The sequence below is a fragment of the Lontra canadensis genome, unplaced genomic scaffold, assembly GCF_010015895.1.
Source record: "Lontra canadensis isolate GAN:19392208 unplaced genomic scaffold, GSC_riverotter_1.0 scaffold46, whole genome shotgun sequence".
Lineage (NCBI taxonomy): Eukaryota > Metazoa > Chordata > Mammalia > Carnivora > Mustelidae > Lontra > Lontra canadensis.
Window position 1 is genome coordinate 13,125,211 of NW_022631040.1, and position 144,179 is coordinate 13,269,389.

The 144,179-nt window shown below is 43.1% G+C and overlaps 1 protein-coding gene and 1 long non-coding RNA gene across 2 annotated transcripts; both read right to left on the reverse strand.

The window, feature by feature from the left end:
* Window positions 1–48,062: 48,062 nt before the first annotated feature.
* Window positions 48,063–86,437, reverse strand: DUSP10 (dual specificity phosphatase 10). The gene is made up of 4 exons (XM_032872964.1): window positions 86,321–86,437; window positions 83,230–84,083; window positions 52,145–52,516; window positions 48,063–48,815 (listed from the first exon to the last, which is right to left on the reverse strand). The coding sequence occupies exons 2-4, from the start codon at window positions 84,038–84,040 to the stop codon at window positions 48,550–48,552; spliced, it is 1,449 nt and encodes a 482-aa protein (XP_032728855.1). The 5' UTR covers window positions 84,041–84,083; window positions 86,321–86,437; the 3' UTR covers window positions 48,063–48,549.
* LOC116876664 lies at window positions 79,893–81,717 on the reverse strand. Its single transcript, XR_004384438.1, has 3 exons — window positions 81,118–81,717; window positions 80,636–80,670; window positions 79,893–80,050 (listed from the first exon to the last, which is right to left on the reverse strand). It is a non-coding gene; the product is annotated as an uncharacterized LOC116876664 (long non-coding RNA).
* Window positions 86,438–144,179: the final 57,742 nt, after the last annotated feature.

A 144,179-nucleotide genomic window follows, 5' to 3' on the forward strand; every position in this document is an offset into this window, starting at 1 on the left:
ACTCTTCTTACCAACTGTTATCTATATGGTATGCCATTGAGGTTAAGAACACCAGTTTTTCAACAAGATAGACCTAAGTTCAAGGACAACCTCTATTATGCATCAGTTGTATGACCTTGAACAATTGACATAAGCTCCCTAAACCTCATTATCTCCTGTGTGCGATGAAGGTACTAATCCTATCTTAGGTAATGGGCTACAAGAAGTAAAGACAATAAAGCATATAAAGCCCCTCACAGGGTTTTGCTAGAAATGAGAGATCTGTGAATGCAGCTGTCACTTCTAGGTCTGTGATTTCTGACAAAATTTGTGCTCTATGTCGATGGAACCTTTAAATCCTACTTCTATAAAAGCCTCTAACAACCATAAATAATTATGCCAAGTTACAATGTCCCGATGGAAACCTGCACACTCTCTTCTCTACCTCTTGGACCACCACTGTGCAACCAACCCATTATCTAAGAGTGTTTCCTTCATTTCTAGATGATCAGTGAACTTTTCTCCCTCTTTTCCCCCTTCATTTATTTGACTTTTAACCATTTTACTCCTTGTATGCACTTTGATCAAATTTGAGTATCTGAAAAGAAAAAAAAAATCAGATCTGCTTTTTAAAAACAAAACAAAACAAAAACCCATAAACTTGTTTTGGTTTTGAGATAAGATTCAACAGTTAATTAAAAAAAAAAAAGCTACTGGTGTGATTGGTAGGGAGCTAAACATAGACTTATTTTATTCATCCTCCTTTTTATGCCCAAAACTCAGAAAATAGACAATTTTCTGTTATTTACTGTCCTTCTCTGGTAATGACCTTGTTTGAGATGTCATTTCCAATGTGAACAGACACCGTTTCTGACATCTTCCCCAATCTATCTACAAACAGAGAAAGCATAGGGGAACTCACATCAGGAAAATGTTAGCTCATTCATGAAAAACATGTCTTTTCTTTCTGATAAATGTTGTTTTCAAGCTCAAATTCTCACAGTAAAATGCCATTTCCAGTGGGGAGAAACTCTCACAGAATCTTGGCAATTAAAGGTGTTAAAAAACAAAATTCAACTGAGTAAATCTGAAGTTCTAATTGACTTTAGTCAATAATTTGTGAATCAAGCAACATCCCATCTAGCAAGAAGAGAGGAGCTCCTAGAAGCTATAAAAATAATAGGATTTTATAAGTAGAAACAGGGTTGGACAAAGATGGTATTAGCAAAAAAAAAAAAAAAAAAAAAAAAAAAGGAAGAAAGGAGAGATTGTTTCAGGCAAGGTCACCTTCCCCAAGTGGGGAAGAGGGTCTTACCTGACAGATGACCTTATTAGTGCTGATCACAAATTCCAGCTTAATTAGTTTAAAATTCCACTCGTGGGAGAGGCTGAAACTGCCGTTAGTTTAGACTTTAAGTCTTAGTAAAACTTAGCACAAGTGACTCTATTTTTGACCTGTTGCTTCTTTTTAACAAAGAGATATTAGGTTTCATGAATCCCTTCATTTTTTTAAAAGAAGAAAGTGAGTCTGGCGGGTTTGGAATGTTACTGAGCCAGTTTATACACCTGATCCATTAGGGGACAAATATACTCACTTCATGCTTTCTGCAAGGTGGTTGACTCTGACATTAGAAGGAAGGGACTTCTTAAAAATGCATACGTTGCATTTTTTTCAATCCTTTACTGTCTTGGCCCTGGGGGTATGGAATGGAATGGAATGGGATGGGTAGCTCGCTGGCAAGCTGGTGAAGAAGAGGCCCATCTAAGTCAACTCCATTCTTGGCAGTAGGCCCATTTGTACGCCCAGTGACAGCCCCCAAACCAGCTCCAATGAGGCCAGGCTTGACTCTACTTGGTGAGCACCTTCACCCAGTTCTGGGGACCAACATGAGAAGGCTGCTTGGCCAAAAGCTCTAAAGCCATGACTCTTGTCCTGACTCTTGCTCATTAAAGGGACATTTTGGCCTCCACCTCCCACTCTTTTCTCTCCGTTTCTTCATGACCAGAGCAGGAAAGAAAGACACCATTTAATGGGTACCGTAAGACATCAACTTTTTTTTTTTTAAGATTTTATTTATTTATTTGACAGAGAGATCACAAGTAGACAGAGAGGCAGGCAGAGAGAGAGAGAGAGAGAGAGGGAAGCAGGCTCCCTGCTGAGCAGAGAGCCCGATGCAGGCCTCAATCCCAGGACCCTGGGATCATGACCTGAGCTGAAGGCAGAGGCTTTAACCTACTGAGCCACCCAGGCGCCCCAAGACATCAACTTTTGAGTACACTTAAAATTATTTTAGCCCACTAATGATAATAGTAATAAATTTCTGGGAACGTAGCTCCTGAGGAAAGAGTGTGTGATTGTGTTGTTATGACCTAAACCAAGGCACCCCTGCTGCTTATCTTATTTGTATTAAGAACATAAAGCCTGAGGGCAGGATTCTGAATTTGTGACAGATGATCTGACCCACCAAGGGTCCAGTTATCACAGCTACAAATTGTTAAGGATCTTGGGCATAGGTTTGCCAGTTATGGGGATGCTCATGGGGAGAGGACAAGCATGGATAGATGGTAGAGGGGAGGACATGGTAAAGAAAAATTGTTTGTGACACTTGTTAAAGTTGGTAAGGAAAAGTTTATTCAAGAGGTACTACTGCAATGGGGTTTTGCAGTAGGGGAGAGAGATCAGGATCAACTCCAAACTGGGTCTGGGCAACCCAAGATTTACAGCCAAGATTCAAGGTGGAGGTCAGTTCATAGAAAATTACTAAGAGGAAACATAGAAGCTAGGGAGATTGTTGCTAGACCAGATATAACAGGACTCTTGTTGAAAGCACGCTAGTGATAAGATATCAATGGTGGGAAAAGGAACTTAATCAGATATGAGGAGAGGTCAGATAACAAGGGTGGGGGACTTAGGCTAAACTGACCCAGCAAAATTCTCGCTAAAACTGGACTGGGCAGACCAAAGACAGAGCCCAAGTTCAGGGCCCCTGGGAGAAGAGGGCTGGGAGGAGGCTGACTCAGGTTTGATCAAAGGACAGAGTCTTTTATTAGGACCCAGTTGAAATTTATTCAGTAAGATTTCTTGGAGTGACCTTTCTTTCTTTTTTCAGTTTCTCCTGTTTTGTTTTGTTTTTCAAGTTTTTATTTAAATTCCAGTTAGTTAACATAGAGTGTAATATTAGTTTCAGATACAGAATTTAATAGAGTGTAATATTAGTTTCAGATACAGAATTTAATGATTCATCACTTCCATCAACACCTGGTGCTCATCACAATTGTCCTCCTTAATACCCATCAACTCTTTTTTTTTTAATTTTAATTTTTTAAAAGATTTTATTTATGTATTTGACAGATAGAGATCACAAGTAGGCAGAGTGGCAGGCAGAGAGAGAGGAGGAAGAGGACCTTGGGATCATGACCCAAGCCAAAGGCAGAGGCTTTAACCCACTGAGCCACCCAGGTGCCCCAATACCCATCAACTCTTTAACCCATCCTCTCACCCACCTCTCCTCCAGCAAACAAACCCTCAGTTTGTTCTCTGGAGTTAAGAGGTCTGTTTCTTGGTTGCTGCTCTTGCTCTCTCTCTCTCTCTCTTTTTCCCCAAGTGTTGATCTGTATTGTTTCTTAAATTCTACATATGAGTGAAATCATTTATATTTCTCTGACTGACTTTATTTCACTTAGCGTAATACTCTCTAGCTCCCTCCTTGTTATTGCAAGTGGCAAGATTCCATTCTTTTTTGATGGCTGAATAATTATATATATATATATATATATATATATATATATATATATATATATAAAACTTCTTTATCCATTCAGATGTCAATGGACATCTGGGCTCTTTCCATAATTTGGCTATTGCTGATGATGTTACTATAAACGTCAGAATGTATGCTCCCCTTCAAATCTGTATTTTTGTATCTTTTGAGTAAATACCCAGTAGTGCAATTGCTGGATCATAAGGTAGCTCTATTTTTAACTTTTTGAGGAACCTCATACTGTTTTTCCAGAATGGCTGTACCAGTTTGCATTCTCACCAACAATGTAAGAGAGAGGGTTCCCCTTTCTCCACATCCTCACCAACACCTGCTATTTCCTGTGTTGATTTTAGCCATTCTTACAGGTATGAGGTGATATCTCATTGTGGTTTTTAATCTGTATTTTCCTGATGATGAGTGATGTTGAACATCTTTTCATATGTTCATTAGCCATCTGTATGTCTTCTTTGGAAAAATGTCTATTCATGTCTTCTGCCCATTTTTTAACTGGATTATTTGGTTTTGGGCTGATCAGTTTTATAAATTCTTTATACATTTTGGATACTAACCCTTTATCAGATATGTCATTTGCGAATATCTTCTCCCATTCTGAAGGTTGCCTTCTAGTTTTGTTGATTGTTTCCTTTGCTGTGCAGAAGCTTTTTATCTTGATGACATCCTAGTAGTTTATTTTTGCTTTTATTTCCTTTGCCTCAGGAGACATATCTAGTAAGAAGTTTCTATGCCAAATGTCAAAGAGGTTACTGCCTGTGTTCTCCTCTAGGATTTTAATGGTTTCCTGTCTCATATTTAGGTCTTTCACCCATTTTGAATTTATTTTTGTGTATGGTGTAAGAAAGTGATCCAGTTCCATTCTTTTGCATGTTGTTGTCCTGTTTTCACACAACTGTTTGCTAAAGAGACTCTTTTTTTTTTTTTCATTGGATATTCTTTCCTGCCTTGTTGGCCATATAATTATGGATTCATTTCTGGGTTCTCTATTCCATTCTACTGATCTATGTGTCTGTTTTTGTGCCAGTACCATACCGTCTTGGAGCAATCTCTTTTTAACTGGAACCCTGACTTTCACTGGAATTAAGATTTATTCACTCAATAGTATTTTTCATTCATCTAACAATTTTTGTTACTGAACACCTACTATGCGCCAGACACTGTGTTAGGCATCAGGGAAACAATAGAGATTGTGATAAACATGACCCCAACCCTCATGGGACTGACAGTGAAATGGGGAAACAGGTAAATAAAAGAGCTACAACCCTTGGTAGTTAAAAAGAAAATAAACAGAGGGTTGTTCTAGAAAATAATAGGAGAAGCTATGATCAAAGAGAAGGGAAAATTTACATTGAGAATGATGAAAAAGATAGTGTTAGCCATCCAATAAATCACAGGAAGCACATCCCAGCCACAAGGAGCACAAGTGCAAGGGCCCTGAGGCAGGATGGAATTGAATGACACTGAGAACATCAGAAGGCCAGTATGGGTAGAACAGTGTGGAGATGACTCAGACAAGTCACAAGCTGTAGAAGGAGCTTGACCACGATGTGATCAGATGTGTTTTTTCTTAAACATTGTTCTGGTCACCATGGAGAAAATAGGATGGTCAAAGACAAGAAAAAAAGCAGGGAGCTACTTAGGAGGAGTCCATTAGAGTAATATTTGTGAGATGTGATCAGGGCTTGAGGAGATTAGAGAGAGATGGAGAAGCAGCAGCAGCCTGGGGGAGGGTGGGCAGGGGGGTGCACAGTAGAAAGAATTGTTTGGTGGTGGGCCTTTCTCTCTAGAGAGTCAGATTGATGCAGACGATCTTCTGCTAAGTGCAGGGCAGACACGATACATTGGCCTTCAAATAGTTCTCAGGGTGACAAGAATATGGAGGACTTAAACTCTGTGAGTGATGTCAGCAATTAGTGAAGCATTTTGGTCCGTGTCCTTCACCCCTCTCTGTCAAAGCATGTGTCTTCAGCATTCACTACATGACAGGAGCTGCCAGGAGAGAACAGCAAATGAGACAGGCAAGAGCCCTGCCTTCTTAGAGTGACATCATCAAGGGGATATGGAAAATCAATTGGCAAACAAATACATTTGTCAAGTCAGGTGGTAAGAATTCTTAGGGGAGCACCTGGGTGGCTCAGTTGGTTAAGCGTCTGCCTTTGGCTCAGGTCACGATCCCAGGGTCCTGGGATGGAGCCCCCCATCTGTTGGGCTCCCTGCTCAGTGGAGAACTTGTTTCTTTCTCCCCCTATGCCCCTCCCCTCTGCTTGCAAATGAGACTACCTGGGTGAGGAGGCATTTGAGCAGAGACCTGAATGAAGGAGGGGAGCAAATCATTCAAGGAACAGGGAGAAGGGTCCAGTCCCTGTGCAGCGAGTGCAAAGCCCGTAAGTGGGTGGGGGTGCGGCAGGTTTGGCACACTTCTCACCCCACTATCCCACCACCTCCCACAAATTCAGTGTCTTTCTTCTCATATCAAACTGCTTATCTTCTAGTCTCAACAATCCTAGGTCCTGGAAAACAGGAATCATCCCACAGGAGGTTGGATGACTTTCATTTTTCATCATTCCAAGTGTCTTTCACTAAACTAAGAATCAAAAGTCTATGACTGTACATTTAAGCACTTAAGCTTTGTACCCAGCTGAAAATTATTACTAAACTCTTCCAGTTTAGACAGAAAAATGTGTTATTTGGGCATTAGAAAGAGTGTCTGTGTGTGTGTGTGAGAGAGAGAGAGAGAGATTGGAAGAGAAGGAAAAGTGAAGGAGGGAGATTATATAACTTTAGACCACAGTGGCTTTGTGTGTTACAGATGAAGTAATTTGTTTGTAATTGCTCAGAAGACATGTTTACCCAAGGAACTGATAGCAGCATTGAGCCGCCTGTCTGACTTTCAGGTTTATATGTCTGTTTAGACAAGTGCCAGTGACCAGGCAGAGTTGGAATGGAGAACAAGTTCACATGATTCTATGTGTTCTGACCCACTGCCTTGGGCACCAACCTGACCCAGATGTCCCATCGCTAACCATGGTACGCATTCCCAGATTTCTTAAAGGGCAACACAGCAAAACCTTGGCCAGAGGCAATCCAATCATGGAGAAAGACAATGACACAGAGTCTGGGATCTTGGAGACTGAACTGACAACCAGGATTTTTAACCAAGAATTACTGTCCTCTGGAAAGCTGGACACTGTATCTTCTTTGTGAAACTTCCCTTCTTCTATGACCTAGAACTGAAATGACTTTATATCCATTTCCTGCTATTTCTCCAGGGAGCTTGTCCATATAAAAAATCCACTCTAATATAACAATGAACATGCTCTGTCTCAGAAAATGACATGTCAGAGCTGTCTTGATGGACCTTCTCTGAAAAAGTAGGTGTGTGAGCCCGGAGATAGTGCCGGGTCAGATAAATCTTGACCATCACATTAACCCGCTAGGCTTGGTCGGTCTTCATATATGTGGACAGTGGAAAGACATTGGGTCAGGCCACATATGGCCCATACCTCCAACATCCCACCACATCCCTTGGGAACAACAGCTCCAATCACCATCTCTTCAGGCTATGTCAAATGTGTCTCTCCAGTCACCACCCAGCTTGGTGCTCATCAGGTTGGTTCCATCTCTCACCTCCATGACATTTTAGATTATTCCAAAATTAGGAATGCCTCCTCTCTCTGAACAGATCTTACACTGATTGTCCTCCTTTGCATGAAATGGAAATTTCAAGTACCAACAAATCAACATCTGCCCAAAGGTTCTTATGGCCCTTTATTTCCAGGGCCAGGAACTACCCTGGCATTAGTTGGCCTGCTCTTATAATTGCCTGAAGAGGGGGACCAAATTATCCGAAGAGTTTAGGACCCAGAGCTGGAACAGTGTACTTTATCTTTGAGGATAAATAACACAGAGAGGTGACTGTCACCTGCGGCAAAGTCCCTGCCACCATGACAAGAGTTTCCAGGACTTTTTATCAGTTTACTTAGAATAGATACTAAGTAATGGGATATTCAGCCACAACTTCCCTTTTTCATTTGAAACTCTGAAGGGTAAGGACTTCTAAAAAAATTTTTTTAAGGTTTTATTTATTTATTTGACAGAAAGAGACACCACGAGAGAGGGAACACAAGCGGGGAGAGTGGGAGAGGGAGAAGCAGACTTCCCACTGAGCAGAGAGCCCGATGAAGGCTTAGACTGAGCCACCCAGGCACCCAATGAAGTCTAAAAATTCTTTAACAAAAACATTACAAACAGTAAACATTCTAAATAAAAGAAATACTTCAAAGGGACTTTGCAGTTATTACATATTTTTTATCCTTTTTTGCGAATACATAATTTATATCCTGGGAAGGAACATAGATAATTGCCTGAGACAATAAACAAGTGACCATAATCTATAATCTTTTTCCATTTCTCATGAAAAGAAAGAAATGTTCTTATATGATATTGTCATAATGTTCCCCCAAAAGAGATGTCCCCTAAGAGTTATCTGTAACAACAGAGATTGATATGTATGACAGGGCAAAGTATCTTGTTTCTCTTATTCTGCAAATTTCCACATCCTAGGTTGGATCCCTTCCTGCCATTGCCAGCCATACTGCCAACACCTAGGAGGAAGGCCAGAGGACATGTCGATGGGAAGTTTAGCAGGGTGGGAAATGTAACAACTTTGGATAATAAATTAAAAATGTGTTCCTCTTCACCGATTTGGATAGTCATTTTTTTAAAAAATTATACTAAAATCTCATATTTATTTAGATCTATTTCTAGACTGTTCTGTTGCTCTGTTTAGTCTTCTGCCAGTCCCTTACTATCTTCCACATCGTAGCTTATAGTATATTTTCAACTAGGTGAGACTACTGCTCTGCTGTGGGAGTGCTGGTGTTAACGTTCAAGAATGTAAAAACTCAGAACCCAGGACAACAGTCACCCTAGGCACAATCAAGTCAAATGTGCTCAGATATAGTTAAAGTTGAATACTTACCTTATGAAATTATAATATAATATAATATAATATAATATAATATAATATAGTATAATATATCTAAGCATATTTTGCTAAATTGATAAACAAACACAAATGCAGGTAAACCCATGAATTCAAGGACGTCACAACATCAGAAAGTTGATATGAGCTCTATGATTAGATCAAAGAGAAGAACCATGTGATCATTTCAGCAAATGATGAGAGCAAAGGGCATCTGACTCAGTTCCCCATCTAGTCCAAGTATGATCTTGGTAAATCTTAGTAGAAAGTAAAAAATCTTAGTAAAATAACAGGATGGAAAGACACACATCTCAAACCCACAGCTAGAAGCATGTGAGCCAATGTCATTGAACAACAGAGAACTAAATAAATCAAAAGATACTGAAAGGAGAGAGAAAATACTTTTTCGTAGATGTTCTTTTTTTTTTTAAGATTCGATCTATTTATTTGAAGACAGAGATCACAAGTAGGCCGAGAGGCAGGCAGAGAGAGAGGAGGAAGCAGGCTCCCCGCTGAGCAGAGAGCCCAATGTCGGGCTCAATCCCAGGACCCTGAGATCATGACCTGAGCCAAAGGCAGAGGCTTTAACCCACTCAGCCACCCAGGTGCTCCTTCATCGATGTTCTTATTCTGTGCCTAGGAAATACAACAAAAATGAGAAGAGAAAAGAGGAAACTGTTAAAAAGATTCTACGGCTTTAGATTTTTAACTTGTTCATTTCTCCACACAGCTTGCTCAGTGTCTTCTTTCAGCTTTCCTTAAGTTTATTTTTGCCTTTTTCAGATCTCTTAAGTGGATCACTTTGCTTTCTTATTTATTTGTTTGTTTGTTTGTTTGTTTGTTTTTATTAACATACAATGTATTATTTGCCCCAGAGGTGCAGGCCTGTGAATCATCAGGATTACACATTTCATAGTTCTCACCATTACTTTCTTCTCTATTATTTCATGATGTCAGTGTCTGAACTATGAATTTTTTTTAAAAGAAAAGCTCTAGATGTACTCCACGTCTCCACCACATTTCATCAATTTTAACACACACAGTCTTTTTTTTTCTTTCCATATTTTCACATCTATGAGTTAGAAATTTATGTCATAATATCAATGCCACGTGACCATCACAGTGGCCTGGGAGCAGCTGCGGTGTGGCTGTCACTGTCCCTCCTTACCATATGCATTTGTATTTTTACTACTTCACTTAGATATGAGCATTATTGGTGATTGCCACGTGAAATGTCTCCAGAAAGTTTTCCCTGTCATTTGCCAATGAAATAAAGTTACTATGGATACAGAAATGCATGGGAATATATCAATAGGGCATACATGTATATTAGTGACACATATGTTGATATTAGACAAAAAACTACAGCTACATATTTTCTTGCAAAGCAGCTACTAACTACTTTACTGGATTTAAGAATCGGATATATTACCAAGTAGATGAACCTGTTACATTCTGTTCCTAAGATGCGTAAAAAAGGATTTCCCATCATGCTACGCAAAGCAGCTGAAGAAAGTAGAAACCGCCAAATCCCTTGGAACAAATAGAAGAAATTTCAAAGCAATGAGAGCCGGTATGTCTCATACATGTATAATGCAGAACTACTATCAAAGCATCAAATATCAATTTGACTGAGACTTCCTGCTGATTTTGAACAGAAGCTGCTTAAACTCTAGTTACATATGACTCAACTGAGAAAAAAAATACAACTATGAGTTTGACCAAATAAGAAATACTCATAAAACACCAATAACTTTTGCCATGCCTTTAAATTGCACTACAATCTTTATGCTAAAGGTGATAAGAGATTAAGATGATGAGCACAGGATATAAAAGCAGCAAACACTTCTTTGCAATGCTCTTCCTAACTGTTATTTGTTGAAAGTTGCCATAATATTTAGTCAATAAACCACAAAACGACACCTGAGAATGAGATGTTCCTCAAAGATGTTACTAGGCATGCACAGAAAAATGGCTGAACAATGGTTGAACTGATGGAGATTTAGTTGAATGTCATCAGAAAAGATGTCCAGGTGAATCTTAAAGGATAAGTAAAAGTTTTCCAGGAGAATGAAGAAGGAAAAGTCATTATACAAACACAGAACACAACAGAAGTACAGGGGAATATAAACCCATTTGGGAAAAAAGAAGATTCTGTTTGGAAAGTGAGTTTCTACATGGCAAGAGACACATTTGTTTGGTGGTACCATTGAACTAGAACTGGCAGAGTCATTGCAGATCACATAGAGGTCCTGGTAGTGGAGCCCTCCAGGGATGGCCCAGGCTGAATCACACTGTTGGTGGTGCTATCTACTTCCCATTTTATTCCTCTTTTCCCCCTCCTCTGCCCATCACAGAGCTTCCCCCTATGCCCAACGCCCATTATTGGACATTGAAGAAATATTCTTCCATTGAAAATATGCATGCATGATTTCTGTAGGTTCAACATTATCCTCAGAATACCAAGCATGTGGAAGGCCTCACTATGTATATTAAGTGATTGCATTGTTTGCAATCATCATGAGCTTAGTTGGCAAGATTATCTGCCAACATCATATGTGCTATATTTCTTTCTTCTTCACATTACTTGCTTTTCCCACCATGCAGATGTACTCCCTCAGCTCCCTCCATGATGCCCTGCCTTCTCCATATTCCATGCTGCCTTGGCCTCTGCTTGTCCCTGTTCTTTGCTATTTCATCCAAATCTATGCAACACTGAGTAGGTAAAATACTACTGCCAAACATAAAGAAGCTCCATGACCAGATCTGGGAGGGATGGTGTGGAGACATAAAGACAGACAGGTGGACATACAGGCAGATATTGGCTGCTTCATAAAACATTTTCACTTTAGCTTCAAATAGAATCCTGTTTATTTAACCACAAATGTAAGGGGGAAAAAACCCTTTTCCATCTTTTCTAGATTTCATTATTATTGAGACTACTGATAGTGTCTTTGTTTTAAAGACACAGAGCTAGGATTGATTACCAGCCAATGCTGGCCAAGGAGAGATACTGAATATTGTAACCCCAATTTACCATGTCACTAATTTGGCAACAGGGGTTATTCTTAATGGAGTGAAAGAAAGATACCATTTTTCTTCTGTGTCTTTAAAGCCAACTTTTTTTTTTTTTTTTGCTTCTTGAAAAAGAAGCCATGTCACAAATTTCATTACTATAATTTAAACTGTAAGACCTGCCAGAGATATTAAAGGGTACCTCGTCCAATCTTCTCATTTTACAGATGAGAAAAAATAAATAAATTGACTTGTTCCAGACTTTACAACAAGCTGATGACAAAGCCAGGATTGAACCCAAGTTCTGACTTTACACAACCAATCTGCCCAAGACATATTATGGAGCAAAGGGTACCTATCTGAGGCATGTGAATTGGCCACGCGTCCAGACTGGGGTGCAGGAAAGTTCAGGAATGCTTAGAGTCTTCCTCTCTCTCTCTTTCTGCAGGTTCACGGAATTATGAACTATAAGTAAAAAGTCTCAAGGTTAAGTGTTGTTTGGAAGAATTCGTCGTTAAATCTGAAAGATGAAAAGTCTCACCACTGTCCAAGGCTGCCTAGTCAAGGAGTTCTGAGAAAGACTTGACAAATGCCTGTGTCCATCTCCCCACTTCCCAGATGAGTAAATGAAGGCACGAGGGGGGAAAAAAAAAACACAGCTGAAGAAGAAATCACTCCAGAGCCAAGATTTCTCTTTCCTGGGCTGCATTCTGCAACCCAAAGCTTGTGTAATTCTATAAAGCGCCCATGAATCAGCGAGGATGGCAGCCCAATCAATAAATAATATGGCGAGCTGAGAGATTGAGGTCTCTAGGCAGCTTTACCAAGATCTATTAAAAGTAATTTCAGTTCCCTTTTGAATTGCAGTCCTTTCTCTCTTAGCTCTGCCAGGGGTTTTATTTTATTTGTTCTTGCATTTTGGATGGCCTCCTTTGTTGGCTGTGCAATGGATTTGATGATCTCATTTCACTTGGTCTTTTCCAGCCTGTTTCTGTGATTGGAGTGGGTTGGAAATGGATTCTGAACTTCTGCCTGAATGGGAGGGAGGGGGACTGTGTCAGCAACCTGGGTCCCTGTCCTCCTCAGTGGACCAGAGGCCCGCATTTCCTTCTGCGACAGTGCCCCCAAAACCAGGCCCCCTAAGTTCTGTTCTCATGCCAGCCATACTCCCTCTATTATTTGGGGCAGGCCGTGAGATTGTCCCAAACTCAGCAAGCAGGTATTTTCCAGACTTACTTTTTTATTTTTTTAATTATTATTATGTTCCATTAGCCAACATACAGTACATTATTAGTTTTGACTTACTTTTGCGGAGAGGAGTGCCTGCTGTTGATAGGATTCGAGTCAGCTCTAAAGCCACAAAATCAATCAACAATTCAAACAATTCTTTATTGAGCAGCTCCTGTGTATCTGGTGTATTGAGAAGCCAAATAAGGAGCCCAGTGGAAACCATAATTCAGAGGTTCTCATAATTTTTCTTACTGACTTCTAAGTCCCTCCCTGTTCATGCAGCGATGGGCAGGATTCCTTCTCAAAAACGCAGGGAAGTTGACCAAGGTCACACAATCATTTTGTTATAAAGGTTGAAATCAAAGCACGGTATGCCTCCTACACAATGGTCTTTATTTTATCCCCCCTCATAATCTTCCAAAACATTGCAATGTTAATTCCCAAAATGATATGCTAGAAATCACCCAGCCCCCTATGAAATAGCACCAAATTCTGGTTAGAAGATGGCCTGCTGTGATGGCCTGCACTCTGCAGAAGTTTGCCTTGATGCCAGGGATAGGAAGGGAGGAGAACAGGGTGCTTCAGAGGGCCTGCGGGATGACAGCCCTCTGCTAAACATGCATCAGGCACACTGAAACACTCGGAGGGAAAGATGGGTAATATACCTGCTCCTGGCAGTGGTCCAACGGGGCTTCCATTTCTTCGCTCCCTACAGCATGATGGAAATTGTGCTGCTCTACTTTTCTCAGAGGGCATATCCTTTTACAATGAGAGCTCTGGAAATATTCTGGATACTGCGAATGGAGGCTTATAAACCGAGAGGCTGCTGGATATTTGAACTGTGCTTCTGATCGAGGTAGAATTCTCTCCACTGGAGCCAGATTTCAGCAAAAGGTGAGGCCAGAGGACATGCATGATCTGGCTTGAAACCCAGTGTCAACTTGAGATGTCCATGAGGCTCCAGGAAAAACTAAAAGTGTACCCTGGGTGTTTTGGCTGCAACCCTCCACCATATTTTAGCTGACAAAGGAGGTAGGGTTCCTCAGACTTTCAAAGTCCTTCTCAGGTTAGGTCCTGATTTATTGCTGAATAGGCTGGGATTCAAGTCAAGTCAACTTGTGTTATTGGACTAGTGTTTATTAACACCTTTCTTCAAGCTCAGTGTGGTTCTGAAGCCTGCTTACCCTCAGGACCTATAAGTCCTACTGTAGAGGAAAAAATTTATGACACAAAGGACAGTAATAGAAGGTAGCATATGACTAAATGCCAAACTGAATGATTCCTATAGTACACATTTGAGTAGTTTGGAAAAGGGACACGCAATGTGGATTACTTGGGGTGGATTATTTTTGAGCAAAGCTTTATTGAGAAAAAGAAACTTGAACCCAGTGTGAGCCAAGTACACAGGTGGAGATACCAGGCCTCAAGAATGAGCATGTGAAGAGGGCACGGGCTGCACTAGGGCAGAGGCTGTGCAGGACCCCTTCCCTGGCTCTGGAATTCTCTCTCCAAAGGGCAGAGGGCAAAGGAATGCCAGACCTGCCCAGGGAACAGCTAGCACCTTCTGGAGTTAACTTCCTGCAATAGACACTCAAGGCGATTGGATTTTCATTCCATCAGTAATAAGAGCTTTTTGGAGAAGCTGAAAAGCCAGTTTAGAGAAACTGAAAGAATTTCATTACATGACAAATGATAGGGAGCACCATTTCCACATAAAGATGTATTATATCCACTGCCGCCCTTGTGCACTAATCTTGTAAATTCTATCAAAAACAACAATAATTAACTTTGTCCAGCATTATTCTTGAATAAAACAATATTTTTTATAGCTCATGAGTTGGTTGTTTTCTAGTTATTTATGGATTTTTTTCATCTTTAAAGGTGAATTATTGTACCATAAAGGAGAGATTAGCATAGGAAATTCAAAGGGAGACACACACAGATATGAGCCCAACTCTGCTAATTAGCAGTTATGAGAACTTGAGCAAGAAACTGACATTCTCTGAGGCTTGATTTCTTGGACAATTATAAGGAATCCAATTCTTGCTTCCTGCAAGATGATGGGATACTTAGGAAGACGGCATAAAAAAACATATCTGACACATGGTTGTCACTCAATAAATGTAAACTACTGTTACTCTTATGTTACTCTGTAAGAATGTCTTTGTGGGAGTCTGGGGCAGGACCTTATATCACAGTTCTTAATTATTTTTGTCTCTTTATTTTCTTTTGCCTTCCGATTTTTTATGGTGGTGACTCTAAACAATCACTGAAATTAGGCTGTGAAGAGAACAAACCTAGGTCAAATAAGCATGGGATAAGCAGTGTTCATATATCCAAGGCCTACGGACTCAGTTACTTAATTTGGGTGGAAATCTTATGCAACTGGTTGCCCCAGCAGATTAACTGGCTGGATTGACTGAGTTTTGGTGCAACTAGAGAAAGAAGACTGCAAGAACTCCTGTTTGTGGGTATGGCTGGAGAGTCAGAATTGCATTACCAGTAAGAACAGAAGAAGTTTCAATACCAAGAAGTCTACAACGGAAACCACTCACCAATACATTTTGGTAGAAAAATCAGACCCATTGATTATGAAAAGGTATTTTAAAGGCATAAGCCATGTCATTATAACATTTTGAAAGATAGGAACAAAAACATTATATTATATATTAGTATATTGTATTTGTGTATCATATGCATAAAAAATATATTATTCAAAATAACAAAATTGCAAGGTGTTTTCAATTAAATAAGAGGAAAAGGACATGACAGGTTGTTATCATCATTAATTTTTACATTCTTAGGTTTTAACACACACAGTAAGGGACCAACATGAAATAATTGGTATAAACACATAAAAAGAAGAAAGTTGTATCTCTTTTTGCAGTCAAAACCCAGTTACTCTGATAAAAATTACTGAAATAATTTTGGAAAAGTAACCTGATGCAAGAGAAAAAAACATCAAGAACTTTTCTTTCTTCTGACAGTAGTACTTTCATATGGAAATAGGGCATTTAGTTCACTTGAAATGGCAGCAAAATCTATAAAACGCTTAGGAATAAATTTAACAAGAAAGGCACAACACTCATTTGGAAAGAACTATAAGATGTTATTAAAAATGTAAAAATAAGATATGAATTAAAAGGAAAGGCCTACCGTGTTCTTGGAGGAGAAGACAATAACAATTCTCTTAAAACAAGCATACTAACTTAATTCAGTCCAGATTAGAATTCTTCCTTTTTAAAATTAGACAAAATCATCCTAAAGTCAATATAGGTGAATAAATGCCCAAGAGCCAATGCAGCTGAAAAGAGCAAGGGAAGTCTTCCTCACTAGGTATCAGCACACCCCCCAAAAGTACATGTGAACAGATCAATATGGCGTTGGTAGAAGAACAGATTTGTAAATAGAATAAATAATTCAGAAGGGGAACATACAGTATATATGAGGTTGAAATTTTCTTTTAATTTTTGTAGAAAAAGGATGCTATATTTAAGAATCTGTCAGCATATTTGGTTGTTCATAAGAAAAACATGAAGCCTGTATATCAAGAATCAATTACAGATAAAGACTTAAATGTGAAAAATCAAACAGAAAAACTTTTGTCAGGAATATTTTATAAACTGCAGGTATAGTGGAACCTAACCAACTCTTTTCATCTGAAAGCTGTAAGAGGAAGAGGGAAATAATTAGCTATGTAAAAATTAAAAACAATAGTATAAGTAATAAAATCAAGAGATGCTGTATAGGGAGTCAAGAGACACACCACAGATTTGGGTAAAAAGAATTAGAAATACAGAGAAGCACAAATATGCCTACTAAACAAATATGATTAAAAATGTAAAGAGTAGGGGCGCCTACGTGGCTCAGAAGGTTAAGCGCCTGCCTCCAGTTCAGGTCGTGATTCCAGGGTCCTGGACTGGACACTGGGTCGGGCTCCCTGCTCAGTGGGGAGTCTGCTTCTCCCTCTCCCTCTGCCCCTCCTCCTCCTGCTCTCTCTTTCTCAAATAAATAAATAAATAAACTCTTCTTAAAAAATGTAAAAAGTAGACAAAAATATATAAAGATATATAAAAAGACAATTCATAGACATGCAAGCAGAAGTGTCAGGTTTAAAAGTGAAAAGGTCCAGTGCCCTACCATTCAGGAACACACAAAACTGGAAGGAATCAGTACTTTCTGTCTATCAAAACAACAAAAATAGTTTAAAACTGTGAATGCTGTAGCAGATTCTCTCACTAGAGGGGAGCTCCATTGGGAGAGGGATATTTTTGTCAGTTTCATTCACTGCTATATCTTGGAATCTAAAACAGATTCTGAAAAAAATGCTAGGTGCTTCTTCGACACTTGTGAAATCCACAATGACATAGTTAACAATTCTGCCGCACCTACCGTGTGCCAGATGCTCACTGCTCTGCAGGTGGCAATCCCTCCAATCTTCACGACACCCCTAGTGGGGTAAGTGTGCTTATTCCCATTTCACAGATGTGGAAATTGAGGTACAGTGGGGCACAGCGAACAAGTAGCAGGGCTAGGAAAGGAACCCAGGCAGTCCGGCACCAGATTTTCTGCACCTGACAACAAAGCTCTATTACCTCTCCTCATACCCACATTGCTGCCTGGGGTGTGGGCAAAGAGCACAGCCTTTTTATAGAAAGCAGTCTGGCAGGAATTCCACTCCTAAAAGTAAAAATCCCCCAAAGTAAGGATATGTGCAAGGACATCAATCAGCACACTTCAGAGTGGATGGAAGGGAAACAAAGGGAACGGGAGAATCATTTATGGTAAGTGCACACCACAGAAGAGTATGCAGCCAGGGAAATAGAAAAATGAGAGTTATGATGGTTGACTTGGATCAGAGTCAATAATGAGGACTTGTAAAGAAACAAGATGCAGGGATATAAAAATAATACGACCCCATTTTGGTAAAAAAACAAAAACAAAAACAAAACAAAAGTATCTGTGTCTGTGTGTGCATGTGCAGGTGTTTGTGCACATGGCTGTGGCCTGTGTTTATATGATGACATTAGCAGAGAAGCACTTCTGGGTTGCTACCATGGGTGCCCAGGGGATTAGGGCTGGGTATTGTTATGAGTGAAATAAGGAGCAGAAAATAGAAACTAAGCAAAAATGAAAAAAATAAAAACTGTACTTAAAAAAAAAATCACATTTATGCACTTGTACAAGATTATTTATAATGACAATAAATTTAAAGTGTTTACTCATATTTGTTGTTCCTTTCTTTTAAAGTGGATTGGTTTTCTCAATTGTGAATTGTAAGAGAGCTGTTTATATATTCTGGATAAGTCCTTTAGTAAATGTGTTTATTAAAAATCTTGTCTCCCAGTTTGTGGCTTGCCTTTTGATTTTATTAATGCTGTGATCTGAAGAACAGAAGATCTAAATTTTGATAAAATTCAAGCGATCAATTTTTCTCTTTCATGTTCAAGTGCTTTCGATGAGTTGTCTAAGAAATATTTACCTACCTCCACGGTCACAAAGATTTTCTCCTATGTTTCTTGTAAAACGTCTCATAGTTCTCCCTTTTATGTCTACAGCTAGAATTCGTTTCTAGTTAACTTTCATGTGTGGTTTGAGGTAGGGGCTAACATCATCAGATATTTAAAATCTTTAGTCATCAGGGAAATGGAAGTTTCACACACAGTTCACACCACAATGTGATTATCACCGCAAACCAACAGAATGCCTCAATTAAAGAGACTAACAATCCGAATGTTGGCACCAATGCTTAGCAACTGGAACCCTCATACGTTATTGGGGGGGAATATAAAATGTGGCAACCATTTTGGAAAACAATTTGATGATTTGGTATAAATTTACCATGTGACCCATTTACCCTGTGTCATAACAATCCTACTTCCAATTATTTACACAGAAGGAATGGCACCATGGAGTCACACAAAGACTTGTAAATAAATCTTTAAATAGGTTTATCCATAATAGCTGGAATTAACCCAAATGTGGATCACCAACTAAATGGATTAAAAAAAAAAAAAAACTGGTCTCTGCATTAACACTACTCAATAATACATATGCATGTGTGTGTGGTTGGGTGTGTGTGTGGGGGTGTGTATAAAGATTTGTTTATTTGAGACAGAGAGAGAGAGTGCAGGGGAGAAGGGTAGAGGGACAGAGAGTCTTAAGCAGACTCCACACTGAACTCAGAGACAGGACCCTGACACCACCGTCTGAGCTGAAACCAAGAGTCAGCCACTTAACCAACTGGGCCACCCAGGTGCTCCTATGACTGTATATTTTCAATAAGCTACTAATTCATGCAATAACATGGATGAGTCTCAACAATGTTAAGCTGGGTAAAGAAGCCAAATATAAAAGTGTATATATATGAAAGTGACAAAGGTACAAACTTCCTGGTGTAAGAGAAATAAATACTGAAGATGTAATGTATAACATAATGACTGTGGTGCAAAAACAAGGAATACTGTTATGCTGAAAATAAATAAATAAATAAATAAATAAATAAATAAATAAATAAAATTGTTAATCATATGGAAAAAAATAATGTAATGACTACAGTTAACTTGGCTGTGTGGTATTTTTGAAAGTTTAGAGGGAAAATATTCTAAATTCCCATCACAAGGGAAAAAAACATTGTTTCCATCTCCCTGTTTTCTCTATGAGATGATGGATGTTAACTAGACTTGTGGGGCAGTCATGTCATGATGCACTCCAGTCACATCATTCTGCTGCATGCATTAAACTTACACAGTGCCGTATGTCAAGTATATCACAATAAAACTGGAAAAAATAAAATAAAAAATAAAAGTGTACATATTTTATGTTTCATTTGTATAAAGTCAGACCAGTGGGGTTACCTATGACAGGGCTGGGGAGGAACTGACCACAAAGTTCACAAAGGTACTTTCTGGGGTGATAGAAATGTCCTGTATCTTGACTGGGGTGATGGTTACACACTTGTATATATTTGTCACACTGATCAAACTGTACTCTTAAAATGGGTCTATTTTATAACAGGTAGATCATATTTCAATAAAGTAAAAAGAATAAGGAAAATAAATGAATTTTTTAAATAGACAAATAAATTAAAGCGCCAAATGAAGTCTCTGCCATCAAAACAATTTGTGATTTTTGGTCTTCTCCAATTCTTACCAAACTGCTCATACTATTAAGGCTAAGATCCTTTCCAAATGGATTCCAAGCAACTGATCCAATTTTTTTTTTTTTAAGGGGAATCCTCTACTACTCCAAAATTTTAGATCCATTTATCTCTTAGGCATTTCTCATAAACCATCAATGTCCATCTTGAAAAATTGCAAGTGTGAGTTTCTTGAGTTAATATCCTTTCTGAGGAATGGGTTTCATTTTGGCTCATAGAGACAAGTTTTACCCGCTGCTACATGATTCCAGACAAGTTTTCGTGAAATCTGTCAGGCACAGGTCGTACTTTCTATAAAACGTTTATGAAACTGACCAACCTTGGAATCTTTGGACAGCCTCTTATTAGCAGGTGATCCAGGGACACTCAGTGTCGACCCTGCTAGGTGCTCAAAAGTGAGAAGAATTATCTCAGAGGGCAGTAGCTGCACATTCAAATTACCTGGAGAGTTTTCCAAAAATACTACTTCTGCCCTCCCTACCTCAGACCTACTACATCAAAAAGTGTAAAGCTGAGGCTTGAGCGCTGAGGGTCTACACAGCTCTTCAGACCATTCAAAGGTGCAGTCAGGATTATAAATCACCATTTCAAAAGGTAAGAAAAGAGATACCTCATTTTGCACCCTTTAAGAGGCGTATACCTACCAGCACCAAACCATTTCTAAAAGAGCAGGAAACATGTGCCCTGCACTGAGAAGAAAAAGATAAGCCTCTTTAAAATAAATGAAAGAAGGGCACCTGGGTGGCTCAGTCAGTTAAGTGTCTGCCTTTGGCTCAGATCATGATCCTGGAGTCCCAGAATTGAGCCCCGGATCAGGCTTCTTGCTCAGCAGGCAATCTGCTTCTCCATTTCTGTCTGCCTGCCTCTCCCCTGCACTTGCACTCTCTCTCTCTCTCTGCAAAATAAATAAATAAAATATTTAAAATAAAATAAAGTGAAAGAAAGAAATGTCTTTATTTCCTCTCCTAATTGGACTACACAGCCAGACCAATACCTACTGAGGGCTCCCAGGCCAGCAACACTCCAGCCAATACAGCCTTGGAATTCCTGGCTGAGTATGACACATCCAGATGTCAAAAGAGTTCCTCTATTTCTTTTTCCCCACCACATGTCTCTCCCTCCCTGGGAGAGCCAAGCCAGTCTGCTCATCATTCATTTGTACTGGCTTCCCGTGGTTCCTCCTTTCAACCACATGATCCCAGCTCTTGGAATATCACTGTCTTCCCTGGCAAATCATCTGTCTAAACTCCTCTTCCCCCAGGGAGACTTCCCTGATAAATAGAATTACTTGTTGCCTTACTACTCCAAGTGTGATTTGGGGTCAGTCAGGTGGGCTTCATCTATAGGTGTAATTACGGTTAGGATTAGACATGCAGAATCCAGGCCCTTCCCCAGACCTACTCAGCCCGATTATGCATTTTAACAAGATCGAGGTACAGTTAAGAGCTGTCACTAGGTGTACTCACTGAGTGATCTGGGAAGGGCAAGACCAGTGGCTTGTCCTATAGATCACAGGACTTGTGTTGGGTCTGGGCTACCTTTCCTAAGATGTCTGCTGCAGAGGTGGTCTGGGAGTTCTCCCGCTTTCTTGCCAGGTTCAGTGGGCAGTGAGCTACAGTGTAGCTTCTGTGTCTTTCTTTCCTTACTCTCCTGCTCCTGCTGGGGACACTGAAAAGGAAGGGAGAAACCTTGCTTTCCCTCCTGCTCCATGTGAGAAAGTCAGCCTTTTCCACCCAACAGGTCAAGAGAAGGATGGATATTCATTTTGCAAAAACTGAGACTTAATTCACACACCGTAAAATTCATCTTTTGAAGTTGTACCATTCAGTGGTCTTTAGTGGAGTCACAAAATCATGCAACCCTCACCACTCTCTGGTTTCAGAACATTTTCTTCACCACCAAAAGGAAGCCCGTTATCAGTCAGTATAGGCATTCCCCTGCCCACCAGGCCCTGGCAACCACTATGCTGCTTTCGGTCTCTACAAATTCACCTATTCTGAGGATTTCATGTAAAATGAAGCCTATACTCTGTGGCCTTTTGTGTCTAGCTGCCTTCACCTGCATACTGTCTTCAAGGCTTGGCCATGGGTGGCCGGCAACAGTACTGACAGTCTCTCCTTTACCTAACTCTATTCAGCCTCCCCTGAACTTTTCAGTTGGGCCTTGACTTTCAGACTTCGTGTCTGTCTCCGCATCATCTGATTTTAACAAGAACCCTGCTAAGAACCCCATCCTCTGTATCTAATCGACCTCCTTGTTCTCAGCCATTCTCTGGGTGGTGTCTGATCACTCCAGCCTGCCTTCAGCAGGAATCCTGGTGGGTCCATTTAACCAGAATTTCCCCTTAACTCTGATGTTTCTTCCTAGGAATTTTCTCTCCACTGATCCCCACCCAGCTCTTTGCTTATAAACTCCCAAGTGCCCATGCGGTCTTGGAAGTCACATCTAATTGCTCTTGCCCAGGGCAAGACCATCCCTATACTCAGCATGATGTTCCTCCTGGGATCAGCTCTTCCTTCTCTCACTTTAACCAGTATCATGAAGGTTAAAATGCTCTTTTTCTAACAACTAGAATGTCATTTTGTCCTTAATAGTACTTCATTCCATTTTTGTGCCTAAGGAATATCCTAGATGTGGCCATACCAAAATTCTTTTTTTTTTTTTTTTAAGATTTTATTTGACAAACAGAGATCACAAGTAGGCAGAGAGGCAGGAAGAGAGAGGAGGAAGCAGGCTCCATGCTGAGCAGAGAACCCGACATGGGGCTCGATTCCAGGACCGTGGGATCACATACCAAAGTTCTTTATCCATTATCGTTTCATGAATGTTTAGGTTGTTTCCACTTTCGGGCCATGAAGAATAATGGTGCTGTGAACATTTCTGAACAAGTTGTTTTTGTGGACATAAATTTTCAATTCTTTTGAGTATATGCCGAGCCATGTGGTGGCTGGGCCATGTGTACGGTGTGCACAGGCTCTTAAGAGAAAGGCTTCCTCATATACTCTTCTCTTAATGGATCTCAAAAAAAAAAAAAAAAAGAATCTGGAACACATACTTCTCTAGACTTCATTGTCTCTGGGAAATTTACTACTTGCTCATAACACTTTCATGGAATGGATGTCAGGGTAAATTAAGGTGAGTGAAGTAGCACAAACAACCTTCTCTTGTTCACTCTAAAGACTGAGAGCTCCCTTCTGAACACGTGTGATGCGTGTTCAGTTATGCCTCAACATTCTGGTCTCTCAGGGCGCAAAATAACTGAACAAATACTCAGGGTCAAAGCTGAATCACCTGTAGTGCTGAGTATAATGTGTCTGGTCCTTCTTCCACATCTACTCTCTAGAATGAGGGCTTAACTGAAAGTCATGATTACGCACAAAGTCTACAGAGATTGAAAGACAAAGGCTGGGGGCGCCTGGGTGGCTCAGGGGGTTAAGCCTCTGCCTCTGGTCAGGTCCTGATCTCAGGGTCCTGGAATCGAGCCCCGCATTGGGCTCTGCTGGGCAGGGAGCCTGCTTCCCCCCTCTCTGCCTGCTGCTCTGCCTACTTATGATCTCTCTCTTTCTCTCTCTCTCTGTTAAATAAATAAATAAAATCTTAAAAAAATAAATAAAGACAAAGGCTGGCACAGTTCGATGGGGAAGCAAGTGAATGTTCTCAGGACAGCACATCTTCTCAGATGCCACATGCTCCAGGGTCCTGGGATTATAAGCAACATTTTTGAGACACTTTCCAAGTGAGGACTCTTAAAGCTCCAAGTGACAGGAACCACTCAGGCCAAGCTTAAGCCATAAAAAGGGGAAACTAGCTTAGTGAGGATTTACTCGTATCTCAGAGAAGTCAAGGACAGAGAAACCTGGCCTGAGCAAAGGGATGAGAACCGGGAGCTGGCTTCATCCTCACCCTCTCAGCTCCATTCCTTCAGAATCCCTGTTTTTATTTTCTCTTCCCCCCATATGTCATAGACGCCAATATCTCCCTTGTTCACATGGCACAGGTCCAGCTGCCCCGAGAGGAACTGACCACTCATCACTCACCTAGCTTTAAATGCTTACAGATCTGATTCTGAAATCCCATCTTCCTCTCATCCTCACTCCCCTTCCAGTGACCAGTGACCCAATCCAGAGTGACTGGCTCCAGACAGTGCTCCCACCATGTGATCTGGAGGAAGAGGCGGTCCCCGGAAGACGGTGCATGTATTGCAAGGCAGATCGCTGGCCAGACAAAACAACCTGGTAAGAGACCACAACTGCTTTCCAGTATGAATTTGTGGTTTGCACAGAGAGCATTTCCTGGTGTCAAGAAGACTTGCGAAAGCAGCATTGGGTCAGTAAGTCACTTATCTGGGTTGCATTCACCGGATGCTGTTGTCTGAAATCCAGTGGTCAATGCGGTCCACATGGACCAATTATCTCTCTATGCCAATACCTCCCAAGGTTGTTTATGTTCAGGGCTTTATGCTGGCAATAGGAGGATATGAGGAAAATAACTAAAAACATACTATCACCCCCATCCACATTGCCAACTTTAAGTCTTCCTAGATTTCAATTCTAGAGCCGCTTCTGTGTCCAGGTAACTCTAGTATAATTACGTTCACTCAATAACACTATAAATACCATTTTGGTCTTAATTTCCAATTGTGTCTAGCTAAGGAACCTGGGCAGATCTTTAGCCAGTTCAGTTGGGAAGTTCTTTCCTTTTCTCAACCAGATGGTGCAGCACTGAGATTTTCTTAATCCTTCCTAGGGGCCCCTGTTAGCCTTTCCCTTTGCTGTTGCACTCAGAATATTTGTCTGCCTGTGTCTGGTCCTCGCTCTTGGACTCCAAACCCAAAGTTAACTCTGAGCCAGCACAGAAAGAGAATCTCTATCAGAGGTGTGGTTAAGGAGGCTGGGGTTTGCTTCAGCAAACTCAGCAAACCACGGGTTGCCATTTCCTTACTCAAAATTAGAGAAAGCCTTTTCTCTCTTATTTGAGTAACATTTAGCTTTCTCTCTTTTCTTGGGGGATATGCTGCTATTTCTAGCTGGATGCCCCAATCACCTTTTGAAGCTCTAGGGTCAGTGGTGATATCTTATTACATTCTTAATAATGGGAAAAGAAAGTTTCATTGGTAAAATCTGGGTTCCCCCTACCCATGGTGCATAAGCACAAAGGCCTAGAAATTTCCTATATTCTTCTGTGACATACCCCTGGCAGACTAGAGCAGCCTGGCAGTTCATCCTGTAACTGTTTCCTGTGCATTCACATGTAGGCTATACTTATATCTCTGATGGCACATTCTTTTTCCTCATTAAGCTGGAAGAGTACACTGGCAATAAAGGAGGAGGTGAATGCCAATCAATTATGGTGCTTCGGACAGCTACTGGCTGGAAGGCAGAATGGTGGATCATCTGTCCCTTCCTTCTCTTAATCCCCCATTTTTCTATCTGTCTACATCTAGCCAATGCATTCCATCCTCCCTACACAAATCTAAAGGGAAAATGAAATGGGGAAGCTTTCGTTTGGAATGCCAAACAGCTTTTGACATCCTTCTCCCCAAACGTCTCAAGGTCTTTTGGCAAAAGGAGTTTTGCATTCAAAACCTTTGACATCGTGGTATCCTTGTCTGGGATTTCCTATGCTTGTCTGCACTGTGCTTCCTAGTTTTCTGTTGGGAAGAGCTCTGAAATGCTCTTTATTAAGTAACTGCTCTGATTCTACAGCCCATGCCCCATCCCACCACTAGAAAATCACTAGTGTTTCAAGGTTGGCTACAATGAAGACTGCTCATTGTCACTTGTGTGGAAGAAGCTGGGTTTATTTGCAAGGAAAAGATGGTCTGTTTCCATTATTCCATATTATTGAGAGGGTTGTTACAAAGGTGAGTATAGACTCCCAAATGATAGAAAACTTTACAACCACCCTCTACTTACTTGGTAAGAAGTGTTCATTGTTATCTCTTAGGGCTGATGCACACTTGGTCGGGGGTGAGGGGTTGATAAGAGACTGAAGGACAGTAGTGACAGTGACATTTGCCTTCTCCTTCCTTTTCAAAGTAACAACACATAAGGAATGCAAAACAAATCCAGAATCTTATTTGATGCCATCAATGACTCAACCAAATACCTCTCCAGAGACCCAGGCAACTTCATACATTTCTCTGTGATGACTTTATCGACTCCACTCTTTGCCTATAAATGCAAGAGTCCATTTGAGGACAGCAGGCTCCAATTGCTCCAGTGGACATAGCTCAGGCCATTTTTTCTAAATTATCCCCTGCACAGAATCCACAAGGCAGGTCCATGTTGAATTAAAGTCTTCTCGTGAATGAGGCCATTGCCCTCAAAATGTATCCTGATCAAATCATGTTCATTCAAGCATGCTCTATGTGTTTTTCCCATTTTCTTTGTGTGGGAACATGGAGACAGAGAGAGAGGGGGATAAAAAAATAACAAGAAGATATTGGAAGCAAGAAATTAAATGGAGTGGTTTAAATAAATCATATTAAGTGTCATTATAATGTATCCCAGTCACTTCCTAGTCTTAGAGCAGTGCCCAGCATACGGGGGCCACTAAATACCTATTTAATGAATGCATGAGATGACCAAGCAATCCATTATTAGGGAGGTGGGTTTAGCCTTACGTGACATCCAATGGGCAGAAATCATAGAAAAAGGAGCTTTCATGTAGGAATCCTACATTCCAAAAAAAAGGAGAAATTCCTTAGTGTCTAAATACTATTCTAAAGAGAGAAAAAGTGGGAAGCTCTTCTTTGGAATTCAACATTCTTTCCATATACACTCACCTGAATGGCTTGCTGAGTATAAAATACACATGTAGGGAAAAATGCCAAACCACTGCCCCTTCTATCTCCACAACAGGAAGAGTCCTTTTCATCTCCTGGGTGGGGCAGCTCCCACCAGGCAAGCTGAGGACATGTTCCACTCACCAGGTCACCAGAGAGAATTCTGGACTCTGATTCACCAGCCTTCTCCTTCCCATTCCCAAACTCAGTCTTGGATTTTCTAGGATTCTGTAAGTGCCTCTTTTGTATGAATTACCCCCAAATCCCCTTAAGATATGTGATCTAATTTCTGTTAATTGTGATGGGTCATGTTAAGGGGAATTCACAGACAACAGCCTATCTTTATCTTCAAGGTTATAGTAAACCAGTTAATCATTGAATTTATTCTGACATATTTATGGGTAATGTACTATATGCAGGGAAATGTACCAGGTGCTGGGGAAAACCTGCAAACAAGCCTTACCGATCATACAGCCAACTGGGGGATACAGATAAGCAAAGAAGCTATTAGAAAGCAGAGTGATAAGGCTGTAAGTACAATGTGAGAATATTAGAGAGGCATACATTACAGATTCAGGATACCAGGAAGGGCTTCCTGGAGGAAGAGACATCTGACTTAAAACCTGGAAGTCAAGGAGAAAATGGAGAAGAGGGTTCCAACAGGAGGGAAAAGTTTGGGTCAAGATAAAGAACTTCATGCTAGTATGGGGTGTGCTCTGAAGAGTATTGGTGGCACAGGAAAAGAGGTGAGAGTGGGAAAGTAAGGACAGGAGACAAAGCCAGAAAGAAAGAGGGAAAAATCAGACAGTGGATCATGAATATTGGCATCAGGGTTGCCAGCAATGACTGCCCTTTTGGAAACTTCCAAACCCTGACCTACAGTCAGGTATGTGCAACTGTGCACCCAGCTAAGTTTGCAGGCATGGCCCCTAGCCCTTCCCAGGAAACTTCTTCTTCTTAAAGGCAATCAGTGCTACACAGGTATGATGATACAACACTATTTTTCTAAGTGTTCCCTTTTCTTGAATGTATCATTCATTCAATTTAGATTCTAGCTAAACCTCTGGGAAGTAGAATGCTGGCATCATCTCTCAGCTGACTTAGAGCTTCAGGCCTAGAATGAGTGTGTTTCCTGAGCTGAAAGGGAGGAGTGCCCAGGTGAAGGCTGTCAGTGAGGATGTACCCAGGGATGGAGACCAGGAGAATCACCATGACCACACACCACCCTCCCCAACACCCAAGCACCACTTGGAGCTGTTGAAAGAAATGCAGATTTCTTCCTTACATGAGACCTCTTTATTTTTTACTTTTTATAACTTTATTGTGAAATAGTTTCAAATTTACAGAAAAGTTGCAAGTACTTTCATATGTCTTTTCCCAGATTCGCCATTTATTAAAATTTTGCCCATATCTACAGTTTACTATTGCATATGTAATTTTATATACTATCTATATATATTATATTTTTATATTTTATGTGTATTTATAATACATGTATGTGTGTATATCATTGCTTCTCATTTTATATATGCCATTATATATACTATATGTATATATATTATTCTCTGAAACATTTGAGAGTAAGTTACACACATCCTGCCCCTTTACCTCTAAATACTTTCATGTGTATTTCCTCACAACATTCACAATCACAGTGCAATTATCAAAATTTTTAAAAATTAACATTGTTTAGGGGTATCTGGTTGTCTCAATCAGTTAAGCATCCAACTTGATTTCAGCTCAAGTCAGGATCTCAGGGTGCTGGGATCAAGCCCTGTGTGGGGCTCTATGCTCAACAGGGAGTCTGCTTGAAGATTCTCTCCCTCTCAGTCTGCCCCTCTCCCTGCTCATCGTTGCTTTCTCTCTGTGTCTCTCTCTTCCTCAAATAAGTAAATAAATCTTTTTAAAAAATTAACACTGTTTAAAAACTCTTACCTTGGGACACCTGGCTGGATCAGTCAGTAGAGCATGAAACTCTTGATCTCAGTCTTGTAGTTTTGAGCCCCACATTCGGTGTAGAGATTCCTTAAAAATAAAATCTTAAAAAAAAAAAAAAAACACTTATACACAGTCCATTTTCAAATTTTGCCAACTATCCCAAGAAATAGCTTTCATTGCTATTTTTGACTAGCGAATGATCCAATCCAAGATTATACATTGCATTTAGTTGTCATTATTTCCTTGGTTTGCTTTAATCAGAAAGAGTTTCTCAGCCTTTCTTTGTCTTTTATGACTTGATATATTGGAGCCACACAGGATAACTATTTTGTAAGATGTCCCTCAATTTGGAGCTATATGATATTTTCAGAACTGATTGTTTGATTTAAGATATACATTTTTTGTAGACAAAAGAGATGTGCTATTCTCAAAGCCTCCTATCAGAAGGCACACAGGTGAAGTCAGTTTTTCCCATTATGGGTGAGCGTAAGACCACTTACAATGGAATTTTGAAAGTTACACCGCAGCATCACCAGAGTTCCTAACCCCCAAATCTAGACCCACAAGTATAAGGATCTTCGTGGGGACATACTAGTCAGGATCAGAGGGAAACCCGATGTCTCTTGTATGTCCACCGCATAACAAGTTGCCCTCTACAAGCTATTTTATACTCATCATACCCTTAGTTTTTGTAGTAAGTCCCTAAGGTAGGTAGTCTCTCTGCTATGTTAGCAATTATGAAAGTCAGAAAGACCATGCCCCTTGGTAGAAATCACATGAACTGGTTGGATTTGAATTCCAGTGTGTTTTACCTTGGATTACAGCTCACCATCACCTTATAAAACAAACACATCGAAACTCTGAGGCAATCCACTTGAGGCAGGCAATTGGCTTTTGCTTAATTACCCCCTTACTGTCCCACAGAACATTTCAGCCTCCCAGGCTGAGTGTCCTGCCCTCCACTCCATACCTCTCCCTGGAGGCTTCTCATCCTCAGCCCCTCTCTCCAGGGAAAACTGGGGCTGGAAATCTGCCTAAAGATCCCTCTACCTCCTTCAGTGTTTACTCTTTTTCATTCTTCCTGGGGCTTTGGAAACCCCGGGACTGCGGTCCCCAAAGCACGGGACTGTTCATCCTCGTAAGTTATCCTGGGACTGCATTCCTGGGGAGGAGCTGTGTGCTTGTCTCCTCCCGGATGCTGTGTCCTACAGTGACCGAGGGGTGCCTCCCCCTACAGATAGTAGCCCCTAACCTCTGGAAACTGTGAATGTTGTGTCATAGCATGAAGTGTTGATAGATGGGAATAAATTAAGTCTGTTGTGATGAGGAGACTATTCTGGATTGTCCAGGTGGGCCTAAATGCTTTCACAAGTGTTTCTGTAAGAGAGGGGCAGAAGGAAATTAGACTTACATGGAGGAAAAGGTGATGAGGAGAACAGGGAGTGACATAGCCACAAGCCAAGGAATGCTGGCAGCCACCAAAGGCCACCAGAGGCTGGAAAGGCAAGGGATGGATTTTCCTTAAGGGACTTCTGAGTTTTTCTGGTCCTAGTGACCTAGTCCTTGTGACCCTAGTGACTCTCATGACGTGGCTCTAGTGACCTAGTCCTTGATTTTGGATTTCTAGCCTCCAGAACTATGAGAAAATAAGCTACCACAGTGTTACTAATTGGCTAGAGCAATGACAGGAAACCAGTGCTTCTTAAACATTTGTGGAGGAGGAATGTTGAAATTAATGGCCAAAAATGGATAAATATACAGCTCTTCCCATGGAAATCTGCACTTTGATAAGTCCTGACAATGAAACCTTAGGCATCCCACAAGGCCACAGTGCTCTGGTCCTGGAAGGTGATGTTCTGAGAGAGTCCAGAGTGGGCAGTACTGAAATAGACCTCACCAGTCCTCCAGAGGGCCCAACTTGTTCAAAGCCTCAGAAGATCAGTACCAACCACCACTGATGGAATTCAAGATTTTAAACTGAGAGAATAGAAGAGTTGGGGTAACTGATACAGTCCTCCATTTTCACATTATTCACTAATCCCCCATACCCTGGTTTCTCCTTTGACTCATTCATCCAGTTATCCAAGTAGTGGAGGAGGCCAACATCTGTTGACATGGGAGAAGGCTGAGCACTGAGTTTAAAAAGCAAGGCTTTGGGAAATGCAGATGGACCTTCTAGTCCTATCCCCCACCACTCTCCACAACACTGACCTAGTGAGGTTCTGGACTGTGCAGAGCCTCCACTTATTAAAAACATGGGACAAATGCTGCCAACCTACAGGGAGGTGATGAAGGCTGGATGAGACAAGGTGTGTAAAGGACTGGACACACTGTTTGGGCAGATGGAGTATTTAGTAACTTCCAACTATCACCGCAGAGGGCCTCCCATCATCTAGAACTAGACTCTTTCTATCTATTTCTTAGTTGATTTATCAGGCATTGCAGTTGTCATCTCTCTGGAGTTCACAAGAGGTAGATAGCAGACACCTGAACTGTTAAATTACAGTCCAGCAGGGTGGCTGCGTGTGTAGGGCAGGACAGCCATGTGTGTAGCTCAGGATGGCTGTGTGTGCAGGGCAGGATGGCCGTGCGTGCAGCGCAGGATGACCACATGTGCAGCGCAAGATGACCACATGTGCAGCGCAGGATGGCTGTGTGTGCAGGGCAGGATGGCCATGTGTGCAGCGCAGGATGGCTGTGTATGCACGGCAGGATGGCTGTGTGTGCAGCACACAGTGGGCACACAAAGGTGGGAAGGATGAATACACCTGGGCAAAGAGCAGGGGAGAAGCAGAGGCTCTGGGAAGGCTCCAAAGGGTAGTGACTTCAATGATGGGCCTCAAAGGCCATGAAGGCCTGGATCCTGTGGAAGAGAACATCATCGCAAGTGTCCCTGAAGGTCTGTGGTTGTAGGTGGCATGTCCATATTCATTTATATCAACTCATGTGTTCTTGGGCAAGTCTGTTATTTTGGGTTTTCATCTTTATTTTTTCCTTCCTGATATTGGTTGATACATTGAGACAATAACTTAACATTTTTAGGGAGTTATTTATCCTTTCTGAATTTTGCTTTTCCTCTATAATGTGAAGAATACCTCATGGGTGTGTGTGTGTGTGTGTGTGTGTGAAAATTAAATTTATACACACATATATACTAGAAACATGTATGTATTGAATATCAAACAGTGCCTGGAACCTAATAGCTGCTCAAAATTTCACTTATAATCCTCCTCTTTTCTGTTAGCTCTTTTTCCTTTGCCTTTACACCATGGGGACAGTTGGATATAAAAGACAGTTGATTGGGTTTAATGGTCTGGAACTTGAGGGCAACTTGACTTCCAAATTACTATTGTCTCCCACAAAGCCGAGCATGAATGGCTGGGGAGGAGAAGGGTGGGAGTAGAGGTAGAAGGGGAGAGAGAGAGAGAGGGAGAAAGAGAGAGAGAGAGAAATGAAGGGGGAGAGAGGGAAGGAGGAAGAGAAAGAGAAGGAAGGAAGACTGGTTCACATGTAACTTTATGAACCTGTATTCTGTAAACTTTGTCTCCTTCTTCTCAAGAGAAAGCGTAAGATAGCTTATTATTGTGGAATTAAGGGGTTTTTACTTGCACTTTGCTGACTAGGGGTTCTTTATGTGCAGTGTCTTATTTAATCCTCACAACATGCCAAAAGTCACAGAGATTGAAATCCTGGTCTGGCTGATTCCAGAACTTTCTCTTTCCATATATCATCCCAACTATGACTAAGACATTCTATTTCTCTCACAAGGAAACAAGTATTTCTCGGAACTATCAGAGAAAAGATCTGATTTCTTGTCCAAGACCTGTCATTTGTTAACTGTGTGATTTGAGGGCCTCACACACAGCTCTTTGCCACACCTCAATTTCCTCTTTTGTACAATGAGAATTGTAAAGTAATGTCTGACGTTGCCAGCCTCACAAGATTGCTGCACAGGTCTAATAAAATGGGTGTGTAAAGGAAAACCACCTCTATAGATTGTAAAGCTATAAACACACAGGAGCCTATTACGAACACGTTCATACTAAGATGTACATGACTGATAACAGATTTTACACTGAGCAGAGACCAAAAGGGCAGAGCAAGGGGCCTTGAACAGAGTGGTCAGTCTACAAGAGCAAGCTGGGGATGTGCGAAGGACATCTTTCGGTTCTTTCACAGCTCCTCTGAACCCGTCTTGCCCAGATCCCATGTGGTAGTCTTCACTTTTCCATATCCTGTTCCTACATTAACCTAAGAATCCGGAATCCATAGGCTGCTCCTCATCCCCCAATACACACCCGTCCCTGGGGAGGAGATCCTTCCCGCTCCAAATAGATACCAAACCACCAGCCCCCAAGCTGGCTCTGGGCTGGCTGAGATCAGGGCTATTCTGGGACAGCCAGTTTGCATGCTGATAGGGGAGGATTAATGAGCCAGTCTGCTCATCCATTGCAATTAGAAACAACACTGGAACTATTCTGGGGCTATTTCTATGCAGCGAACTTGAACTGCTCATCAGCCCTCCTCACTCAGAGACCTGTGGGTAATTAGGGCCGTGTTAAATATAGGAGAATCAGCCCAGAGCCGTCCCCATCTGTGCCGGCCCCTCTGGTGCTGAGAATACGCTGTGCCCTCAGCTAGCACTCAGAGAGCAGTGAAAGGGGATTTAACTTGACTTGGAGGATTTGGGCCTTGCCTAACTCAAGTTGAAAGTGCTCTGGACTTGTGGCCAAACACGGGCTGTCAGATGCAATGCAGGAGGGAAAAACCACATCAGCACCAGGAAAGCATCCTGACATTTATGAGCCCTGATTAGCCAAGCCACAGGTCTGCCACCAGCCCATTAAAAAGGACAGCCTAGCTGAGGAGTGTGGAGGTGTGTCTGTCAATCTTGTATTTGCACAAGAACCACTTACAAAACAAACAAACATAGAACTAACAGGGGGTGAGGAGGGAGACCATGGCGCACAGTTATAGTGACACCTTCCAACTCCAAATAGCTCTGGGGGTATGGGGGTTATTCATTATAAGGCAGCTTCGCATCCTTGAGAAAAGGCACTCTAAAGTAGGAGCCGAGAGTACTCTGGGTTTGAAACTCTTTAGCACCCATCAAGATCTGCTCCCATGATATTGATGAGGGGCTGAGAAGGAGCAAGTATCATGAGCTCCATTTCAGAGATTTTCTTACCATTTCTATTTTCTCAGAATTGGAGTGTGCCGAGTGAAATCACACCTGTCCTCAGAGCCCAAGGTAGGTCCCAAAGAGAGCGAGCGCTCCTGAGCTCCTGTGGCCGCTTATCTCCATGGCGATGACCTCTTTGTATAATGTGTCCTCGGAGGCCTGCTGCCCAAAGCCAGATCTGGAACCCTGGGAAGTGGGGTAAAAATGTAGGATTTCAGTCTTCATCTCTCAGTGAATCAGAACCTGCTTCTGCACAAGGTAGTCAGCACATCTGTAGGAACATCAAAGCTTGAGCAATTCTCGAAAGCTCACCACCTTGTATCTGGGAGCAGGGGGGAGGAGGTGGATGAATGAGGCTTTCCAGATAAGTTCAGACAGTCTAGGGAAGTTGTGAGGTCATTTGCTGCAATGCCAATCTCCCTAACCTTCTGTTTATTTGTTCCCTTTTTCTTTGCTTCTTTGTTTGTTTGGATTTCCTAATGCCTGACAATCAGGAAATTTTACAACTTTTCAGCCTCCCAGGATGGTATCCTTGTAAACTCAGCTCGTCTAATATCCAGTCTGGAAGTTCTTGATTGTCTGCAACTTGACCTCTGGACATAGCCCTGAGATGTGTACATTTGAGGATCCTGTGTGAGTTTCTAGGCCAAGTCCTGTTCATCCATCAAGCCTAAAAAGTTCTGGATGCAGAGGGCAGGGGGCACTCTCCTAATTGATTTAGGATATTTAATGGTGTTTGCAGTTACTGGATATTATAGGGACTCATTCTCCACTAATCTACAGCTCAGGGACGGGCGTCTTCAAGAAAGAGAAGCAGCTTGGTGTGTTCCCGCAGCTGCATACCTTGTCTCCACTGAACCCCTTTTCCCTCCTGCCAAGTTGGCCTGGCCTCCTGAAGCCCCCGCCTGGTATCAGGCATCGCTCTATCCTGGGCAGACCCACAGGACTCCATTTTCAGTGGAAACTGGCCTCAGTAGAGGTCAGCTGCCTCAGGTAAGCAAAGAAATTGCTGTCTATCAAGGTGTTTCAGGGGCTTGAGGGCCAACGATAGTCATTCTTAGGACTTAAAGACAACAGGCTCTGAGGCCACTGCAGCTCAGCAGTGAGTCTGGCCCAGCTTCTCCATCTTGATAAACATTATGGGGTGTCTTTTTTTGTAGACTTTATTTACCTGGTGAACTTCGGGCAATCAAAACCACCCAGGTGATGCCCTCTCTTAGCTTCAGAGTACCCAAGGGTGACAGACTCCATACCCCCTGGAGCACTTTGTCACACCAATTTTGCAACTACATAGACCCATCTGAAGCTGCCAGTGTGGGCAGCAAAGAGACTCACACATAGAGGCATCTCTGAGAGCTCTAGAACTCTCCAGATTGCCAAGGACTGTTATGATACGGGCAGGAGCTGCATTTCTCCAAACCCAGGGGATAGATGTGTGCCATCTTTTCACTCTACATAGTTACTCAAGTCCTATGGCTGAGTAGAACTTGGAGGGATAGGCAACTTCCAAATTATATGGAAGCTGGTGGCATGTGGGGGGTCACTTCTAGGAGCAGTGTCAAATCCATGTCCTCAAGACATCTCTCTAGGCTCTAGGGAGTTCTTCACTCATATGGTTAAAAGACCACCGAAAGCTCTGATGTAGAGTGTAGACACCGTCACCGTAATGAATGTGTTCATATGCATACACAGTTTACATGTGGTTCTGAGGGTTCACAGTCACCTGAAGTCTATTTATAATCTCTGTAGTGGTCCAAAAGAGGGAAGGAGAAGAGACCCCATAGGCTATGCCTTCACCCCACCTGCCACCCCCTGGCTCACTTGTTGCCTGCTTTCTGTCTTACGTATATGTTTTGGATTGAATTCTTCTTATATACCTGCCATCTGACAAAAATACTTCTGGCTTCCCTTGCTATTCCAGGAACAAAAGATTTTGTCTTTTATTGGAGTTCTGGAGCCATGTCCTTTAAAATACCTCTAGCAAGAATGTGGGGCTGGGGTAGAGAGATGCTGGTTCTTGTTTTTCATCTCCATCTGCTTCCTGGAAATTGTCCCCCCCATTACGTGGAAATGTGTTAGCACCTCTGTTTAATGCTCTCCTCAAAGATCCATACCATGGGACACCCTTTGTCAAAAATATGCCATAAAAATATCCATATGTGTATGTCAATAATTCAGCTTCCAGGAAGTCCACTTTATATGAATTGAATGGTATGTCAGAGTAAAATTCTAATATAATTATATTTTGCTCTGCCTTCTTCAGTAAATACTTTTGAATTTAAAAGAGATATTTACAAAAGCGTTGTGAAACCTTTGGAAAGAAAGTGCCATTTATATGCAGCACATTACAATTATAATAATAATTATGTTAGTCTGTCACTGATTCTAACATTGTCCTGTCTGTCACTTCTACCCAGCAATTTTCTCCCTGCCATCCCAAAGAAGGGAAGACAGCTATAAGTTAGCTAAAGATAGAAAAATAGATCTTTGGGGTGCTGCCTGCCATGACAGCTTTATGAGGTAGAGGATAGCTTTTTGAATATTATCTCACATAAATACTCTGGCTCACACCAGCTCATGAAAGCCAATTTTTGAATATTCTGGAATTTTGTGAGCTGAGAACTGCTTTAGATGACAACAACCAATGGGATAAAAATGTTCTGATTTCTTACTGAGCTCCTACGATAAGGAAGACATAGAACTAGATGTATTGGGCAACCCAAATGCCTCTTTGCCGCATGTAAACAGACATCTGTATAGTCTGAACAAACTACTGGGGGGCTTCAGGCCTCCCAGAGGGTATAACCTTGATGAGCCCTTGTCATACCTTCGGCCACTGCAAGCTATACATGAGGCTTTACATGAGTGTTTGTTGAGTGAACAAATACATGGGTATATATTAAGGCACAGTGTTTTCCTAGCTTGGGAAAATCACTGTCATGAGAATTCTAGCTGCTCATGTCCAGATTAGGAGAAAGGAAATGTCTCTGGGGGGACCCCTTGGGAACTGAGATAGAAGGAACAAGAGGTAACACACCAATAGTAGGGTACTCTTCTCTTCTTTTGGTCTTTGCCTCTGCCTCTCTAGATTCCCTTAATTTGTTACAACATAAGTCATGTAAAATATTGCTCAATGTATATCTTGCCCCCTTCATGATAGGTTCATTGGCCATATAGTGTGGGTTTATTTCTGGACTCTCTATACCATATGAGTTCACTATATATGGAATCTAAAAACAAAACAAAACAAAACAAAACAAAAATGAACACACACACACACAAAAACAAATAGACTCTTCAATACAAAGAACAAACTGGTGGTTGCTAGAGGGGAGGGGGCAGTGAGGAGATGACGGAAATAAATAAAGGAGATTAAGGGGTACAAACTTTCAGTTCTAAAATAAATAAGTCATAGAGATGAAAAGTACAGCATAGGGAATATAGTCAATAGCATTATAACATTGTAAGGTGGCTACACTTATTGTGGTGAGTGTTGAGTAATGTACAGAATTATCCAATCATGCCGTGTCAGGGTGGCTCAGTCTGTCAAGTTCCTGACTCTTGATTTAGGCTCAGGTCATGATCTCAGGGTCATAAGATCAAGCCCCGGAACAAGATCCTTGCTCAGTGGGGGATCTGGTTGTGGATTCTCTCTCTCCTCTGCCTCTGCCCCTCCCCACCTCAAATCAATCAATCAATCAATCTTAAAAAATATCCAATCACTATGTTATACACCTAAAACTAATATAACATTGTATGTCAATTATACTTCAATAAAATAAATTTTCGAAAATATATTATTGAGTGGATCCCCTAGTGATTTAGTAGATCTGGGAAAAGAAAATCATTTTTTAATAAATCCTCTTATCTTCAAGAAGTAACATTTATCAGTCCCCTAGCTTTGTATTCATCACTACGCTGGGTGCTTTGCCCACCCTTAGTCATTTAATCCTCACAACTATGAAGTAGGAAACTAAGACTCAGAGGGGTTGAGTGAGTTGGTCAATGTCACACAGGATTTATGACTCTTAAGCCTACATATTTTTTATTATAAGAAAGGAAACCTTAAGAACAAAAATGTGTTGTTTGATGTTCTAGGACATTTCAGTTGACATTTGTCCTGGAGAGAAAACACTTACCTTCTAATGAAAATAGTGGTGATAAAGGAAAAAATGGCTTAAGTGTTCACTTCCCCTTTGAAATTGAGATTTATCCACTCATAAAATGATTCAGAAGGAAATAATTGTCACTTAAACATTTCTTAAAGGACTATATGTCCGATATGTTTGTGGGATGCTCAGCCAGCCTCATGATAAACACCTCTTCTTTATCCTGTCACCAAAGACAGCTGGCTTTTAGAGAATTCTTTTCAACCACATTTCCCCATTTGCCCTCCCCCCAACAATGCACTCCATGACAAAGGGGCACAGATATTAATGAATAAATAAACATTGGAAACAGGTGCTGAATAGTTCATGGGCTAACTGAATGAAAGGCGAAGGAAAGAGAAAAATCAAGTGTCCAGGGCCTTGAGTCTGAATATGTACAGAGCCAATGATCAATAGAATAATATAGATCCAATAAATACCCTTTGGAAGTAGACTGTGATTTAGCAAGTTTAACTCTTAGTAAAAAGGATGAGAAAGAAATGAGATAAGAATTAGAAGAATGTAGGATATAGGGTCTAATCAGATATATACATATGTATAGAGGTATATCTCTATACATATTTATGTAGTATCTATCTATCTATATATATATATATATAGAGAGAGAGAGAGTTGATGAATGGAATGAGACAGAAGACAAGTAGATATTCTGGATTTTTTAATGAATATGGGAAGATGTCCTATTCTTCTTTAAATATCTATTCTCATTGGGACTCAGTGTCTGGTTGAAAGGTCGAGGACCCCCAAGGAACCACTGGTCTACTCCAACAGCTGTGGGGCCGATAAGAGATATATACAGTCAGCACTCTCCCTATTCCCTGTTGCAACCATTTCCAGGAAGACAGGTCAGCCTGACTTTTAAGTGCCAGGAACTGTGACTTTTTGCCTAAGGACTTTCTCTGGTCACTCTGCCTGCCCTCTAAGACTAGAAGTGCCAGGAACTGATGCTTCCTCCCCTACCCAATTAACCTTCATCTAAATTCCCCAGCTCCTTCACCTTTTGTGAGGATAATTCTGAGTTTCATGTTCTACACTGGAAGGAAGCTCCAGTTCACAATGGTAACCTCTTCATTGGCTTCTTTCCCTACCTAATGTCAGTTCCCCTCTCCCCTACTGGCTTTATCAGAGATCACCTACTCAACTACTTGTTCTGGAATTCATCCTCATGGTCTACTTCTGAGTAAACAAAGATAAAGCAAAGACTATTTCCCAGATCCCACAGTTGGCTAATAAGAATCCAAGAACCAAGGCACAAAGGCCAAAAACTCATGCTCTGTGCATCCAAGTGGGGCATCCATTCTCCCAGGGGTGAGGGATTATTCCAGGTTCTGATACCAGGCCAGTAGTCTGGTCACTAATACTTTAGGCATTGTCTAATAGCATATATAGATACAACATCTATGTTGACTTTTTTTTCGCCCTTGAGGAACATTCAGATTTGTCTTTATAGTATATCAAGCCAAAGGAAGGAAAAGGCAGTTCAAAGAATTAGCTGTGAGTTATGGAATATAAATACCTCTCAAAGCAGTCACTCCAAAAATCTGTTATGTCGTAGAAGTCTTATCTGGATAAAATAAGAAAATGGGTTATTTAGTTCTTAAGAAACTGACACTCCTACTGGAACAAGATACACATAAAACCATAACATCGATATAACTCTCCTCTGGTGTCTTTATATCCATTCCTTAGGGCTTGGGTTTCAAGGATGGAAAAAGATAATCTTTGGGTCAAGAGTGGAGTTCACATGTTATCCTTGAACTACAACACTATTTAAGGTAGTTTATGCAGAAAGCTAACATTATTCCTTTCTTTGCCATCATTCCTACATTACTATTTCCTTACTTTTCTACATATTGGCTTTGTTGTGCAAGGAACAGTGATAGATTACAGATGGCCACAAATTCTTTGCCATTCTTGTCACTGAGACGTGGAGTATAATGTCCCTCTCCTTGAATCTGAGCTCATATTAGTGATTCACTTGATAATGGGACTTCTGTATCTAAGTGATCTTGAAGTTTTGCAGCTTTTCACCAGGCTTCTTGAAAAAGAGCTGCCATGTTTTCAGGAAGTCCAACATCCCCATGGAGAGGCCATTGTGATGAGGAGCCATGATATCCACTGGACAACCATGCCTGAGATCCAAGGCAAATATAAGAAGTACTTGAGCAAGACATCTTGGGAATAGATTCTCCATCCCAGATGACATTTCTTATCCGGGTGAGTTTATCAGAGATGAACTGTCTCTGTTGAACCCAACTGAATTTCCCCTTAATGAATAAAACAAATTACTGTTATTATTTTAAGTCACTAATTTTTCAGCACTTTGTTTACAGCAATAAGCTACATGCCAAAATAGTAAACAAAAAGCAATATTGCACTCCCAAAGAGATTGTGGAGATTAGGACCGCCAACAAGGACTTAAAAAAAAAAAAAAAGATGCAGAGATGGTGATTCTTGTTTTGTTCCCATTTATTTCTCATAGTTGCCCTATGCAGAAGCAGATGAATTTTGAAGAATGGTAACAGGTTTTTAAGATCTCAATCAGGGGTTGGCTCCAATTAAGGCTGTTATTCACATATGTTTTTATTGATGGGAGAAATCAACACAGCTCCTGGCACCACAAAAGTATTATTGATCTGAAAGATACTTACTTCCCTATACTTGTTAATAAAGACCAGGAGTTGGCAAATTACAGCCCATGGGTAAAATCCAGGCTACAGTGTTTCTTTGTAAATAAGATATTGTTAGAACACAGTTATATGTTCATTCATGTATTTATTGTCTCTGACCCTTTTGTGCTACAACAGAATAGTTATGAATAGTCATGGCAGAAATGATATGCCATGCAAAGCCTAAAATATTTATTTTAAATGAAATAAAGTATTTGCTAACCCCTGGTAAAGACCATCAGAGGCAGTTTGCTTTCAGCTGGCATGGACAGTAATGTCTCTCACTGTCCAAGCTCAAACTTAGTGTAATTCTACAGTAACCATAACTATAATATGTCATAATTTAGTCCACAAGGGCCATACATGACTATCCTTTCCATAAGACATCATGTAGGTACAGTATGTTAATGATATCATGCTGACTATACCTGGTGATGAGGATGAGGTAACTATTCTATTTTTTTAAAGCTTTATTTACTTATTTTTTTTCCAGAGAAAGAGCGAGAGAGAGAGAGAGAGCTAGAGTACAAGCAGGGGAGCAGAAGGCAGAGGGAAAGCAGGCTCCATGCTGATCCTGGGATGCTGGGATCATGACCCAAGCTGAAGGCAGATGCTCAATCAACTGAGCCACCCAGGCATCCTGATGCTTACATATCAGAGGACAAGAAATCCACAAAATTCAGAGGCATTCACCAAGTGAAATTTCTAGAGGTCTAGTGTTTTGGAGTGTGCCAAGGTATCACTTCAATGTGAAGGAGAAGTTGCTGCACTTGACTCTTTCTAGCACTAAGAAAAAAGCATGATGTCTAATGGGATTTTTTTGGATTTTGGAGGAAACATATACCTCCTTGAGCATGCAAGTCCAATCTACTTACAAGTGCCATAAAAGATCACTAATTGTGAGTGGGGTGCACAACAAGAAAAGTCTCTGCAGTAGTTCAAGGCTGTCATGCAAGCTGCTCTTCTGTCTAGATCCAGTATATCCCACAGTGCTGGAACTGTGCATGTTAGACAGGGATCCTGTATAGTGCTATTCACCTTCTAGGTAAATCAGAGCACACATTTAGGATCTTGAAGACAAACCGTGACAGTTTCTTCAGAAAAACTGTTCTTCTTTTGAATAGCAGTTTGAAACTGGAAGCTTAATCATGGACCATCAAGTTATAATGCAACCCGAACTAACCATGAAAAACTGTTGTCAACCCACCAAACCTCTAAGTTGGGCATGAATAACAATATTTCACTCTCAAGTAGATGTGGAATCTATGAGATTGGGTAGAAGAAGTTGAATGAGCCAGTGATCCAGATACCCATGGTCTCTAATGCTGGAACTCACACTCGTGGCCTCATGGGATGTTCTCTGACCAATGACCCAAAGGAAAAGATTTGACTTTGTTTATGGAAAGTTTTGTGTGATATCCTGGTATCATCCAAAGTGAATGGCTATATCACTACAATCACACTCTGGGGTGGCCCAGGATAGTGATGAAGGAGAATTTCCTCAGTGAACAGAACTTCTAGCAGTACCCCCTGACTGATGATTGCATCTAAAACAAAAGATAGCCAGAGGTAAGAATCTACATTGCTTCATGGGCAGTGGCTAATGGTTTAGATGGATGATCAGGGAGTTGGAAGAAACATGACTGGAACATTGCTGATAAGAAAGTCTGGGGAAGAAGTAAATGGATGGGACTCTTATCAATGGACACAGCATGTCCCATGCAAATACTCAGCGAAGCTCAACATCAACACAGAAGGATCTTGATAATGGTCAAGAAGACACATTCTGTGGACCTCTGTCAGGTCCCTTTCTGTAGTCACTATCTTTGACCAATGGGATCATGAGCAGGTAGTCATGGTGGCAGAGATGGAGAGTATGTGTAGGCTCAGCAACACAAATTTCTACTCACCATGGCTGATCTTGCTCTAGCGACTGCTAAGTATCCAACCCACTCAAAGCAGAGCCCCACACTGAGCCCCTGAAATAGCATCCTTTCTAGGGAATCAGCCAGCCTCTGATGGTGAGTTACTTACATTGGACCACTTCTGTCATGGAAGAGGAAATCTTTTGTTCTCACTCCATAGAAACTTACTCTTCATATGGATTCGCCTTCCTGGCCTGCAATGCTTTTGCTGAAATCAGTGTCTGTGGACTTACAGAATTGTTATGTCTTATTCACCATCATGGTATTTCATAACACTTCGCTTCTGGCCAAGGAACTTATTTTGCAGCAAATGAAGTGTAGCAACAAGTTCATACTGATGGAATTCACTAGTCTTACCAAGTTATCCATCACTCTGGAGCAGTGGAATGGTCCTTTTGACAATTCAGTTACTGTGTTATGTGAGTAAAGACACTCTTTGGAATAGGGGTAATGTCCCTGCAAGGTGCAGGAAGTTCTCTAAATTATCAACCAATATATCTTGCTGTTTCTCCCTTATCCAGGATTGGGGGTTCCAAAATCAAGGAATAGAAATAGAAAAAGCTTCTCTCACAGTTACCTCTCATGATCCACTTGCAAAATTTGTTCGGCCTACCCTGCAACTTTGGGTTCTGCTGGTCTAGAAGGCCTAATTCCCAAAGGACAGGTGTTTCTTCTAGAAGATCCAGCAATAGCTCCATTAAACTGAAAGTTGATAATGGTGTGCTGGCCACCTCAGGCTTCTCATGCTAAAGAACCAACAAACAGACATGGGGATACTGAGCTGGCAGGGGTAATTATGACCATCAGGGAGAAATTGGATCACTACTAGACAATAGGAGTGAGAAGTATATCTGGATGAAAGGCACATTTTACACTCTTACATCCTGCAACAAAAGTAAATGGAAAACAACCCAATTCAGGCAGGACTGCCAAAAGCTCAGATCTTTCAAAGGTGAAGAGATAGGTCACCCCAACAGGCAAGGAACCATGACCAGGTGATGTACTTGAAGACAAAGGGTTTATGGAATGAGTAATGAAAGAAGGCAGTTACAAACATCAGCTACGACCATATGATCAGCTGTAGAAAGTAGAGTGGTAAGAGTTACAAATATTTCTTACTTTTATAAAAATAAATTAGATTATATATTAATTTTTTTCTCCTCCAGCTACCATCTAAAATAAAATGTGGTAAAGGTAGTTATCTTTTCTTATAGTTTCATTAGGCTGCTGTAACGAAGTCCCACAAACTGAGTGGCTTAAAACAACAGAAATCTGTTCTCTTAGAGTCTGGAACCTAGATGTCCCAAATCAAGGTATCAGTAGAGTTAGCTCCATTTGGAAGCTCTAAGGGACAATCCAGCAACCTTTGGTGTTCCTACATTTGAGATGTATCTCTCCAATCTCTACCACCCTTATCATGTGGCATTTGATCCTTTGTGTATGTCCAAATTTCCCTCTTTTTATGAGGACAGCAGTACTTGGTTTAGTCTAATCCAATATGACCGCTTTAAGAATTTGATTATATCTGCAAAGACCTTATTTCCAAATAAGATCACATTTACGAGGGGTCTGGGGTTTTTTTAAATTTCAAAAACACATCTTTTGGGCAAACATAATTCAATCTATAATACCCTTATATCTCAGTATTTAAATTACAGGTTATCAAAGGCAGAGTGGATCTCAACCAGAGGAGGAGTGAACTTCACTCAAAGATGGGTTAAGTTACAATACATGGGGCTTTGTATCCTTTTTGGAGACAGGGTTACAAGTGTAGAAGTGACAGCTGCATCTTATTAGAGAGAAACATTTTTTCTGTGTCTTTGCCTGCAAGTTATGTACGGTTAAAAGAAGTGTAGGTGGATGCCAGGTTGGCAAGGATGGAGTGTGGTGGTTTCATACAGTATCAATTTAGCTAAATGAGAAACTGCATTTCCCTTTTGTGTTTTACACTGGGTTAAGGTTAGCTTTCAGAGAAATTTACATGAGATTTGGAAGGAGGAAGTGAAGCAGCGGCCACTCTGCTCTGAAGAGGGCAACAGGTAATACAGTCATCAGCACACAGTTTCACTGATCTGCTGGCTCACCTGGGCTTGGGGCAGCACCTGTATTACTCCATTATTCCTCCTTCAGTTTCGCAAGTCCTGTACCAGGTACGCATTCAGCTCCCTGGCCAAGGGTACCAGATCCTTCTCCAAAGTCACCCACATCATTGAGATTGCTGAAAGGCAAATGTGGGTTCTAGATCTTTCTCCAGATTCCACTTCCCATGCAACACACACCTTGATACATGTGTCTTGACATTGTACAAAGGTTCTCACTGAAAAGGAAATCAGGAACCATGGGAAGCAACTGTCATGCAGCCTACCACATCCATAGGGGCAGGACGTCTTTTTTCCCAAATGCTTTATTCCTGCCCATTCTTCTGGGGTCCAGGTCTCAATACTCATTTTCTGTTCACATCCATATATAATGACTGTATCAGATTAGAGCTTGAAACCAAACATCAACCCATATTTCCTGAGATCAGCTATTTTATGTTTGGGGACTAAAACATAAAGATAAAATGTTGTGGTTTATCTACAAAAGCCTGTTCACAAGCAAGGTGAAAGCCATATTGCTTATCTCTATTCCATGTGATTCGCCAGATAGTTCACCATCCAGAAGATCTAGTTAGAGCAATTTATCAGTGTTTTATCTTAATCAACTTCTGAAGTGTGACTCAGGCCCCGGTTCTTCATTCTAATATAGCTTTTCATTTTTGTTTTACGGTAATCTCCAATTCTCTCTTCGCCATACTTTATTTCCTTTTCAGAAGCTCATCTTTCCTTATGTATTGTCAATGTATGATTGTTGCTATTTTCCTGTGTACATTTCTCTACTTGTCAGCTTTTCTGCCCCACCTTCTGCCCACTTGTCCTGATCCAAAAGCAGCTGGCATAAAGGCGAGCACCGTATCTTGGTTAATATGCACTGATTAGAAAAGTGTTAACTGTTGAAATAAATGTACACAGAAACTACTTTTCTGTTCAACTTAAGGTAACAGTGCCAGCTCTATCTGCTGAATCTGTACGTAACAGATTCACTCTATTGAATCATTAAATTCACTCAGCACGAAACCATCATTGCCAGATGCTGAGAATGATGTGTGCTTCAGTCAGTCAGAGACACTGCTTTCTCAGGAAGACAACACTCAATTATTCCCCAGTTAGCCGAGGCACCTAGCGAAGCCCAGAAACCTGGGGAGTCTGGTTTAGAGAGCAATAGCTTGGTTAATCCATTTTATTTTCATGAAGTGGTTCAAATTCCTCATGAAGAAATGGAGGCTAAGTGACTCAAAACAGATTAGCAAAAAAGACTGGAGTCTCTCTCAGAATTCTTGGTATGCAGGCTGGCAGGATTCCTATCTGCCCCAGGACAGTCTTACTCTCAAAATCATCAAGTTCAGAAAGCATAAATTATTTCCATGCAGCTAAAGAACAGAAATTGTACTGATTCCTCTCCTTGTTTTGTTAAAAAAAAAAAAAAAAAAAAGGAAAGAAAAAAAAGGAAAGAAAAAAAAACCAACCTTACACTCTTATCAGAAATTTAACATTTGGATTTAGAATAAATGAAAAGAAATGCCTAGTATATCACCATGTATTTTAAATCACTAATCACATAACAACTTGACTTCTTAAATATGCTGTAGCACCAAGGGAATTATTAGTCTGAAGAATAGAAAACACCATAAGAGAAATTTACTTTTCACCTGATTAACTCTTTGTTGTAAAAATAATTCAAACAGCTCTCAGTTAATTCCTGTTAAGTTCAGTCTTCACTTTTCTTTTTCACTTCCAGTAGAAAAGCTATTTAAAAAATAAATGTCAAAAAATACTATGTTATGGCAGTTCTAAGCAATGATCACAAAAATAGGTCAAATGTAGTCATCTAGAACTGGACATGCCCGAACTCTTTAATTCTGTTACTCACCCCAGGCAAATTTCGGTTTGCTGTGAATCTTCTCCTTGGCCAAGTCCCTCTAGACATTTATTTTAATAAAACATAGAAAACCTTAAGATCATACTCTTCCCCTAGCCCCATGCCCTCTTTTCTCTGCATTGGGACCCCATGGAACACCATCTATGTATTAACCAAGTGTGATAAGAAAGTTGTATTCATGATGCTGAGCTCAATTTGGTGCCTTGCACTCTCTGTGGTTAATGTCACCAAAAGATGTCAAGTGAACAAGTGACAAGGGGAGTGGCAAGAGGGCAGGGGAGGGACTATCAAAACCCTAAATGGCGGATGGTCACAAATACTTCTCAGACAGCCACTGGAAAGGTCACGGAATTCTAACCAATCAATCAGGCAGTGACCTGTCACCAGAACTCAAAGGCTGGGGTAGAATCCCCCTCATCCCTCTAAGTGACTTCACCTGAGGTTTTCCCTATGCGGAAAATTGCATTTGCAGAACAGGGTAGAGATCTATGAGAACGGGGGGATGATAATCAGGCAGATTGATTACCTGAGCCCTTTGGTTTCCATGCTAATTCTCTCTGCGTCACACTGAGAACAGAAAATATTTTCCCTTCCTCATCTCACTTTCTCCTTATAAAAATGTGTGTGTTTCCAAGTATGTTACCAAGTTACCAGAGGTAAGGGATGCTTGAACCTGAGTTGAGTTAAAGAGGAGGAAAAAAAGACACGTCCCAAAATGAGTTTCATTTATATAATGAAAATAAATTTTTACACAATCAACAGAAACACATCAAGTTCTTTTTTTTGCGAAAAATATTTTTAAATAAATTTTTGTCTTTTTTTTTTTTTTTTTACATTCTGATATACATATGTAACAAGGTTTATGGCACTGTAACCAGAATCAAATCAAAAAAAAAAAAAAAAAGGGAAAAAGGTGGGAAGGAAAGTAATTGATTTTTATTGAATTCCTTTCTATCTCCAAGCTGGCAAATTTGCACTATTTGTCTATTATCGACTGCCAGCTCTAACTTTGTTTGCACACTCAAAACACCGTATTATTGCACAAGAAGCCAGTGAAGGCATATGGTAAAATGGTCAGTTCCTCGCTATCTCAAAAAAAAAAAAAAAATCTCTTAAACCCAAAGAAGGGGGGAAAATAATCCAGAGTATGAAACACACAAAATCAACAGTATCTTTTGTCTCTTTAAGAATGTGGAGGGTTCTTAGACCACTTAAGCTGCCCTGATTTTCTCTTTGCACCAGTGAGTACTACAGGGCTTGGTTTGGTTGGGTTTTTTTTCCTGTGTGGATGGCCCAGGCAGCTCTCGGGCCTTTGTGATTCAATGTCTTTTTTGTCTCTTACTTTTGGTTCTTTTTAATTTGTTTAAGTTGTAGTATCTTCGGTCTATGAACCTGCACAGACTATTTAATCATAAACTCTACAAATAGCTTAAAAGGAAAAGGGGGGAAGAAATGAGTTTTATTATATTTTTATTGTTGGCTTTAAAAAATTACTCTAGCTCTAGCCTCCCTGCTTTATCAGTTTGAGGGAAGGAAATCTCAACAGCATCAAAAGATAATTTCTTCTCACACTTGTGAAAAGTAAAAAGTTTTTAAACAAGTTTTGTTTCCATTCACAAACTTGACCCCCATCTAAAAAAAAAAAAAAAGAAAAGAAAAAAAGAAGAAGAAAGAAAGAAAAAGGAAAAAAAAAGAATCCATCCTTCTTTCTCTTTGTCTCTTAACGGAGACGAGTAATCCTGTCCATCCAGACTTGTGTCAGACGACCGTTTCCACGCCCATCAGCTTTGGTGTAAGGATCCGCGGTGTCACACCATTGTTCAGGTCTTCCTCAAACTCCAGTAACTGCCCCATGAAGTTAAGGTTTGGGGAAATAATTGGTCGTTTGCCTTTGACAAATTTATAGGCATCAGTCATGGTCATCCGAGTGTGCTTCATCAAGTATGCGATGACGATGGTGGCAGAACGGGACACCCCGGCTTGGCAATGGATGAGAAGCCCTTTCCCACACTGGTGAGCTTCCTCTGGGAAAGGAGAGAGAGAGCCAAGAGGTTCAGGAAGGAAGAAAGATACGGAGAAAGAGAGATTAGCTTTCATCCAGACTCGACAACATTCTCTTTTGTAAAGAGTAAAGAATAAATAAATTCAAATGGCTTTAAAACAAAGTATAATTTACTAGTTAATTGTATGGACTTATGTTGCAACCTCTAGAAGTGGCTAAAAGCAATATTAGCATGAATAAGAATTTACGTTTCTCCATTTAAAGAGAAGATGAGGGAAAGGAATCATTCCTAGAAACAGTTCACTGCACAGGTGGTGGCCACTTAGGGCAGCCAGAGTTACAACACAGTTAACTTGCCTGTGAAGCAAGCCATGGATTAAGTAGACCCTTTTGATAAAGGATGTTAATTCCAATCACTAGGTTGTATGGTTTATCAAAACTAGTGTTGTTAACAATGTCTCTCCCAGCTGTGATAGAGGAAGAAAAAAAACAAAACAAAACATTTCTTTCTTTATATAATAGAATTGTTCTGTACAGGAACTGGTATTAAATAGATAAGGATTTCGGTCTTACTAAACTCTGCGATTGAGAAATAAAACCCAACTAGAAAGCCGCTATGTTCAGCTTCTTACCAGAAAAGCTATTGCTGCAAATGTAGTTCAAGACTTGCAGCACTCGGGCACAAGACATCACCTGCACTGAACTGTCCAACCCCCCTGCATCCCCGTGTGCTCTTCCAACATGGCGGTGATGACAAAGATGGAGGAATTCTAATGATAGCCCAGAAATCAGAGCAACTGAAAGTAGCAATACTTTGTAAGTTTTCAGATACATTAGAAGCTCAGGGGAATAGCTTATGGGCACTGCCTAAACGGATTCTTAATCACACTTCTAGACCAAAAGGCGTCCCAAAAAAAGCCTCCCTGAAGGAATATCAAGTAGATGAACGTACCGGAGGGGAGTGAGGAGGAGTGATCTAACTTAAACCACTTTTTTTTTTTAGCTTATTTATTTACTTAAGTAATCTCTACACCCAATGCAGGGCTCGAACTCATGACCCAGAGATCAAGAGCTGCATGCTCTTCCAACTGAGCCAGCCAGGTGCGCCTAAGTTAAACTAGTTCTATTGGCTACCCAGCCGCGGACTGAGAAAGCAAACATCATGCAAAATTCCATCTTAAAAATCTGTGAATTAAGCTTACTTCTCATTGATAAAAGTATCTGAAGAAAGTATTTCCCTTTTGCAATTTCTTCCCTTGAGCACACGCTATTCATTGACCTCCACTATGCGCTGCAAAGTGCTAGGTTTGACCACTGGTTCCACTACAGGCTAGATGAGTAACCCAGTGTGAGTCACCTGACCGCCCAGAGCTTCAACCCCCCGTCTACATCATCGGAGGAATACTCATTAACAAGGCTCAGGGAATGTGGGAATAATATCATCCAATTCAGGAATAAATAAATAGGCATAGTTAAATCCTAAACATACACTCTGCTTAGTTTGTATTAGACTCTCAGTAAATGTCATCATGGTTGCAAAAACTGCTGCTTTCCCTAAAGCTACACCATACGATTTCAGTTTATCTAATGATATAACAACAAAAATAACATTGTGCCTATACAGGCTGTGATGCCAAATTGTTCTTCAGGTTAAATGCTCTTTGTTACTTGTTTTGTTTTCCTTTTAAAAACATCAGATAAGCCTGAATAGCATATGAGGAATGCAGGGGCCTTGCTTGAAATCCTGTTGGGACAAGCATGTCTGATGCTACTCATTAAATGGAAAACAATCTCTTAACTTCCCCCAGCTGGAATTAAGTCAGATAAAATTGCAGTCATAACATCATATATCAACCAGAAAGCTCCTCATCTACTCGGTGACAAATAGTTCTTCCTCGGGGCTCAAAGTTTGATTCAAATATAATTAATAAAGAATCTGAGGTGTCTTTGCAGCCACAAATTAGTTAGTTGCCATTCAGGAACTAACAGAGCATTGGAACACTGCCCCAGCGTATTGTAGAAAGGCCCCTGCCTTGTAGTCAAGAGCCTTGCATTCTGCTCCCTTCTCCGACACTACAATTCTTAAAATCTTGGAGAAGTCATTTTATTTTTCTGAGTTCAGTGACCACCCAGACTATGCTTCCAGACTGAAGAGCCCATGGTCCTGCATGGAAGCCACAATTAGCCAGGAAAACAGCTGGGTGACAAGACCAGAACTGCCAACTCTACAGCAAATCCACCAGACCCAAGGTTTTATTTTTGTTTTTTGTTTTTTTTTCCTGATAAAGGAGCACCAAACATGAGTGCATTCTTCCTGGGACAGAGGCCAGTAACAACCTGCTACAGTATTTAAGAAAAGTAGTGGATCACCTTTTTGTGATAATGAAGGTTGGAGTCACTTGAAAAAAAAACTGTGGAGCATCTGCTAGGTGCCCAGGTGTCCCCCCCAAATGATAATTTGAGGCTTAAAACAGTTCAAGGCTATAGAAGCCGCAAAAATTAAAGTTAGGATTAGGGTTAGGCTGGTGGTTACTTCCTTCTGGAGATTGAAGTCTACTGTTGTTAGAATTCCACCCTCGGGAACTACTCAGGCTACACAACCTGGTCTTTCCGACTTTGGGGTAAGTCTTATGAAATCTAGTACCATCTCGCTAATGCTCATTCACACCCTTCTGCTACCCAGTGTTTCAGAAGGGAGACAAAGCAAGTAGAAAGGAACAACAACTCAGCCCTCCACTCCTGTCTCCCCGGTGCTGATGTGACATGTAAAAGATGTTCACGACAGCACTGTTCTACTGCAAAACATTCTTCAGAAGCAGGCTTTCAGCAAACGCCACCTTTGCCTCACCTTTGCCTCAACCTCGCATAAAGAAGCTATCCCAAGTGCAGATGAATTCAGCCCCAGGTAAGGGAAAAATGGGCAAGTTTGGAAGTGGTATCGTCTTCACTGTATTTTACCTCTTGCAAGGCGAGGGCAGACATGGTAGACCAGATAGCCACAGCACCAGCTCTGGCCTCCCAGGGCTTTCCTCTCCATTACTTCTTTTGCAATTCTGGAACAGAACATATCCGTGCGCATCCCTACCATCTTTTCATTGAGAAGGAAAGGGATGTGGATTTCCCCACCAAACGGAATCACTGTTTCTTTATAACCATCCCAGGGGCTCCCATGCATTCGTTCAACGGGCCGTGACTGAGAAGAACACTTTGGCCACACCAGGTGGCAAAGCCTGAAAACACCTCAGAGCAGCTTTTTGGCAACACAGGCATAAACCTTGGGCTTGATATCAAAGCAAAAGCTGGAGGGGCAAAGAAGGTGGAAGATGAGAAGTCCCCTTGGGAGATAGTTACCGATGAACTCAAAAGCCTCTTCAAAGTACTGCCTCAGGTTCTGCTTGTTGCTGTCAGTAGCCGGCAGCCTCTTGTAGTTGAACAGGCCTTTCTCGTAGTGGTAGAGGGGCAGGTGAGTGGTGACGTTGATGACATAGCCGATGTTCAACCGCTGCATGGTGTCCAGGTCCTGAGCGTCCTGCTCATTGCCAAGGAACAGGAAGGGCAAGATGGGCGTCAGCTCTGCATTCTCGATGTCAGGGGTGGTGGGGATGGACTGAGGTAGCTTGCTCGGGGCTGCAGACGCGCCACCCCCCACCTCCCGGCACTCTTGGAGCTGGAGGGAGTTGTCACAGAGGTTTTCATGGTTCTGCTTGAAACTGCTAAGTCCACCTGCAGCAAACACACAGAAAGTGACCGTGACCATCCCTAGAACTTCAGAGTTGCAGAAAATGCCGCTGTCCCCAGAGACAGTAAGTGCATTCTTGCAGAGGCACGTTTCTAAAAAAATAAGATCAGAACAAAAATGCAAGGCCATCTGGAGATCCAGGACAAGCTTCAGAGGATCTCACTGCATGTGGTACTGTCGCAATGTGGCTCTTTACACGAACCGTGGCATGTTCCCCTAGAAAGAGTTCATTTGCAGCACCAGGCAATTTTATCAGGAGCAGATTTGACCTGCCTCAAGGTGCCATATGCTCAGCGGCCTACATAGAACCTTGTACTTTGGGAGCCAGAAAAAGCATGGCCAACCTCCGTGGGCAGTGTAGGCATGCCTCGCACTCTTCCATAAACTGACCTCACCCAGAAAGACAAGTCAGCTCCCAATACGGAAGGGTGGCTATGGACAGGGACCTTGGAAGACCCAGATTACCTTGGCTATCGTCCCAGGAACACAACTTCTTGGCTCTGTGACTTAGGCAAGTTAATTTCTCTCTGTGTGCTTGTGGTTCCCCATCTATAAAATGCAGGTAATAGCATCTACCTTTTAGTGTGACTGGGAGTCTGGACTTAATGAATACAGGCAAAGTGTGCAAACCACCCCCCCATGAATAAGTCCAGCAGCACTTTGAGGAATAGAGCTTAAGAAAGTGATCTAACCAAAATATCCAGCTAGATGTACAAAGAGGTTTATATAGCATTATCTGTTTCACAGAAAAGGCCAAGGACAAAAACAAATCTTAAAAAAAATGAAAAGTTATCATTTTCATTCAATGGAATGTTATGTAGCCATTAAAAGTTGTGAAAGGAATATGGAAACAAAGAAAATGTTTCTATATGTAATGTTAAATGAAACAAAGCCAATTCAAAAACATTCACCATACTCGTGATCAAAAACTAAAAGACCAAAAAAGAGCACTTGTTTAAGGTAGGAAATTTATGGATCACAGTTTCTTTAACTTTTTCCTTTAACATTTGTTAGATGTATCATCCACATGCAGAAGCCCAAAGGATTATAAGGAGGGTCAAATGACACAATGTACATATAAGGTCCAGGAAATCTGAGTTGATATTATTCCCACCAAATGGGCTCTAATTCTCATCAAACAACTACATACCCTGGCCTTCCCTTTGAAAGGAGGGGGAAATTAGAGACCTCCTAAAACCTGAAAGCCTCCAGAACACAACATTTATGCCCTCTGATAATTTTAGGAGATAAGGCCAGAAACACAGAGTTGGTACAGGATATGGTTGTGTTGAAATAGACAGGAAGTTTATCTGTCCGGTGGTTTCTGAACGTAACTTAGGCCTTCCCCATTTCAAGTCTCATCTTTGGTATCTACAGCAGGAGCTCCAGACTATAACCTAGACCAAGTCTCAAGGCTGTGCTTGCCCAGAACACAGCCAGCTAGGCGTGACAACCCGGCAAGTCCTATTTTCATTAAGGTCCAGTGGTGGCACAAAGATCATTCAAAGAGGGTAATATTATGGTCACTCAGTTCATTCATTCATCGGTAAGTACCAAAACCTATCTTTGCTTTTTGAAAAGAAAAACAGGAGCTACAAATTCATTTTAATGGATTTCTAGAATTAAACTCTGCCTTTACATATTACTAGTTTACTCTGCTATGAAATCATGATTAAAAAGTTTGTCTGTGCCCTAAGAGATTATTTTTAAAGTAGAGAGAAGAAATGGAAAACAAGAAAGACTTCAGTAGTGACTACTTTCTAAAAAAAAATTGAAATTACCCACCATCACCATTACAAACCCCATGAAAGAGACTATGAAGAGTTATTTAAAAATCCGCTCAGCTTTGCCTCCATAAAATCCAAGTAAACAATTCACACTGATTCTGTGATGGGAACCTAATTCACTTTTTTTTTTTTTTCTCCTTAAGAAAAGGGCAGTGGTTACACTTTTTCATATGAGAGGAAAGACCAACAAAATAAATTCAAAAGAAGTCTCTAAGGGGTGTGGGGGGGGGGCTTTTGTCTATTCTTATTTAGGGTACTCAAGCTGTAATTTGTCTTAAAAGCAGCTAGTTTAAAAAAAAAAATGCATGCCAAAAAAACCCACACACAGAAAAAAGCAGCATACAGCTTTTTAAAATTCTGTCTCTACACCTCCTTTCCCCATGACATCAGCTGGAGGCTCCCCACCTGCCCAGTTGCCATAGCAGTTACACAAAGACATACAATGACATCAGTTGGCATGATATCAGCTCTTTGAGTACAAACAATACAAGAAGAACTACTTTGTTTAAGGCCTTTGGTGCAACTGTGTTCTGGGGAGCCAATGATGTAATGCTAACAGGTGGCATGGGCCTTCCATTTGCCTAATGGGGGGAAAAAACCCACGGGGGAGGGGAGAAGGGAATTTGAGACAGACAGACACAGAATGTTTCAAATCCCAGGGGTGCTCATGTGCAAAACTACATGTATATGGTATGTTTAAGCCATGTGGGAACTCTGCTCATCACTATTTGGAGATGGAGAGGATAGAAAAGGAAATGTTATGACTCAAACACAGGAGTTGGACAAGAAAATCCTCCTTGCGGGGCATGAAGAAACAGTCTCCTGTTCACTTGTTGGTCTGCTGACTGGTGCAGTCACCAGTTCTCACTAAGGGTCGTGCATATCCACACACAGCAGTCACGCAACTCTCCCAGGGCAAGGGGGTTGCTCCAAGCCAAACCAACCAGTCAGATCTCACAATGGTGTTTTTTTAGAGAAATGTCTGCAGAGAGGATGGTTTTCTTCTCTTAGGAGACTGGACTTGGAAGCTGGGGAAGGAGGGCAGGAAAGACTAAGGCTAATATGGTTTTCTCCTCCAACCACCTTCCCCCCACCCTATCCCACTAGGGGCTGAACAGCCTGATGACTTAATGAGGGGACTGATTATGTCCTGTTCCTGATTACTACATAAGAACATTCTAACAGGACAACTAACAAGTGAGGTAGAGACAAAGTAGCTGGTGATTAAGAGCACATGTTAGAGGCGGACAGATCCAGGCTACAATGTTGATTCTGTCCCATGAGAGCTGTGAGTCATGATGCAAATCACTGTCCCTCACTAAGCTTTTACTGATCTGTAAAGTGGGCATAATGTCACCTACCCATGGAGCTGTGGTAGGGGCAGCCTATGAAAACATGGTGATCTATGACCCGACATTTGATAAATAATGTCTTCTTACTCTGCTATCATCACTGTCCGTGTCCTCATCTCCCTTTGATCTGTCCACACTGCAGTCCATGAGAACCCTAAGTGCTCGGCCGTGGTTCTCAGGCCAGATGGCGTGGATCTCAGTCCCAGCCCTGGCGACACAAGCTACCAGATCCTGAGCAAATTTCTTACCTCCTGGTTCTTCAGTTTTCCCAGATATAAAACAGGGATAATAATCATACCTACCTCACATTACTGTTTTGAGGATTAGACTGGTTAGTAAAAATAAAGTATTTTGAAACAACATCTATCCATGGTAAGCACTTTTTTGTTTTCATTACTTTGGGAAACCACTATTTTAAAGATCTAAAAAAAATTTTTTTTTCTTTTCCTTAATATAAAGACTCTAAATGATCAGTAAGCAAATGTTCCGGAGTTTTTATTTTTAACATTTTATTTAAAAAGAGCTAAGGCCGGGGCTCCTGGGTGACTCAGTGGGTTAAGCCTCTGCCTTTGGCTCAGGTCATGATCTCGGGGTCCGGGGATCGAGCCCCACATCGGGCTCTCTGCTCAGTGGGGAGCCTGCTTCCCCCTCTTTCTCTGCCTGCCTCTCTGCCTACTTGTGATCTCTCTCTCTGTCAAATAAATAAATAAAATCTTAAAAAAAAAAAAAAAAAAAAGAGCTAAGGCCTAATGGACCTGAGCGGTTTTAACATTTAAATGATATACTTCTATCATAAAGAAAGCCACAGCTCCCTATTCTTCCTAAACAAATAGATTTGATTTCCTTTGTCCTCGCTTTCCCAATAAAAACTGTGTATTTTTTGAATTTCTGTGTGGTTGTTTTTTGTTTTGGTTTGGTTTGGTTTTGGGGGTTTTGTTTGTTTTTTCCAGAGACAGAGTATGTTTTAAATATAAGTGTTCTTGGCCCATCCCTTCCCCCACGCCCTAGTCCCCACCGGGCTAAGCCACCTTCTTGCGCACACAATTGCCTGCAGTCACAGTACAAATATTTTCAAGGCACGAGCAACACTGCTGGGGGCAAACATTTCCAACCTTATCTCAAAACTAGGTTCTCTGCCAAAATGAGCATGGTCAGCACTTTGATTCTGAATGGGAACAACAAAGAAGATTCTACCCCTAAAGAAAAATATGTAGAAATACAAGTCCTGGTTTCTTCCAACAGCACTGCCACAGACCCACAGAAGCAAGGGACTCTGGTTTTAGTGGCAAAGCTCTTTGTAGCTTGGTTTCAGCTCCTGCTGCTGTTTTGGCCATCGTGCAGTTCTAGAAGCAGCAGAGCCTTCTGTGATATGATTCAGAAGCGGTGCTCCGGGTGGCAACAGAAGGAACCACGTCCAAAATGCAGGAGCTATAAACAAGAGATTTCCATATTCTGAAGACGGACAACACTTTCGCACACATGCTTTTAGGTTTCCTGTGAAGCCGGAAAGTGAGCACTCTCCAGAAATGTCAGGACAACTGTCACTGACGGCCAGCAAGTGGAATAAACACCCAAAGAGAGATGGAGGGGGAAGAAAATGCAACTTCTACCAGCTTGCGGCGAGCATACCGATCACTCCTTTTTGTTGTCTGTTTTCTCTTAGGGGGAGACTAGACTTTTATTTATTTATTTATTAGTTTTTTTTAAAAGATTTATTTATTTCAGAGAGAGAGAGAGAGAGAGAGAGAGAGAATGCAAGCAGTGGGGAGGGGCAGAAAGAGAGTAAGAGAGAGACCCTCTCTGCTGAGTGCAGAGCCCGATGCCAGACTTTATCTCACAACTCTGAGATCATGACCTGATCCAAATCAAGAGCTGGATGCTCTATGGACTAAAGCCTGGGTGAGCAGTCTTTTCAAGTAAAATGGTACTTTGATGACAGTGGTTAAGAACATAGACTGTGGAGGCACACGGCTTGGTTTCAAAATCCTGCACAGCTGTGTTACCTCGGGCAAGTTATTTAATATCCCTGCCCCTCTGTTTCCACATCCACAATATGTAGTTAACCCTGGTATCCATCTCCTAGGTCTCTTAACGTGGATAAAACGATACCTGAGTTAGATATTATTACTACCAAGGGGAGAGCTATTGGTGTAAAACGGGCCCTAAAGGATCCTATTTTGTGGGTCCTTCAGGCAAATGCAATGCATCAAAGGAGACTCCCGAGATTCTTATACACAAGGACCCTTGTTGAAGAAACAAAGCCTGGATCAATTGGAGGGGACGCCAGGCTTCCTGTGCTGAAACGCTCAAAGACAGGGCCATGGTGATGTCATGCTTTTCAAGGCAGAAAACCACCCACCTTCACGGGAGAAGTATTTGGGATAGCCGCTAAAGCCATACAGGATACTGTTCCTGCTTTACATGGAATTGTCTTCATAGTCCACAGACTGTATTTTATAGTAGGGATGATTTCAAGTTCAACGGCTGCTGGTGTCCCCTACACTGTCCTATGACCCTGTCCCCAGGCAATGTGTGGGGCGTCTATATTAGAGAGAGAGACTGCGTCCAGTGAGAGCGCTGTCAGTAGGCTGGGTCCTGCAGTTCGGTTAGTGAGGCCTGAGTCAGGGATGAGTCTCCCTGTGATCCCTACAATCACACCGTTTCATCACTTACACATGAAATGTCCAACGTGTGAAAAGATATAAACAAAAAGGTATCATTAAGCTTAACCTTCTTAACAACATCAGGATCTTGAATCCAACGGAACACATATTGATGATTTGGACAAATGTTGTTAAGTGTTCCAGGAAGATATATCTGTGTTGCCTCGTGGGTTTTGTTTTGTTTTGTTGTTGTTGTTGTTGTTTGTTTTTTAATTCTCTGGTCTCTTTGATAGGAGATACAAGTTATCTACAGATATATTTTAAAAGCCAACTCTATAAGGTGGTCTCTGATATATAAGGCAGCAGGGGGAAATCCTTGCCTTGATTCAGAATAGTGGCTTGACCCCATGCCAGCTGTGTGGCTTTCTGAACAATAGTTACTGGGTGTTTCTTATTTTTCCTTAAGTATAAAACGGGAATATTACTTACTACTCAGGTCTCCTGTAATGATTGATGGAAACCACTAGTGAAACACCCATCCTCCTATCTTTAAGAAGATTTTCAAACCCGTAGCTATTTGCATAAGAATTGTCCTTGGGGCCACCAAGATAAGGAGCACTCTGGGGGTCGGGTGCGGGAGGACATCGGTACTCTGGAGAGTCAGAGTTGGGGGCTGAGCTAGATAGAGGTGGGACCACGAAAGAAGACACAGTTGTTTCAGAGACACAGAGACATGAAGAAAAGAACATCTGCCAGCACCAGTCCCAAGCAAGGGAAAGGCTGTCAAAGCAGAGCCCACAGGGCACCCTGCCTACAGCCCTGCTCTTGGAATGGTCAATTCGGTCCCAGCTTACATTCCACTAATGCAAGAGGAAATGGCTTGCAGAATGGGGGCTAAGTCTAGTGGTTGGTGGTCTCCCCTGGAAACTTCCTTATATTTAGTTATTTGTGTTCTAAGATGTCAATAGAGGGAGGATATATAGGGTCATCAATACACATAAATGCACGCCTGGCAAATTTTATGGAAATACATACACACACACACACACACACACATATACATATACATACATACACACATAGATATACATACACAAATATATATACATACACACACATATATTTCTAGAAATTTTAGAAATAGAGATATAGAAAAATTGTGTGCATGTATAACTTTTCCATTCCTATAATTCCTCAATTAGTTGAGACGTTCAAAATTTTGCTTGGGGTCACCGTATAAAATCTTAGTTCAAGCATCTGTAATAGGCTCACATGCAACATCACTTCACAACTAAAACTGCACTTTTAATGTTTACTCTTTTATTTTCTTCCTATGTATATCTAAATTAATCATTTTAATAGAACTTCGGTTCTTGGAGAGCAGGAATAGACTTATTTAAATCCCTCAGCACACAGGGTTTTGCCAAATGTCACAGGACGACAGGCAGTTTCTTGATATATTTGATACCAATAACTGTAGGGAAGAGATATTGAGATAGATGATCAATCCCTTTTTGGAAATAATTTACAAACATGAAAAGATAAAGTAAAAAGTTCTCTCTGGTGTCCACTTTACCTAGTGACAAATCATAGGTAGAAAAGTATTTCAAGAATGTCCCTCACAGGGGTGCTGGGGGGCTCTGTCAGTTAAGCGTCTGCCTTTAGCTCATGTCATGATCCCAGAGTCCTGGGTTGGAGCCCCACATTAGTGGGGAGGTCCTTGCTCATCAGGGAGTCTGCTTCTCCCTCTGACTCTCCCCCAGTATTGTGCTGTCTTGCACACTTTCTCTCTCAAATAAATAAATTCTTTAAAAAAATATACATAGCACGCCCTTCACAAACTGTCTCCTATAACAGACTATATAGGTCACTCTTGTTCTTATCCTTGATATTACTTAATCTAACCAAGAGGTATTTAGTTATGTTTTAAAGAAATTTCCTGAAAAGTTTATACTAGAATTTTCTCAAATTTTGAGTTTAAATAATAAAGTCCTTTCAAAGGATTTTCTACTGGACAAAAATCATAAATTAGACCACTGACAATCACCCCAAATAAACACTGCTTGTTTATTGTCTAGTAATCGTAACTCAAGTAACTTACTCATTTTTATATTCTTCAGATTACAACCCTTGCTCTCAGCACAATCTGGTAGATTAATAAAATCCAGCATTGGAAAAGAAGCTAATACACGACCTTAATCTCTATCAAGAACTAAAATCAGCCTTTGCTCATTCCCAGTCTTTGTACAATCTGCAATGAGCTCTCAGCTTCAATTTTGTCTCTATGTGCTTTTATAACTATTTTTGATCATTAACCTGTTTGGGGGCCCTTCTTTCTTATGTTTTAAAAGACACTGCTTCCTTCTTTGATCGATCAAATCTTTGTAGTATCCTCAGTGGAAATATTTTTTTTTATAAATACATGCATAAATAGTTATTTCAAAAAAGTAAACAGAATCAGAAAGATCCATGATTTTAGGAACCATGATTTTAAAAAGTTGAAAATGAAGCTCTGATTGTAGCCTTTCCAAGGAATGCTGATGCTGGCACGTTTCTGTCCAAATTCCAAAGATGCTGTCTCTGTCCCCACCACTCCACACACCTCCCAGCTCAGAAGTTGCCTTCCTGGGCATCCAATCGCCCTCACTGATGAACAGGTCAGAACAGTGCCCAGATTCCCTCTTCAGCCTTGCGCGGGAGCTCCAGCGCACTAAAAAAGCACTTTCTCGGGTCACCTGGGTGACTCAGTGGGTTAAAGCCTCTGCCTTAGGCTCAGGTCATGATCTTAGGGTCCTGGGATCGAGCCCCGAATCGGGCTCTCTGCTCATCAGGAAGCCTGCTTCCCCCTCTCTCTCTGCCTGCCTCTCTGCCTGCTTGTGATCTCTGTCAAATAAATAAAATTAAAATCTTTAAAAAAAAAAAAAAAGCACTTTCTCCCACGAAGGGAGGTGCATTTCTAATGGGCCCCCCCAATACCATCCCAACTTTGAGGCTTTCATGGGTAACCAGGGTTCAGGATTCCCCAAGTGTAATTCCTGCGTGTCCAGGGAGCACAAGCTGGATGGCTGGAGAGGATTCTTCACCAGGATGTAAACACAGCCTGTTTCTTTAAATCTGTGACCTCATGTATTTACATTAGAACAGAAAGCACTGCCAGAAGCAACAGCTGATGACAGTCATGTAATTTTCCACAAAGACAACAATCAAACAGCTTCATGTTATTTTAATGAGCAGATGACTTTTCTGTGAGTGGGATTTGAACTGTAAGATTTCAGAGTTCCCACAGACCCAGGAACCCCCTCAGGTTCTTGCAGGACTCACTTGGCCCCCCTTCAGTTTGCTCCCTCTGCCCTCCTCCCTCTCCATGCCCCCCCCCCACCGTCTCTCTCAGAAACCCTACCGAGAATAAGGGAAGAAAACAAGAGGGGAGATTCTACCTGGAACATGTATGATGCTTGGCCTGCCAATGAATCCGCAGATGATTTCTGAAACCCATTTTTAAAGAGTGCAGGGTAGGGATGGGAAAAAAGAGATCAGGCCCCTTCTCCTCCCCAGGCCTCATAGTGAGGCCCTGTTAATGCAGAAAACCCCATCTTGATACCCACTCTCCCCATTCTGTCAGAAAGATTTCAAGAAGAACCACCTAGAAGGCAGGGGTGAGCATCATTGACTCCGGGGAGTCTGATCCTCTGGCTGAGAGCCTGGGACAATCCCGCCCTCACCCTACGGCCTGGCCTGGAATGGGCAGAGCGGCCATCCCTGGTGGGTCCAGTTGTCCCTTGCAGCCTCCCTCTCCATCCAAAGACCCACTTGTGGAATCTCATTCTCGCGGGGAATCTACCTGCCTCTAGAGCAAGCTCCCCTGCCCCACTACCAAAAATGCCAGCGAAAGAGAGATGTCACTGTTTTCTCTTCACAACAGGGCTTTGGGACTCAATCGAGTGAATGGCTTTCAAGTGAACGGTGTGTGGAGAGAAAAGAAGGGAGGACCCGGACCGGAGGAAGTTCCAGCCCCAGGTCCCTGGAAAACTGCAAGTTTGGATTTCCCTTTCATTCCTCCAGCCTTCCACCTCTAAACTGTCCCAGAGTCTCAGCATAGACCAACCAGCTCCCAGGGACAAAGGCGCACCAGAAACACTCTGCTCGAGAGTCTCTGAGTTCTCTTAGACACACCGGAGATATCTATAGATGTTTCCCCTTTATAATCTCTCCCATCTAAGAATGAGCCCTCCCAAACTTTTTGGGATTTGAATGACCTGCTGAAGTTGTCCCCTCCCTCTCTCCACCCCTCTCCCTCCCCACAGGTCAGAGTCCAAAGGGAGGAGATGGATGATAAACATATAAACACACAAAGAGAAAGGTAATGATTAATTATGATAAGGGACAGGAGGTGCCCTTCAGTTCCTGCGAGCTGGAAGAGGAACTAATTAGATGGGTTTCAGGGAGAGCCTCCCTGGGGATGAGAAGGGACTGGCTGGTTTGGGAAAGGGGTAGAGGGCAGAGAGAACCACACTCTTCCCAAGGGCAGGACACTCCTATGCCTGTGGTGACTCAAGGGAGTCAGTCCCATGTTTGAAGCCTAATGAGCAGGGAGGGGGAGGGAGTGACCAGCAGAGTTAAAAAAAAAAAAAAAACCTCTGCAGAGGGCCTCTCAGGGACATTAAGCAGTGAGGAGGATTTTATTCTAAGTTCAGCAAGCAGGAAGCTCTTGAATGTTCAGAAGTCCATAATAGGGGATTATTATGTGTTTGAAAAGAAAAGGGGATCAAGAGAGAAGGGGGGAAATTAATTTACCAGATGGTGTGATTTAACTCTACTCCAAAACCTGGGCATAAATCACACCCTTTCTTTCCCCAAATAACAACTTTTGTTCCTATAGGGACTGAACTGTGTCCCCCACTCCATGCCAAATTTGCATATTGAAGCCTGACACCCCCCACCCCAGCTCCAAAATGTAGTGGTATTGGGAGATGGGGGCCTTTGAGGGATCATTAGGTTTAGATGAGGACATGGGGTGGGGTCCTCATAAGAAGAGACAGAGAGCTTGGTGACTGTCTGTCCACCATCAGGGACACAGCAAGAAGGTGACCACCTACAAACTGGGAAGAGGACATTCTCTAGAACCTGACCATTCCAGCCCCCAGATCTCAGACTTCCAGCCTCCAGAACTGGGAGAAAATAAACTTCTGTTGTTTAAGTGACCCAGTCTACGGTATTTTGCAGATTAATACCGTACCACTTTTCATCAGCACCATAGCTGACTTGTCAAAAATACAAATTATAATTCCTACTTTCCAAGAACCACACCCAAGCTTATGAAATACCTGAGAATCTGGCCCCTGGGAACCGAACCATGTCAGTACCATATCTTAAAATCAAGCCAGAGATGTTCCAAGTCAGGATGAGGATACTGCCTATAGGACCAGCATGGCCATCAGAAGCAAGTCCATGGAACCCTCCAGAATCTTAGCTCCATGAGCCGCCTGCAAGTGGAAGAGCCTACTCCATTCCCAAAGACACCTACATCATTCGTTATACACTCCTTGTGGTTCAGCATTGACCATGTTGTCCCCGCAACACCTCTCTGGGCTGAAGAACATTTTTGTTGGACAATTTCTGTGTATTTAGGAAGCTACTCTCTACCACAGTAGGGCTCCACCTTCTCTGTTCGCTAAAAACCTCAATACCGGTTAATCCATCAAGGCGGATTAAGGGAGGGGGAAAAAATCCATGAGATCATACTGGAAGGCTGCAGAGGGAAGAATGTTAATAGGAGGAGAGTGTTATAAAACACAAAGCCATATTTTTCCCAAGAGCTCAACCAGATACTCTCCATTATTATTTAATTCTCTGAAGAGAGGGAAAACATTCTTTGCTTTTCAGTGCAGAAGTTTAAATAATGAAGCATTGCTAAAAAAACAAACCAAGGAAAGCCCAGTGAAGCTATTCATTAAACAACCCCAGTGTACAAAAAGGAGCATATGGCTGCTAACAGTCCAGCTCCCCGAGGACCGACATTTGTCTTAGACCCCAAATTAAACACATCACAACTTCACAGCAAAAGTATGTTTTCCAATGGGATTTAAGTAGAGTCCAATTAAATAAATCTCTAGAAATATCAGGAGCAAAGCCTCAAGGGAGAGCATATTTCTACTGTGAAACATTCTCATTGGAAATTACATTCACAAAAGGTCATCTAGAAACATCCATGGCAAGAGAAGGGGAGGAGAGGCAGGAAGCAAGGCAAAGGGACACACACGAAGCCCGGGACAACAATCCTCAGTGCATCTTCCTTCACCTGCTTTGAATGAAAGCCCCATGTCCAAACAAACAGCTTTTAAGACGCTGTTTTTTAAATATGCCCTGGAGGTCAAAGGCTGTAGCTTAGGGAATTCAGGAAGTGGAAGGGGAAAAGATCAAGTGTCAACATCAAAATCCGAATTGTTTTACAGAACCCATGTTTTCAGTTCACGAAAAGCATAGCAACAAGTTCCTCAAGTCACCAAGCTGAATTCTATATTTGGCAAGAATAACAAAGCAAGCCTGAGCACTTAACGATCAACGGCCAGAGAGAGCAGGCGTGAGCTCCCCACACAGCAGATGGCACCCAGCCTGCCAGTGGCCCACCGTCAGACCCCGGAGGGAGGGCTGAGCTCAGAAGGGCGGGGCCCAAAGCAGGGGGAGGCCTCAGGGCACAGCGAGAGACAGGAGGTCACACGAGATTAAAAGCTAGCAGGTCTAGGTCCACTTTGTGGACCACCTCCTGAAATTAAGGGGAAACTCACTAAGAGACCAGTGCATCTCTGAGGAGGGGGCTGGGACGATATACCATGGTCATGGACTTGAGTTGAGGCTAAGTGGAGGGCCAACCAAGTCGTGGTCAGTTCAACCTGGGACATGTGCAGTGAAAAGCTGGCTTGAGATGCTCCCCACATCTTGCACTGTCACACGGCCCGGCCACATCCCCTTGAAGGCCACGCCAATGCCCCACATTGCTCGGGGTGACAGAAGTCCCAACGGGCCAGCACTTGAAACACAAGATCAAGGGATCCTGGGTTCTGAGTGCTGCCACTTCTATGAAATCAGGAGTTTCTCCAAATTGGGATTCTGCGCTCCCAATGCTAGCACTCAGTAACTTAACACAGCTTCGCTAAACCGGCTCTGGGTGCAAGAATGAGGGAGAAGCGGTCTTTCAGTGCTGAGGCCTGGGTGGTCAGCCTCCTGCTCCAGGGGCCCAAGCACTTGCTGCTCTCTCTTCCTGGCACTGTCTCCTCCTCGCTCATCACGTGTGTGGTTCAGACCTAGGATCAGACGCAGTCTCCTCCCGAAAGTCTGCCCAACACCCAGTCTATAGCAAACCCGCTCTCGTCACTCCTTCGTTTTGTATCATCAAGTCTCAGAGTTTATTGTCTTTAGGGTGGTTACCACAATCGGAAATTACTTGTCATTTCTTCACTTGTGTATTGTGATTATTCAACTGGTGAGCCCCACCCCCCCACCGCCCTCCCAACCCCACCCAAGAATGTCCATATGCTGTTTGTCTTTGGGGAAATGGAGCCCAGCAATTGACTGTGCTGAGGCCTGAGCTTTCTCCAGGACGTTCTAGCAGTGGGATCTTGGCCAGGCTGCTTAACCCTCTTGTACTCTAGTTTCCTCATTTGTAAAATGGGACAAATAAGAGTGCCAATGGGCAACAAGAGTTATTGCAAGAATTGAGTGAGCTAATGCTGGTAGTTATTAACAGAAATTATAAAGGTATTTACTGTCTGGCACCCAGAGTAATACCCCATTTGTACAGGGGCTCATGAAGTATTTCTAGATTATGTGACCTTTGGAATAAGATGGGGAAAGTCCAGTTAGTTGACAAACACCTATTATGCGTGGTTCAGCATAATGTTAGGGACTTGAGAGATTAAAAAAAAATTTATATACATATATGTATATATTCATATATTCTCTGAGGATAAATCTAATGAGACAGAAGGAAGGATGAAGGTACATTGGAGGAAGCTTAACAAAGGACTGGCAGAAATCTTTAAAGAACTTACCAAGGGGGCACCTGGGTGGCACAGTCAGTTAAGCATGTGCCTTTAGCTCAAGTCATGATCCCAGAGTCCTGGGATCGAGCTCCACGTTGGGCTCCTGGCTCCGGGGGGCTGGTGGGTGGGGGGTTCTGCTTCTTCCTCTCCCTCTGCCCTTCCCCCTGCTCGTGCTCTCTCTCTCCCTCAAATAAATAAATAAAATCTTTTTTAAAAATTTTTAAATGAGGGCGCCTGGGTTGCTCAGTGGGTTAAGCCGCTGCCTTTGGCTCAGGTCATGATCCCAAGGTCCTGGGATCAAGCTCCGCATCGGGCTCTCTACTCGGCGGGGAGCCTGCTTCCCCCTCTCTCTCTGCCTGCCTCTCTGCCTGCTTGTGATCTGTGTCTGTCAAATAAATAAAATCTTTAAAAAAATTTTTTTTTATAATTTTTTTTTATTAAAAAGAAAAAAAAAGAACCGTCCAACTGTGACTCATGGAAGGCAGGTGCAGCGCCGGACAGGTGAAGTCACTACAAGGACACAGAGATCCTGGCACTCTGCGACTGGGAAGGAGGGCCAGCAAGGCTCCCGGAGAAGTGGTGCGGGAGGACCCGGACCTGCATGTGACAAGTAGCTCTGACTTGGGAGGGCTGCAGCTGGAGACAGTGTGCACCCAGTGGCTTCCAATGCTTTCTTCCCTCCCCAGACCTCCCCCTTGGACATTCTAGATGAGTGTTGAGAAGGGGAGATGGATGGAAAGCAGCCATGAGGGAGAAAAAAAAAAAGGCCCTGGAGGGCACACCCAGCCTGAGAGATCTCAGGGACCGTTGAGGGGGTGGCAGTTCAGTTCTACACACATTTATGAAGCACTCAGTATGAGCTGGGGGGCCCGGGACTGAGTGTACAAATCCCAACGAGCTCTGGTTCAGCCTCTCTGAGCTCACTGACGTCCCCTCTGGGCACGGTGAGCAGGAACAGACAGACGATTCAGGGACAAGGTCTTCACCACGCGGGAGACTGTTTCTTCTGCCTCCCATTGAAGGGACACAATGCGGGATCTAAAAATCAGGCATTCTGGGTTCCTCTCATCCCTCTCATTAGCCCTGCTCCTTTGGGCAAGTTACTTAATCTTAAGGTCAGCTTAGAGCATGATCACATCTTCAGAACTTTTTCTTCAAACACGAGCTTCCTCTTCCCTAAAAAAGGGCTGTGACAACCCTCGCTCTCTCACAGGAGTAACATTATGTCTGCTCATGTCTCTGTAACATCGTTACATGTTACTCTGTTCCACTGTTCATGTTTCTGTAGCAACGCTTCTGTAACATTACAGTCTGCACATAGGCAGACAAGGGGCCTCGGGAACTCTGGTCCTCTGGAAGGGGAGAGGCTCAGGGCTCGGGGTGAGAACAGAATGCCTCTGTACCCCTTTAGTTGTTTCCGATGATCCAACTTCCCTCTTAGAAACTGGGACTGACTGACATTCCACAGTCACTGACAGTGGCAGGGAGAGCTGCTCAAGGGTTTACAGTCCCCTACCTTGAAAGTGACCAGCTCTGAAGAGCAAGCCTCCCATAGGGATAGAATGACGAGCACCCAGGGCTGGCCCAAGATGGAGAGAAATCAAGTCATCTTGGGTATTTCAAAAGACCTCTGTACCACTAGAACCCTTTTGGTTTTATTCCTAGCTTTCACTGGTAAAGGAATTTTCCCTCGTAATCACCATAGAGTTTAAGTTTGTCTTTTCTTAGAAACGTGCCTTCGAGGGCCACCCCAAGATGCCCTTGCAGGACTCCACTTTCTAGGAGTGGTGACTTAAGAGGCCTTGCAGGACAAGGGCCAGGCCTGAGTGGGAACAGAAGGGCAATAGTTAGTAGAACCACAGGCAAGAGACAGTGTCTATTTTAAGCAAGGAAGGAGAAACCAAACAAAAATAAATCAATAAAGCACACAGGATCATGGTTTAAAAATGCAAACGAAAGCCTCCAAAGAAAAGACAACAATTGATTTGAACACAGTGTTTATGAGATGTAATGGAACCACAAAAGTATGGTTCTAGAGGCGCCTGGGTGGCTCAGTCAGTTAAGTGTCTGCCTTCAGCTCAGGTCATGATCCTGGAGTCCCGGGATAGAGCCCCACACTGGGCTCCCTGCTCCGCAGGGAGTCTGCTTCTCCCTCTACCCCTCACCCTGCTTGTGCGCTCTCTCTCTCTCTCAATCTCAAATAAATAAATAAAATCTTAACAATAAAAAAAAAGTATGGTTTTAGCAATGAAAACTATTAAAAAATAACCTACAAAAATACTCCTTACCCACAGCATCACCTTTTATCAGTTTCCTATAAGGAACTCCATCCCAAATATTTAAGAATCTCTGGCATGAATGAGGTGCTGGCATGTCATCTCTGTATGCCACCACCATCACGTAGTGCTGTCTGCAGAATGAAGACACAGAGCAAACCCTAAGGGTTGCAGGCCAGGAGCTACAGGCTGTGGTGGCGTCAGAGACTTCCCCATCTCCAGGCTGAGCCTAGTGGTCAAAAGCACTGACTGGTGGTTAATGACTCAAAGGCTGAGTCATTTTACACGTCTAGAATGGAACTAGCCATTGTCGCCCATGATATGGGGTTAGGGAAACAAGCAAGTCCTTCATTTTCCCAATCACCGTTCCCCTAAAATATATATCCAGATGAAAGGTGTGTTCTCCTGTAAGGCTGTAGTACAATCCTGACCCTAACAACACGGAGTCAGCACAGACTCCACAAGCGAAGGCCACAGTCCCCAACAAACTGTCCTCACTTTAGATGCCAATGCCAAGTTCAGGAGTCCCAGGCCATCCACGCTTCTGACCAGCGGGCTAAAATTCTGGGATTCCCACACCCCCTAAGTTCGGATAATTCACTACAATGACTCTTAAATTCAGGAAAATGTACTTACTCTTAGAGTTTTATTACAAAGGATACAAATCAGAACCAGGCAAATGAGGAGACCAAGAGAGGGAGGTCTCAGAAGGTCCTAAACACAGTTTCCATGCCCCAAGGACCCCCATCACCCTCCCAGCACATCAACGTATTCAATAATCAGGAAGCTGAGCTGAGCTCTCATGTTCAGAGTTTTTACTGGGGTTTCATCACACAGGCATGGTTGAGTGAACCATTTGGTCATGTGACTGAACTCAATATCCAGCCCTTCTTTCCAGGAGGAGGTCTGGATAATAGCGAAGCCCCCATCCTCTAATCACATTGTTTGTCTTCCTCTGATGGCCCACCCTTATTCTGAAACATCTCATTAGCCTAAACTCTCTGGTTAGCCTAAGCTATCTCATTAGCATAAGCTTGGGTGTGATTAGACGTTATGACCCAGGAACCAAGGACAAAAGCCGGACAAATTCTCTATCATACAGTTCAGCAGTGGGGAAGGGTGCGAGCTCCAGAGTCAGATGGCTCCGAATCTGGCTTTCTGCTGTGTGACTTTGGGCAATTTACCAAACTTCTCTCAGCTTCAGTGTCCTCATCTAAAAAGTAGATCCGGATAATACTACTGTTATTACTATATATAGATCAGCACCATGTAACAAATTTTTTTTTCTAGTAGCTGCATTTATAAAAGTAAAAAGCAACTGATAAAATTAACATTAATAATATATTTTACTTACCTCAACATGCCCCCAATAGTATCATTTCAACATGCAATCAATGTTAAAACATTTCTTTTTTTTTTTAGAGAGAGATGGAGAGAGAGAGGTAGGAGAGGGGCAGAGGGAGAGGGAGAGAGACAACTTTAAGCAAACTCCATGGGCACAGAGCCCAACATAGGACTCAATCTCACAACCCTGAGATCATGACCCTGAGCCAAAATTAAGAGTCAGACACTTACCAAGTGAGCCACCCAGGCACACCCATGTTAAAACAATTATCAATGAAATATATTACATTCTTCTTTTACACAAAGTCTTTAAAATCTAGCATGTATTTTACAAATGTGACATGTTTCCGTTCAGACTAGCCCCATTTCAAAGGCTCAGGTGCCCCCTGTGAGTCCTGGCTACCACACTGGATAGCATAGATAGAGATCATTGGAGAGCTTAGATAGAGGGCTGTTATTTCCACTAAATGGGTTGGAGCTCAGTGCTGTACCATCCCTGTTTAAAAATGTGAACTGAAATATGTATGTGCACAGAGGCAGTGGCAAATGACTAAAACCCACACCGCGCTATGTCAGTCAGCTCCACAGAATGTAAAATAGCCCCCCTCTTCTCAGGAAAAGAACCACTTCAACTTGGATTAGAGAGGCTCTTGGATAGTTAATCCACAGCATGCTTTTTTACTCCCATGCTTCCACATCTCCCTGACATAGATTTCAAACTGGCAAAATCAAGGGACAGCAGGCAATGGCTTTCAATGGGAAAAGATGCCCCAAAGAGCAGCAAGTAAGTAGCTGTGAATGGCTGGGGGAGAGGGGGAGGGGAGAGGGTGGGAGAAAACCAGAGGGAGGAGTTTAGGCTCCCTGACTCACTAAGGAGCCCCTCCTCACGGCCCCCTCCACCTCCCAGAGTCACTGCCCAGCCACCAGCTAGTATACCAAACCAGTCACCCACCCTGCACTCCCTGGAAAAAGTTCTGCACTATAAATTCAGAAAAATATCACTAGTAGGGGACAGATTTCAAGGTAATTATTTAGGCAGCTTTGTAGGATCTGATTCTCAGGTCCCAGAACATTCTCAAAGGTTCTTTTTTTTTTTTTTTTTTTTTTTTTTGAAACTTTGCAGATATTAATATGGAAGTGCTGTCTCTTTTAATGGTGGTGCCCCACATTCGGCTGTGGGTCCCAACTTTTGCAAGGAAGAGCTGCCCAACACCCTGACATTCATCTAATTCATTCAATTCTCACTGGAGTTGGGGTGGGGGGAGTGCCAGCCACCCTCAAGGTAAGAATAAAGAGATCCACCTAATAAGGGCAGACAAATGCATTTTTACATAATATGCAAGATTAATTATAATAAATGCAATCCAATTCACATACCTTATCAAGGAAGACAAGCTAATTATCTGTCGGAGAATTAGCTCCTATTTAAAGGGCATTTTACCTCAATTTGGCAAAAAGAACTAATGGGAATTGTCTCCCATCTGATGTATTCCTTTGACTGCATTTGCTTAAACACTCAGAAGACTTCAACACTGCCCTAAAACCCCAGGGTTTAAGGAGGGAAGGGGGGAACCCAGAAACACATATTAGTCAGCATCTCACAAAGTCCAAATCTTTCTGCTGTTATTGTAATGATGTCCCTTCTGGAGTATCTTATCAGCAGCATGAAACTGGGGGTGACTCATATTTACAAAACGAGGGGGTGTTGACCCTGCTAGACCGTCCACTTCCACAATGGCTTCTGTTTCTTAATAGTGCTGAGTGGTATCTCCACACTTCCTCACTCTGCCCACCAAAGCAGAAGCCCAAGATGCACCAACACATGTTTTATTCAGGGATGTGTGCTGCACACACAGCTGAGATGCCTGTGGAGACCTACGCTTGAGAACAAAGACTTCCCTAAAAATTAGTAACTTTCCTGGGTAGTTGGTTCTTGTATTCTGGAGAGAAAGGCAGGAATGCACAATATAAAGCCAAGGTAGCTGGCCCTACCCTCTATTCCTCAAGGTGGGGGTAGGGGTGAGGGTGGGGAGGGTGGTGAGGAAGATTCCAGAAGGGACTCCCTCAAGAGGCTTCTCTTATAAAATCAAAAACTTGGAAATAATCTTAATGTCATTAACAGGAAGATTCATTAAGTAAAATGTGAGGAACCCACAAAATAAGACATGTCATAACATTTAAAGAAAATCTGCTGGTGATGAGGGAAGCAAAACTACATGCAATGTAAAGTGAAAATGAATTTCAGTTTCCATATGAGAAACTCTGCAAATTATGCACATATATGGGTAAAGAATGAAGAGAATATGTAAAAATGAAACCAGGCCAGGCAGGGGGATGAGTGTATCATCTGTTTTCTCCTTTCTAAAATTTTCTTGATATTCCAACAATGGGTATGTAATTGAGTCTTTGCTGAGACTTAATTTTATAAGATTTCCACACAGAGAAATAGTCTATAATTTTCCAGTATGGCACTGATTCAGAAAAAAGTACGGATGTACTTAGCTATCCACACCACTGGGTTTTTCCCAACCTTTAAACCCGAATCTAGCAAGCATCAAGGAGTTGTTTCTATTTATATTGTACCAGGGGCAATGTCGATTCATTTTTCTGAATTAGATCACTCAGGTATCCCCTGGACATAAATAGACAATGATGAATTATTCTTGTGGCTCTTTCAGATTATAATTATGGGACATTTTTAATAAATGCTAGTAGTTATGTGTCTGGCATTGTTCAAAGCATTTATGCAGGTGTTATCTCATTTAATCCTCAATTAATTCCACAAGGAAAGTATCCTTATCCTCCCCATTTCATGGATAAGAAAAACGAGGTACACCAAATTTAGTGCACTCAAGTTCATGCTTCTAATAAGCAGCAAACTCAGAATTCAAACTCAGCAGTCTGGCTCTAGAATGTGTGGTTAACCTCCCTGCTATACTTGGTGTGCTGGGAGAGATTTAAATTCTGAAGAAGAGTGATGACAAACACAAATCCGCAAACCACTTCATTGAGAAATCACATACTAAGCTCACTACAGAGAAAGAGGGAATAAAAACGTGGAGCGATCCGGCCAAACATGTGGACCCCTTAGAGTCTCTTATTGGATAACAATTCAGACACAAACCGAAGGATTACACTCCCACTGGGGTTAAAACAAAAATTCTTGAACCAAGAGTAAGGAAATGTGAATCCTGTGCTAGTTCTGCTATCCGCTACTTCGATGCTTTTGGGTAAGTCATCAGTGTCCACATCTGTAAAATGGGACTGTTGGAACACATACTCAATAATTCTGCTGCTTCTGGCCCAGGTTCCCAGGGGTCTGTTCTGCTAGCCTTCAAGGGTGTCAGTTAGGCTTTTTCTAGGGTCCATCCCTGCCACGCGCCCTGATGATCTGAGCTGTACGTGCAGGCTTAGGCTATAGAAGGGAAGAAGAAAAATAAGAAAGGAAAAGAAAGCAGAAGAGAAAAATAATAAAAAGTAAATAGTTTAAGATCTCTGTTCACTTATCCCAGAGAATTGATTCTCTCAAAGGATAATGATAACCCTATTAGAAATTCCTTCCTCACACAATTTGGGTGGGTGGGGGGGGGATCTATAGTTAACATTATTATCACATGAACAGAATGGATGATGACTACAAAGCAATCACACGTCTTTGAGTATCGGAGTCTGAGGGAGGTCATCACATATCATCTCACACCATACATCATATCACATATTCCATCATACTTTCTTAGTCTAACTTTGTACCTATCTTTTTTCTGGCTCATGTAATTCCCCCTCTAGAAAGTAAATACATTAATATGTGCAGAAGGAACATCATCCCCATATCCACAGGCTACTAGGAGAATGCATTCAAAGTTTCTCTTATATTGAAAATGTACCCAGCAGAAGCGTTAACTGTGCTGGGCCCAGGTTCCAACAGCTGAATGACCTTGGACATTAGCTAATGACAATAGCCTGAACCTCTTGGAGTCTCAGTCACTCCCGTATAAGCTAGAGCGTTATCATGAGATATAAAGCTTTGAGCACCGAGTCTGGTATATATAATAAACATTTCGTAAATGTTAGAGATAATTACTGCAGTCTTCAAAGTTTCTTTATTCAATCTGTTACTCCGTAAAAGCCTCTGCCATCACCGAAGTTTGAAGTTGCCAAAAGCTGAGATATAATTCAGAGCGAGGTCACAGGGAAGACTGCTCTTCTCTGAGGACACAGAGTGGGCCAATTTTCTAAGCAGTGGCATTCCCAGTGGAGGGTAAACAAGAAAACGGAGGGGATGGGGGAAATAATATAACTTAGGACACCTCAGAGATAAAGCACACTTACAACAACCGTAAGAAACGAGATCTAGAGCTCACTTATTTATGAATAAGCATGCAACCAGCTTGGAAGGAACTTGGGCCTCAACATCCTAAGAACTGGGGTTCCATTCTCATTCACCAACTCACTGGTTAATAACATGGAAGAAAATATTGGATCTGTTCCTCAAATTCTGCATCCGTGAAACCAGAGATCTACAACCTCTTTCACAAAGCTGCACTGAGAACAAAATAAGACACAGATTATGACAGTCCGATGCCCAACTTCCCAAACTATCTGGAAAATAATTTTTTTTTAATTTCAGGGATGACAGGTTGGCCAGACCCAGAGTAGTTATGTGTGATTAAATGGTGTTCTGCTGTCAGATGAAAATATCACTTCATGAGAACCATAAAACCCTTCTTATAAAGTCTTATCATAAAAATGTGCTATTTTCGTAAGACTAGAAATATAAGACCCAAGAAAATGCCCCCTAGCCCTTCATGGAAGCCCCCCTTAGAAGTCTGTGTCTAGACTTAACTATTTTAAAAGGGAAGCAGACGATCCAATAGCTAATGACAGTAACTCACTGTCTTGAACATTAGAACCCAGGACCAGGTCCAGGACCTAGAAGGCCCTGCCACCCGAGGAGCTCCGCCATCGTCACCCTGTTCTGTTCCCGCTACTCCACTGCCTCTCCCCTTACCCCCTCCCCCACCTGGTCTTCTTGCCACTTGGCCAGCAGCAATAGCTGGCAACGTTTAGCCCGGGGGTTGTGGACCTTGGGGCCGTGATTCAAACTATATGGGATGAGTCCTTCCACAGAACTATAAAGGAAACTGGAGAGTGACGCCCTGCCAAAAGCAGTGACTGCCTTGTCACCTGCAGACACCAGCTAAGATCGGCTGAGCTCCTGGTACAACCTGAGAGGCTTATGCGCCGCAAAGGGGACACCAGCCAGGGAAAACCCCTGGGTCAGGCATTTTTATCTATGTCTCTCGTTGAGAAACCGGGCAACAGATGCCCAACAGGAGTCCCATCTGGAAGGCGAGACAAAGAAACTGAAACCCTCTGGTGGAGCCCTCAGAAAGTTTGGCCTTGTTTTGTTTTCCATGAAACTCGAGTCTTAGAAGGCAGAAAAAAGACAATGAGGTCTTCACTGAAAGTAAAACCTTAAAGGCAATACAAATAATTTGAGGAATCCACAAACCCTTTACTCCCTGTTAGTGGTCTTCCACTTTGCCAGAAGCAGGGCCTGGGGTAATGTCCTTTATCTTCTATGAAAGTACTGGGCTACAGGGCTCATTTCCTGACCCAAGAGCAGAAGCTCCAGGTTCCCTTTCCTTCCCATTACACATGAAAAAGGGGTCTTGCTGGGGTAGAGGAGTGGAGATGTGTGTGTGTGTGTGTGTGTGTGTGTGTGTGTGTGTAATATATATATATGTGTATATACACATATATATATATCCCCACACCTTTAAGTAATAACAGAGAAACAGACACAAGCTAGGAAGAAAAAGGATGCTACTATCTTCCTCTTGGCTGATGGATGAAAACATCTCAGAGTCAGACTTCATAATTAGAAAATACATGTCAACGTCAACATAAAATGTGTATTTCTAAATGTGTGGTAAAATTCATGTTTTGATTCACACTCATCATTTTCTCTTCCCTCCAATTTTTCCGAATTAGTAAGGGTTATACAGTATGAGTGTAGTAGAGTATAGAGTATATGGAAATGCAGCCAGTAAAACTTTGCCCAAGAGGGACCCGCATGGTTCAGGGGAAATAACGCAGGCTTTGAGATGACAGACTTGTGTTTTTATCCCAGCCCTGTCTCCTAGAGTAGTTTTTAACTGTACTTGCAAACTTCTTTTTTTTTCTCTTTTTCCTGAGCAGGCTAAAACCTTGTCTTTGAAATATCATTTACAATGCTTAGCATGCCTTCTTTTCAAAAAAATAATCATTTCTCTTTGGGTCAAGTCTTTGGGAATAAATTCTATTGGCCCATGAAGATGTGCTTAGGAAAAAAACAGACTTTATCTTGCAAGAGACAAAGAAAGGAATGCCAAATGTCTCACAAAGACGTACTTCCCAGGAGAATGACAGCCCTGAAGACGAACTCCTCCCTGAATAAGGTTGTGTAGGACAAGAGGATGAAGAATACAAACAGGTACATGGTCTTCAAGGTAGAAAGATCTGGAATACGGCCTGGTCTGGGAATTCTCTGACCGAAGCATTAAGATTATAAGGGTTCTGGGGGCAGGGTCCCAAGTCTGAAAACGAGTGCCCAGCATGCAGAAGGCATTTAGTAGTATTTGCTGAACAAATGAATGAGCCTTCTCCACGCACAGGCTGTCCCTCCGTGGAGACCAACATACCGAAAAGTCCCTAGAACCCAAGATTCTTTGGCACAAGGGTGCACTTTGATATGTGTGTTCCAGCTCGTTATTAAACCACTAAGTTCCCCAGAAGACAAGTTTAAATCTATGTTAATATTTGTCCTGTATTTCCAGGACCCAGGCAAATATCAGGACCATGAGTTGCTGCTTTCAAAAGAGCTTAGACTTGGGTCCCTATAGTTCTGGACTGAAATCTCAAAATTCAGCAAAAAGGGTATCAATACTAAAAATTATTAATTAAGTATATTATTTCATATTTGTATGCTCACATTAGATACAGTTATCATTAGATAATCACACACACACACACAAACACACACACACACACACACACACACACACACAAAATCAACCTGGCAAGACCTATTTTAGCACTAAGGACCCAGGCTCTAAAATTAATCATGCATGTGACCTTGGGCAAGTTAAATCTCTCTAGGCCCATTTCAGTAACTGCATAATGAAAAAACAGGACTAGATCAATGGTATTCAAACTTTGCTGCATGTCAGAATCACCGGGGAAGCTCTTAAAATTCTTGATGCACAGGCTGTACCCCCAGACCAATTTAATCAGACTGTCCAGAGGTGGGAACTGGGCACTGTAGGTTTTAAATCACCCCAGGGGATTCCAGTGGGCAGCCTGCAGGGACAACTTTGGGACTAGGGGGCCTCTCAAGTTCCTTCTTATTCTAAAAACTGGGATGCTTGAGTTCAAAGAATGTGAGAGGACCTCCTCTGGGATCAGAATTTCCATCCCTAGTACACAGTGTATCCTTGTCTATCTACTTGAAGTCAATTGCCTAGGTTCTGCAAACTGACCCATTTTTATGCCCAAACTGCTCCCCCAGGCTGGGGCAGGGAGCCTGGCTGCGGCCAACACCGAGTCTTAGGAAGCAGGGCTGGCTTGGCTTCTGGTCAAAGGCCCATCCTTAGCCTCTGAGGGTACGTGCACCGCAGGCTGTACAGAGAGTTTCTTTGCTCCCGTGATTTTGTCAACCCTCCCTGCCCTTACCCTCCTTTTTCTAATCTAAAATCATTATCTACTACCGCCAGGAAAGAAGTTTATCGAACTCGTCCTTGACAAGCCAGATGGTTAACTTAACTGATCTGAATTGGCAAGGACAAGTGGTTGATATTAACATGCTCCCATAGTACTATGATTGGAATACCTTGCCATCTTCTCCTCTGACCAACGTCTAACGTAAGAGGATCTGAAAGGGCACAAGAGTAGTGGAACAGGGCCCAGTGCCGGCTTTACTGAGAGCTATTTATGTGCCTAGGTACCTGATTTCCGTTGTCTCAGTCCATCCTGTGATGTGGGAATTATCCCTCTTTTACAGTGGAGAAAGAAGTGGGGCTTTGGGAGGTGACCTGAGCTCCCTAAGGACACCTACAGTTGGTCAATAGAAAAGCCTAGATTTGAACTCAAGAGTAAATGGGCTAAATCCCACTTTGCTGAGCACACAGTGATAGAGCAAGGACAGGGATGAGGGAGAAAGCTCACTTACATCTTTCCACTTACATTCTAATTAGGAGGCAGGATAGTATATCCAAAAGCTCAGAGTACAGGCCACTGTGAACCAGTTCAGAGAAAAGGACTGCGTCACACTTACAGAACAAGCAGGCCTTCTCACGGTTCCCTCCTTTTTCCTTTACACGCCATATCATCACAACTCAAAGCTTTGAGAACTTTTGAAAATGAAGCACACTTCCCCCTCCTTCTACCTACCCTTTTATAGTCAGACTACAATCCTTATTCCAAAAATAAATCGGCCTGATGAGAGGCCAGAAAAAGCGAAGCTTAATAGTTTTCCACTTTCATTATTGACTTATGGGACACTAGTTGGACAGACTTATTATCATCACATTTTTTACAAATTTCCCCTACAAATAAATAATTCTAGGATATGCCCAAATAACTCTGGCATCTTGGCTCAACATGTTTTTATAATTACTTGGCACTCCAACCGTATGCTACTTAAATCAGGGAACAGTCAACAAGTTATTTTTAGGCCATAGCAACACACACACACACACACTCTCCATTATACCTAACTTGTCACTTATACTCCTTTGGAAGGGGAGCCCTGATTGTCTTTATACTGATGCCATCATTTCTGTTCAACCAATGGTAATAACAGTATGAAGCTTCAGTTAGGGAGCATTCACCATGTATGAAAACTGGTCTGGGCCCTCTGTACACATGACTTCTTTCAACTCCTAGACTAACACTGTAACATAGCTGCTGTTACATCCTCTTTTATAAAGGAGGAAATTAAGGAAGTAAGGGATGAAGCAATTTGCCCAGGAGTTCATGGCTAGTAAGAAGGGACCAAGGCTAGAATCAGACAGACTAGATCCAAAATCCTGCCTGAATTTCCCCACCATTTGTGACAAGGCGAATGTCTGGCATGTTTGGATGTTAAGCAGGGGCTCAGAATAACAACACTAAGTCTGTGCCTACAGGAGGTATGTCTTTATTTCACGTATCTTTTAAAAAGCTCTCGACATCCAGAGAGACAAGAGGAAGACTGTTGTTCCCCCAGGACAAACAACGCAGAAAAAGACTATTTTCCTGGGGTCTCTGATTACTGAGCATAGCCTTTCACACTTGGTCATCAAACTCAGTACCGCCTGTAAGTGTTACTTCAGAATCGTTCGTGATTATGGAAGAATGTGTACTCTGCGTGGTTCATCCCTCAGGAATTATGATGGAAGGTTTTATAGTCTACAAATTGAACTCCCTGTGTTATCGTATCTTCCCTACGGATCAGCCTCCTGAAGAGATTGTCTCTCCTCCCCTGCTCCCCACTGAACACTGCTGGTGCAGCACCAGGTCCGTGGGGGGACTGGGTCTGTCGGTCAGTCTTTGTTTCCTGACAGCACAGAGCAAGTACAGGCATGGGCCTGACATATCCACGTGGAAGGGAGAGCTACAGCCCCCCGAGGAGGCACCCAGAGCCCTACCACTCCGAGGGAGAGAGGCTTCTCCACAGACCCAAGAGCTAGCTAGTCAAGGTGAAAATTTAAGTTTGAAAAAGTGGGCGTAAGACACTGAAGTATTCAGGAGTGAAAATGTTGTCTGCACTGTACTATACAATAGCTGCAGCCTTATTAATTCTAGAGCAGTAACTTTAAACCTGAAACATATCTGGCTATATTAATATGTTGCGGGTACTATAAAATATTTCAACAACCGAAAAAGGAAGAGAAAGTCAATAGGGCAATTATGAACAACAGTTTAATCTGTGTGGTAGGTATACGGTGCTCTTTATCCCCTTTCTTATTTTTCTGCATATTTGAAAATTCTTATAATAAAAGTTTTAAAGGCACAGAGGTCTTTAAGGAGGAGGCAGGTGGCAGTAGATTATCCTTTCCAACACAGGTAAACGATCATTTTCCTGAATCCAGCTTTCCTGAAAAGGAAGGGTACCTTATAAACATCAAAACAAAGATGGTGGCTCTCCTTCTGGGAGGTCCAAAACCATCTAGCCTTCTTACTCAGTTTGGTTAAAAATCATACTGAAAATCAACTTGGGGTAAAACAGACTGTAATTCTCTCAAAGATTTTGCAAATCCCTAAATATTTATGCATTTGGATCATTTTCACCAGAAGGAGTAGAAGCACTGGTCTGATGTCATTTATTCTTCAGGAGATGAGAATAAAACATGGATTAGACACAGGTCACAACAGGGAGGGGACTGTAAATTAGAACAGTAACTTAATCCCAGGGGCTTCTGCGCCTCTGATCAGTTTCTTCCCAACCTGACACAGCATTACTAAAATGGTAACTGAGCAGCCGCTCTACTTGACAGGCAGTACCAAAAATGGAGAACATGGCATTGAAACAGGGGGACAGAAAACTTGGACAGGGAGGGTAGCAACCACTGTTTACAAGTTTACAAACATAAACCAGAGAATCATTTGGGCCAGCCATAAATTACCCAAGATTGTACTGAAATCTCTCAAAATAAATTAATGAGGCCTTCAAAGTTTCTACCTTTCATTCTAACTACCTTCACCACCATAGTTTCCCTGCAAAAAAAATCACTCATTCCAAAATGGTACCGCTACCACTTCACTAAAATAAAATCTTGCATCACCTAGGGAGGGGATTAGTAAAACAAACCTCTGCAGAGAAGCCAGACCAGAATGGTCTGCTTGACCTACTCAAGTACTTGGGAGAGGTTGCTGCCCATGTCTTCTGAGAGATGCCCACCCCATTCTTCACTTCCACGGTGCTATGGTATTAACCTTTGGTATACCCGAATGAAAGGGTAGCTATGGGTATCGTAATTACGATCACTCTCCTTTCTTTCCCATCTTGGTCTCAATTTTAAGCCATTCCCCCCAAAGAGACCAACATAATAATGATGACAATAATAAATAAATTAAATTAACAACCCTTTTGCTCCTAAACTATTTTCAATCAAATTCCCAGATATTTGAAGGAAAAGCACCCAAAACTACAAATAATCCAACCTCTACCACCAGCGCGTCTTCCAGGTCGACCGCCGCTGTGTCTCACCAACCCGAAAATGACGAGCCCTCACCGTGGCCGCCTGGGGTGCCCAGTGGTGAGGTCAGCAGCATGTCCGGCCCCGCCCCACTGAGGCAATCTTAACTTCACTGACACTGAGGAGCAAGCCCAGGCTGCCCGGACTCTCAGCTACATCGACGGGGAAAGAACCCCACTTTCTTTGGTAGCACCGGGGAGGTTCACTTCCAAGCAATTGACAGGCCACCCCTAAACACAATAATGTCCACTGCAAACAAGAGGGTAAGATCTCCAATTCCGCCTAATCATCCGCATGTTCAAATCCAGAGTCACCTTAATTTGTATTGTTCGAGGTCTGTCCTCAAATCACATAGACACAAAAGGTCTGCTTTTTCCTATCATCGACACTACATGAGCAAAGAGATGACCCACAAGACCACTGGCTACCCCTCTCTTTGTTCCCCAAGATAAACTATTACAAATGAGAAATTTGTGGACTGTATTTTCTCATCCAAAAATGACAAAACAAGCCAAGATCACGGTGAGAGAACACTAGCTGTGTAGGCCAACTGGGAATAACTCAAAGTCAACTGAACAAGAATAGAAAACAATAAAATACAGAGCTACACAGAGGAAATCTGAATGTGTCTGTAACCCTAAGAAAATTCATCAACCACAACAAAAATGCCTGGGCCCTGCTGAAATTCTCTGGATATGACCTCCATTATGTTCTCCTTCCTACCAGAGCCTACCAACCCTAAGAAAAGTTATGACTTTGTGGCAGTTGAGCCCAATGACAGCAAGCTCAAGAAGAGCTGGAGGGGATGGGATGGGGGTCGCGGGGGGTGGGGGATTTGTCAAAGTAATTCAGAACCATATTTCCAAGAATGCTACTTAACAAAAGGCAGAGTGCATGATCGAGAAGACAAGAAGGAGAGTGGCAGAGCTGTAACACAAAGATGAAATAACTGACTTACTCATCCCAATGGCCTATTGCATTTAAATATGCCAGGTGTTCAAAAGAACAGAGCAGTACCTCTGGTCAACACACTTCAGGAGACTTGGTAGTGATGTGGCCCAGAAACTGTGTACCTTAGCTCAAAACACAAGAGAAGAAAAGAGAGAAGATGACCATCTCTCAGTGCCCTCAAAGGACAGAAGACACCAAAAAAGAAAGAGTGGTGTGTAGTGCCCCAAATTACAACATCTGAGGGCAAAGAGCAGCGAGTCAGATAGACAAAAGATGAAGCTCCCCTGCTATGTTAGGCAACACTGTGTGAAAGAAGCTCAGAAAACAGTGGGTAATTATTTCTTCCTGCCCAGGCTCAGCAACACTGACATCAGAGTTATTCTGCATTCAGTGTAAGGGGCCAAGTGACCGACCACCCCATCTTGGAAGGAGCCATGATGCCAATGGTTGTCAGATGAGGCCAGAAAGAACAAAGGGTTGAGGAATATTTCATAAAAATGTCTCTGTCCCCTTGGAGCTTTGGCAGAAGAATGGATGTCATTGGTACACTTACGCTTTGGTGCTGGGGGGCTAGAGGGTGCTTACAGGAAAGACCTCTGCCCTTCTTGAAGGTCACTTTATAAACCATAGAAAAGCCAAGCTAATCAGAGGTGAGAAAGAAGATTTCCTATAAAAAGCACTGGTACCTGAAGGTTTACTGATAGTTCACCATAGCTTCTGCTTCCTCTGGTCCATCAACTTTGGTTAAATCTGAGAGACAGTAACTTTCCAACTGGTTATTGACTGGAATAGAGCTACCAGACCAGCTATGACTTGAGATACAATCTGGTGGTACACAGCCCCACTAAAAGGGGAGAGAACAGTCTCAGAGAGGTGAAATGCTCGCGCAGTACAACTGAGAAGCTGCGTGGAGGCTAGAACCTGGGTCTTCCGGCTTCTGGTTCCATGCGACTGGTTTTTCTCACTACAGCAAAACAGTTAAGAGCAAAGAAGGGAAGACAAGAAGAAGGAAGTCTATTTTGGTCTCACGTAGCCATGGTAAGGAGAATCCTGACACTTCTAAGACAAACCCAAAGTGAACCCAGACTAACCAGGACTGTGCTTGGGAGGGGGACAGGGGTATTACCTTTCAACACCAGAGGTTCTTTGCCTTCTCTCTTCAGGGACTCGAGGACTATGTGAAGTGGCTGGGAGGGCATCACTCGGCTCGGCTCATTGGTATTCTCATCATAAACTATAATTTCTTTGGAAAAGATCCTCTTGAAAGAGTCCTTGCCTTCCCTACAGGAAATCAAGTCTAAGACCGTGATCTTGCCCTGCTGCAGTCTCCGCCGGCTGATCTTATCGGCACAGTTAATGTGGACAGCTCCTTGGATGTGACTCTTGTTGTACTCCATGAAGGGCCTGCAGTCAATGATGACAGGGCCCTGGCTCGGCAGGTGACTCTTGCTGCATTTGGTCATCTTCTTCGCCAAGTCATTGGGATAGATTATTTTGATGCTGGCTAGCTGCTTGGGGGTCCCTGACACGGGGCTGCCCACCCCACCTGATGGACTTAGAGAGCCTGCATTCTCATTGTTGTTGACCATCTGGTTGGCAGGGCAGGTAGTAGAGGTTCCGATGGCGGTGGTGGCGGTGCCGGCAGCGATGGCTTGGGTTTGGGCCTGATTGTCCTTGTCGTAGGTTGCCACAGTGCAGCAGCTGGCACTGCTGCATCCACAATTCAGGGAGCGGGCAGAGCCGCTGGATGAGGGCATATACGTCAGATTCGCAGCCTTGAGGGATACGACGGTGGTGGCAATGACAGGAGGGTGGCTGTTACTGCCTGGGGAGGCAGAGCCAAGGTAGCTAGAGTCTAAACAAAGGTTGAGATCCTGAGGTCGGACGGGCCTAGACAGTGCCACTACTACCCTGTCGTCTAAAGGAGACGGAGGCATGAGGAGGCTGAAAACTGGCAATTGAAGAAGAACTCAAGACAGTCTGTAAAGAAGGGGAGGGGGAAAGAAAGAATAAAGTCACGTGACACAAAAGGCAGTCTGATCCAAACCCTAGGAAAGGCCTGTGCATCCCTCTGAGTGAAGTTGTCCTAAGGGCCCTTTATCATGCCACTCTCCAAGCCCGAAACTCATTTTTAGAGATTCGAAGACGATGTCAACCTGAGGGCCCCCACCTATTTGGTGACTAAGTCTTAGGTTCCACGTACAGTCTACACAAATGTTGATGAACAACCTCTCATGGACCTACATCGAAGTTCAGCCTCGGAGAAAGTACAAGCACAGAGAATCAGAAAAGCCGAAGACAGAAGGGAAGGCTCTTAAGAGGCATCTATTCCGGGCCTCATCTCCTGGGCAGAAGCATAGTGCAACCATATGAGAAAGACCCATTTGTCCCCCCTTGCATACTTTCCGTTTAAGTCCTTCACCCACTGCAAAGGCGAGGGAATGACCATGAGCGCTGGCACGGCTCACCGAAATATAAAGCAGCTAAATATACATCAGGGGCGGATGGCAACTTTCTGCAAATCAGAATGAAAGTATCCCCCAAGTGAATCTCTTTAACTAGGAGCTATTCTTGCTTTGCATCCCTTTGAAAAGCACAACACAGTCATATTAAAACCTCCCATGTTTCCTGTTAGTCTCTTATAAATTAATCTGCATTTCCCCTTTTGTTACAAACGAACTGTCCTGAAACAAAGACTCAGGTCAAGAAGCCAGGTCTGGTAACCCCCCAACCCTGGCAGATCCATCACCCTTTGCTCCTCTGCTGCCCACCTCAATCCCCCTCTCCCCCGCCCACACTTCTGCCTTTAAGAAAAGGACCACTTTGACTGCCCATTCCCAGTTCCCTAGTGGCACAGACTATGTATGCATCCCAGAGCTTCTCTCAATGGGAGGGAGGGAGCCACTGTGTATAATATTTCAATCCCACACAGAAAGATCCCTGCCCTTTGAAGAGGATGAGTTCCATAGAAAGGACTTCCCCTGTTAAAGGGGGCCGTGAGGTGTTGCCCACTGGGTCCACCTCCTGTCACCTGAGAGGACGCCTGCAAAGGAATACAGTTCCTTCCTTCCCATAGGCACAGGGGCACTCTACAACCCGACCCTACAGGCTCTTCTTCTATTACACATACTCAGAGAAAAGAAACCAAACCCCATGCAAGAGTCCTCACCTAAACGAACTTTAAGAGATGTCTGGGAAAATGTAATCTATCATCCGTCTACACACGACCGTCACCATTCTCTGACACAGAGCCAAAGTGTCACAGGCAGAATCCACACACACGCGCACACTCATACACTCAGAGACACGCACCCGACACGTCCACAGATCCCCACCGACTCACGTTTCTCTCACCCACCTTTGGATGGGAGAGAAGGATTCACCCCTTCCCTCCCCGCCCCTCCTCCCTCCCTCCCTTGCGTAGTATTTTTTTGAAGAGCAAGTACTATTCCAGAAGCTATAACTGTTTCCCAGCTGGACCAAGCGGTGAAAGTCTTTGCTATTGTGTTATCAGGTAGGGTACGTCCCGGGATCAACAGCCCATTTCCTCTGCGAGGGACGCATAAGCGCGTTCGCGGAGACACAGGCTGGGACCCCCCACCTCCACACGGAGTGCGCGGCTGGCTCTCGCGCTCTCGCTCGCGCTCTCTCTCTCTCTCTCTCTCTCTCACACACACACACACACACACACACACACACACACACACACACACACTCCCCGAGTGTATAGAGATCTGCATCCCTGCAGCAGAGGGTCGGGCGTATATGTTGCCCGTGAAAGCATCCAGACTGCCCAGGAAACCTCCCAGAGAAACACTATGCTATCCCCTCTCCCTTGCTAGTCGTCCTTCTACCTCTAGGCAGGGGCTGGAAAGAAAATTAAGTCGTTAGAGAATACTACTTCCCCACTTCTGGGCGCTTATCCCCCTTCGCAACACAGCGCACTAACAAGCCCCTGGCATTTCAAACTGCCGCAAAGCATCCCAACAAACCTCATTTTTTTTCTTCTCCCCAAATCCAAGTAGACTGCAGGGAGAGTAAACGCACTGGGTAGCGTGAGCCATCAGCCGGAACCCTATAACCTCACCTGCTGTGGCTCCCCCGTGAGCATCGCATCTCTCACACACACACACACACACACACACTCACTCACACTCACACTCTCACCGCCTTACACTCCCGGGCTCTCAGGAGTAACCGCGGTGACTTCCACTTACTTCATAAGTAAGTGTAGCCCTCCACCATCTGGCACTCCGCTTCAGCTAAGGATTCGCCCATTCAGCCCCCATTCACTTGGCTTCATTGATCTCCAGCAGCAACATAGTTACTTTCTCTTTTGCTACACTGTAAATGTAAGATCCCGAGGGGGCGGGCCGGCTGCCGACCGACGGCACGTTGGGCCAATAGAAATCCGGAGAAAGCTGACCGCTACCTCACAGCGGCCCGCCGCCAATGGACAGCCTGTGGGGAGGAGCCGGGGGCGTGGCCTCGTCTCTTTAAGGAGGGTTTATCCGACGCCGCTTCGGGTCCCCAGTGTTACAACACGGGCGGTGATGTCATTGGCAACCAATCAAAAACTTAAAAGGGCCAGCCGGGGCCCGCGCGGAGCAGCTGCTCTCTATTTACATGTAAACCGAACGGGCTGGATGCAGTTAACCCTTTCTGGGGCTAAAGTGTCAATGGGCCAAGCTCGCCGCTCCGGCTTAAAACTGGCTCAGTCCCTTTGCCCGGACCCCGCTGAGTCCCCCTAGCCCGGGGGCAGATCGCGCTTTCTTTTTCCTTCTTACTTGGGACGGAAGATCAAAGTGTCGAAGTAACTTTCTAAAGGCAAGAAACAAGAACGATCGCCGTCCCCAGTGGGGAAACCGGGTTCTCCGAGTCGCTCGAGGTATTTTCACAAACCCTAACCCAAGATTCATAGACGTCGCCGAGCCTCCTGCGGTAGGACCGACGTGACCGCGCAGCCAGGGGCGTCGCTTCTGCACCTGCCCGCGAGCACCCGCCACGCGCTGGGGCCCGGGACCCGGGCGCAGCTGGGGAGTCGGCAGGCGGGACCCGGAAAGCGAGGCCCGTCCAGCCAAGCTGCGCCCGGTGTCTTCGGGCCGCCCCGCTCGGCTCCGCGCCGCGGGGAAGCGTCGGCCGCCCGCCCGCAGATGTCGCTGCCCCTCCGGCTGCCCTACTGCTACCCGACGCGGCCGTGGCGCGGCGCCCTCGGGCTCGCTTGCATCTGCGCCCCGGTCACGCCCCCGCTGTCCCCCGCTGTCCCCCACCCGCTTCCCGGGGCTCGGCCGGGAGCACCGAGGCGGCGCTGTGGAGGGCTGCTCAGAGGCGGCTCCAGAATCCGCGGGGAGCGAGCCCACTAGTCCCGGCGTCGCGGTGCTCGCCATGCGCTCGCCACACCCCCGCGGCCGCGTCTCCAGCGTGCGGTGCAGGGTCCCCGCGCCCGGCCTTCCGCCCGCCTTCCCCGCGCCCTAGCCAGCCGCCCCGCCACCCCGAAAGGCCCCAGGCGAGCCGAGGACAGCCAGCCCGGCGTTTCTGGAACACCGCCGCGGGCGGAAAAGGAGCTGGAGCTGAGTGTAAATAGCCAGATCCAGTGCAGCCAGCGGAGCGTCGAGGAGGCGACACCCACCCCTGGGTTTTCCAAACTTTTTTTTTTTTTTTGCCGCCCGCGGGGTGGCCAGCAGAGGCACCCATCCAGAGGCAAAGAGTGGGGGGCAAGGCAGGCTGGCTTGCGCCTGGGCACGAAAATATCAGGGAAACTGCCAGGAAAGTTGTGATGGGGTACGCAAAGGAGTGGAGATGACAAGATGAACTGCGGAAAGCCAGCATCAGAGAACCGTAAAGAAATAGAGCTTTTCCTTTTCCCTTTCCTGTCTCAGAGAGACAGAAGCGAAGGAGTTTAATAATGACAATGGAATACATTACATTAGGAGCACTAGAATATTTGGCTATGAGTTTTCTCTCTTACTAGATTGAAGGTGTTTGGAGACATACTTAAGGCTCCAGGCCTATTAAGTAAACTAAGTGGCAGCAACATATTCATATAATTCATTTAAGTGCAGATCTGAAATCAGAAGTTGCCAAAGGATGGCCCACTACACACTCAAGGAGCTGCTAAAGAGAAATGAATCCTCTTCGATTCCTTGGGGGATGGGGGGGCGGGAAATATCTGTATAATTTTTATGTATGTGTATACGCATACGCAGTTCAGCTTTCACACCCATGTTTCCACGTGCAGTAAATGCATACAATCATCTTTAAAAGAAAAGGGTTTTGTGTAGCCCTTTTTGCATTCACACACCAAAACACATACACGTTCACCTCCTTAATGATAACTAATGAGTACTTAGAGCACACCTTTTGGTCCTTCCTTACACCTTGGGGATCAGCAGGTCCTGGCCAAGGAATTGGTTCTGGGTAATTTCATAGAAATCAGAAAGGAAGTTCCCAGAGGGTCTACCTGGATCTATTTGGAGCTGTAATCGGTTGCCTTTCCCTAACCATAGACAGTTATTGAAAAAATGTTCATTAATTTAGGGTCAGAAAGTTCTGGGTATAAGTCCTGATTCTGACTCTCATAGGTAGTGTGTGTTCATCCAGACTCACTGCGTTCATTTATTTATCTGCAAAATGGTAACATCCCAACCCAGAGGGAAAAGGGAAAAGTCCTGGTGGGAGTGCTGGGGGAGAGGGTTTGCACGGGGGGGGGGGGACAACACTCTGATGACTCTGCTGATAAAAGGCATTCAGTAAAAAAAGCATTGTCTTTGCTTCCAGAGACTCGTGCCTCTGTTTAAAAGCACTTGTGATCTGTAGATTATGAATTCATTACTAATGCCTCACTATCTAAGCCCAACGAAGCAGGGATTTATACAATTGTAGAAGAGTTTATAACAGCTTTTCCCAGAGACCCAGAAGGGGAATGTCACTTCAAAAACAAATTTTTCTCATTTAATGAGATAATTATTTTATTATAGTTTCAAACTAGTGGATTATTATAATTTAGTTGACTAAGAGTCGAAGCCATCCAAGCTGAAAAATTAGGAAAAATGGCAAAATTCCTCACCATTTATCAAACTTGAAACATGGAAGAATTACCAGATCATTAACATATGCAAACATGTAGTTATTTTTTTAATTAAGCATCTCTAAAGGTATAGCTTATGTTCAAATTATAGAATGGTAGAAAACAGATTACAGATGGCTATTTTCACAGTCATTATACTTTTGAGCTTCTTTTGCACAAAAAGAGGTGATTTTGTTTTTTATTTTGTTTTCAGTCATAAATGTGAAAACACTATCTGAAGTACTGCCCTTAGATTTAAATTTGTAATACCAGCCAGCCAATGGCTATGAACCTGATCTGTATACAAATTGCCAGCAAAGCCTTAATGTTCAATTTTAGTCCCAAAGAAACAGCAAAGCATCTTCACTGCATTTGAGTGTTCTGATATGATTATGCTGAACCACATCTTTGTTCCAACAAACAACATGAGGAAAATACTGTTTTGGTGGAAAGCACTATGTGTTAAAGCCAAAAGATGAAGATAACTTAAGCCAACATATAGATATAATATGGATAATTTGAAAAAAGAATGTATTAATCAAATGACTTCCTTCATGTGCTCTCAAATGGCTAAGTGTGTGTTTGATGATGGCAGAAGGTAGGGGTGGATGTGAGAGCTGGGTTTTCAAAATAATCCTCAAGGTCAAGGTGGATTCCTGGAGGTACTAAAATTAAGGCAGAGAAAAACTTAAAGAAAACTTGGAAATAATACATCACAGGGTAAAGGTGTTAGTAAATTACCAAGAAGTGGGGAAAGAGCTGAGGGATAGAAAGACGAGGTGTCCAAGGAGCTGAGGTCATTGAGGCCAACCTTGGGAAACATCCTGAAACACGTTCCAGGGCCAGAGAAAGGCTAGTGAGGAGGATCCACTGGAAGAGATGGCCGCTACAGTGTTTGTGGGGTGATGGAAACAGAAGGCGGGCTCTCTGCTGGTCTCATTCTCCGTGAGTTTGGACACAAGGATGCCTGCAGATCTTTCTCGCTAAAGTCATGAGTAAGTTGCACCTGTGACTCTGGAAAAGGCTCTGAGCCATGGAAGGTTCTAGATCTGCATTTTCCAGTACGGTAGCCATTTGCCACAAGTGATTACTGAACACTTGCGATGTGGCAAATATGAACTTAAATGTGTTGTGAGTTTAACATCCATGTGGGATTTTGAAAACTCCATGTTAAAAAATGTAAAATATCTCAATTATTTTTATGTCAACTACATGTTGAACTGTTTGGCTATATCAGGTTAATATAAAACATTTTTTTAAAGATTTTATTTTTTTATTTGAGAGCAAGAGAGAGAACATGACCAGGGGCAAGGTGTGGAGAGGGGCAGAAGAAAGAGCAGACTCCCTGCTGAGGACCCTAAGATCATGACCTAAGCGGAAGATAGACATTTAACTGACTGAGCCCCTCAGGTGCCCCTCAATAAAATATGTTAATGAAATTAATTTTACCTGTTTCTTTTTACTTCTTAGAATATGACTATTAGGAAATTGGAAAAGACTTACACACTTTACATCTTTTTATGTGCAGTGCTGTTCTAGAGCCTTTGATTTGAGGTCACTTTGGTGCCAAAGTCACCAGAACCACAGAATGTTAGAATTGAAATGGACTTAGAGCTTATCTAGGCCTGTGGTTTTCAAGCTGTGCTAGGATGAGCCACAGGGAGTGGAGACACCAAAGCCAGGGGTAGGGTAAAGTCAGAGCGTGGGGGATGAGCTGGAGGAGATCTGAGACCATGCTACCAACCCCCAACCCACACTTGAGATGTATTCTTCTATTCCTGAGACTCTGAAGTAAGAGTTCGCTGAAGAAAGGACTCTCCTTGGTATTTTGGTGTGGTGTGGTGTTTTGTTTTAATCCCAGCCCATCATTTTACCTGTAAGGCAACTGGAGGCCCAGGGAATGGAGATAACTTGACCGAAGCCATCCTTGACCTTAGGACTTGACCTCAACTTCATCTGAAGGTCCAGCATGGCCTCTACAGTAGAGGAAGTGACTGACCTCTTGGGGAATTAATAAACTCCCTGTTTCAACTAAGGCAGACTGGTCCCTCTCCAAGCACTTAGCTATTCCTCCCCTTCCACTCATCCTTCCATTTGTGACCTCAGAAATGCCTCCTGCTGTTTGTCAAAAAAGAATTCTGGCCAGGCCCGCATGTGTGGATCATTGACACAAACTTCTTTTCTTTATGAAAATACCAAACAAAGAACTCACTGGCGGTTGGTTTCCAGCAATGCGTTGCTCTGGGATGGATGGCCTATTATTATTATGTGTTGCTACATCAAAGACTTCACATTCTCCCCTCTGCCAGGCTGAGCAATCGTTTTCTCATTAGAAAATGCCGTCAGACCCACAGCGCTCAACCCCAGGAGGCTGTGACTGAGTACTGTGAAGGGACCTCCTGGGATGCCTAGACAAGCAGAGGTAAACACACCCTCTAAGCATTTCCAAAGCCCCTCCCACCTGGGTCAGGTCTAATGCAAAGGAATTACTCTAACATCCTGAGCATCTTTTAGTGGCTTACGGCTGTATAGCTCCCAGATAGAACGAGCTCCTTCACATGGCCCAGTGTGTCATACGGTGCCTTACTGATCTTTACAAATTAAACAGGGATTGAACTGGCTTTAAAGATCTGGCATTTGGAAAAATAATAGTAATGGGTATGGAGTCTCATTCCGCTCTGTGCCCAGTGCTCCAGCGCTGCTGCACGTGACTGGCAAGCATTAACTCTCTTAAAGCTTCACATTCACATCGGGGCTATAAGTAGGTACTACTTTTATTAGCCCTAATTGAAAGATGAGGACACAGAAATACAGACGGGCGAAGAATCTGCCCCGGGTCACACAGCTACAAAGAGGCAGAGGCAGCACTGGAACCCAGACGATCCGGCGCCAGAACATCTGCTTTTAACCATTACGTGTGATTTAATTCACTCTCTCTGTGATTTTATAAACTTCTTTCGTATCCCCCTCCACCTCCCGACTGCCAGCGTATTTTTTTAATTGCCTCTTTGTGAGAATGCACTGTTTTTCCCTCTGCTTTCTCCTGAACCGCTTGGAGTCCCTTCTGTCCTCTCATGGTCTTTCTCACTGCTGGATCCTCCACAATCTGCACGGCATCAAAACCTCCACTTTGTTTCCAGAATCTTCCTGAATAGCGCTCTAAACTTGGTCAGTGCTTTCGGTCGCTGCTGCAGGCAGCAAGGGAAAGCCTAGGACAGCTCTGTTACCCAGACCTGGACTAGTTCACCCGTCCCATCCCCAAGCCAGGCACCAGAGATGACCCGGAGTGGAGCGTGAGCTCAGGAAGTTCCCAGGGAATGAAGAAACGAGCGGATGAATGAAGAGCATTTTTCTCACGCACACCCTTGCACTGTTTTTCCCTAGATGCACACCTGGCTCGTCTGATGCCTTTGAAGCTACTGATCTGGGCCTTCTGCCATAGGAAGAAGTTAAGGCACCTCCAAAGTCCCTAAGTCCAGCCTTCTTATAAACTACTTATGCAGATATCAACCAAAGATCCGTCTCCACGGAGCCTCATTGCTTGTGCCTCTGTTTGTCCACCAGATTCTCCCCCTGCATATCTTAACTTCAATTTCTGTTTCTCCTGGCTTCTACACAAATATCAACAGCTTTCTCATTACCATCCATCTCATCATGATCCGTATCCTACTCAAGTTTGCATCTGTCAGCACTCTGCACTGTGATCGTCTTCCATGCTCAGGAAAATTTCGCCCTTCTTGTTCGCTGAGTTTTAGCAGAAGGTAGGCACTCTCCTTTTCTCTTTCCACATCTTCCCTTATGGAGCGTTCAAAGACATCTGTTTCCATGTGCTCCTCTCCCAGCCCGGCAACTCCGCCAGTGTTTATTTTCCAGCATGTGACTGATGTCGATGAATAGCTTTTTTCAGAAAGAGGCATTTCACCTAGACCAGTGCTTGGAAGCCCATAAGTTCTTCATCCTACTGGGAGTGGGTAATGGGCTCTTAAAAACATGCTGTTCCAGTTCTGGACTAGACAGGGAGCAATGACCCGAGAAGTCCTGTTTCTAGTGTTCGGTGAAGGTGGCCCACATCCCCTTAGGCACGCAGCATAGGGTGTTCATTGTTGCCCCCAATTTATGCAATGGATAAAACAACCACTTTAGAATTACATTCTCGGCTTGCAAGCACTAAGAATGTACAAATGTGGCAGAGGAGTCCATTTCTGGGTGAATTGAAGTGTCCACTGTGGGCTGAGTACTGAGCCCACGGGAACACCCAGGCACGTCATAGATGCTCAAATGAATGCAGGTCAGGTCAGGTCCTGTCAATGCAAGTTATTCACAAGAGTAAAATCCCTGTTGAAGTTGACTGGATTGTAGTTCAAGTAGGAATCTGAGAGAAGAAGAAAATGTTATCGATGCCATAAACTTCCAGTTCACAAGAAATTCAGAATTCAAAGAAGATAAATAGATCAGATCAGAAGGTGGCCACACAGAGCTGGCGCTGAGCATCATTCATCTGTCAAAGCATGGAGCCTGGGACAGGTGTGCGTGGGGGACACATTAAGATGTATAATTCACAGAGAATTCTTAGCCACCTCCAATGCTGCCTTTTGCAATTCCAATTCCTAGGAACTAGCAAAACAGATACTATTGGATAAATTACTACACTAAACTTTAAATTGGATTCATAACAACAACCAATCCAGTGAAGTGTTTTCTCTATATTCTTCACAGCGGATTTGGAGTCCCTTTTCCATGCATCATCCCAATCCTTGTGTAGTACATGAATTCTCCAGAATGTGGATAAGAAGCTGGACACTTAGACATTTTGCTCATCAAGATCATCCACCATATCCCACCAATGGCTCCTTCCAGCCCATCTAGTACTTGGGACTACTTTCCAGAAGCTCAAACTTTTGCTTCCCCACTTTCTGCCTTCCAATCATCAAAATTAGTTGTGGAAGGAAGAAGAAAGGACCAAAAGAAGGAAGGAGAGAAGGCAAAAGGGAGACAGAAATAGCCGGGAATTTTTGTTCTGTTTATAATTTTTTTGCTTGTACTTTTGACTGCAGAGTTGGAAAGTGTATACTTGGGCAGAGAGTGAGCAAAGAGTGGACAAGTAGAGGAAATGTTGCTGATTCCAGACATTTTTGTTTTCATAAGCAAGGCAGATGGGAACAGAATCTGGCCACAACAAGCGGCTTTGAATGCTTGGCTGCCGAAACTCATGGTGGCCCTGACACTGAGCCTGGCGGTCCCCAGCAGATACTGGGCCCCTGCACCTGGGATGGGAAGGAAGCCATAGGGCTGTTGGTCTTGATGCATCTAGACTCTGGGAGGCAGCTCTGACTCAGGCAGCAATGGTCTGCTCCTGTGCCTAGCTATTGGGCCTCGAGGATGAAAGCATCTAGTCCCCGCCCTCTGGGAAAGCTGAACCAGGGGACATTGTGGTATGTTCAAGTGCATGCCCAGAGCCACTGTATTAGAACCCAGGGCAAGTTTCTCTGATCCCACAGTATGAGGAGCAGATTGTGCCTCTCTCCTCTGAAGGTGCAGAGCTTTTCCCTCTGTGTGTTTAAGCTACTGTGATCTTTGCCTCTGATGATTAATTTCATGTGTCAACTCAACTGCACTATGGTGCCAAGATAGCTGGTCAAACATTATTCTGGATATTTCTGTGAGGATTGTCTTTTGGATAAGACTGACACTTAAACTGATGGACTTTGAGTGAAGCAGATTATTCTCCATAACGTGGGTGGGTGGACCTCATCTAATCAGTTGAAAGCATCAAGAAAACAAAGATGGATCTCCCCCAGGGAAGAGAGAATCCTGCCGGCAGCTGGCCTTTGCGCTTAAACTGCAACAGGGGCTCTTCCTAGGTTTCTAGTCTGCCACCCCATCTTGCAGATTTTGGACTTGCCAGCCTTCTCAATCAAATGAGTCAATTCCTTATAATAAATCTCTCTATGTATGTACACATACACCCTTTGATTCTGTTTCTCTGGACAACCCTGACCAATATACATCTTTCTTTCCTTTTATGGACAAAGCAGAGGAAAGCCTGGGAGGTGCATGCAGTGCCACATGTTGACACATCTCCTTTCCTGTCCTGAATTACTAAAGACACACTCAACTGAGTGACTCTTCATCTGAGTGTCTTAATGTCCAAGAGTTTAAAGCTAGTGAAAGGGTGATAAGGATACACTCAATAAATCTAAGATAGGAAATCTTTTAAAAAAAATTTAATCTAAGGTAGGATAACTGATACAGAAAGAAAACAAACGTCCAACCCTACCCTGCCCCACCCCCTACAATTTATTAGAAAAGCTCAGAAAATGCCAGTGAGGCTTCTCCCTTTGGATTCTAAAGCAATCGAGAGATTGGAAAGATAAAAATAAGTTATGTTCCTGAGATCCTTATTTGTGTCCATTTAGCCTGAAGGAAGAAAGATATGAATATGTTTGTTTTCCCCCAAATGCATATTTAATATTTTCCTAAACATCTTGAAACTGGAGCTTGTCGGGAGTTTCCATAGTAAGTATAGATTGTTTCCCAATTTTCTATCACCTATTGAGAGACATTTTGAAACACAGAACAAATGTTGCAGTTACTTAATTCTTGTTTACTTTTGCTTTTCCAATGTAATCGACATGCAGTTGGATCATTAAAAGATCTCAGCGTAGGAGCCTTGCGTGGACTTCTCAAAATGAGGAGGTCACAGTTCACAAGACCACATCGGAGACGAAAGTGTCCTCTGTTTCTGCAGCTGCACAGATTCCCTGGTTCTTTCTCAGGAATGTGTGAGGAGCTTGACTGCAAATCTATAGCTCTGCTTCATCCTCCCCAGTTTCTAGCAGACCGGAAGCCTGTTCTCTAGACCAGAGCTTCTCTACCTCTAGGTTCACACAGATCACCAGGGTTTCTTATAAAAATGCTGGCTCTGATTCTGTAGGTCAGGGGTGGGATCCAAGATTCCACATTTTCTAATGCACTTCCCCATGGTTTTGAAGGAGCTGGTCTACAGATCACACGTCTGGACTCAGACCATCCAATTCAGTAGCCACCAGCCATGTGTGGCTCTTTGAGCATTTGGTTTGGGGTTAGTCTACATTAACACTGTAAGTGTAAAATACATACCAGGTTTTAAAGAGTCAGTCAGGGGGCACGTTCAGTTTTTGGGAAGAATTAACCAGGGAAGGACTCAGGGGATATTCGGGTCAGAGCGTAGGCCTAGAGTTTCTGGAGTCCTGGTGCTGGTCCTAGAGCTGCTTTTACTTCTCAGCAACCCCACTTAACCTCCCTGTACTTCAGTTTCATCCCCAGGGAAATGAGACTCCGTGGAGTGCAGGCGCCTAGGATTAACACACCTCCTTCTTGAAGAAAATAGACTTTGACATACTGACAAATAACTGCTCTGCACAAAGCTTCCTTCAGAGACTCTCAAAAGTAGAAAACCCTGTGGTGTATCTAAAATAGATGTTGATTCATCTTTTTTTTTAAGATTTTATTTATTTGGAGGAGGAGTCAAGATGGCGGAGAAGTAGCAGGCTGAGATTACTTCAGGTAGCGGGAGATCAGCTAGATAGCTTATCTAAAGATTGCAAACACCTACAAATCCAACGGGAGATCGAAGAGAAGAAGAACAGCAATTCTAGAAACTGAAAATCAACCACTTTCTGAAAGGTAGGACTGGCGGAGAAGTGAATCCAAAGCGACGGGAAGATAGACCGCGGGGGGAGGGGCCGGCTCCCGGCAAGCGGCGGAGCAACGGAGCACAAAATCGGGACTTTTAAAAGTCTGTTCCGCTGAGGGACATCGCTCCAGAGGCTTAACTGGGGTGAAGCCCACGCGGGGTCGGCGTGGCCTCAGGTCCCGCAGGGTCACAGAAGGATCAGGGTGTCTGAGTGTCGCAGAGCTTGCAGGTATTAGAACGGGGAAGCTGGCTACAGAGACAGAGCCGAGGAGTGAGCTCTAAGCTCGGGCTTACCTTGAACCTGTCGCAGGCTCGGTCAGCTCGGAGCTCGGCTGGAGGCCAGGGTGACGGGAGCAATTGGGCACGGTTCTCTGAGAGCACACTGAGGAGTGGGGCCCCAGACTCTAGGCTCCTCCGGGCCGGAGACTGGGCGGCCGCCATCTTCATTCCCGTCCTCCGGAACTCTACGGAAAGCGCTCAGGGAATAAAAGCTCCCGAAAGTGAACCGAGCGGATTACTCAGCCCGGCCCCTGGTAAGGGCGGTGCAACTCCGCCTGGGGCAAAGACACTTGAAAATCACTACAACAGGCCCCTCCCCCAGAAGATCAACAAGAAACCCAGCCAGGACCAAGTTCACTTACGAGGAGTGCAGTTTCAATACCAAGGAGAGCAGCGGAATTGCAGAGGAGGAGAAAGCAAAGCACGGAACTCATGGCTTTCTCCCCATGATTCTTTAGCCTTGCAGTTAATTTTTTTTTTCTTTTTCAATTTTTTTTTTCTCTTCTTCAGCTAAATTTTTTTAACTTTTACCCTTTTCTTTTTTAAAATTTTTTAACTAGTTTATCTAATATATATATATTTTTTTGCTTTTTATATTTTTTCATTATTGGTTTTCTTTTTTTATTTGTTTCTTTTTTCTTTTTTTTTTTTTTTCTTTCCGAACCTCTTTATATCCCCTTTCGCCCCCGCTCATGATTTGGGATCTCTTCTGATTTGGCTAAAGCATATTTTCCTGGGGTTGTTGCCACCCTTTTAGTATTTTACTTGTTCCTTCATATACTCTTACCTGGACAAAATGACAAGGCGGAAAAATTCACCACAAAAAAAAGAACAAGAGACAGTACCAAAGGCTAGGGACCTAATCAATACAGACATTGGTAACATGTCAGATCTAGAGTTCAGAATGACGATTCTCAAGGTTCTAGCCGGGCTCAAAAAAGGCATGGAAGATATTAGAGAAACCCTCTCGGGAGATATAAAAGCCCTTTCTGGAGAAATAAAAGAACTAAAATCTAATCAAGTTGAAATCAAAAAAGCTATTAATGAAGTGCAATAAAAAATGGAGGCTCTCACTGCTAGGATAAATGAGGCAGAAGAAAGAATTAGCGATATAGAAGACCAAATGACAGAGAATAAAGAAGCTGAGCAAAAGAGGGACAAACAGCTACTGGACCATGAGGGGAGAATTCGAGAGATAAGTGACACCATAAGACGAAACAACATTAGAATAATTGGGATTCCAGAAGAAGAAGAAAGAGAGAGGGGAGCAGAAGGTATATTGGAGAGAATTATTGGAGAGAATTTCCCCAATATGGCAAAGGAAACAAGCATCAAAATCCAGGAGGTTCAGAGAACCCCCCTCAAAATCAATAAGAATAGGTCCACACCCCGTCACCTAATAGTCAAATTTACAAGTCTTAGTGACAAAGAGAAAATCCTGAAAGCAGCCCGGGAAAAGAAGTCTGTAACATACAATGGTAAAAATATTAGATTGGCAGCAGACTTATCCACAGAGACCTGGCAGGCCAGAAAGAGCTGGCATGATATATTCAGAGTACTAAACGAGAAAAACATGCAGCCAAGAATATTATATCCAGCTAGGCTATCATTGAAAATAGAAGGAGAGATTAAAAGCTTCCAGGACAAACAAAAACTGAAAGAATTTGCAAACACCAAACCAACTCTACAGGAAATATTGAAAGGGGTCCTCTAAGCAAAGAGAGAGCCTAAAAGTAGTAGATCAGAAAGGAACAGAAACAATATACAGTAACAGTCACCTTACAGGCAATAAATGGCACTAAATTCATATCTCTCAATAATTACCCTGAATGTTAATGGGCTAAATGCCCCAATAAAAAGACACAGGGTATCAGAATGGATAAAAAAACAAAACCCATCTATATGTTGCCTACAAGAAACTCATTTTAAACCCGAAGACACCTCCAGATTTAAAGTGAGGGGGTGGAAAAGAATTTACCATGCTAATGGACATCAGAAGAAAGCAGGAGTGGCAATCCTTATATCAGATCAATTAGATTTTAAGCCAAAGACTATAATAAGAGATGAGCAAGGACACTATATCATACTCAAAGGATCTGTCCAACAAGAAGATCTAACAATTATAAATATCTATGCCCCTAACGTGGGAGCAGCCAACTATATAAACCAATTAATAACAAAATCAAAGAAACACATCAACAATAATACAATCATAGTAGGGAACTTTAACACTCCCCTCACTGAAATGGACAGATCATCCAAGCAAAAGATCAACAAGGAAATAAAGGCCTTAAATGACACACTGGACCAGATGGATATCACAGATATATTCAGAACATTTCATCCCAAAGCAACAGAATACACATTCTTCTCTAGTACACATGGAACATTCTCCAGAATAGATCACATCCTCGGTCCTAAGTCAGGTCTTAACCGGTATCAAAAGATTGGGATCATTCCCTGCATATTTTCAGACCACAATGCTATGAAGCTAGAACCCAATCACAAGAGGAAATTTGGAAAGAACCCAAATACATGGAGACTAAACATCATCCTTCTAAAGAATGAATGGGTCAACCAGGAAATTAAACAAGAATTGAAAAAATTAATGGAATCAAATGATAATGAAAATACAACGGTTCAAAATCTGTGGGACACAACAAAGGCAGTCCTGAGAGGAAAATATATAGCGGTACAAGCCTTTCTCAAGAAACAAGAAAGGTCTCAGGTACACAACCTAACCCTACACCTAAAGGAGCTGGAGAAAGAACAAGAAAGAAACCCTAAACCCAGCAGGAGAAGAGAAATCATAAAGATCAGAGCAGAAATCAATGAAATAGAAACCAAAAAAACAATAGAACAAATCAACGAAACTAGGAGCTGGTTCTTGGAAAGAATTAATAAGATTGATAAACCCCTGGCCAGACTTATCAAAAAGAAAGGAGAAAGGACCCAAATAAATAAAATCATGAATGAAAGAGGAGAGATCACAACGAACACCAAAGAAATACAGACAATCATAAGAACATATTATGAGCAACTCTATGCCAACAAATTTGACAATCTGAAGAAATGGATGCATTCTTAGAGACATATAAACTACCACAACTGAACCAGGAAGAAATAGAAAGCCTGAACAGACCCATAACCAGTAAGGAGATTGAAACAGTCATCAAAAATCTCCAAACAAACAAAAGCCCAGGGCCAGACGGCTTCCCGGGGGAATTCTGCCAAACATTTAAGGAAGAACTAATTCCTATTCTCCTGAAACTGTTCCAAAAAATATAAATGGAAGGAAAACTTCCCAACTCATTTTATGAGGCCAGCATCACCTTGATCCCAAAACCAGACAAGGATCCCATCAAAAAAGAGAACTACAGACCAATATCCTTGATGAACACAGATGCAAAAATTCTCACCAAAATACTAGCCAATAGGATTCAACAGTACATTAAAAGGATTATTCACCACGACCAAGTGGGATTTATTCCAGGGCTGCAAGGTTGGTTCAACATCCGCAAATCAATCAATGTGATACAACACATTAATAAAAGAAAGAACAAGAACCATATGATACTCTCCATAGATGCTGAAAAAGCATTTGACAAAGTACAGCATCCCTTCCTGATCAAAACTCTTCAAAGTGTAGGGATAGAGGGCACATACCTCAATATTATCAAAGCCATCTATGAAAAACCCATCGCAAATGTCATTCTCAATGGAGAAAAACTGAAAGCATTTCCGCTAAGGTCAGGAACACGGCAGGGATGTCCGTTATCACCACTACTATTCAACATAGTACTAGAAGTCTTAGCCTCAGTAATCAGACAACAAAAAGAAATTAAAGGCATCCAAATCGGCAAAGAAGAAGTCAAACTATCACTCTTCGCAGATGATATGATACTATATGTGGAAAACCCAAAAGACTCCACTCCAAAACTGCTAGAACTGGTACAGGAATTCAGTAAAGTGTCAGGATACAAAATCAATGCACAGAAATCAGTTGCATTTCTCTACACCAACCACAAGACAGAAGAAAGAGAAATTAAGGAGTCAATCCCATTTACAATTGCACCCAAAACTATAAGATACCTAGGAATAAACCTAACCAAAGAGACTAAGAATCTATACACAGAAAACTATAAAGTACTCATGAAAGAAATTGAGGAAGACACAAAGAAATGGAAAAATATTCCATGCTCCTGGATTGGAAGAATAAATATTGTGAAAATGTCTATGCTACCTAAAGCAATCTACACATTTAATGCAATTCCTATCAAAGTACCATCCATTTTTTTCAAAGAAATGGAACAAATAATCCTAAAATTTATATGGAACCAGAAAAGACCTCGAATAGCCAAAGGAATATTGAAAAAGAAAGCCAAAGTTAGTGGCATCACAATTCCAGACTTCAAGCTCTACTACAAAGCTGTCATCATCAAGACAGCATGGTACTGGCACAAAAACAGACACATAGATCAATGGAACAGAATAGAGAGCCCAGAAATAGACCCTCAACTCTATGGTCAACTAATCTTCGACAAAGCAGGAAAGAATGTCCAATGGAAAAAAGACAGCCTCTTCAATAAATGGTGTTGGGAAAATTGGATAGCCACATGCAGAAAAATGAAATTGGATCATTTCCTTACACCACACACGAAAATAGACTCAAAATGGATGAAGGACCTCAATGTGAGAAAGGAATCCATCCAAATCCTTGAGGAGAACACAGGCAGCAACCTCTTCGACCTCAGCCACAGCAACATCTTCCTAGGAACATCGCCAAAGGCAAGGGAAGCAAGGGCGAAAATGAACTATTGGGATTTTATCAAGATCAAAAGCTTTTGCACAGCAAAGGAAACAGTTCACAAAACCAAAAGACAACTGACAGAATGGGAGAAGATATTTGCAAACGACATATCAGATAAAGGGCTAGTGTCCAGAATCTGTAAAGAACTTAGCAAACTCAACACCCAAAGAACAAATAATCCAATCAAGAAATGGGCAGAAGACATGAACAGACATTTCTGCAAAGAAGACACCCAGATGGCCAACAGACACATGAAGAAGTGCTCCACATCACTCAGCATCAGGGAAATACAAATCAAAACCACAATGAGATACCACCTCACACCAGTCAGAATGGCTAAAATTAACAAGTCAGGAAATGACAGATGCTGGCGAGGATGCGGAGAAAGGGGAACCCTCCTACACTGTTGGTGGGAATGCAAGCTGGTGCAACCACTCTGGAAAACAGCATGGAGATTCCTCAAAATGTTGAAAATAGAACTACCCTATGACCCAGCAATTGCACTGCTGGGTATTTACCCTAAAGATAGAAACGTAGTGATCCAAAGGGGCACGTGCACCCGAATGTTTATAGCAGCAATGTCTACAATAGCCAAACTATGGAAAGAACCTAGATGTCCATCAACCGACGAATGGATAAAGAAGATGTGGTATATATACACAATGGAATACTATGCAGCCATCAAAAGAAATGAAATCTTGCCATTTGCGACGACGTGGATGGAACTAGAGGGTATCATGCTTAGCGAAATAAGTCAATCGGAGAAAGACAACTATCATATGATCTCCCTGATATGAGGGAGAGGAGATGCAACATGGAGGTTAAGGGTGTAGGAGAAGAGTAAATGAAGCAAGATGGGATTGGGAGGGAGATAAAACCATAAGTGACTCTTAATCTCACAAAACAAACTGAGGGTTGCTGGGGGGAGGGGGTTGGGAGGGGGGATGGGGTTATTATGGACACTGGGGAGGGTATGTGCTATGGCGAGTGCTGTGAAGTGTGTAAACCTGGCGATTCACAGACCTGTACCCCTGGGGGAAAAAATATATTATATGTTTATAAAAAATAAAATTAAAAAAAAATAAAATAAAAAATAAAGAGTCAGTCAGAAGAACAAAATATCTCATTAATAATTTCATCTTGATTACATGTTGAAATAACATTTCAGAAATATGGGCTTAGGGACGCTTGGGTGGCTCAACTGGTTAAGCGTGTGCCTTGGACTCAGGTCATGATCTCAGGATCCTGGGTTAGAGCCCCACATAGGGATTTCTGCTCTGCAGGGAGTCTGCTTCTCCCTCTCCCTCTGCCTCTCCCCCAGGTCATGCTCTCTCTTGCTCTAGCACGTGCTCTCTCTCAAATAAATAAATAAAAATCTTTAAAAAAAATATGAGGTTCAATAAAATATAATTACTTTCACTTTCTTCACTTGCAGTGACTTTTTTTTAAATAGAATTACTAGAAATTTTTCAGTTACATAGATTGTTTTCATTTGTGGCTTGTATTAAAGGTCTGTTGGAGAGTTCTGTTCCAGATCAACAGAGCTGGCTCTAGACATTTTTGTAAGGCAGTGAATTCCCTACTCTTTTGGTTCCTTTTCAACAGGCACTGAATTGAGAGAGTGTTTGTCAGGGGTGGGGGTGCGGGTTGCAGAGGGAGAGAGAGAATCCCAAGCAGTGTCCAACCTCAGTGTGGAGTCCAACAGGGGGCTTGACCACAGGACCCCAAGTACACAACTTGAGCCAAAAGCAAGAGTTGGACATTCAACCCACTGAGCCACCGAGGCTCCCCCAAATCTGTCTCTTGATCCATCTTGTGGCTCTCAGATCTGATGTTGTGGTACGTGTCCTGGCATCCCTCTCCCCACCCCTTTTGAAGATGGCTCATCTGACTGCTTGGCTATCTTAGGTCCTATCAATCAGGGTGTGTACTCTCTGGCAAGACCTAGCCCCAAATGACACAGAAACACCATCAAAAAATCACTATTGGGGCTCTCATGTTCCCCCCCAAAGTCTGTGACATACACAGGCACTTTATAAGGAACCAAGTCTCCTAGCAAAAAGAGCACAGGCTTTAAAATCAAGAGACGCTGGAGTTTAATTTGATCACCTTATTAATTAGTTAATCCAATAAGTGACTCTCGGCCTTTTAGGTGCTAGGGATTCGTGGTGAACAAAAGTAACACCTTCTCTGCCCTGCAGAGCTTAAAGTTTAGAAGAGAAAACAGGCATTAAGCCAGAAAGTATATGAATAAATAGACCACAAAATACAATGCCAGCGTCTCTTGTTTTCATTGTGAACCTTCCTTATCCCTTCTGAGCCTTGGTTTGGTTTTTGGAATGGGGATAAAAGCACCCCCTTCCAGGGGTTTGTGAGGATTAGAAACAGCGATGACATCTGTGCAGCTAGCATCGCACCCGACACAGAGTAGGTGCTCAGTGACCAGCTGCCTGCTCTGGCGAAATAAAAATGAGCAGCCCGGATCATATTTATTTGTTGGCTTATTTATATGCTGCCCTGTAGTGGGTAAGTTTATGTATCAACTTGACTGGGACGTGGGGCGCCCAGATAGCTGATAAACATTATTTCTGGGTGTGGTTTGTACTGATGTTTCCAGAAGAAATTAACATTGGAACCAGCAGATAGAAAAGATAGTCCATGACTTCAGGATAATACCCATCATCCAATCCATTGAGGATCCAAATGGAATCAAAAGGTCAAAAAGAGCTAATTTCTCTCTTCCCTACCTCGTGGATGTCAGAGCTTCTGGTTCTCTGGCCTCAGTCTCCAGGACTTACACCAATGACCAACCCCCACACCCCCACCCCACCACGAGGTGGGTTTTCGGGCTTTGGAACTTGGACTGAATTATATTATATCACGCGCTTTCCTGGGTCCCCAGCTGCTCAGCCTCCTTAACGCTGTGAGCCAATTCCTATAATAAATCTCCTCTTCAATATATCTAAATATGTCCCATTTGTTCTGTGTCTCTGGAGAGCCCCGCTAGCACACTGCCTCGTCGCACAAAGCATTTGCGGTAACTGGTTAGGCTGCTGTCCCATTGCAGCTGGTAGGGAAACTCAACTCAAACTTCTTGACATGTCCTCAATCAATTCTTAGCACATAAGAAACATTCAATAAACATTTCTGGAATCAAACTACACCGGGAACAGACTCCTCGCCAGAGCCCTAGCACAAACCTCCTCATTTACAGCAGACGCTAGAAGCCAGAGTTGATGCAGCTTACCCAGGCACACACTTTTGGTAATCCGTCTGGAAAAGAAGACACTGGTCCTATCTGCTAGGCACCTGTGGACGGAGAAGAGTTGGCGGAAGGGCAGCTGGAGAAGAGAAGGGGCACTTGGAAGAAAGAAGACAGTGGGGAACAGGTTGCAGAGAGGCAGGGAGGGAAGGGGGGGAAGTGGACACTATGTCAAGGATTCCAGTTTCAGGAAGTTTGGTGATTAAGAAAAGGAGGGAGCCAGGAGTTCCATGGACAAAGCACCAGGAAGGGGTGGGGGAGCTTTCTGTTTTGTTTTAGAAAAGGAGAGGTGAGCACAGTAGAAGCTGACCTGAGCTGCGGGTTGAAATGAGGTATAGACGATACAAGAGAGGAAGAGAGCAGCTGTGACCCCGAAGCCCAGGCAGGAGGATGGGTGAATGGGTCGGCAAAACGGGGGTGATCAGCAGCCTTAGAAAGTAAGGGGGTGCCTTGGTTTCTGAGATGAGAAGGGAATATGGTAAACATTCAGTATGGTGAGAGGAGGGGAGGACACGCTGGGAGAGTGAAGAAGGCAGCATACGCTGATGTTCTGCCTGGACTTCCAGCTCAGACTCTCCCGAATTTATAGTCCAGACCCAGGCTTCTCCAAGTCTGGTCTGTGACCAGTGCCGGACCACACAGTTTGTTGCTGGTCTAAATTCAGAGAAAGAGTTTTGTGCCCGAATGTAAATAAACAACATTGCTAAATATACTGTTTGGTTCAACTGAATGTTTTCCTCTGTCTGAAAGGAGCAGAGCATTAATTTACCTTCTGGTTGGGCTCCTTTTCTCATCACAGTGCACAGAGAAGGTACTTTTGGGTAACACTGGTCTGTACAGTCTCCTACTGACAATTCAGCCTGAATAACCCCACAGACACCTCTTACAAGACTGAATTCAGTGCCTTAGCTCCCCAACTTGCTCCAGCTCCTCCGCTGTCTTCCTCAGTGAGTTGGTGTCACCCTCCGACCAGGTCTCCAAGCCCGAAATATCAGGGAGGGTATTTTATCTCACACTCCCCTCTCCAACCTTAACCAGTCATTCATCAGCCCTGTGGATACCCCACACACACATGTAGCTCTCAAGTCCACCCTTCTTTCTATCCTCATTCTCTCTTGATGCATGATGTCAAGATGGAAAGGGACAACTTAGCTGATCATGTCCTGAGCAGAGGTGATGGACATGGGGTCATGAACTGCCGCCTGACTACGTTCAAGGTGGTCCCAGAGCCCAGACTGAACTAACGAAGCCTGTAGATGCAGTCACAGAACTCCTACAATAGAGGTGGGGGCTGGAATCAGTCAGGCCATTCCTGAAAAGCTTCCACTCACTGTGGCTTCTCTCACTAAATCTGGTTACATCAACAGAAGGTCTCCTACATCCTATCAAAAGCAGCTTCAGCCAAGACCATCTGTCACATTGAAACTCCTACCCCTGTGCATGTTGTCAGCTACTTTTCATTTCTAGGCTTCCTGGTTTCACTCTCCTCCAACACAAATGCCACTATCCTCCCAACGCCCCCCCCCCCCCACCACCACTACCATTTTGTCTTCTGCCCTTGACTTAGGCCCTGTTACTTAAAATCTTGTACTTTCCTTCACATTCCTGTAACATAAGACTTGCAGAATCTGGCCCCAGATTCCAACACAGCAATAGATGGAAAGAAAGACCCCGGTCTGACAGTCTACCCTGGCCTTTAGGACTCCCCTTGCTACGTGTGGTGTTGTCACTTGATGCCAAAAGAAAGATAGGTAGGACAGAAAAGGGGTGGGGGAAACTAGCACAACCATTTGGAGCCAAATAATAGATTATAGCTGGAAACTCCCGTCTTGATTTGGCTCAAGGGCCACAACTATATTTGGCTGGCCCCTGATTGACATAATTATTATTGCCAGAAAGTAATTTTAGAAAGATCTTAAAAGGAGGACATGGGTGATTAAAGTTCTAATAATAACATTTCTAAAAAGTCTGGGTTAATGAATCTGTAACTCAGGTAAAAGAAAAGAGGCTTCAGGTGTTCAGGGATTAGTACCTGGGACTGAACTTGGAAAAAAAAAAAAATTCTGTTGGTGAGTCAAGTAGGGCAGGGATAGATCACATGCACCTAAGAAGTCATGTGGATACGGAGACAGAGGTTTCACAAAGCAAATCATACGTGAAATCCATTCACTGAGCATCCCTTATGTCAAGGCGCCATACCAGACCCTTCGTGGGATTGCCCTGCACGCGAGAAGGGCTGGTCCAAACATTAGCCTAGGCATCCTGGCTCTTTTTGGCCAGCGTCTAGTTGGCTGATGCCCTACCAGTTGTTAAATATTTTGAATGTCACCCTTGGATATAAGGCAAACTTTCTGTCCTAAAATAGCTTACAGTTTACAGGATGAGATATGCCCATGGGTAACTTACAGTGAAAGGCTGTCTCCTAATAATGGTTATGATTTTATTACGTGTTGTCCTTTACAACGTGATTTCAGACACTTTATCACATTTTGAACTTCACAACAGCTCAGAGGTGCATGTTCCTACTCTCCTTTTGCAAATAAGAAAGCGTAAAGTCTGAGGAAGGAGGCAGCCTTTCACATTTCACAGAGCAACAGCTCCTTCTGGCTCGACGACATCTGAATTTTCCCTCCTATTCTTACCCCCAGCGCCCATGGCCTCCCTACTTGAAACAGATACATGAAAGCAGACAATTGTTTATTTCATGAATTATCTCTTGATTTCTAAATACAGATTTTTATACTCAATAATCACAAGAAGATCAGCTTTGTAAAGCATCCTGATAGAAAGTTTAAAAAGCCTCATTCTGGGGCACGTGAGTGGCCCAGTGGGTTAAACGTCTGCCTTCAGTTCCGGTCATGGTCTTGGGGTCCTGGGATCGAGTGCCGTGCCGGGCTTCCTGCTCAGCGGGGGTCTGCTTCTCCCTCTCCCTCTGTGTGCAGTCTCTCTCTATCTCTCTCTCTCTCAAATCAATAAAGTCTTATGAAATAAATAAAGAAAAAGCCTCATTCTGAGAAACACGCTGCCACAAACCTCAGGTCACACATTCGGGAAGCACAGACAGCCTTCAGGGACCTCAACTAAGCAGTTACATGTTAAATAAACAAACAGATGCAAAACAGAACCAAAAAGCGAGGGGGATGAGAGAGCGGATTGCGGAGGAAAGAACAAAACCAAATAAGCAGGCAAGTAAACAAAAACACAAGAGTCTTAAAGATTAAAAAAAATTAAAAATGTGCCCATTTATCTGGGACCAGCCCCAGCCCCGTGCATGACATTCAGCAGCTCCACACAGAACCGTAGCAGGTGTTCCTCTTCCCAGCCCAGAGGGAAAGAGGTTAGATGCTGGAGGAGAGCATTGATGCCTGCAGAAATAAGCTTTGGTTTTCTGGGACCTCGCTCACGCAGAGTACCTCCTTCTCCAAGGGCCCCAGATGTGTGCAGCTGCTTTGAGAGCCCCTCAGGCATTGATAGAAATGGTCAGAACAGCATGGCAGTCAACCAAGGAGGGGAAAAACAAAACACCTCCTGAGTGAGTGATGCCTACAGTCTACACGATGGCTTGTCCAGGGCTCCCAATACAGGAGGACCTGCAGATCCGGGCTCTCAGAGAGGACCCTCTGGCCGATGTGCTGCTTGCCTTCTGCATCTGGCACGCATTTGAGCAGCATTCCACTCATACCCCTCCCCTGGAATGACTTCTTTCATGAAACGTTACAGAAATACTCTGTAAGGGTGGGAAGGAAACTTAGGAATTATTTAGCACACCCCCTCCTCTTTTTTTTTTTTTTTTTTTTTCAGAAAAGGAACGTGGAATTTACAAAAGTGAGATGACTTATTCAAGGTCGCCAAAGAGGTGAAGTACAAAATTAATATTAAAGAACATCATTTCTGGTTGTCTTGACTAGACGTTCATTAATTGCAGTGTTTGGAATAGCCTTACTATCATACGACTCATGGAACCAGCAACTCCACTAGGTATTAGAGCACGAGTCACAGAAATTAGGCCACCTTATTCGCACCTGCTCCCTGGAACATCCTGCTCTCTCTTTGAGGTGAATCTCAGAAAAGTTGGGCATAAGTACACTTTTGATTATTTAGACCCTATTTTGCCCATACTCGGGGATCTCTCTCTGGTGCCTCTCTGAAGGGTCTCCAGAATGAACTTTGGCTCTGAAGCAAAGCAGCTTCTTACAGTGAATATTTGCCGCCCGAGCCATTCGTTCGACAACGCTGACTGTGCTGTTCTTCAGGGGTGGGGTCCCATTATCACCAGTGTGATCAGGTGCATTTTGGTCACTGATTCATTCACTTTGCCACCAGAGGCCCCCAAACGAAACCTCTCCAGGGCAGGGACATTTGTCTGTTTTGTCCAGTCCCCGATGCCCAGGATTTAGACTCAGCCTGGAACACAGGAGGGTCACCCCATGGGTCTGATGACTGAATAAAGAAATTAATTTTCAGAAAGGGGATTTCTAGTCCTGGCTCCCCTCCCCATGATATCCCCCTCCACAGATGCTCCTCCTGCTGGGAGGAGGCAAATATACCACCACAGCCCTACTCTCCCAGCTCCTCAGACAAGCTGGCTTTGCTTCTCATCTCCTTTCTTGAGCAAGCAGCCCACAGCTCAGTGGGTCCAAGGCGTGGGTCCTGGCTCCTGGGACCATCTTCTAGGTCTTCTTTGAATGTGTTCTTTCTGCTATAAGCCACCCTGCAAAGGCCCATCTCTCATCTCGGAGAGAATGTCCCCACCCACCACTAAGGAGTCGAGGCACCCCTTCGGTGGGGGGGAACAGAGCTGCCCACTATGGGAGGGTGCAGCTTGGTGTCTTGTGGCCTCTGTAAAGTCAAAAAAACCTTCTCCCCATGGGAAGGTCATCCAGAGTTTCAGGGCGTATCACAATCACTTGTGGAGACAGTTTGGCATAATAGTTAAGAACGTGGCCTTGGGAATCAACCGACTCCACATTAAGTCTGGCAACTTCTACTTCCTGTGTAAACTGAGGCAAGTTACAATTTCCTGACGACTCAGTTTTCTTATTGGTAAAGCAGGAAAATACCAGAACATATCTCATAAGGTAGAAGTGAAAAGTAAATGTGAAACATTGTTCAATGCCTGGTGTATATTATAAATGCTCAATACATTTTTTAATTGTTCGAGAGGGGACAAAATAAATTATGTTATTTCCAGAAGATGGTGATGCAAATTGGAAAAGTTGAAGGAGGGTCAGATACTCCATATGAGAAGGAAACCAGCTCTAGGGATAGGTTTGGGATGGAGTTGAAATGGACAAGATGGAGGCCAAGGGAGTACAGAGAGTTTGGCCAGGTTTGGAGGGGTAGAGCGTGACCAATTAGAGCAGAAAAGGAGAGTGTCCTCTAAGCTTCTCAGGAAAGTGAACTTTGGGGAAGTCTGTATGTCTTAAGCAACTTTCCTGACCAGCCCTCCTCATCCCCCAGACAGGGGTATGTGCCTCAGAGTATGAGAACATACAGCCTTTCTCATGTTTTGTAATTTTAGAATTTGTCACCACTGGGCTGGAAACTCTGTGACGCTAACTATTCTACCGCCTTGCTCCTTGGTGTATCTCAGTGTGTGGCATCGTCCCTCCCAGAAGGGACACCTGACAGCAGGTAAAGCTGCCCAGGGTCTCTTACCATCTTCTGCCTAAGATGGGGCTGCAAATCCCTGACTTGGGAACGATTATTGAAGAGGTTCAAGTGGTTCCTTTCTTCCCTTGCTACCCTTGCTGTGAACACAACAGCAATAGAAATAAATAAAAGTTAAATGTTTATTTTCCTCAACTTCAGTTCATTTTGGGTGTTAGCCTCCAGTTCATTTGTCATCTTGATGGTGTGCCCGGCTTGGCAAGAGAAAACGGGACAAGAGTGAAGGCTGAGACTGGCCCTCTCAAGTCTCCAAGTTCCGGTCACTCTTTGGTGTCCCACATGGAGGGCATCTTATCAGGGGACTCCCTGAGCAGACAGAGGGTAGGCCGAGAGACCCAGTTTCTTGCTGCATGCCCCACTCAGCCCCTGGGCTGTCTGCTGTGCTGCTATAAACCCAGTTCTCTGCATCATTCTGATCGCAAGCTCGAGATACTGTCTCCAGGGCACATGCCAGGATCACCAGCGCTGCTCAGAATGTGGGTCCAGACCTCCCCCTCCAGCCCTTGCCCCACGGAGGCTGCATTCCTTCAACCGAGCTTTGGCTCTGGCCCCTTATCTCTCAGTCCTTTTCTGTCAACTCCCAGTTCTCTCCTCGCACTATGCTGTGCTTTGCCCCCAATGGTAATGATAACAAGGGTAATAATAGCTGACAATTTTTGAGCACTTACACATGCCAGCTGTGGCGTCACATAAATGCTGTCCTCACGTGGCTTCATTCAATCTTCATAATAATCCTCAGAGGCATTAGAACCATGTGTTTCCATTTCACAGGTTGGAACACCGAGTCTCAGAGAGGTTGAAACTTACCCAGGGTCTGCGAATGGTGAAACCAGCCCTCAACCCAGATAACCGATCTCCCTGAGTCCTTTCTTTCCGCCTCTCCCAAGATTTCCCCCTTCCTGAATGTTTCTTGGAAAGAAGAGAGTCTCAGGGTGCCTGGGTGCCTGAGTCAACTAAGTGTCGTTATCTCTGGGTCATGGGATCAAGCCCCGCTTCAGTTTTTGTGCTGGGCGTGGAGCCTGCTTAAGATTCTCTCTCTCCCCCCCTCTCCAAAAATACAAAATAAATAAATAAATAAAGTCTCAATCAATCACCCCCTTGTTAAAACAACGTCAATGCTGTCTCTGCCTTTTTTTTTAAGATTTTTTTTTTTTAATTCGACAGATGGAGATCACAAGTAGGCAGAGAGGGAGGCAGAGAGAGAGGAGGAAGCAGGCTCCCTCCTGAGCAGAGCAGGGCTCGATCCCAGGACCCTGGGATAATGACCCGAGCCAAAAGCAGAGGCTTTAAACCACTGAGCCACCCAGGCACCCCTGTCTCTGCCTTTTGAAATTCCTTCTTGGTCTGTGGCAAGGTGCTTCAAGGTCTGTCCCATCTCACTGCATAGTCTCAATTATATCCCTTTGTCTTCTATCATTAAATTCCAGCCCTGTCAGTTCCCGGAGGAGCCTGACCTCTTTCCAGCCTTAACATATTTCAGCTTGCCATTTCTCCTCCTGAAGGCTCTTCCCCAGCCCTTTACATCTCTGACTGCCTTGCTTGCTTCACATCTGAGCTGAAACATCACCTCACTAGAAGTTTCTCTAAACTGGGTACTCCTCTTCTTCCGTGTCAGAGCACCCTGTTCATGGTCTTCATGGCAAATAAGATTTTGAAGTTACTTGTTTACTTGTTGACAATCTGTACTGTATCTTGCTACTGGCATGGGGTTTTGGTGAGGGCATGAGGACAGGAATTGAAGTTACTCATTGACTTGCTGACAATCTGTACTGTATCTTGCTACCGACATGGGGTTTTTGTGAGGATGTGAGGGCGTGAGGGCAGAATGCTGTCTCATTTATTATCGAACACACAGCTCTTTACATATCAGGTGCCCAGTCAGTATTTGTTGAATGACTGACTGGTCTGTCTGACTCAGAAGTAGATTTGCCATGAAGCCAATAAATCTTTGGGATCCCTCATTTCCTATGGGGTCATAGGATTATGTCCATATGGTCTCGTATTTTTTTTTTTAATTTGCAAAAGTGATATATCGAAGCTACAATTATTTAAAACCACAAAGGTGTTTTCTGTGGTTGCAAATACTTCCACGTAGTTAAGACACTACTAGCTGTTCCAAAGCAAGACTGATTTCCAGGAATACTTCCACTGCCCGGTATGTGAGCTCTCTTGCTGTTGTGACACAAATAGGCAGGGCTATGGCATCACAAATATGTGGGTGTGAAGAAGCCAGGCTTGAAATGCATGGCACCAGATGGAAGTCTGTGGAAAGTTCTTCCAAATCTTACAACTCATTTATGAAACTTCAGTAGAATTTTCCCAATTTTGATAATGATCCTAAAAACGTATTTGATATTGCTGAGAATGAGTAACACATCTGAAAGAAATGTCTCTGAACCACCATGAGGAAAAAACAAAGTTCCCAGAATCAGGGACCCATGACACTATGCATTTTACAGCACAGAGTGAACTTTAATGCACACACACTTTTAAAAAAACATTTAGGAGGTCAGGAGATCTTAGGATGGAATGCAGGACATGATGAAATAATCTAACTGCATTAAAAAATATGTGAAACAAACGTTCTGAAAGGGACAGAGCAAAAAGGTGCTGACCTAAGTAACTTTGGAAATTACTGGAGTCTGCGGGAATCATGACCAAATCAAGCCCCACATCAGCACTAGACTCTAGTTGACAAAGTTGTGTCCCACAGGGGAAAGGATTAACAATTCTTACACTGCTGTACATGTCTACCTGGAATTGGTTAGGTAAGGAAAAAATGGTAGACAGTGGTTGCCATCTTCCTCACTGTCGATGTGGGAGGTCACAGATGAGCATGGAGAAGAGGCTAGAATGATGACCCATGAGACAACAGTCTAGCATTGGAGACATCAGTACAAGCCTATGTTCTGCTTAATATAGATATAGATGGTTAAATACAGAAATATTCATATATATATATATATATAAAAGCTAGTGTGCATGTCTTCAGTATAAACCGATGTTTGACTTAATACAGACACAGATGGTTACATGCAGAAATATCCATATATATATATATATATATATATATATATATAGGCTAGTGTGTACATCTGTTTCCTTGTTTTGTCAGCTGAGAGCCTAGAGCACCTGTAGGATAGTAGCAATGAACATGCCTGATGCTTACCTCTTGGTTTCTGATACCATTCTCCAAACGAAGGAGCCAGAGCTCCTTCTAGGACCGGGGAAGGAAATATACAAGAGGATCCTGGAGCATCCTGTAGTGTCAGAAAGTAACAAAGTATTTAATTATAATTATAATCATAATGACAGGGGTATTTCAAAGAGGCACAGGAGCCAATTGAAAGAGCTTCTGATGGTTCAAGTGGAAACAATTTCAGCAACAAAATAAATAAAATAGTATTGGATTATAATCCAAAGTCTGAAATAAATACCACATACTTATAATGATATGAATAGATGATTGAATAAATACATCAGTGAGAGAGAAGAGATACATTTTTCATGCTAAAGATTTCAAAATAATTTATGTAGATGCTCTGCCCTCAAGGTGGAGGGTAACTCCCTGCTTCTTCTTCTCTCTCTCTCTCTCTCTATTTATTTACTTATTTATTTTTATTTATTTTATTTTTTTTAAAGATTTTATTTATTTATTTGACAGACAGAGATCACAAGGAGGCAGAGAAGTAGGCAGAGAGAGAAAGAGATGGGGAAGCAGGCTCCCTGCTGAGCAAAGATGCAGGGCTCTATCCCAGAACCCTGAGATCATGAACCGAGGCAAAGGCAGAGGCTTTAACCCACTGAGCCACCCAGGCGCCCCCCCACTTTTTAAAAAATAAGTTCCACACCCAGCGTGGAGCCCAGTGTGGGGCTTTAACTCATGACCCTGAAATCAAGACCTGAGCCGAGATTAAGAGTCAGATGTTTAATCGACTGAGCCACCCGGGTGCCCCATAACTCCCTACTTCTTCTTAAGTGGGGGCCACAAATAGTGACTTTCTTTCAAAGAGAACAGAATGAGGAGAGGAATGATACATACATTTGACAATACATGATGAAATGACACTTTTTCTCTGTGGCTTTCTTCCCCGAAACCTATAACCTCAGTCTAATCATGAGACAAACATTAGGTAAAACCCAATGAGAGGACATTCTACAAAACCCCTTATCAGTCCCCCTCAAAACTGGTCCTCAAAAGCAAAGAAAGTCTGAGATACTCACAGCCAAGAGGAACCCAAGGAGACCTGACCACCAAGGGCAATGTGGTGTCCTGGATGGGATCCTGGAACAGAAAAAGAATACGTGGCAAAAACTAAAGACATCTGAGTAACATACTGACTTCGGTTAACAATAATGTATCAATATCCCTTCATTAATTGTAGCAAATGTACCATATTAAAGTCAGAGGCTAGTAAGAGGGGCAACTGGGTATGATGTGTATGGGAGCTACAGACTGTCTTCACAATTTTTTTGCAAATCTAAAGCTGTTTTAATAAAGAAAGTTTACTTAAAAAATTTGATCAGACATATTAGAGGAAAGACTGAATTATCTTTCCACTCTATAAAAATAATATATAATAATAATAATATAGCAAAATCATTGTAACATGAAAGGTGATCAAGGAATATGTAGTCTAAACACATAAAAAGAAAGCATTTTAGAGATGTATCAGGCAGTTTGCTTTTGCAGTCACAGAGTTGAGTCAAGTTCCGTTGTGAAATTGCATTATTTTTCTGGTGAACTACCAACTTTTCCAGTTACGTAATGCATTGTGGTTTTCTCATTCTAAATGAAGTCACTTGTGTATTTAACTTTGCGTGTTCAACTTTGTACTGTTTTTCTTAAATTGGATCCCCAAATTGTATAAGCTTCAAGTCCCACAAGCTTCCCCCTGGAAGTGCCCTGCCTGACTCCAAGCTGTTGCTGCAGACCCTTATTTTGGGACAGTTGGCCTGCCTACAGTCTTAGCCTAGGTGTTTGGGGACTGACCAAACCCCTCACTTGCCAACCACCTCCTTGCCTTCTAGAATTTCCCATCTCCACCTTAACTTAACTCTTAACTTAACCATCTTTTGGTAATTGTTTACTCCTACTACATAGTACTTCCCATACCACACAGGCATTCTTCTTTTATACCAGACTGCATTGTTCTTTTTTTTTAAATCACCATGCTTTCTCCTTCTCCTTCTTCTCCTTCTCCTTCTTTTTCTCCTTCTTCTTCTTCTTCTTCTTCTTCTTCTTCTTCTTCTTCTTCTTCTTCTTCTTCTTCTTTTCTTTTTTTAACCATTGTATTGAGATAAATTTGAGGCACAAAAGGCTGGACTTACTTGATGTATAAAACTCAATGAATTTAGGGATACATATCCATTCATGAAGTCATCACCACCATCACAGCTGTAGAAATATCCATTACCTCCCAAAGTTTCCCTACCCACTTTATTATTACTTTTCATGTGTGTGTGTGTGTGTGTGTGTGTGTGTGAGAGAGAGAGAGAGAGTGAAGAGAGCACAACATAAGATCTACCCTCTTCGAAATTTCCCAGTATGCAATCAAGTATTACTAGCTACAGACACTGCTGTAGAGAAGACCTCCAGAACTGATCTTGGAAAACCTGCAGCAATGTCACCTCCCCTGTTCCTGTGTAGCTTCTATGGGATCCTCTCCATCCAGACACCCTGATCCTGCCCCCCCCACCCCACACACATTACCACTGTAACAGCTCCCACTCTGTCCTACCCTCAGAGTGCAGTTTGCTTCTCCAACTACCTAGCACCTGTTCCTTCTCACCAGGACTCTACTGTATTGTCAACAATCAGGGGTCTCTTTTTTTATTTTTAAAGATTATTTATTTATTTATTTATTTGAGAGAAAGCATGAGGGGTGGGGAGGGATAGAGGGAAAAGCTGTCTTCTAGCTGAGCAGGGAACTGGATGTGGGACTCCATCCCAGGACCCTGGGATCGTGACCTGAGCTGAAGGCAGACGCTTAACCAACTGAGCCACCCAGGTGACTTGCCAGGACTACTTTCTACACAAGTTCCATCATTTCATCTGTTATCATATTCTTCCTTTGGGAACAGAATTAGGTTCTCCAAAGTAGTTTTAAATGTCATTTTCTCATCCTCCTAAAAGATTTGAAGAAATGAAAATAGATATTCCTTCTCAAAGCATTCGACATCAGCCACTCTCTGACCCTCTGGTTGATGTCCCTTTGGGAGCTCTTCCTGTTGATCCCCTGGTCATCACATGTCTGGTCCTCGCTGAGGGAGGCAGCATGGAGCAGACAGTATCATGGAAATCTGATATTTGATACTATCACCTCTGACTTCTAATTCATATCCGTATCGCTGCCTCCACTTTACAACACTCACATTTGCAGATTTGCACATGCTTTACTGCTTGTTTTTTTAATCCATTGTCATGGTTCTTAACCTTCTTTCACTTCATGTGGTAGAAATGTGTGTGTATGTGTGTGTGCGTGTTTCTGTGCAAACTCGCAGGGCTTTCCACATCATCCCCAAAAGAAACGTCCGTTTCCTTTTTCTGCATGGCTCATGAGGATAGAAGTGAATACAATTGTCCTGGGAGGACAGCGGGAGATTTTCCTAAGGTGAAACGGGAGTGGTGTTGCAGTTTGGGGTGTTGCTCCTCAGGTGGAAGCACTGTTTGCAGACCCTGAAGTTCCAGCAGATGCGAACAAGTGAAACAGATGTTTTCGTGAGGGAACATCAGGAGGGATGTCCAGTTATCAAATATTCTGTTAAAGTTTTGTCTTGTTTAGTTTTGTTTTTTGGCCAAATCACTCTCCCTCTGTGATTCCTGACGTGTTACTGGGCAACAGGAACAAAAATCTACTGGTTAATTAAACCGAGCTTTAGGGAAATTATTAACTATTCCTGAAAATGGTCAAACCAGTCATTTCACTCAATTGTTTACTCAGAGTGGATGGGAGGATGCAAGGACAAGGACCAGCAGGGAGTCTGGGGTCCATGCACGGTGGCCTTGCCATGCGTGGTGACCTCATCACACATAGGTGTCCTTGACTCTGCTCACTCCAGCCATGCTGGGCTTCTCTCACCATTAAGATGAGCCTTCACACATTCAGTCCTCTTTCTGCAACTGGCTTCTCCCCAGTGATGTTAAGTTCCTTTGTTCTGCATTAGATCCTAACCTTTTATTCACATCACTCATCTCAAAGTGACTACTTGATTAGTATTTGTTTCTCTCACCAAACAATACATTTCAAGAAAGCGGGGACAGGGACTGCTTTTTACCATCATTGTTTTTCTCTTGCAGAGATCTTGGCATATCCTAAAACTTCAAGAGTATTCTGTGATTAAATGAATTGTTACTACAACAAATAATCGATTGTGTGCTGGCTTTTGTTGGATTTTTTGTTTAATTTCAGTCAGTTCATCATCATCATCATTGCCATTTTAATGCTATTATTTATTAAGCATTTTCTAGAGCTGTTGCAAAGGGCTCTTTATAAATTAGCTCAATGAATCCTCATAAACTTCATAACAGCCCAACCATAATGGCAGCATCTATGCCATGACCATGTTACAGAGGAAGAAAATGGAATTACAGAAGGCCCCAGTTCACACAGGCAGTGGTTAAACCATTATGGGATCAAGCATTTAGTCTTGAAATGTACGGAGACTTATTTTATGGCCCAGCATAGGGTCTGTTTCGGTAAGTGCTCCATCAGCACTTGAAAAGTATGCATATTCTGAAGATGTTGGCTGTCATGTTCTATCCTGTCAATTAGGTAAAGTTAGTTGATGTTACTTTTCATATCTTCCATATCATTACTGAATTTCTATGTGCATAGTCTATCAATTACTGTAACTACCTGCTTTATGTGTCAAACTTGGTTAGACTCCAGGATCCCTGCTATTTAATCACACAGTAATCCAGATGTTGCTGTGAAGATGTTTTGTAGATGGGGTTAACCCCTACACTTATTTGACTTTAAGTAAAAAAGAGATTATCCTCAATAATAGGGTGGAGCTTGGTCAGCCAGTTGAAAAGCTTCAAGAGCAAGACTCTAACATCAAGTCCTGCTTGAGTTTCCAATCTGCAGGCCTGTCCTATAGATTTCAGACTTGCCAGCCCCCACAGCTGCACCAGCCAATTTCTTGAAATAAATCTCTTTATACACATGCTTGCGTACACACATCTGTTTCTTTAAAGAACCCTGGCTGATGTAGTGTGTGTTAAAATCTCTAGTGTGATGGATTTTTCTATTTTTTCCTTTAATTCTATCATTGTACTTCATATACCTTTAACAGCTCTATTATTAGTTACATTCATATTTAAATTGTTACCTCTTCCTGATGAATTTCCCTTTCATTATTGTTCAATCTTTCTCTTTAACATTAGTAGTTGGTCTGAAATCTACTTTGCCTGGTTATTAATACAGACACACAATTTTTTATGCATTCTGTTTGTATTGTATACTTTGCATTTAAATAGCATATAAGTGGGTATTGCTTTTTCTATTCAGTCTGGAAATAACTCTCTTTTAATAGGAGTGTTTGACTCATTTACATTGAATGAAATTATTGATATGGTTGAGTTTAATCTACCATTTTGCTGTTTGATTTCCATTTTTCCTGCTGTTTTTTATTCCTCTGTTTCTCTAATTTTTAAACTTGTTTTGGATTAATTGAGTAATTTCAGTACTTTATTTCATTTCTTATATTAACTTGTTAGTATACGTGTCAGCTTTTGTTTATTTGAATAAAATATCCTCATTTTTTCATCCTCCTTTTTGAATGATATTTTTCTTCGGGATATAGAAACCTTAGTTGACAGGCTTTTTATCATCATTGTAGCAATTTAAAGGCACTATTCCAGTGCCTTCTGGCTCCCATTGTTTCTAATGAGAAGTAGTCTCAATTTCTTATTTTGTATAAGAACATGCCTTCTTGTATGTTCTTGTATAAGAACATGCCCTTGTATAAAGCATGCCTTCTTCTTTTTTTTTAATCTAATGGACTTTAATTTTTAGAGTGGCTTTTGGTTCACAGAAAAACAAGTGGATAGTACAGAGAGTTTCCATAACCCCTCCCCTCCCCTGCTCACAGTTTCCCCCCTTATTGATATCTTACGTTAGAATGACACATTTACTACAGTTGATGAATCAACGCTGACACATTATTATTAACTAAAGTCCATAGTTGACATTAGAGTTCACTCTTTGTGTTGTACATTCCATGTGTTTTGACAAATGCATGATGTCTTACATCCTCTGTTATAGCACCATATAGAATAGGTTCACTGCCTTAAAAATCCTGTGTTCCACCCATCCGTCCTTTCTTGTCACCCCTCAAACCCTTGACAATCCCTCATCTTTTTTATTGTCTCTATAGTTTTACCTTTTCCAGGACAATCATATAGTATGCAGCCTTTTCAGACTGATTTCTTTAAGCAATATGCATTTAAGTTTCCACCATATCTTTTCAGAGCTTGATAGCTCTCTTTTCTTTTTTTCTGTCTGCTTTGAAGATTTTCTCTTTAGTTTTGGCTTTGCAACAGTATGACTATGATGTACCTGGATGTGATTTTCTTTGCATTAATTGGGCTTCAGTTTTCTCAAGCTTTTTTTTTTTTTAAGATTTTATTTATTTATTTGACAGAGAGAGAGAGGTCACACGTAGGCAGAGAGGCAAGCGGAGAGAGAGGCGGAAGCAGACTCCCTGCTGAGCAGAGACCCCCCCCCCCCCCCCCGATGCGGGCCTGGATCCCAGGACCCTAAGATCATGACCTGAGTCAAAAGCAGAGGCTTAACCCACTGAGCCACCCAGATGCCCAAGTTTTCTCAAGCTTCTAAGATTTCTAAGTGATATCTCTCTTCAAATTTACACATTTTCCAGCCACTCTTTCTTAAAATATGTTTTTTCTACTTCATTATCATTCCTTTCTCCTTCTGAAATTGCAATTATGTGTCTTTTATAGTATTTGATGCTGTCTTATGGGTTCTAGACTCTGTTCATTCTTTCACTGTTTCTCCCCTTTTGTTATGCTGACTGAATAATTTCTATCTATATTTCTTCAAGTCAGTCCCTTTTTTCTGTTATCTCTAATCTCCTGTTAAGAACTTTAGGTAATTTTTTATTCCAATTAATTTATTTTCAGCTCTAAATGAATCTGTTTTTTTATTTCATAGTGCTTTCCTCTGCTAATATTTTTTTATTTACTCATTAAGACATACTTTCCTTTCATCCTTGATATGTTTTAAGTAAAAGCTTTAAAATATTTGACTGGCAAATCCAACATCTGGACCATCCTGATGTCAGTTTTCTACTGACTTCTTTTCTTGACCATAGATTAGATTTTCCTGTTTCCTTTCATGCTTAGTACTTTTTATTGTCTACCAGACATTGTTAATTATCTATTGAGAGACTCTGGATTCTTTTATTCTCCAAAATGTTGAACTTTTTTCTGGCAAGCATTCAGTGATGAGGTAATCACTTTGAACTTGTTTAGGCTTTATTTTAGGCTTTGTTATGGAAGGTCTGTGGAGAGATCAAGAAGTTTCCCAAGCTTTTTTGGTTTGGTGCATTTCAAAATGCTCACTCTGTTTCTCGTGAAAATCTTGTCAAGGCTTGTTTTAAGATGTGTGTGAGTGATATAGGGTAGGACTTAGTCTAGGGTATGTTCCTTACCTCCAATATCTTTTTTTTAGTATTTCAGCTAGGTGTCTAGGGAAGTTAGCAAGACCTAAGCTGGTACTCTGCTACCTACCAGCACTACTAGACCTCAAGAATGCCTGTTCTGCTTACAGCCCTACATCAGTTACTATCTGGTAAGTCTCCTTTGGTCTCTTTCTGTGCAAGTGCAGCCCATTCTCCACTCAAGAACTCATGGGAAATCCCTCTAATAGAGTATGACCCTCTTTCCACAGCTTTCTTCTCTCTTGTGTCCCGTCTCACAGATTCTAACCCCTTTAATGGCTTCAGATGTTGATCCTTCGCTGAAGGACTCCTATGCAGTCAGCTTTTACTCCAGGTCTCTGTGCTGCATTGGAGACATTTTCCACAAATGGGATCTCGTGAGTTTTCCCTTTCTCGGGGATCATAGTCTGGTGTTGTCTACTGCTTGATGGCTGAAAAAAATGTCTCACATATTTTGTCCTGTTTAATATTTATTTATGGGGAGAAGATTGGTCCAGTAATGGTTACTGGCCAGAGTTAGATGTCTTGATTAAATCAAATCCTTGGACTTAAATCTTTGTCTATCTGAATCCAGAATTAGTCATCTCAAACCTACGCTATTTTGCCTACCAGTATAAGGCAAAAGAAGTTGAAACCTATAAACAGTGTAGTAAGACAAAGTACATAATTAAAATGTAGATCAGGGAGGCTGAGCCAGGAATTTCAGTTTCCAGATAGGGTGGGATAGAAAGAAACCTTTGTTGAAGAACAGTAACAATAACACCTCCTAATGGACTTCTGATATTTTTAAAGTGCTTTGTACCCATTATTTTATTCTCACAGCAAACTTTGTTCTACCCTATGCATTAGATGTTGTCATTCCAGTGTGACAAATGAAGAACTCAGAGACCAAGAATAGCAAAATGGTTTGACTAAGATCAAGTTAGTAAGACAGTAGAGCCACAAGATGTGTATAGAGTAGATATCTTCAAATCCAAATTTGTACCTTCCAATAAATTAAGGACATCCTTATAGAAAAGGAGTCTGTGGAATGATTACAGCCTTATGTCAAGAAAGAAAACCTTGCTCATAGCTATGCAATGAAAACTGAGCACTAACTTGTCCTACTTATTTTATGAGTTCTTGGTCAGTGACACACAAAGGAATGTGACTTTACACCCTGGTCTTTTTCAGAGAGAGCTCCACAATGGCAGCACGACAGAAGATGGCAAAGACATCATTCTTTATAAAAGCCCATTCTTCATTTCCTGCTCTTTTGAGCAAGGAAAAAATACTGTTCTATGTAAAATAATCATGTAATAAATAACAGTAAGTCACTCTGCAAATATCAAACACTACAGAAGTAATTATTAATACCTTCATCATCCTGAGTATGGATTTATAGCCTATATTCATCAAATGAGAGCTGGAAAGACTTTACCTCGCACATATATATGTATGCAAATCTTTTAATGCATACTTGTCCAACCTTCTGGAGGTGAGAATTTATATACCAAGTTTGGGAATTAATTATGGTGGAGTTTAAACACATGCACGCACGCACGTGCACACACACACGTGCACACACACACACACACCTCAATTGATTGAGCCCCGGATTGGGCTCTGAACTCAGCATGGAATCTGCTTGAGATTCTCTCTCTCCCTCTCCCTTTGCTCTTTGCCCTCCCTTTGTCCTTCCCCCTGCATGTGAACATGCTCTCCCTCTTTCTCTCTCTAAATAAATAAATTTAAGTTAAGTTTTAAAAAAATGGCATTGCTTGAAAAGCCCAAAAGCTGGGGCTGATGACCCTGCTCTTCTTAGGAAGCAGAGGCTGGAGTAGCCTCGGCAGTAGGTTCAGACTCACTTGCTCAATGGGGATGAGGTAAAGAGGATGACATTTAACCAAGAGGAGTTACCATTCTGTTTGAATGCTTTTGGTTTCCCCACTAGTGGGAAATGAGGACAGACACTTAAAACACAGGGAAGAAAAATCTGAACCGCAGAGTCTTCCCCAAATGGAAGATAGATAGAGTGCCCAAATATTAATCTTGCGTGCTGTGGCATGGGAATTTCTACAACAGAGAGAACTCCAAAACTTGACTTTTGAGCTACAGAAATGGATTCCCAGAGAATTCCCGAAGGGCTTGGAATCCGTTCTCCTTCTGATCATGATCACAATGCAATGCCTTCAGGAAGACCCCACATTAGTGTGTCACACAGTGTGCTGAGCAGACAGTGAAGCAATGGCTGGATGAGAGTGGATAGACCAGAGGGGAGACCTGGAGTATGTGGGTAAGAAAAATAGTCATTATCTCTTACAGCCTAGAGTGCAGCAAGGTTCACAAAGGCCCTCTCTGTACTCCAGCTCCTTCCCTCCTGGCTTCATCCTGGGAAAGAAAGTAGACTAATCTTCCTGATATTAGAGGTGAAGAAAATGAGACCCAGCGCATGTAAAAATCAAGACTGTCTAGACATCCAGACCTTGGCAGAAATGGAAGTGAAGCCTGAATTTTTTGTACGTGTGCAATGTTCTTCTGAGAACGCAGTCACCAAACCTACCTACCGGCCACGTAGCTGAAGAGCTGAGCCTGCCCAGGGCTACTTTTAAGAACTGCTGTGTGAGCTCAGTGCTAAGGCTACCACTTCCCTTGTATTCCTTTAGCAAATCCTCTCTAAATGGAAGTTTTATTTGGGCGAAGGAGAGTGTCCAGGACTCTTGAGTGTTCCAGCAACATCAGCAAAATCTGGAGAGAAGATTGACTGGAAACCAATCAAGCAGCAGGAGCAGGTGGAAAATGTTCTCTCTGCCCCAAATGCCACTTTCCTTCCCTTTCATTTCTTGCTTTTCTTGAGCTTCTCCATTTCCCCTTAGGATGCTGTCCCCTCTGAGGGTACCCTATCCTCTTTATCTTTATATACTTCCTTCCAGAGGCATAGGTATTGTGCGTTTTACGTTACAGCCACATCATGGAGTCTTAGTAGTCAAAAATTAAGCTCTGTGCATAAATCGATCCCAACTCACTGAAAGGTTCACAATCCTCTGGCTTTTTATTTCCATCTGAGGAGGGTTTCTGAACTTCCTTTGGTGTTCTGAAGAAATTAATCTTACATTTTAAAAATATAGAGTCATGATTAAAAAGGCACAGACTTATGACAACTCCGGGTCTTCCCTATGTTGTAAAAACAGATGGCCAATCCAGTTAGTTCAAAGAAAAGATATTCAAACAAGCTGTTAAGTGCTTTCCACAAAGATTAATGTGCACCAAAGGATTACATCAAATTGGATGATAGCAGTGTTCTTAATCTTCCATTATTAACCCCTAACAATTTGATGGACATTAGGGAAAACACATTTGAGGGTATATGCTTAAAAAATCCTGACATTTGATTCAACTGCACAGGCTGGCATTTTGGAGTCAAAGGCTGTTTCCTCATGTGTAAAAACCATCAGCTGAAAGTAGACAATTCCACTAACTGGTTATGTGGTCTACACCCTTGTTTCCCAAAGTGTAGTCAAAGGAATAGCACGGACACCCCATGAGACCTGGTTAGAAATGCAGATTCTCAGGCTGGGTCCTGTATCTCCTGATCAAATCCTGATTTTAATAAGACTGCCAGGTAATTCAAATGTATGCTCATGTTTGAGAAGCATAGCACTTCACTTCTAGCTGTTTGTATTTGGGAATATGGAGGTACCTGATATCCCCACCACTTGGAGCAGGCAGTTAGAGGAATTTCTTACCCAACAACAAAGTCAGAGTAGCCAATATTCGGCAGTTTCCAGCTTTGGAGCCCTAGAGGAAGACATGGTCAGAGAAGGTTAGGTTAGTCAGTGCCTAGAGCCATTTTTTTATTATTTTATAATAACAACTTACTGAAATATAGTTTACAGACCCTCCAATTCACCCTTTTAAAGTGTATGATTCAATGGATTCTATATATTCAAAGAGATGTGTGACTACCACCCAATTAATTCTAAGACATTATCATCTTTCCTGAAAAAATGCTGTACCCATTAGCAGATGCCTTTCAATGCCTCCTCCCAACCCCCAGCCCCAGGCAAACACTAATCTGTTTTCCATCTCTATGAATTTGTCCATTCTGATCTTTCAAGTCAAGGGCATCATGTAAATATGTGGCCTTTTGTGGCTGGTTTCTTTCACTGAGCATAATGTTTTCAGGGCTTATACCCTATTTATCTATCTATTTATTTATTTACTGATTTATTTATTTTTAGAGAGAACTAGAGCATGTGCAGCAGGGAGGGGCAGAGGGAGATGGAAAAGAGAATCCTAGGTAGGCGTATCCATGCTCAGCCCCAGAGTTCGTCCCTTTTTAACATGTATCACCACTTCTTTCCTTTTCATGGCCAAATAATGATGTGTCTCATTTTGTTTATCCATTTGTCTGTGGATGGGCATTTGGGTTGTTTCTTATTTTCAGTTATTATGAATAAAGATGCTATGGACGTTTATTTGCAGGCTGTTATTTTGTTGTGTTGTGTTGTGTTGTGTTGTGGACAGATATTTTCACTAGAGCCATTTTTGACCCTCAAACAAGTGGCTGATGTGGCTTCCAGTAAGAGAAAGGCAGATAGGCAAGTCTCCTGGAATGCATGTCCACTTACTGAGGAAGAAACTCTGGAACCAGACCTAGATCTACCAGCAGTGCACTACCTGTGCAACCTTTAGCAAATCACCAAACATCTCAGAATTACATTTGTAAAAAGGAGCAAAAATGTTCACCACATCAATTCCACAGGGTTTTGGGTTTGTTTGTTTGTTTGTTTTTTGGTGTGTGTGTAAATGCCAAATAAGATAATAAACATGAAACCATCTTTAACTGCAAGAGTACATAAACATAAAGTAGTCTCAAGAGTCTGATTGTCCTTGTTTTATTATCACCATTTGTCTGGCAATCCTTGACAACACCAGTGGCTAGTGAGCTAACAACATCTTCACTCAGAGCATGGGGAGGAGAACCATATGGTAGGCCTCCCTCTCTGGTGCCTAAAAGGATCCCTCATGAAGGAATTGATGTGAGCTCATTGGGACTTTCTGAAGTTGTGCTTATGTATGTTTTTCTGTCAACACACAACTTTTGGGGGGAAAAGAAACACCTTGCCCACAATGGCTTAATGTAGAAAAAGGAAAAAAATAATAATAACAAGTGTTATTCAATTAGTTTTCAGTGATTTAATGTGCTCAGGAGGGAACTGCATGCTTATAGAAGGTGGTGGAATGTGAGCCAGAAGTACGAAAAAACTGGAAATAGTATGCTGGCCTCAGGGAAGCCAATGGACCACATAAGCTCTTGTAGTGACTATCAGAAACATATCATAGTTCTAGTTATGACCAACTCCAGAATTGGCCATTAGAAGCCCACTTAGAAAGAGTGGCCCAGGGAAACTATATCCTCTGAAGAAGAGAGGGAAACAGCAAAGAAACAGAAGAGAAAAATGGGGAGAGGAGAGAAGTGAACAATTATGGCTGCTTCTGCCATCAAGGAAGTGATGGAGCCCATATAGAGCCCAGGGGTGTTTTGAGGTAAATCTGAGGCCTGTGGTTTCCCCCAAAACCCAACTTGTCCCCCAGAGGCAGGGAGGGATGCAATGGCCACAAAGTCTGAGACTAACTTCATAGAACAGAGGAGAGGAGAGTAGGTGTGTGGGCAGGAGGGGGTTTACCTGCTTCCTGTTCTAGTCCCTTTTGCTACAGCAAAATGCTGTGGTTTTACTGGTTATACTTAATGCAATTCCCTGCCATTGCAGGATATACGTGTGGTAACGGCACCATCTGGGTTGGTGAAATAGATACTCTCACATATAACAGACTAAACATAGCAGGATGTTCATAAAACTCTTAATCTGGGCCCTTTGGGCCACCAAGAAGAGTCTCAGAGGTTATATAAGCAAATTACTAAGTCTGAAACCAGACATACTCATATTTTCATAATTTAAAACATCCACACACACCACAAAGGCCAACTCTCAGACTACTCTCTGAGAAATACCAGACCACCTTGAGAGGCTGGTACCTTAAGCAAACATTGTCCCTTGTTGCTGTAAGGCCATGACCTCCAGGAGACCCCTCCTCTCCCACTCTGGGCATTAGGGCATCGTGGTGAGACAAAATTTCCTTTCCAGAGCATTCCATTGCTACATTGTTATATTGATTTCTACATGGAGGAAATCATCCTTTCATTTAGAGACTTCAGATCCCCTTCCCAAAGTCATAGCATGGTAGGAGAAAGTGAACCGGACTATCACAGAGACTTGTGTATAAATCCCGTTCCAGTGGCTAGTGAGTGGTGGGGTTCTGAGCAAATGAATGACTTTACCTCCAGGAGATTTTGTCCCCTCATCTGTACATAGTGCTAAGAATCCACCACACAGAAGTGGTCTGAAAGGAGTACCTGTTTCCATGCCTGCCACCCGGTAGGCATTCTAAGAAGGCTAATACTTCCCCCACCCATTAGATGATTTCCCTTGCAACCAAGCCAGAAGGAACCCATGAAACCCAAGATGCTTGCATGGAGAGTAATTACCAGAGAGTTATTGCTCTCCAGTCCTCATTGCGAGGGTGGAGGAGCCAGTCCAACTTGATAGCACTCACCTCCTCTGTCTACTTCCAAATTTCACATCCCAGAGAGAAGTCTGGTGCTATTTTGCAGGGGCCTCAGAAATGCATGCACTTCTACTAACAGTTTTGCCTACACTAAGCTCTAACCAGGATGCCTGCCTGGGTAGTGATCTGGTTTGTTCAATAGCTTGGGCCAAAAAGGGCCTTGGCTAATAAGACACCTAAGATCCAATGAATGGCCCAGTCTGCATTTGTGACTGCTAGAAAAGTCAAGTGCAGAAGGTAGGCAATTAATCTGGTAGTAAGGAATGATCCATTTAGGAGACTAAACGGGAAACCCCTCAGAGACCCTTAGTGTTCAGAGCCAGGAGCAGAGTGAGCTTGTGTGTAGGATGTGTGCTAAGAAAGGGATGGTGAGGTGCATTTTGAATAATCATAGAAGTGTGCACACCAAGGGTGGGAAGTCCTTATGGCTGCTTTGCAAGAGTTGGGGTCTTTACCCATTGTTTGAGGTCCCAGGTGGACCCTTCTTTCCAGGGGCACATGGCACACAGCACTTCGGGGGACTCCTAATGTTCAAAGTATGCATGGACCAAGGGCAGAGTGTTGAGGTTGGCTGGGTGATTCTGGGCCATTCTTCTTGCCTGTTTTCTCATCTGTTCAGTCATGTTAAGTATGCCAGCTCATCTCTACCCTTGGCTTGTGCTCTGATGATCGAAGGAAGTAATGTTGGAAGAATTTTAGAAAAACTTGAGATTTGGGTAGAAATGTAAAGGGGAGGGCAATTTTTGAGACTAATTCCGTGTGCTGAGAGGGAGAGGCACATAAAAGCGTATATTGGGTGACTGGTTCTGAGCTTGCTTTGCACACCCTCAGTGTTCTCCCTCTGGAGTGATGTGTCTGCTCATAGGTGAAAACCAAAGCTGGTCATTGGTAGCCCTGTGTTCCCTCAGGACTTGAGGCAGAGCTCTCCACTCAGTTCCTATGCCACTTGCCAGCCAGCTTCTCCCCTTCTGAGCCTCTGTTACTCTTCTTCCTCCCTGCATGATGCCCACTCTACTCCAAGACCGCTCCTGACCTGAGGAGGGGGAGCCCCAGCCCTGTCCTTGGGCTCTGTAGTGAGCCACAATCCTTCCACATCTTCCTGTAGAAGCCAAGCCCAGAGGCAAACACAGGGACCTTGCTGGGCTCACAAACGCCCCCACAGCTAACCTAACCAGCCTCCAGCCAGTGCTGTGACCTGTCATACCAGCTCCCTTGCAGGCTCCCCATGGTGACAGGTCTCCTCAGCATGGATTCATACTCTGTGCACCATTTGGAAGAAGCTGGCCTGTGACTTGAGCTCCTCATTCCCAAGTTTTTATTCTATTATCTGTCTGGTCTTTTTTGTCCTTCGCCTGCCTCTCCTATTCTCAGGGCCATTTGAAATTTCCAAATAACACTTCCCCCAGGTGTGGCAGCCACCTTTCACAGTGGTCCTTGGTCCCCCTTCTTGGCATTCATACCCTTGTGCAGTTTTCTCCCACAGTGGATCAGGGTGACCTATGTGACCACAATGGAGTACAGCTGAAGTGACACATGTGTGACTTCTGAGGCTGGGCTGCAGCAGGCGCCACAGCTTCTGCCTTTACTCTTGGAGCTTTCACTCTTGGGAAACCCAGCTGCCTCACCATGAGAGACTCAATGGAAAGGGAGCTCAAGCTTCCTGCACAGCCAGCACTGGCTTGCCAGCATGGGAGTGAACCACCTTTAACACAGATTCCATGGGTCCAGTCAAACCTTTCTATGACTGTGGCCTGCCTGACATCTAATTGCAACCTTGACCGCATGGCAGACCTCAAGCCAGAACTACCAGCCAAGCTGCACCTGAACTCCTCCTTCTCTGGAACAATGAGAGATAACAAGATAATAATTTTGCATTAAGCTTTTGAGTTTGGGAGCCACTCATTAACACAGATGTTGATAACTAATACATCATCTTAACTTTTCCCTGAGGCAGTACTCCAACCACCCATTGCACTCCCTGCTTTTTCATGGACAAACCGCAACCCTGTGCCTTCTCCCCATCCCAGCCATGTGCTAGAGATCACTTTATTGCTATTTCAATCCTATTTCTATGACTCTGTCTTGCTGTGAGTAAAAAAGTCAAGCTCTTCATAGGAGTTCTGCAATAAGCCCATCACTAGGGAAGATCCCCTTTGGCAAATCCAGATTTATACCAAGAGGATACTCATGAAGGAGGAGCTTCCAAGACCCAAGAACCCTACAGTGTGGGTTTGCTTTAATTTTCAGTCCCTTTGTAGACTCACTGCAAAGGGAACAGAATGCCTTTTCCAGATATGCTTATGTCCATTTTACAGAAGAGGACACTGAGGCTCATGGGGGAGCACCTCCTGGGCTTGGTATATGGAAGGGCTCAGCCCTTTGGCTGACTGACCTGCTCTTGGGTCATACTTTCTGCTTCAAGGGCCACAGCTGGTATTGAGCCATACATGGCCTTTTTGCCTCGATACACTTGACCCAATTCACTTTGGGGAAATGGTGAAGTGAAACTACATGATGTAATCTGGCCACTGCCCAGCTGCAGTCCACCCGTCCCTCATGGTTGCTTGGTCTCAGAGGGATTGTCACCTGATGCAGAGGCCCTGGGACAGGGGGAGGAGCCAGGGGTAAAGGCAAGCGAGGCAGAGGCCTCAAAACCAGAGCCGAGCACCCGAGTGTGTGCCCTGACACAGGCCCCGGCATCAGCTGTCACACTGGAACAAATAAATATGATGAATTATGTCCTCAGTCGTCTTGTGAAAGGGCTTCAGAAATGCAATGTCATCATTAATTTCCTCACTGGTGTTCTCATAGACACAGTTTAAAATATCCACCTGAACTGGAAGCTCCAAAGCCCCAAACATTACGGAAAAATGTATTTGGTATCAAGACACTTTTCTCATTCTGGTGCCTTCTCCACCCAGATGCCCCCCATCCCCCATCCCATCGAAATGCTCTCTTCAGCTGCCTCTAATCTATAGTTAAATAATAGCAAGGCAAGAGGTAAATTGAAGCTGTGAGAGGTCTGGAGACAGCCTAACGTGGCAAAAAGATGGCAAGTCACACAAGGGAATGAAATGATTGTTGGTGGGAAGAATAAGTGAGCCCAGGGGTGCCTGTGTGTGTGGCAGGGCCTGTCCCAAGGGGGAGAGAGAGGAAAGTGGCAAGGAGATCAGTGAATTCTCACCCCACCTGTCCCCACCCCTGCCCCTGGTTTCTTCTCCAGGAACAGAATTTCCTCTCTCCCCATGGTTTGAATGAGAAACTTGGGGGTGTGAAGTGCACCCACGCCAGGAAATTTCAAGAATATATGGACATCACTGTGGAGTGCAAAGTCGGAAGCTGCCCTGGGTACATCCAGTCCCCTATCATGGTGCTGGGCCTGATGACTGTCCAGCTTTGGGAGCATTTCCTCCCGAGGGGCCAACGTTAGTTGAAATCCTGCAGCTTGTTGAGAGCTCAGCAATCCTCGGCCATATCGATCACTGTGGCTTCATTATCATGTTTGAAGGACCCACATCTTGTCTATGAGGAGGATGGTCTCTGCTCCCTGGACCCTGAGAGCAAAAGAAGAACTGATAAGACTAGCTGCTAACCCTTAACTAGCCTTATTGGGACCAACACCGCCCAAACACTGCTTCATTGAATCCTCGCAATAGATCTATGATGGGAGAATTACTGAGATCCTTATTTGCTGGCTGGATGCAGGGGCTCAGAGAGTTCAGTAGCTTGTTTGATGTCACACAGCTGGCAAGCATCAGAGCCAGTGTTCAGCTTGAGACCACACTCCCCACCATTATGGGGTTTCCCAGCAGCACAGGCTCGCCAGGCATGTGGAGTTCCACAAAGGAGAACGTTGAGATGCCACACAGTCCACTCCTATCTCTTGCTGCTCCCCTCGGGCACAGCATGAACTCATAACTGTCCCTACAAAGGAAGGGGCAGAGTCAGGTGGCCCTGTCAGGTGGCAGAGTCAGGACCCCATGGCATTGTCCTGTTACTAGTGGGTTTTCTCCAGCAGTGATTTTCTCTTTCCTTGTGTGTTTGGGCTCTGGCATATCCTCCTACCATGTGGATGAGGGACCCAGACACTCAGGATGCTGACATGAAAATTCAACATTTGCAGAAAGGCAGCCCCAAGCTAGAGAGTCTGATGGGCTTCGGTGTGGCTCAGAGCTCTGCCACGCAGAAGCTGCACATCTTGGGTCAAATTACAGAAAATTACCTTGCTTTAGACTCCTCATCTGTATATTGGGGATCAACAAAAGTTGACCTTGTAGAGTTGCAGGGACATGATGAGACCCCATGTGTGAAGCTCCAGCACAGACACTGGCCTCATGACAGATGCCTGATAACTAGCAGTAACTACTGGGTTGTAAATAAAGAGGATTTCTGTTCTGGGGGAAGTGCGCATTTCCTGCCCCCTTCCCCACCATTTAATTTTCAGAAATAGAAATTTGTAAAATCTTTTTGTTGTGCACCACAATTGACTTGCCATCTGCCCATGTTATGCTGAGGGCTGGAGAGGCCACGTCTGACTTGATAACGGGGCAGAATCACTTTGCAGCCGACAAATGTGGAATGCTATTTTTTTCCTCCCAGTCCTGTGCTGGAGTGCATTTTTAACAATTTACCAGACCCCCTAGCAGAGCAATTGACCGCTTGTAGTCACCTGCCTAGGGGCAGTAAGAGCCCCAAATTCGGATCGCCTCCAGACCTCATGCCTCTCCACACAGCTGGGGCGGGAAATTTTGACATGAGACTCTGAGGAGGCTTCTGTGCTTTTCATAGCCCACATCCTGCTTCCCCCTAATTGGGTCTCTGGAAATGTTTTCTGCAGACAGAAGGAGTCTCTAAAATATGCTGAACGAATGAATGACAAAATTACCCAATCTAGGATGAAAAATGGACTCGGATAGATAAGTACCAGGCTCTCTAAGTTCCAGATGGCTTAATTGGTCATGCTGCTTCTGGGCTGGGTGAGAGGAACCGTCCAGACTCCACCTGAGCATTCTGCACAAAGCCATCCCCAGCATGGGGCAGGAATGGGGTCCAGATCGTGTGTTTTCCAGGGTATCTGTCTCAGCTGGGGTCCAACCAGGGAAACAGAACCCACTCCAAATATTTAAAACAAAGGGAATTTGAGAAATTGGTCACACAGGTTGGAAGAAAGAGAGGCAGAGGGAAGAGTCTGAGAGGGAAGTGGATTTATTTGACATGGAAAATTCGGAACTACGTGGGTAGCCCTGTCTGGCTCACGGAGACCCGGGAATTAATGTGTTAGACACTTTATTATGCTGAGCAACAGTGGCAAGGCTGGAGTGGCTCTCTCCCTTGGGCTGCTGTGACCTAAGCTGAGTAGAGAGACTCCTTGGTGAATGTCATGGCCCTGCAGTGACCATGAACAATGTTCAGAATCCCAGAGGCATCCCTGATCCTGTAGGAACCTGGACCCAGAATAGAGTGACTGGACACTAATAAATCCAGGTGTCCTCCACTAGGTAGTAATGGCAGCTATTCTAAAATCCCAATGACAAACGAGTCATCCAAATCAAACCACTCATAGACTTTATCAGCCATCAACCATGACAAAAATGGTGGACTGGAAAACCCATTCACGCTTTACAACTGTCATCGTGCAAGCCAAATCATTAAGCAGAAGTGAGTGGAACAATTTTTATTAAATTGGTCCAAAAAAGTGGAAGTCCAGCTTTCATTTGCGAGCAAGTTTTCTTAATCTGGTGAACTGAGCACTCAGAATGTTCTTCTTTTTTGAATATATTCATTCAACCTTGGGTCTGCCTTTACGGTCCTGCCCAGAAGTATTGCTTGAGACACGGGTTTGTTTCAGAGAAAACTCTTGGGAAGAAAGCCACCCAGACTCTCCAGCCTGTCCTCTCTTTCTAGTTCAGGTTTGGGCAGGCTTTGAGTGTGTACAGACTGACCTGCCTCTCATTCCAGCCTCCCCTCCACATGTAAGCCTCACCTAATGAGCTCACTAATAGAGCCCCAGTTGTCACAGAGACTCAAAAGGGAAAGCAATTTAAATGCAAATAAATATGAATATTTTTGTATCTCATAGATTAAGGAAAGTTGCAGGAGGAAAACATGTACTAAGTATAAGCAGAAACTGACCACGATTTAAGAAGGTCAGCAAATACTTCCCTCTGACTTCCGCCAGACTATCAACCAAGTCAACGTAGGTTAACTATCACTTCCTATATTCTTAAAACTCTGCTAAATGGACCAAGTAGTTCTTTGTTATCAGTCCCTAAGTCTAACAGCTTCATCTTCTTCCTGGTTATTTACTTGAAATCCCCTTTTCAATAATGGGGGTAGATTTTGCTCCTTATTTAGTCCATGCAACAGCATTAGTGGCTCACAACAATTCTTCACTTCTGAACATCTGATATACAAAAGGAATGGGAGGGGTACTGATAAGGGAATATATTTTTTTTACTCAAAATGTCACTTTTAAATCTTCAATGGTCTGTCTATAAAACAGTGGCACCTGAGCTGAGGAGTCTCTGGCAGAAGAAAGTCTGTTTTCAAACATCTTTAGCCATAACCTTTCATCTTTGATTCATCTGAGGCTCCAGGGGAGCACTAAGGAGATTTCTAAGTCTGTCCACAGGTTCATATAAGAGCTTTGTGTTGAGACTTACTGCGTTCCAAACATCTGGAGAGTGAGGAAAACTGTCAACATCGATGTTACAAGATGTTGTGATGTTGGGCACCAAACCTTGTTGCCACTTCTTCCTCTGGCAGGACAAATCTTTGGGGATATTATACTGTGGATCTAACCCTAATTCAGAGATCTTCTATCTCATTCTTTGAGAAATGAAACTTAGAGCATTTTCAACCCCATTCAGAGACATCTACAGGCTAGGACCTCATAGAAAAATAAAATTATGGGTCTGACCTCTGGAGTCATTTCCCTGGAATTCAGCAAAGTTGGATCAGTAGGTAGACAAGAGCTGTTCTGATGAACCAGTCACTGAGTTATCTCAAGTATCTGTAGCTAGGAATTGTGCTGGTGTCTTCAAAGATGCCATAAACAATTCTTCTGTCTATGTTGCTCCTCTCATTGAGGGGTGGAATATTTCTTCTCCCTTTGCATCTGGGCTGGCTTCATGACTTGTTTCACCAATTAAATAAGGTGGAAGCAATAAATTTTTGCTCTCTTGGATTCATGCTCTTAGGAAGTCAATCTAGATTACTAAAGGAAGAAGAGCTAACAAAGGGTGAATTGGCCAGCATCAACAGATGACATGTAGATGAGGCCATCTTGGATGTCCTGGACCCAGCCAAGTGCATGCCTAAATACAGTAACATGAGTGTCCCGGCCAGCACCACACAGGGCAGAAGAGCAGTCCAGCTGAGCCCAGTCCACCCCCAGAATCATAAGAAACAATAAATAACTGTCATTTGAAGCCACTAATTTTGAAGTGGTTTGTTAATGAGCCATAAATAGTTGAGCAGGTAGTTCGATGCCCAGAGATATTTAACATGAGGGGTTAGCTTTCACCACAGGTAAGAAAGTACCCATGGCATCTGTACTGAGGAATGTTCAGAAGACAGGAATTTTCTCCAAGACTCTCTTAACCAGATGTCACTGTTTATAATACACCATCACTAGAAACTCATTTCATTGGACAAACCATCGTCTTTTACATCATATGTAAATGTAAGCCACATGGATCCAGTGAGCAGAAGAGAATTCAAGGAGTCAGAATTGCTAAAGAGAACATTTCTCCTGGAGCTGCAGTAATTAGAATGTAGGCAACAGTTTTGTATATTAAGTATGACACTTAGCCTGATGTAAAGAGAGGGAAGGAGAAAAAAAATTAATTGGAATAGAATAAAAAGAATGGACTAGTTGTTTCCTGTTTTCTTCCCCCAAGTGTCTTATTTTCCTGACTAGAACCACAGCAGCATGATAAAGAGCACCTCTCAGCTTCTGAGGATGGTGATGACAAGAACCATCAAGACCCCAATGCCGCACTAGGATGACATACATCTGATGAAGCCAGGTTTGTCATCCGATAGCCTGAGAGGATAGTAGGAACAGGAAAGTGAGACCAGTGATGATAAGAACCATGATTAGTCTTTAGCCAAAAGTGAGGGTAGAATCTTTCAAGACCTCCGCGTGTGACCCACATGGCTGTCTCTGGATAGTTCTAAAAATTCACTTTTAGAGAAAAGTGGCCAAAGTAAAAGTTCAGCTTTGAGAAAAATCTGCAAAGACCAATGGGGAAAAAATAGATAGGTATCAAGCACCATTTCTCAAAGTATATCCCAAGGGACACTAGTCTTGCCAGAGCTGCATCCTTTAAAAGGGCTCTTAGTCATGTAAGTTCTGGAAAGGCCCTCACATCCATGCTCTGGGTGCTTGCAGAGTGACAGCACACATCAGATATCAGAGCTCTGAGCTGGCTCAGAGTAAAGAAGCCTTCTTGGCTTCATTAAACCTAGAGTTTCTTTGGGGTCCCTGAGTGACTCACTCCATTAAGCAGGCTGCTCTTGATTTCAGGTTAGGTCATGATCTCAGGGTCCTAGGATCAAGCCCCACATGGGGCTCTGAATTGAGTGGGGAGTCTGCTTGAGGATTCTCTCTTCCTCTCCCTCTCCCGTCGCTCTGCCCCCCTGCCTCTGCTCATGCTCTCTCTCTCTCTCAAATTAATACAATCTTTTTTTAAATTATGAAAAAAAAAACACCTAGAATTTCTTTCCTCATGGGGATTATTTTCCCATTACCCACCACTGCATCTCAAGTGGAAAGTGTGCAGGGAGGTGTCCCTATTTTTTGGAATAAAATGTCATTTGAAAAGTCTCAGAATTGAAAGGGATCAGTATGACAGTCCTCAGGTATGCCTTTCTGCAAGATATCCAGTAGGGACCAGCCTCATCTAGCCACTCACATAGGCTGTTCAGCAAGACCAGAAAACTGTGTAATGTAGAAAATTGTGTAACTGAAAAACATTTGGTATGCATGGAACTCCCATCCTTCCTATTAGGGACTCATATCTAGATAAATAAATGTCACACTGGGATTATTTCCTCTGTTCTGCTGAATAGCCCTAAAGATAAGGCAACATCCTTCCTGACATAATAAGTCATCAAAATACATTTATGGCAAATCCCAGGTACACCAAAGTTATCTGTGCTGCTGACAATGGATTTTCTTCCCACTTGTCTCTTTCATTATGTTCCCAACAAAGGAGCTATTACTCTTGCCCTGGAAAAAGATAGCATTTCGGCCCTTGGAGCTCTGACAGTTGCACTCAGCCTATTTAATTACTTCCAGCGCAGGCACACACTCTATTAACAGACCCAGGATCAGCAGGGGCTTCCTGTAGGTCACAGGAATGGTGCTTAATTGAGACTTATTTATAAGGATCTATGCACATACAAAGAGGACAGAAGGAGTGGCCATTTTCTTTCCTGTATATGGAGGTCTGAAAATCAAGATCCAGTCTACACAAGAGCCTCCAAAAGTTGACAAGTCAGCAAACAACAGCAGAATATAAATGGTGGTAAAATGGTTTTCTGTGCATTGTCTACATGTTGAGAAAATTAAAGATCCCCCAGACCAGGATGTATAGCTCACCTTTGCCCTCAAACCCATCTATTACCCTTTCCATCTGCTGTCCCTCTGACCCAACCCATCCCCCAGCACCTCTAAAACACAAATAAAACCCCAAACTTACCCATGTTAAAATGTTAACTGTTGTGCAAACTTTCCCCATTGGTCCATTTGTGCAGAAGTGTACCTTGGAGCGCCATACTTGACCAATGACTCTTAACCTGTTTGCAAGAGGTTCCACCAGAAGCTCAGTGCTTCTCTACTCCTGTGCAGCTCTGTACTGCTGTGTGGCCTCCCTGCTTGCACACACAGTATGCAAAGGAAACCCCAGAGCACCTTCAAACACTAACTATAATGGGCCCTAGTTGTAAACTCAGAGTTGAAGGCATTGTCTTCAAAGTCTCTGGAAATAACCTGTGCACCTCCTTTGCTGTGAAGGGGCCTCACCACAGCCTCAGATAAACTACAAAGGGAATCATTTGGATGCATTCATCCTTGGGCTTTCAAGCTCTGCCCAGGCCACTTGGGTGGTAGCTAAACCAATGTGACCAAAGGAAGAGGCGGGGGAGGGGGGGTGAGTTAAATCTAAGCATGATTTTCTTGTTATTCAACCGAAGACAGTTTGTTTTAAAATAGAAGCTGAGCTCAGGGAAATCATGGCCATTTCACTGAACTTCATTTTCTCAGTCAAAATACCTTCCTTATACAGTCATATATTTCTTCCTTCGTGGTAAGTTACAGTGAAAGAAGATCTAATAGTTCAGAGGTCTGGATAAACATGCAAAAATGTTGAGAGTTCATCTAAATTTTCTCAGATGACCTAATCAAGAAATCCAATTAGGGGACCTCACGAGAACAAAGCATCAGACACTCATGGCTACAAATACAATTTTTCCTCAGTGATAGTCATTCACCCACTTCATGTTAGGCCAGAGAATTAGAGCAAAAGGATTTCTGGTGATTTCAGAAAGCCTTTCTCCCCAAAAGTAGAGCAATGGAAGAGCAAAGTATGGGTACTCACATACGCTTCCCCAGCAAGGCAGATACAGAGGTAGAGGTTGAGACCTGGGCTCCAGTTCTAGATTCCCCCGTCATACAGGATCTTCTCCTCCCTACCTGTAGACTCACTGAGGCTACAGCTTTTGTGCCTCAGCTTACCCTGGGTCTCTTCAGGATCCCACAGTGGTGGAGTGACTGTGTGTGGAGGGAGGCAGAACCCAAGGAGGAATGGGCAGAGCACAGATTCATTCATTCAAAAAACTACAAGAATCTCTACCATACACAAGGTGCTCTACTGTTATTATGAGAGACACAGAAATGTTTACAGGGGTCACAGCCTTCTAGTACCTTTATAGACTGTAAGGAGTGACTCGTACCAACAGGACACAGCGGTGTTGTGTTCTGTGTGTAAATAATGACAGCTACATGATGAGACAGAAACAGAGAGTGAACTTAGTCTGTGCACGATGAAACCATGAACCCCAGCAGTTTCCCAGCACAGTTCAGCTTTGGGTTCCCATAAGTAGAAATGGAGGAGGGGGGGGAACACCTTTTTCCCTAGGACCTTGTTGAATATGAAGTGAGGGAAGGCATATAAAGCACCTAGTCCCCAGATGGACATGATCAGATGGTTTCCTGAGATTGATATCAGGCCGTATGAGCTCTAAGTCGCATCTCTCTGGACCTATTCGTGGTTTCTGAGAGTACCAGAACCCCATTTACCTCCATGAACCTGGGATCTCCTAAGCTAGTAAAAAGTAATGCCAATTACTCATGTTTATGGAGCACTTAATTTAAGCTGGATTCAGTGTTAGAGGTTTTTCAAGTAGTACCTCATTTAATCTTTACACCACATGAGGAAGGTCCCAAAAAATCCTCAATTTAGAAATGAGGCACCTGAAAGTCAGAAAGGCTGAGTAACTCCCCTAAATTTGCATCAGAAGCAAGCCAGGATCTGTGCTATTCACTGCTACAAACTTGTGCCCCCTAGGTTTCGACTTTGGGAGGATATCCTTCAACAGCCACAGGTGTCAGAAGTCTGCTCCCATCAGCACTGGGGCTGGCCTCACTCAGGCACCCCTGAGGAAGCTAGGAACTCAGAAAGTCCTGCAGGGCCAGGACAATAGCACAATCTCCTTTCCAGGTTGGAGAAAGAGCTCTAAACACTGTGTATCTTTACATACAACAAGGAAAACCTATAAGTCTTTATAATTCTTGTTCTGAAATGTTTCTCTAACTCAGAGTGAAATCCAGTGCGTAATGTGCTTTTGTAAATAAAGTTTTATTGGAACACAGCCATGTTCATTTGTTGATGTGTGTGTCTCTGGTTGCCTTTACACTATGATAGCTGATATGAGTAATTACTAACACTAAATGGTCCACAAACCCTAGGATTTTTGTGATCTGGCCCTTTACAGAAATAGTTTGCCAATTCCAGCTGTAAACTTACTTTTCCATTTCTGTTGCTTGACCTTTTTTGGTGACATTATGAGAAATGTGTATTTGGTCTCTGTTCCCAGTTCCTGACACAGAGCTCCCCTAAAGCCCTTGTAATTTTCTGAATAATAAGAGCATCTTTTGTTCTAAAGAAGAAATGCTTCGTGGGCTTCTAGAGAGCTTCAAGATGGGCATAGATTACCAGAAAGACCAAGCTGTGATTAGAAGCTTGGAACTTGTGTCTCCACCTCCCATCCTTCATTAAGAGAAGAGGGGCTGGTGATTAAGTTAACTGATCATGTTTACATGGTGAAGCCTCCATAAAAATCCCTCAAGTACTGGGTTCAGAGCCTCTAGGTTGGTGAACACATCCATGTGCTGGGAGTTTGGCATAACCCCACTTCACGGGGACAGAAGTTTCCACATGGGAGAACCTTCTGGATCTTACCTTACGTACCTTTTCATCTGGGGATTCATCTATATCTTTTATAATACCCTCTATAAACTACTAAACAAAAGCAAATGTTTCCCAGAGTCTGTGAGCCACCTCAGCAAATTATCTAAAGGGGTTGGGGAGATATGCAAGCTCTTGACTTTGTAGCCAAGTTGAACAGATGTGCAGGTAGCCTGGGGACCCATTACTTGTGACTGGCATCTGAATGGAGGATGGTCTTAGGGGACTGAGTCCTTAAACTTGTGAAGCCTGTTGCTGATGCTGGTAGTTATCAGAACTGGGTTAATTTATAAGACACCCTGTCAGTGTCTGGAGGCTCAGAAAAATGTTAATGTGGGGAAAAAAATCTCCCCGACATTAGGTGTCAGGAAAGTTGGAGTAAAGAAACAGTTTTCCTTCAGTTGTGATTTCCAGATTTGAGATTTGATTATGTTACAACCTAGTATTTCTTAATTCTCCAGTGACTCCCAGTCATTCTTCTTTGGTCCACATCCCAGGACATGCTGTATCATCATACAGCAACTTTCATAACTTGGCCCCTAATTCGATCTCTCTCTTGTCTCTTTCCCACCCACCCTCCACACACACACACACACACACACACACACACACACACACACACCTGTGACAGAACCATGGTGACTTCATCCTTCATCTGTAAACAGACTGGGCACTTTCATGCACCGCTACATTGTACTGTTGTTTTCTTTGCCTGGTGAGGAGCCATTCTTCCTTCAAGACCCAACCCCTGTATATTTTAGGCTTCCCAGCTGTCCCTTTTCCTACATTGTGTTTTAGTTAGTTCACTTCTATCTATCATGGCTGTACGTTTCTTGAGGGCAGCCAGGGTCTATATCGAGTTCTCGCTCTCTTTTTTTTTTTTTTTTTTTTAAGATTTATTTATTTATCTTAGAGAGACACAGAGGGAGCATGGGCAGGGGAGGCAGAGGGAGAAGAAAGGGAGAACCCCAAGCAGACTCTGCGCTGAGCGTGGAGACTGACGTGGGGCTCGACCTCAGGATCATGAGCTTGTGACCTGAGCAGAAACCAAGAGTTGGATGCTTGAGCAATTGTACCACCCAGGTGCTCAATTTCTTTTTATATTCACCAGGCCTGGCGTATAAGCTGGTACAGAGCAGCTACTCACTGGATGTTTGACAAGTAAAAGAGCCATAAGGGCGTGTATCAATTGGTGTTTCCCTAAGTAAAGCACTTTCCTCCCTGGCATCACCCCCCCGCCCCACCTCCTCACTCCCACTAACACTACCTGACAGGAAACCTTTCTATGTGGGGCAAACATGGTCTTCACAATGTGGAAATGGGTGAAAGTTGTGCGCCCGAAGCCTGCTGTTTGCTCCCTCAGCTCACCAACATGAGCCTGTAACTTCTTAAACCTGACGTATAAAGATAACAGAAGAATTGTGTTTTTGCTGAGAGACTGGTTGCTGCATCAGAAGAAGGAGGTCTAGAAGTGACAGACCATATTAGGATGCATCAGGGGGTTGTGATCAGGGGAAAGGTCAGAGGCAGGTAAGAGTGTGCTTAGTGAGGTCAAGGAAACTCTGCTGACAAGTGTTACCTCCCAGGGCACAGACCAGGGCAAGTGTACCAAACATGGTTCAGGGCGTGTGTGTGTGTGTGTGTGTGTGTGTGTGTGTGTGTGTGTCACAGGCTAATGGGCAGGATCTTTGGCCACAGGATCAGTTCATTGTCCAGAAATAATTTTATTTCAAAGCTCAAGTCATAGATCAAGCAGAAAAGGCCTGGATTTCATAGAATGAAGTCACGGGTAAAAAGAAAGAACGGAAGAGGGCAAAGAGAACAGGGAGCAGTAAGAAGGGAACAGAGCAGTCATGGAGGAGAAATACAACGGAAGGCAAAGGCACATCACACAGGGTGCAGGTGTGACAGGAAACGGTCATCTCCAAGGTCAGGTCTAAGGTCTCAGGCCTTCCCTTTCTAAACAGCTTCTCTCTACTTCAAACATGGTCGGCCCCTCCACTGGTCATGCAGGCATTTTCTGCCTTTTCTTCCTCTGCATTTCTCCCCTTCCCACTCTCTTCCTCGATCCCTCCTCCTGGGCCCCTCAGGCCTCTATCCTCCTTTTCTTCTCTTTCTGTCCTTTTTGCCCCATTTTCTGTGCCTCCTTTTCAGTGTTAACCCACGCAGAATCTGTGCCTCCCGCTGGGAAAGCTCCAATCCACGACAGTGAGAAGAGGCTTCTTTCTATTATGTACCATCAACCAGTTCCCCAAATGTGCTAGACTGGAGTGTGTGATCTCCCCTGCTCCTAGGAAAAGTGACCAGGATTTATTCGGGGAAGGTCATTCGCACACACACACATATACACACACACACACACCAACAGCTGCAGAAAGGACAGGAAGCATGCCCATCAGTTCAGACCCTCTCCTTTGACAGCACTCATTAGGCTCTAGGCTCCTGGCTCCAGGAAACCGTACCAGGGTTCAGGGTATTTAATAGGAGTCCTTTGTGGGGAGTTCCAAACTATCACAATAAAGTTCAGAGAAGTCTAATGTCATGTTACTGGCAATAACCCATGAGCTGTAGGCTAACCGTGTCACATCAAGTGGCAAGTTTTTGTTGCACATACTTACATGTGTGGGGACAGAGGGGATGACTCACACCGAGGCTCCCCCAGTAGTAACGGGCTAGGGAAGGGACTTGAGCTGGAAGTTCGTGGATGTCTTGGATGGATGACACAAACACACATTCTGCCAAACAAGGCAGTTGCTGAATTCTGCTGGTCCATCTGCAGCGACATCTGAAATCATCCATCCCTTTGTTTCCTTTCCGTGTCATTGCTGGTGCCTTGGTCCTGCTCCCACTGCCTAAATGAGAGACTATATCCATAGTGCAGCCAACCTTTGAACAACACGGGTTTGAATGGTAAAACTCCACTTTTGCCCCGATTTTTTTTCAATAAATGCAGTACAATAGTGTACATGTACTTTCTCTTCCTTATAAGCTTCTTAAAAACACTTCCTTTCTCTAGCTTACTTTATTGTATGAAAACAGTATGGAATACATATAACGTACAGAATATGTGTTCATCAACTGTTTCTGTCGTCAAGAAGTTTCTGGCCAACAGTTGACTATTAGGAGTGAAGTTTTGGGGGAGTCGAGAGCAACCTGTGGCTTTTCATCTTATGAGACTGTCAGCACCCCTAGCCCCAGTGCTGTGTTCCAAATAGATTCTCCCCCACCTGGAGCTCTCCTTTCCAATCCTCGCTGTGGGCTAAAGGCAGATGGATTGTTGTAAGGAAAAACCTCATATCATCATATAATCCCTGCGCTCACTGGTAGAACAGAGCTCATTCTGCTCCTGTTGGCGTCCATGACTCCTGACAGTCAGCCTCTACCCCATCTTTCCACATTTCCTGTCACTCTGTCCACACTGGTCACTCTGTCACTGTCCACAGTGTGACCTGTCCACACTGGTCACACTGTCACTCTGGTCCACAAGTCTATATTCTGGCCACAGAGGATCATTAGCTGTTCTTTCAACATGTTTCATGTTGAATT

Coding starts and splice junctions, on each gene's coding strand:
- DUSP10 (XM_032872964.1), bottom strand. CDS start 84,040: ATGCCTCCGTCTCCTTTAGACGACAGGGTAGTAGTGGCACTGTCTAGG. Junction 52,517..83,229: donor AGAACCTCTGGTGTTGAAAG/GTAATACCCCTG, acceptor TGTTTGCTGCAG/GTGGACTTAGCAGTTTCAAG. Junction 48,816..52,144: donor AGAGGCTTTTGAGTTCATCG/GTAACTATCTCC, acceptor CTCCTTTCCCAG/AGGAAGCTCACCAGTGTGGG.